This window comes from Phoca vitulina, unplaced genomic scaffold, assembly GCF_004348235.1.
Source record: "Phoca vitulina isolate PV1807 unplaced genomic scaffold, GSC_HSeal_1.0 scaffold14, whole genome shotgun sequence".
Classification (NCBI taxonomy): Eukaryota; Metazoa; Chordata; class Mammalia; order Carnivora; family Phocidae; genus Phoca; species Phoca vitulina.
The window spans coordinates 30176802-30320980 of NW_022589717.1; the positions used below are offsets into that span (position 1 = coordinate 30176802).

At 39.4% G+C, this 144179-nt stretch overlaps 1 protein-coding gene and 1 long non-coding RNA gene across 2 annotated transcripts; both read left to right on the plus strand.

Moving 5' to 3' along the window:
* The first annotated feature begins 5713 nt into the window (after positions 1-5713).
* LOC116637568 lies at positions 5714-69980 on the plus strand. Its single transcript, XR_004300498.1, has 8 exons — positions 5714-5886; positions 29693-29738; positions 30727-30804; positions 36809-36947; positions 39417-39523; positions 42824-42935; positions 52589-52822; positions 68920-69980. It is a non-coding gene; the product is annotated as an uncharacterized LOC116637568 (long non-coding RNA).
* Positions 69981-123719: 53739 nt separating this feature from the next.
* On the plus strand, positions 123720-130133 carry LRAT (lecithin retinol acyltransferase). The gene is made up of 3 exons (XM_032412736.1): positions 123720-123793; positions 124036-124576; positions 128390-130133. The coding sequence occupies exons 2-3, from the start codon at positions 124037-124039 to the stop codon at positions 128540-128542; spliced, it is 693 nt and encodes a 230-aa protein (XP_032268627.1). The 5' UTR covers positions 123720-123793; position 124036; the 3' UTR covers positions 128543-130133.
* Positions 130134-144179: the final 14046 nt, after the last annotated feature.

A 144179-nucleotide genomic window follows, 5' to 3' on the forward strand; every position in this document is an offset into this window, starting at 1 on the left:
GACAAATGCCAGTGCCAAACACTGGGAAGAATTTCCAAGAGCCACTGGTCACTGCTTCTCCTGGTCCAATCTATGAGGTACAAGGAGAGACGACTACACACAGGCCTCTGAGCTACTCCCACTGAGAACCTGCCGGGCGGGGAGGGGGCGCTGAGCAACAGTACGACCTTAACAAAGTTAAATCAAATACTAGGAGGTGGGAAAATAAGGGGATGTACGAAGCATTGTGTGGTGGAGCTCTGTCAGGCATTTGCACTAACTTAAGAAGAATGTCTACCGCACACAGGTGTAGGGTTCATGTGTGTGGTAAGGAAAGCCAAATGACCTTTATCTGCCCCTTCCTTTAGGCTTGTCTGTCCTGATCCCAGGCTTTAGCCCAACTTACCCAACTATGCCCCAAGCTAGCACCAATAAGAGGGGTCATAGCCAACATTTGAGAAACCCTTGCAGGGTCTTGGGTCCCCCAGCCCACGCCTCAACCACAATTTGCGATTGTGCCTCAGATCACCACGTCTCTGAGCACTGTGAGGAGTCATATCGGTGCCTCCCAGCCTGGCCCCAGCACCTTGCCCTCCTTGGGTGTGTTGTGGTACCTTCTTTCTCCTTTCAGGAATCCCTACCTATTTCCTGTTCTCCCCAGAGCAGGCTCTGATAAGCACATATGTGGTAAGGTGTGAATGACTGATCCAGACTGAAGTGTTATTTCTACCAAGATGGAAATTTACACCTGAGATCAAACTAGAAACTGAAGATATGAACTTCTAAAGATAGAATTTTAGCAAACAGTCAGCTATTGAGAGAGAATTATGGGATCAAATAACACGAATTAAGTGACTAATTTAAAAGTAGTTGTATAAAGCAATTTAATGATGTCAGGACAATGTTTAATTTCTGTATTAAGTACTTAGAGTTTCTTCTACATGACGATTTCTTTAAAATGCTCCTGAGATTTTTGTTGTATTTTATTTAAAAAACACAGATTCCTGGGGCGCCCGGGTGGCTCAGTCGTTAAGCGTCTGCCTTCGGCTCAGGTCATGATCCCAGGGTCCTGGGATCGAGCCCCGCATCGGGCTCCCTGCTCCGCGGGAAGCCTGCTTCTCCCTCTCCCACTCCCCCTGCTTGTGTTCCCTCTCTCGCTGTGTCTCTCTCTGTCAAATAAATAAATAAAATCTTTAAAAAAAAAAAAAATAAATAAAAAAATAAATAAATAAAAAACACAGATTCCTCAGCCCTTTTCCAGATCTACTGAACAGAGTATCCGGGTGTGGACCCCAGGGAATGTGCATTTTATTAACAAGCTTCCCTAGCTCATTGCTCTGCTCAGGAACATAGGAGAACCAGTGTCGCACACTGTCCTGAGGAGTGATCAGACCTGCTTTACATAAGGTGGTCTGATTTCTGCTCAGCAATCTCAAAGCTCATATAAATCCTTTGTTATGTTTTCTACCAAAGGCCCACTAGAATCATTTCTTGTTGCAAAAAGAATAAGAAAAAAAAGTATGAGTTTCTTCTATTTAAGTTCAAAATTAGACTTCGGTAATTTGATTTATTGATACGTATTGCTTTATGAGTATTGCCTCAATGCTGCCAGAAGAATGAACGGTAGGCTGGTTCAATGCCTTACACACTGAAGAAGTCCTTGCACATAGCTGATGTTCAAGAAGCAACTTGGAGAGATTCAAGCACTTTACAAAAGTACACTAGAACAGACTCAGGAAAGGATTAAGTTGGGAGGAAGAGATGGGGAGCAAAGGGCCAAAGATAACCGAGGAATAGGACAGGTGGTGACCACTAACATAAATGGAGGAAAATGAGAAGGAGAAACTGGTTTAGGGGAAAGAGATGAGTCCAATCTTCCACATTTTAAGTTTGAGCAGTAGTAAGACCTCTATTCAGTGATGGCGTCAGAATGCTGGAAACAGAGCTTTGGGAATGAGACCTGATGTTGAGTCAATGAGAGACAATGAAGAGTTTCCAAGAAGAAAGTATGTTGTGAAAATGAAAGGGCTTGAGGATAGAGGTTGGACCTGAATTTCGGGCTAACAGAACAGAGAATGGAAGAAAGTCTCTATCCCTGCCTCTCGCCCAATCCTACAGACATGCCAGACTTTCAGATCTCTAGAATGAAATCCCGTGCACTTACGTTCACCTATTTATCTGGGCCTCGAATGCTTTCGAGGTAAAGAATAATCACCAATATAAGAAAGAGAACCTTTGCTGTTGGAGAATATGTCCAATGCAAAAATGAGTAGTGGAGTAGTCATTTTACTTATGTCACGTTCTATGGAGCTAGAAGCAGGTAGACTGGCTAGTAAATTGCTTTTGTTCATTAGCATATTCTGTGAAATTAGTCTCCTAATTGTGCTGAACTTCCTGAAGACTTGGGCAAATCTGTTGGATTGAATAGTGAATAGGCTTAATACAGCATATGTCATTATAGATATCCCGGATTACATAGGGCTTACTAGAGCTAGCGGCCAGAATATAAATGCTTTATTTTAAGGTTCTATGTTGGAAGAGCGATCCCCTCTGATATGTAATGCAACAGAGCCACCTGCTGGTGAACCTATTTCCCCATTAGGCAGCAATAGGCACACTTGTATGGATACCTATTCACTCAAACTGCCTCATACATTCTTGTAGGTAAAATAGCCTCCTAACCCATTCCTTTTGTATGTGTGTAATTTGTTGTCTGAATGTTAGATTTTTCTGCTTTTCTGATTATGAAGGGATGGTAAGGTAGGAATCAGTCATCAGCCATTGTCCCCCACCAGCATTCAAAGTGGGCTTTCAGGTCAGAACACTGAACTCAGAATTTGGATGTGCAACGTGCCTGGGAGACCCTTTGGTATCAGCCTGGGCTCAGCAGAGCTGTGGATTCTAGATGTGTGTTTGGCTGTACTTCCTAAGATCCTTGTTTTAGCATGTTACATAAACAAGCCAAACATGGCCCCCATATCCCCATATACTCGCCCCTAGTTTGCTGATTTCTTTAGGACAGGATGTGGGACCCGTGAACTCAAAAGTCTATGGGCACCAAAGCCAAATTTTCATACTTAAAACATATTCAGCTGTGGGCGCCTGGGTGACTCAGTCGGTTAAGCGTCTGCGTCTGACTCGCTCAGGTCATGATCTCAGGGTCCTAAGTGTGAGCGCCGCATTTGACTCCGCGCTGGTGTGGAGGCTGCTTTAGATTCTTTCTCTTCCTCTTGCTCTGCCCCTCCCCCCACCCCCACTTGCATGTGTTCTCTCTCAAACAAAACAAAACAAAACAAAACAACATATTCAGTTATTTTAAATACAGCCCAAATAAGCATATTTTAAAACTTATTTAGAACTAGCCTGTTTTGCATATGCCAAGAAACTGCATCCAGTATCTGCTAGCCCTAGATAAGATAAACTTTGTAGCTATTAAAGACCTCTACTCTGCTGCTGCCCTTTGGAGTTCCCTCATCAGAAACTCCCAGAGGGGCTGCTGAGCAGCTCACCTAGACCTGTAAGTCCCCTCTCCCATCATCCTCTCCCCTGGGAGTTCCCTTACCTTCCTACTGTTCGGGGAGGAAGCCTCTGTGCTGTCATAGCATCCAAATGGTCCTATACTGTGTTGGACTCCCTTCCCCACTTCCCGCACGCAAACCTGTCAATGTGTTGCCCGAATAGAGCTTGCTGTGTGTTACTCCCACCTCATGGTCTTCTCTTCTTCCTCAACCAGCCCCAGATCCCTCCAACTCACTATATTAGGCAAGATAGGTCTTGCCTCCAAGGGGAGAAAGAAATGAACTTCAAAAACCGAGAGAAATCAAGTTGTTCATATGGTGATGGCATTATACATCCTCTGTGCCTCCTCTTTGATGGCTCTTCTTCCCCTGCAGAAGGCAACATTGTTTCCCAGGTAGGGCTTGGAGGTACTGATGCCCGTAGTTGTCCCTTCCCAAAGTGTCCTGGAGGCCTGGCCATAAAAGGGATGAAAGCTCACACTGTGTCGGTCCTTTAAATATGCTATCCCTCCTCAGGGAAGAGTTGTCCCAGCTGTAGGCAAAATGGCTAGTAGTCTCCCTCTGAGTCTGGTCAAGGACCCAAATGCTCTTGATCTCAGTAACAGAGTACAGCAAAGGTGGAGCGACTTGGAGAGATATTGCAGCCGAGTTAGTCCTGAAAAAGGACACAGAGGGACTGAGCCTAAAGCCCAGGGGCTCAGTATTGGAAGCTAATAAAAGTTTCACACACTTTCTTGGTAATTCCTTCTCCCTCTGTATGGTTGAACGTACGAAAAGAGCATCTCCCCTCCTGTGGTTAGTTAAGGATCAGACTGACTCTCGCCTGCGCCACTCACTAGCTCTGCTATCTTGGACAATTATTTAGCCTCTCTGAGCCTAAGTCTCCTTGTCTGTAAGACGGAGACAATAACAGAACCCACCTGGTGGGTTTGTTGTGAGGAAAAAAGGAGATCACAGTTAATTTTTTTCTAACAGAGGCAGTATAACATAACAGCTGAGAGTATGCACACTGGAGCCAGATTACCTGGGTTTAAATTCCAGCTTTACAGCTAACTTCTAGCTGTGTCACCTCTATATCTCAATTTCCTCAACCTTAAAATGGGGATAACTATGTTATCCATCACATAGGATTGTTTTATTTAATGTGTTAATAAATATACAATATTTACAGCATCTTATAAGACCCTATTTTTGTTATAAAATAAATAAAGCTCTTAGAACAGCTTCTGGTAAATAGTAAGAACTCCATAAATATTAACTATTTTACTATTAGTCACGTAACTTCTCAGATCCATAAACTTTATATTAATTATTCAATAACAAAGAAAGTCCTGGTTTCTGTTTTCTTCCTTTTATTATAAAATTTTACTCCTAACTTAAACTCTTGCTTTGTTAAATTCAATCTAGGAGGTGAGCCAGCACCATGGGACTTGAAAGAATGATAGAGCGGGCGCCTGGGTGGCTCAGTCGTTAAGCGTCTGCCTTCAGCTCAGCTCCCTGCTCATGGGGAGCCCGCTTCTCCCTCTCCCACTCCCCCTGCTTGTGTTCCCTCTCTCGCTGTGTCTCTCTCTCTCAAATAAATAAATAAAATCTTAAAAAAAAAAAAAAGAAACAAAAAAGAATGATAAGTGCATTAATGGAAACAAAATGGCTCAAATATTAAGTATAAAAAGGAGACTAGCTCCTCTTTCTGTCCACCAAAATTTAACTAGCCTGTAAACACCCTGTGCTACTTCTTTTGCATCCCTCTCATACTTACGGAAGAATGTGTGCACTGATCCTGTGTTCCCAGCAGGCCTTGCTCAGATGGTACTTGCAAGTATAGGAAAACCAGGTTCTTCACGGACCTGGCTGGAGAAACAAAGCTGGCCTGGATCAGTTCTCTAGCTCCTTGGAAGAGAAGTTGGGGGCTGCCATATTTTTGTCTCGTTGGATTTTGCCTTCTCAAACTCAGAATTTGGAAGGGGGTGGGGAGTGCGGGAACGATCTTTAACTCCTTGGCACAAACTCCAAAATCAGAGGAAAGGAGCCGAGCCAGCAACCCTAAACCGTGTTTCGTGGTCAGGCTTGTTGAAATCGCTGGAGCCCGGCGTGGCTGGCTGTGGGGCACTCAGACCCCGGGCTCGGCGCGCAGGTGCGGCCTGGCCAGCAGGGGGCGCGCGCGGCGCCGTTACCCAGCCAAGCCGCCCCGCGAGCGCGCGCGGGTTCTCGGACTCCCGGCTTCCTGGAGCAGCCTGCAGCAGTCCCGGGCGCGGCACCTGCGGCTGGCGACTCTCCCGCTAGGGCGCAGGGCCCTGGCTACGGGGCACCCCAGCCGAAGCCGGCGCGGGTGACGGGCCGGGATGGGAGGGCTGCGCCTCCGCCTTTGGGGGAGACTCCGCGTCATCAGGTAACCGAGCGGCAGCCTGTGCCCCGGGCTCACTCCCACTGATCCCCGGCACCCTGTCCACCCCGCGCTCCTTTCTGCCCTGCGTTCTCGGGGGGAAAAAAGGCGGGAAGGGAGGCGCGAGGCGTTGACTGCAGCCCTGGAGGGAGACCTCAGGTGTAGGGGCCACAATCGAGGGATGGCACTTGGACTCTGTAAAGTTTAGAGCTGCCTAACCGTGCTTTTCTCCACCACCCGTCCTGGCTTGGCACCGACCGTTCCCCTCTCCAGAGAGTGGGCAGGGCGCCGGCCTTTGCTCAACCCCTCCCTCGAAAAGTGCCTGCCTGCCTCCGTTTCCCTGCCTGTCCTGCCTGCCTGTGCTAGTCGGCCCCTCCTTCCCGGCCCCGCCCAGGCCGGCCCGGCCCGAGTAGGCTTGTGTCTTCTTTTCGTCCATCCCCCGCTTTTCCTCCCGTTGAAAATCTTCTACAAAATCGTTCGGCAGACGTTGCCAACACGGTGGACTCGGTTTGTTGGCGGCTGTGGATTTGAGGTTAGAAGTGGGGACTGTTAAAACTGTGGCTTTTGTACCTCAATGGTTTAGGGCTTCATTGTGCCTTTGCCCCCTGTCCCCCAAAGATTTGTTTCATTTATTAAAAGTAAAATTATGTTCTCCCTCTCCCCCTTTTTGGACCCCTTTATAAGGAGGAAATCAAGTGAAGAAAAGGGTGGGGAATCAGATCCCCATTATTCAAACCCGGTCTATACATACACATTAACGTAGGGTAATCAGGCCTGGGGTTATTTATCTATTTATTTACATGGAAATCATCTAGTGAAATACAATGAACAGAGAATTCATTTTGGGGAGATGTAAACCTTTTTTTTGCACCGAAAGGTGTTTTGACACTTGGGCATGCCCTGGTTGCAGAGTCTGTATCATTTGATTTGAGGGCCATTGTCTCTGGCATGAAATACCAAACCATTGTCTGTCATTATGCCCCCCAATTCTACTATTGATGTTTATTTCCTTTTGTTTACAGTCTTAATGTTCTTTAAGTGTCCCCCCTCATGAATCGCAGTTACCAAGGGAAGGATGAGATCATAATATGTTATTGAAGAAGAGCCTGCTCTGGGATTCAAGAAACATGGCTAACTTCTGAAGGCCTGTGTTCATTATTTGGTTCTGGGCCCAGTTCTGGTGCTAATTGACCATGTGACCTTGATTGTTCAATCTCTTGGAACCTTGTTTATCTCACTTTGGGAAAGCTGGCACTAATAACCTCCATCCACTAGCCAGTGAGTGCTAAAAGCAGTGGTCAGTCTAGGCCCTCATCTTCCTGGACCTATCAGAGTTATTGGAGCAAACTGATCACTTTCTCCTTAAATACTTTTTTCTTGAAGTCTCTTGAAGTTTTCCTCCTTCCTCCCTGCCCACTCCTTCTCAGTTTCCTTGACTGTCCCTCTTCATCTCTAAAAGCTAAGGTTTGCAGGGCTGCAGGCCTCCTCTTGGACTCACTCTTTAGACACTCTCATCTATGATATGTAACATCAGTACCTTGATATAGACTCCACGCTTACACCTCCAACATGGACTTGTCCTCCTCTGAAATCCATATTCCCATAGCCGGTTGCCTTCTTGACATCTTCTCAGAGATAGCATGTTTAAAGCTGAACTCTTGATCTTGATCTTGATCAACTCTTGATCTTCACCCCCAAATCTCAGCCAATGACAACCCCATCTTTCTACGCTCTCTACGCTCAGGCCAAAACCCTTGCAGTCAAACCTGTCTTCCACCTTCACTCTAGTCTAAACTACCGTCCCTCTAATTGGACTCTAGTATATAACCTCCTACCTCATCTCCCTGGTTTTTCCCTTGTCCTTCTTCACAGTAATCCTGCAAGTCAGTCATGTTCTGTGTTGGAAGAGAACTGTCCAATGGCTCATTGCATTCAGCGTAAAATCCAAAGTCCTTACAGTGACCTAAAAGTGTGACTTAGTCTCAGATTCTTTTCTGGCTTCATCTCTTCCTTGCCCCCCACCACTTCCCCACTGGCACTGCTGACACACTGATCTCTCAGCTCTTACTCCAATATGCCAAGCACATCCCTTCCAGCACATACTCCAATATGGGGGACTTTACACTTACTAGTCTCTCCATCAAAAACGTTCCTTCCCCCAGACAACCCATGGGCTGGCTCCTTCACTTCCTTCAGGCCTCTGCTCACTCAAATATCATCTTATCAAAGACACCTACCCCTGACCACTCGATAGCCAATAGCTGCATTCAACCCTATCCTTCCTGGTACTTCCTCACCCCTTACCTTGCATTATCTTTCTCCACAGCTCTTGCCAGTTGACAGATATTTGTGGGGCTTTTTTTTTTTCTTTTCTTCTTCCATCCCCTCTCCAGAATGGAAACTCCAAAGAGGACAGAGATTTTGATAGTTTTTTTTTTTTTAAAGATTTTATTTATTTATTTGACAGAGAGAGACACAGCGAGAGAGGGAACACAAGCAGGGGGAGTGGGAGAAGGAGAAGCAGGCTTCCCGCCGAGCAGGGAGCCTGATGCGGGGCTCGATCCCAGGACCCTGGGATCATGACCTGAGCCGAAGACAGACGCTTAACGACTGAGCCACCCAGGCGCCCCAAGATTTTGATAGTTTTGACTGCTGCTGTGTCTCCAGTGCCTAGGATGGTGGTCGGCACGTGTCTTAGTCCCTTTGGGCTGCTATAACAAAACACCACAGACTGGGTGGAGAAAGTTATTTCTCACAGTTCTGGAGGCTGGAAAATCTGAGAGGCTGGAAATCTGAGACCAGGGTGCCATTATACTTGAGTGAAGGCCATCTTCCGGGTCATAGACTTCTTGTTGTGTCTTCTCCTTTTGCCGGGGACTGGGGAACTCTGTGGGGTCTCTTTGATAAGGGCACTAATCTCATGCATGACCTAAACACTTCCCAGAGGCCCCACCTAACACCATCACATTGAGCATTAGGATTGAACATACAAATTTTGTTGGAGGAACAAACATCACAAGGAAGGTTATTGATATATGTTTATTGAATGAATGAGTCCAGAGGGTGATATTTATATTTGGATCATAGTATAAAAGTGAAGATGATGTTGTGAGGCCATTTTGTATGCTGGAAAGAACTTTGGCTTTGTAGTTAGAGAAACTTGGCTGCCAATCCTGGTTACGTTCTCACAAGTAGTATGAACTTAGAAGGTCCTCTTTCCACATTTGTGGGATGGACAAAATATAATACCTCAAAGGTTTATTGTGAGTATAAGGCAAAACATAAACATACATAAAGCATTTGGCTATGAGGAAGCTAAAAAACAAGCAGTTTTGATAACTTTTGTGTGAATGTGTTTTGTAAGCTATATAGCCACCCATATACATAAGGCATGAATATTACTGAAGATATTGTGTACAGTGTACCAAAATAAACTTTTCAGAGTCAGTGATTTCAGGGTTCATAACAATGCACTCAGAAAATGAGAAATTAGTGCCATTGATACCTCATATCTATAGATTCTAATGGAAGTGATTATCTGACAGCCTATTGTTCCTGAATAATTTCCCCGTGTCCTTTGGCCCTGCTATGCTTAAGAAGGCAATATATATTCTTACTATCTCAGTCTCTCACAAAGCCTTGTGCACAAATTCAACCGATTAACTCACTCACTGGTAATCCAAGTAATTATCTGGTGAGAAGCTATCACACTGTCATTTCTTCAGCATGGTCTTGCCCTCTGAGTACTATTTACTTTAGTTCAGCACACAGTGACAGAGCATAGAGATTCAAAGGGGAAGATGACATGCCCTTATCCTCAGGAAACTCAGTCTCCTGTGTTATAGTGTAGGCCAGTTTTAGGAGGTGTATACAATGCAAACTGAGGACAAGAAGTCAGCCCCTACTGCAGTTAGGAGACACTAGGAAGTCAGATGGCATACTGATTATTTTTTTCATCTTGAGTTAGTTTTTCTTGAAACTCCAAAGGTGTAGGCCATATTCTTGAAACTGAGTTAGTTTTGAGGCCTCTAGGGCACAGAAGGTTGTGAGGTGAGGGGACCCTGAGTCCCAGGCCCAGTTCTATATTCTTGTTGCTCAGATTTATAGACTTTTAACCTCCCTGGGAGTTCCGAAGCAGTCCTGCTTTGGTATGTACCCTTTCCCTGGTTTGCAACCCCCTCCTCAGTAATCATGCAGGCTCAGAAGGACTTCAAGAACCCAGGTAGTCTTTTGAGCTTTTCCTAGGTCCACACCCACACCAACATGGCAGCCCCGCCTCCTGGCAGCCCCGCCTCCTGGCAGCCCCGCCTCCTGGCAGCCCCGCCTCCCTAGAAGCCCCGCCCCTCCATGGTTGGGTTCCTGAGTGGATGAGCTCAGTGCACCACGCGGGGTGAGAAGATGATCCCAACATGTGAGGTCTCAACAAGGTTAGAGTTTTCCTAAACCTGGAGAAGACAACAATGTGCTTGACCATGGAACATTATATTTGAAGAAACGGCTTCTTCATTGAAGTTGGCCGTGGCCAGTAAATGTCTTTGTTTTCCAGTGAAGTATAATGGCCTTGTAAGCACCCACAGGACCAGGTTTTATTCATCTTTGTCCGGCACAGTGCCTCTCACACACAATATTTCTGTTATTTATCAATTGCACATAGGTTTACTCTTTGGGAATATGTATTAGTCTCATATGTAGTCATCAGGAATTCTGTAATATCAACATAATTTGCACTATTTTAGTTAAACATTTACTCGTCAATATTTCTTGAGCACAGTGCTGGGCCTTGGGAATACAAAACAGAATACTACCTATATCCTGAACCCAGAATAATTTTTGTTGATCTTTATTTATCTCCAGATTTATACCAAATTCAACATGTTGTTTACCTTTGTTTAAAACCCAAGACTCCCAGGACGCCTGGGTCCTTGCTCAGTGGGGAGTCTGCTTCTCCCTCTGCCTGCCACTCTCCCTGCTTGTGCTCTCTCCCCCTCTCTCTCTCTGACAAATAAATAAATAAAATCTTAAAAAAATAAAAATAAAACCCAAGACTCTCAACAAGAAATGAGAACTTTTTTTGTAAATATAAACTATAGAGAAATAATTTAAGATGATTATTTCTATCTTCTCATCTCTATTTACTTTTTTAAAAAAGTTCTGATGAACACAGTGTACAATTAAGTTCATTCATTTAATTCTTCAGTAGCCCTCAGGCTCACAGTTTGAGGGGACAAAATTGGTTCAAACTCTGTTCCCACAGAGGGTGACTTGAGTGAGGACACCTTGCAGCCTTTGGGAGAGGGTCATCCTTGCACCTTCTCTTTGGGCTTCGGGCTCCTTGCAGTTCTCATCACTGAAGGGAAGGCAGACTGACAGCCAGTTCTGCTCCTTCTGGAGATTTTCTACTGTGTCTTACACTTGTTCAGATGACTATTCTCAAGAAAGCAGATTTCATGAGCCTCTCCGTCTACTCTTGGGCTATTGAAACACTGGCAGATATGATTGAAGAATCTGAACAATGAAACATTTAAAAATACATGACACTAATTTGCAATGCAGTTTACATCTCTGTCTTGGATTTTACATTGTCCCTGAAGCCTACAGTGGTCATTTGAATTATCCATCAGCAACAAAGCAGGCTTTGTCTGATTTTTGTGGCATCCATTTGTTCTTGTCTTCCTTTTCTCCCTTACCACAATATTCCCACGATCACAAACACAACCACTGGTGCCCTGTTTGAATTTCACACTTCTACTAAACATCTTGACATGAAATCACAAAGTGAGATTTTTCTTCCTTCTCTGAAATCAGTGATGAAAAGATTCTGTTCTGTGTGTGGTCTATAGAATGGCTCAATTGGAGACTGACACCTAATGTTTCAGCCAATGGTACTGCTCCTCATCTCAAAGCAGTTGCTGGTGACTTTTCTGAGCTCAAGTGTCCTGGAGAAATCACACAGAATTAATTATTGGACCATTTCTCTTTCATCAATTTCTTCATTTATTTTAATGGGTTTTCCATACATATATTACATCATGTCTGAGTTTACTCTTTTATGGTTATAAAATCCATCCATCTCTCTTGCATTATAGGGGAAAAAAGTATAAATGAGTAACTCAGTAATTAAGAAATACTTCTTAATTAACTCTATTTATTTTATGTATTGACATAAGGCTTTGCTGTGCCAATGTCTCTGACCTAGTGGAAAAAGTTTCCACCTGTGAAAAGCCTTTACATAGAGTCTTTACAGTAGGTTGTAGGAGTTTCAACATGACAGAATAAAGGATTCTATGGCAGCTAATAAGAAATTAGAGGCTTACATAATCCGTGGGTATGAAAACTGAGAGATGTGATGTGAAGAAACTTTTAGAAGAAGAGTTGTTTTGAAAAGTGTTTCTTGTTCATTCAAACATTAATTCAACCAAATTTTGCTAAGTGCCCATTAGGTACAGTGCTGGAGACTAGGGACACCACATTAAGATAAAGCCCGTACCTTTAAACATACCACTGCTTAGGAGGAAAAAATATTTTATGGTAGTATTTTTCTTTAGAGTTTTATGTCTCTTGTTTTGTACCTTGGGCATTGCCTTTGAATGAGGTTTTTAATAAGGGAGTAACTTGAAGTCAATAAATTATTTTAGAATGAAGGAAGGAGGAAACCCAGAGGCTTAGTAAGAGCAGACTTTCTCTTTGGCTTCTCATATTTACATCATACCAAAAGCTGTGAAGGGCAGAGTCGGTTTTTGCTTAGAATAGAAAAGAGGATTTTACACCTGATGAATTGGCAATATATAATTTCTTTTAGAAAGAATCCTTTCCATTTGAAGGAAATAATGTCTGGAGAGCACTGGGAAATGGGAAAATCTACTACTGCTATAGATATTTTTTCATTTTCTTGTCTTTTCTCTAACTCTATAATAATTTACTTTTCCTTCAGTTAGCAAGACTAAGTACGTGGATTATCACCCCAATATGGCAGTGTTTGAATGTAAAGTACAATGGCAAAGAAAGCTCAGTAAGGTAGAAAGGGTTTCCAGGGGCATATCCCCAAAATGCATAAGCATGTATCTACAGATTCAGTATTTGGGTAATGTAAAGGAAATAAAATTTTACTTATGCATTTTTCAATTTTGATTAAATTATTATTAAATTTTTACAAAAGTAAATTATACTTTGTGCTTTACTTCTAGTTCCTCAGCTACTATATGGAGAGAAGCTAGATTGTTTGGTTTTTGCTTATCTCTCAGAGATAATTATGTGCCTGCTAACTGCTGCAAAAGTAAAACCGTCTATAGTCATTTTAATAACCATGTAACCATACTTTAAAGGATAATTACACAAGACAATGTTTACGTAAGTGACTTATTATAAAGCTTTACAGTGTTAGGCCTTCTCATTATTAGAAGAAAATGTAAGTCACTTGGTTAGTTACTAACTCTTAAGGCAGAAATATCTTAAGGAAATACAGCTAACTCTGTAAGAGCTTTGTTCACATAGATGGGTAATGTGGCCTCATTTACAATATACACAAAAATCTAAAGGCCTAAATGCCCAACAATAATGAAATGGTTCCATAAGTGATGAGACATCCAGCAACTAAATCTTATGTAGCACTAAAATTATACATATGAAAAGCTTTATTAACAGTAAGCTGTCGGGCACCTGGGTGGCTCAGTTGGTTAAGCGACTGCCTTCGGCTCAGGTCATGATCCTGGAGTCCCTGGATCGAGTCCCGCATCGGGCTCCCTGCTCAGCAGGGAGTCTGCTTTGCCCTCTGACCCTATCCCCTCTCATGTGTTCTCTCTCATTCTCTCTCTCTCAAATAAATAAATAAAATCTTAAAAAAAAAAAAAAAACTTATAAAAAAAAAATAGTAAGCTGTCATAGATAGTACATGATAAATATCTTAGTCCTAACTTTGAAATATTTGTTAGTTCCAGTGGATTCGATTTTTAAATTTTAATATTTAAGGCCTAGAAATTGGCCTGAAGCATGGACTATATCCCAACAGAAATTCCATTTAGACAAGAAAATCATTCAAATTATTTAGCTTGTTAGAGAATATGTAAAAGTCTTAATATAGCTATGTCATCAACTTTGTGATATTTAGCTTATGTAAATAGCTGTTTTTACTTGGTAGAATTAATTTAAAAAATAAACCTATAGGAACACAAGTAATTATCTAATTTGTGCTTTAAACTACAGTTTGACTGCAAATGAGGTACTTTGGAATAACTTCATCACCTATGATAACTTACTCCAATCTACCCTTTTGGTTTCTTGCATCTGTTTTTATAATCTCTCAAGCGAAGGAGACACCATTGGCTTCCCCTGAGAATTAGTGTAGGATTTTAGTGATGAATGCTCAGGGCATGGATCGTGTTGAGAATTTTAGGTTTTAATAAAACTTTGGATTTAAAACTGCTAGGAGATAACAAAGAGAAGTGATAAGTTTTGTTTGATCCTTATTTTATAACTTTGGGGATAATGAAAGTTCAGTTTCTATGGAACATAATGTTAGACCTTTACATCGATTGATTATATTTTCAAAATCACATGGCATTGGTTCTTTCCAAACAACATAAATATTGTTATTAATGTAACCTTGCTAGTAACTAAAGGATTGATTTGTCTGCACTGTTACCTTTGAGTTAACTAAATACATTTTAGAGTGGTTAACACATTTATTGTTATATTTTGAGGATCTTGGGTTATGTTCCTGATTTTATGCAGATGCCATGGCTCTGTATATAAAAGACATTCACTAAAAAGGTAATTTGAAAAATATCATTAAATCATCTCAATTTCCTATATTCAGCAGCATGTCATATTTTAAGAATGAGAGGATATAGATAAATATATATTTATATCTACAGCTATAACTATATATAACTATTTGATATAGTCACTAAAATAATTAAATAACTCAACATTTGAGAGGGCTTTATTAGTAACTTTGATGTAGTTCTGAGGAGAGAAGGCAGTTGTCATTAGATGAAAGAATATTTTAAAATATAGCCACTGTTAACCCACTGGCATATTTGGGTAGATTTCCAGTGAGAGTTAAGATTGTACTGGTTTTTGCTCTCCTCACCCTGGGTCTTCTGTGGTACAGGGCAAATCTTATTAGAATATCTTCCTTGAGTCAGGATGAAATTTATAGCTGTGGAACCATATAAGCTGCTGACCATAATTGAACCAAACCCAAGACTCTGGCCTCATTTTCATAGTGCTATGATTTATTGGGCTAACCAGGAAAGCCTTTTGCAGTTAGATACTGAGGTAACTTGAAGTGACATTACTGAATATCTCTCTTTTAATTATTAAAAATATATCTCTGATTAAAAAGACTAAGTCCCTTAGAAGTGTTGTTGTTTGAGATCTTTAAGCTGAAGAGCTTTGAATGATTAATAGTCTGCATGTAGTTATTATGTACACTTTAGTTTTATTGTTGATGCATTTCAGAATACATTAAGAGTTAGGAGATCTGTATTTTTCTTTTTAAGTAGGCTCCAAGCCCAGTGTGGAGCCCAACACGGGCTTGAACTCATGACCCTGAGATCAAGACCTGAGCTGAGATCAAGAGTCAGATACTTAACCCACTGAACCACCCAGGCGCCCCAGGAGGTCTGTATTTTAAAATATTATTATCCACTAGGAGGAGCTGTATCCCCTTTGAAAAAATTAGTTACCCAGAGAAAATAAAGCAAAAAAGAAAGCAAGGTGTCAGACTTATCAAAACTTCTTATGAACCCCAGGTATTAGTGGTAAATATGTTATTTGTACGTTATCTTTCACTTTGGAATCATGAAATGTCAATTACACACACAAAAGTTTGTACTGCTCTTGCTGAGTGGCAGACATAGAGCCAGATATCACAGGACAAACAAGGTCCAAGACACTAATGCTTCTTAGATGAGAGGGTGCAAAGAGAGAGGTTTGGGGGAGGGAGTTTCCTTCAATAGAAGTAACAGTTGAGGGGCGCCTGGGTGGCTCAGCCATTTAAGCCTCTGCCTTTGGCTCAGGTCATGATCTCAAGGTCTTGGAATCAAGCCCCATGTCATGGGCTCCCTGCTCAGTGGGGAGTCTGATTCTCCCTCTCCCTCGGCCGCTCCCTCCTGCTCTCTCTCTTGCTGTCTCTCAAATAAATAAATAAAATCTTTAAAAAAAAATTAAAAAAAATAGAAGTAACAGTTGAAGCTATGACTGGGAAGGATTTCTGTACAAGGGGTGGGAATGGATATGAGGGAGAATCGGGTTAAGTTAGGAAAAAGGAAAGAGAAGGGGTGGTGGAGGCAAAGGAGGAGGGGTGAGGGGAAGGGAAGGGGAAAGGGGGAGAACCTGGGTAGTGCAGTGTCACCAGAGCCCAGGGAGGGAGGACTTTTAAGAAAGTGTTGGTGGAGTTGGGGAGGAGGACGGGGCTGAGTTCAGATGTACTGGAATAGGTAGAGGAGAGTGAAAACAGAAAAAAATGTTGTGCTTGGTTAGAAAGAGGACTAGTGGGTATACATTCTAATTATGTACACTTAATAATCATTCTTTGGCCAGTTAATCGGAGTGGTTTAGCAGAGCTTTGCAGGTGCTGTCTGATGACCTGTGTCATTAACCACACACACAAATCCATGTAGAGTGTGATATTGCAGATGACGGCCGGCAGGCAAGGAGTGGAAAGAGCAGGGTCTTCATCCTGCCTCCGTCATTAATAAGCTGCATGACCCTGGACAAGTCACTGAGCCTCTCTGTACTCTTACTTCTTCTTCTGTAAATGAAGTGGTTGGATTAGGTCAAGATTTTCTAATCTGGTGACCAAAGATGCATTTTAGGGAATCTGAGATGCCCCTAAAATTATGAGCAAAAATCCTTTTTCCCCCTAAGAGAGGATCCATAGTTTTCTCAGATTCCCCAAAGAATATCTTAAAAAGGTAAGACTCGGGGCGCCTGGGTGGCTCAGTTGGCTGAGCGTCTGCCTCGGGCTCGGGTCGTGATCCCGGGGCCTCTGGATCAAGACCCGCGTCGGGCTCCCTGCTCAGCGGGGAACCTGCTTCTCCCTCTGCCGTTCCCCTACTTGTGCTCACTCTGTCTCTCCCTCTCTGTCAAAATAAATAATTAAAATCTTAAAAAAAAAAAAAAAAAAAGATGAGACTCACTGGATTAGGTGATCACTAGAGTCCTATCTACTCTAGAATTCTAGAATTTGGAATCTCTAGCTTTCTCCACTCTGTAGTATTCCACATGGACTGTCTCAGCAAGACACCATCAGAGATGGAATTAATTAGAGTTTCTGAAAGTTAATCGATTACATCAGTCCTCTCTAGAGGATTATTTAGAAAATCCAGCGAATTTTGAAGATTAAAACTAATCTTTTCTTTAATAGCCCACAGATAGTTTTATTAGGACCCAACTGTTAAATCTCTGTTGACATCGGTTATTAGCCATGCATCTGATGGGTGCCTTTTGTGTACCTCCCTCTAAAAGGAAAAAAAGAGGGATCGTTGGATGTAAACTGGTGATTGGACTCACGTCGGAGCGATGGCCGCGGGGCGTGTCTTCTGGCTCGGGCAGGCGTGCGCATGGTCAGCCCTGCTGGGGGCGCCGTCCTCTGGAGTGTGTCGCTGCCCTTGACAAGATAGCCAGGGAGACTGGCGTTGATTTGAAAAGAGCAGTTGTCACTGGAGATGACATAATGGGAGGTTATTGACATTTACGCGATCTGTTCCTAAGCAAGAAGCCCGCGTATCATGTGATAAACAGTTAAGGCGGTTTAATTTGGTCTAATTAGATTTTGGTATAACTCTTAGGTTGATCTGTGTTCGGTATAAATCTGCTCTGTCAGCTGCCTCAATTAGTTATCTATTTATGTTTATAAACTACTTTATGTGTGTGGTAGTAAAGATCTATTGACTAATGAATCAAGGCAGTGTTTAAAATTACTTTGGACCCTGCTTTGGACATGGAGGTTTACATTGAAATTGTGCTTCTTACAAACATGAAGTTCTTTAGTACAAGTCATTACCTACCTTTCTACTCTTACCCTCATTTGGGTTCCAGCTGATGGATTTCGCTGCAGGTGATACATTCTGTGTCACAACGGGAAGGGAAGTGAAATGAGTACATTCTTTTATGAGCCTTTCAGTTTGAAAAGCTCCACGTTTCAGGCAAACATCCTGCTTTTCATTGGCGCTGTTTCCTTTGCACTGTCTGAGTTTGGCTCCCTGTGAAATGTGAAAGACGTTCAATCCCACTTTTGAAATACAAACACTTTTGCAGGTCCCTGGATATTTGTAATATCAATACTGGCTGCCAGGAACACACAAAAAATCAATTGACTGTTTAAGTGTAAACAGAACAGATCTGCTAATGAACTTTATCTTCCTCGAGCCGTTGGCATCCCTCACGTGGGCCTACTAAATGTGCTGTCTGCACGGGCTCAGAGTTATGATTGGTAACGACTACTGTGGAGATAACTTTTCAGGGCTCTTATTTCTGTGCAGACAGTGTATTTTTATTCGTCTGTATCCTTCTTCTAAAGAAGAGGTTCTTATTTTTACACTACCGAAAAAAAGTAACTGCTATGAGTGATTTGCTGCCATAATTATCTGTTGATATATTTTAAATATGATGTAACCTTAGCACGGGGCAGACTTCAGCCTCAGCGGTCCCCGTGTGGTGACAAACATGCTAACTCTTTTTTTTTTTTTTTTTGAAGATTTTACTTATTTATTTGAGAGAGAGAGAATGCGAGCCCAAGTGGGTGGAGGGCCAGAGGGAGAGGGAGAAGCAGACTCCCCGCTGAGCAAGGAGCCCGATGCGGGGCTCGATCCCAGGACCCTGGGATCATGACCTGAGCCAAAGGCAGACATTTAACCAAACGAGCCACCCAGGCGCCCCCAAACATGCTAACTCTTATCCAAGAGAATTCCGCTGCAGACCTGTTTTTCTCTTACGGAAAGGAAAACAGCCCTAGGGAGATTTTAATTTGTTTAATTTGTTTATTAGAAAACAAATATGGAAACCATAATACCTTGAGGAGCACGTCCCAGCCTGGGAATATCAAAGTTGGGCCTTTATAGCCTAAACCCTGTCTGCTCCCTGTTGGAATAGTAACTGAACACAATATAAAACATACTTGTCATAACACATAACCTGTTCTTAGGTGTTATATATTACAAATATGTTTTAGATTACACATACCATAGTGTAACACCAAATTTCATATTGGCGAAGTTGCTTTTTGGCTTTGGTGCCGCTGCGTGCCATGGACAGCCTTCAGATTAATGAGAAGTGTCCTCGGCAGCTTTAGGGCCTCTGCAAGCTGATGACATGCTCTTTTTATGAGTAACCATATCTAAGCAGCTTCAGCTGGTGCTATGGGAGTTCACACAATTTCAGGTGCTTTGTCCTATTTTCCACAACTCGAGCCTGACCTCCTTTTTTGGGAGGGCATAGAGATCACCCTGTAACCATGTTCTCTCCAGTGCTTCGGTGCTTAGCTGGAGAGAACATGCCCACATCAGGAGTCCCTGAACACAAAACTTCATGATCATGCAGGGAGACAAACAAAACAAAACTCATGTCTTTCAGGGATATGTATTGGCAACTTTTATTTATTTTTTTAAAGATTTTTATTTATTTATTTGAGAGACAGAGAGTGAGCGAAGAGAGAGAGCACACGCTGGGGGGGGGGGGGGAGGGAGGCAGAGGGAGAAGTAGACTCCCTGCTGAGCAGGGAACCTGGTGTGGGACTCAATCCCAGGACCTCACTCTATCCCAGGACCCCGGGATTATGACCTGAGCTGAAGGCAGATGCTTAACCGACTGAGCCACCCAAGTGTCCCTATTGGTAACTTTTTTTTTTTTTTTAAAGATTTTTTATTTATTTATTTGACAGAGAGAGACACAGCGAGAGAGGGAACACAAGCAGGGGGAGTAGGAGAGGGAGAAGCAGGCTTCCCCGTGGAGCAGGGAGCCCGATGCGGGGCTCGATCCCAGGACTCTGGGATCATGACCTGAGCCGAAGGCAGACGCTTAACGACTGAGCCACCCAGGCGCCCCCCTATTGGTAACTTTTATTCTTAACTTTGATTTGATGGGAAGCATGACTCTTTACTGGAAATAAATTGCTCGAGGACCTTTCAAATTTGGTAAATCACTTTGCAAGAACAAGAAGAGATTATGTATTTGCAACAATCCTATGAGATAGATACTGTCAGTGTCCTGTTTTAAAGATGAAGAAACTCAGAGAAGCCAAGTGGTTTGTCTAGGTTCAAAAGCCCACACGTTTCACTTCTAGGCTTCACTCAGCCTTTCTTTGGTTCAGGTTCCTTGTCTATAAAATGGGTATTATAATACCTGCCTTACAGGGTTGTTTGGAAAACTAAATGAAACATTGTGTGAAAAGTGCCTGAAACAGAACACCTTTTTCAATGCATATTAATTTCTTTATTCCAATAGTGAAAGGTATAGGATTCTACTCATATATCACACATGTTTCTTGTTTTAGCATGTGTAATCAAAAGTAAACTCTTCATGAATAAAAGTTTAAAATATTTTCTTTCAAAATATTCATAGAAGGAGACTCTGCAAGGATCTGCTATCACAGATATGGAGGGTGGGAAGAATTGTCCAGACACCATTAAAAGCATGAATGTGTACCTTTGGTAAGGTCTTTTCTTTTATGTTCTTTATTCTTCCCTCCCTCCCTCTCTCCCTTCCATCCTGTCTTTCTTTGGCATGTAGTTGGACACATGTGGTTTCAAAGTGTTGATCATTTAAAAAGCCTTTCTTCCAAGTGCTCAGTAATAGCAGAAACTCTTAAGAGTAGCAAAAGGACTTTCTTAAGAACCACTGTGGTTGTTAATGTCCAGGGCCTAGAGTAAAGGAAGCAGAAATTCTCTGACAGCCATTAGCTGCTACAGTGGTGTCCCCTTGGTATATCTAAACCAATAGCAGGACAGAAAAAGGAATTCAACTTTAACCCTTGGGGGTTAAAGATTGTTGGTCATAAGAGGTTTGAAGGTTCCATGTACTTCATACTTCCGTTGTTTTACTGAGGACTACAAGGTACAGGTTTGTGCTGTGGGCTGGGGACACACAGGTGAGTAAACATCTGGGCCGGCCCTGGAGGAAATGATCATGTAGCTAAGGGAGATGTGCTGCGATCCTCTGTCTGCCTCTCCCTGCACCATGAGCTCTTTGTGAGCTGGGGATTCTACTTTTTACCTGCGAATGCCTCGTGTCTGTCTATCACAGGGCCTGTCCACAGAAGGCTTGCAATAAACGGATCCTGATCAAAACAACTGACTGTAGCGAGTTAGACAGAAAAGCCAAGAGTAGATTTTGGAGTAACAAACACTTGTTTTGTAGAAAGCCTGCGGCTGTTTTTCAGTGCCATTCATTTTAACCTAACACACATACCCTACCTATTTCTCTCTCTGCTTAACCACAGATGTTACAACGTCTAGTGGAAATTCTTCCTCTCGCACCTCCTCTGAATTCACAAGCACTTAGTTCATTCCTGGGGCACTTGGTTCCCAGCTAGGTGACATAACGAGATACGCTCCCTCCACCTACGTCCCTGGCTCCTGGTCACAGCGTATTTGTACTTCATCGGTGCACAGGACATGCTGAGTCTAATGAAAGATGGTGGGTGGATCATGGAGATATGACATCAAGAGCCGCTGTGGAAATGCAATCAGGCAGGATTAGGATTGAGCTGAGAGCAGACAAGCAGGTGTTTTTGAGAGCAACAGTTAACTTCATTTTACATATAGGAGCTCCTTCGAAACAGCAGTGGTGAGCTGACAAATAAAATGGTATCTGAAATAAGTGGACATGTTAGTTCTCAAAAACAGAGACTTTAATTTTTTTTTTTAAGGAAGGAAGGATCACAAGGAAACCTATCTGTCTCAGCCTGGGGTTCATTGTGGGGGAACAGCCTCTGCCCTGAGAATCTGTGATCATAGACCTGCTTTCACACAGGTCGGTGTTCAAATGTATACTACTTCTATGGTTTGGGAAAACTACAGTCCAAGTAATTTATTCGGCAATTTACTTATAGGCGTTCATGGTTGCTAGTATCACCAGGACCTCTTATAGAAGCAAATGCAAATCCAGGATGTTTCCTTAGAAGAGGCTGCTCCATGGATAAAGCCTCATCAAATCTAAAAGGAGTCCAAAATTTCAAAATATATGTAAATGTCTATGGAAATCATAAATTGGAATGATTTGATGCAGAAGAGAATAAACATGTTAAAGATGTTTAAAGAAATAAAGATGGAATAAAAACCTGAGTTAAGAACAAGAAACGTCCAGAGGTTTAGATGGATTTGAATAAAAACCAAATGAACTTCTATTAATTAAGCATATAGTCATTGAAGTAAAAACTCAGTGGATTGATTAAACAGCAGATTAGATACAATTAATGGAAGATTAAAGAACTGGAAAATGGATCTGAGAAAATGATCTAGAATGCAGCCCAGGGAAAAGAGATGGAAAGTTAGAGAGAAGTCAGAAATATGTGGATAGAATCATAAGGTCTAACATTCTATCCAGTTAAGAGCTCTAGAAGAAGAGGATATAAAGAATGGGGGGAGAAGTAATGTCCAAAGAGCATTTTTCAAGGTTGATGAAGCATATATAGCCACAGAATTGAGGAGAATCGATCACTCCCAAACAGATTAAACAAAAAGAAATCCATACGAGATATATCACAGTGCAACTGTCTAAAAAGCCAAAACTAAGGTCATAAGAGCATGTAAGGGAAAAGACAACACATCAAGGTTCACAATTAGACTGATAGCAAACCTCTCAGTAGTAAAACTGGATGCCAGAAGATTGTGAGATAGCATCCATCAGGTAAATGAGTGTCATTCTAGAATTGGGTGCCCAGATAAACCAGCATTATAGAATGAGGGTAATGCTGACCAAATACTTGATGAACAGACCTATAAGAAAAGATGATTAAGGAAAAAAAAAGAAAGAAAGGGCTTTATTTAGGAGAGTGTTTTTACCCACATTATTTTTTTAAGATTATTTATTTATTTAATTTGAGAGAGAGAGAGCACTCTGCCATGAGAGGCTGCTTCTAAAGCCAGATCCCTTCATACTGATCCTCAAATCCATGTCCCCTTTGGGGCTTAGCTCTTCTTCCCAGCGGACTCTGCCTTCCCTTCCTTTTCAGATCAGTTTATCTCTTATAGCCTAGCTCTTACTGAAATTGACCTATATTTTCTTCTTTTCTTCCTCCCAGTCATGAAGTGGTGTCCTTTGTAATCTTGGTTGGCTAGTATTTTGAGCAAATTGTATCCTATGGGTACTCAAGAAATTTCCAGTATTTATCATTATTCCTTACTGCTTATGTGACTTTGGGAGGTTACATGATCTCTGAACATCTGCTTTTTCTTCTTTGTATCCACATAGGTTATTATGAGGTTTAAATAAGAGAATACAAGGGAAACACTTGGTACAATGTCTGGAAGGCCCCAACAAACATGTTACTTGAGATATGATGAATATTAGGAAAGGGAATATTCAGGGAGCCTAGGATTATAGCTGGGGGCCCTCACCTGTGCTGAAGGGGACAATGAAGGTCCTCCAGAGGAAGTGACATTTAAAGTTGAGATGTTCAGGGTTAATATAATTTGTGTTCTGGAAAAAAGCAAAGGTTCCAAGTAGAAGAAACTACAGCGCACATTCCTGGGCCTGAAGGCATATTCCTGAAGGAATGCAGGAACTGAGAAGTCCCAAATGGGGCGGAGAGAAAGAGCTGCAGGATGGTGAAGGGTGAAACTTGGAGAAGTAGGCAGGAGCGAGAGGGCAGAGGACCCTGAAGGTCATGATTAGGATTTTATACTTTACCTGACCACAAATTTAAAAAAAACTAAAGAAAGGTAAAAGAAAGGAAATGACATGATCAATGTAAGTTGTAAAGAGACCAATCTCCGGGCACCTGGGTGGCTCAGTCCATTGGGCATGTGATTCTTGGTTTCCGCCCAGGTTATGATCTCATGGGTTGTGAGGTCGAGCCTCACGTCAGGCCCTGAGCTCAGTGGGGGGTCTGCAGGAGATTCTCTTCCTCTGCCCCTCCCCCACTCCCGCCCTCTCTTTCTCTCAAATAAATAAAGAAATCTTAAAAAAAGAGAGAGAGAGACCATTCCCCTTTGCATTTGGACAAGCTGATAAGAAAGACCTATTTCTCCCTCCTTTAGCCACAGCAAGAAGTTCAAAACACATAAGTTCCGGTCCACATATGGAAACCCTCACCCCAGCCCTGCCCCTTAATTATAATAAAATCCAAGCCAGTCTCCTTACTCCACTCTCTCAAGCCATTTTTGGACCTGATTGAGAACCTTCCCTGCTCTTCCAGAAAGCCTCATTATGTGAGCAATAAACCTTTTCATATGCTCTTGGTGTGTGTGTGGCATCAAAATCAATCTCTACATCTGAGCCAAAATCAGATGGTAGGGTCAGCGTTGTCCATCATGCCTTCTGTGGTAACCACAACAATATGGATTATAAACATAAAAACTTTAATATATATATATCACAAATGAGAATGAGATTATACTATGAATGTCTGATTTTTTGAATAATGTACTTTGAATAATGATGTCATTAAATGTTTGTCACCATATCATTTTCAGTGGCATACTAGTATATGGTACAAACCAACTTACAATTGATATATATGTTGGTTCCAATAGTTTTACTGTTTAATTAATTTTTTATTTATTTAGTATTTTAGTTTTTAAAGATTTATTTATTTGAGAGAGAGAGAGCAAGCGGGGGGGAGGGGCAGAGAGAGGGAGGGAGAGTCCCAAGCAGACTCCGCACTGAGCTCACAGCCTCACACAGGGCTTGATCCCAGGACCCTGAGATCATGACCTGAACCAAAACCAAGAGCTGGTTGCTTAACCAACTATGCCACCCAGGTGCCCCCCCTTTTTTTACTATGTTAAATAAGCTACAGTGGATATCCTTATAGCTAAACCTTTGTTCATTTTCTTGGTTACTTCTTTAAGATAAATTCTTCTAGTTTTAAGTATTAATGAATCATAAACACATTCAGCTCATTAGAGTAACATTATGGAGCACCTGCCATGTGCAGTTATTGGGGACCCTAAATACAAAAGACACTAAAATTGCTTTCAGAGAAGTACTATTATAATAAGGGATTCAGAAGAATATTTGTGGGTTAAAAACTGTGAATTGTTTTTTTATTTTATTTATTTATTTATTTATTTATTTATTTATTTATTTAATTCTGCTATGTTAGTCACCATATAGTACATCATTAGTTTTTGATGTAGTGCTCCATGAGTCCTTGTTTGCATATAACACCCAGTGCTCCTTGCAGCACGTGCCCTCCTTAATACCCATCACCAGACTAGCCCATCCCCCCACCCCCTTCCTTCTAGAACCCTCAGATTGTTTCCTGGAGTCCATAGTCTCTCATGGTTTGTCTCCCCCTCTGATTTCTCCTCCTTCATTTTTCCTTTCCTTCTCCTAATGTCCTCCATGCTATTCCTTATGTTCCACATATGAGTGAAACAATATGATAATTGTCTTTCTCTGCTTGACTTATTTCACTTAGCATAATCCCCTCCAGTTCCATCCATATTGATGCAAATATTGGGTATTCATCCTTTCTGATGGCTGAGTAATATTCCGTTGTATATATGGACCACATCTTCTTTATCCATTCATCTGTTGAAGGGCATCTTGGCTCTTTCCACAGTTTGGCTATTGTGGACATTGCTGCTATGAATTGGGGTGCATGTGCCCCTTCTTTTCACTACATCTCTCTCCTTGGGGTAAACACCCAATAGTGCAATTTCTGGGTCATAGGGTAGCTCTATTTTCAACTTTTTGAGGAACCTCCACACTGTTTTCCAAAGTGCTGTACCAACTTGCATTCCCACCAACAGTGTAAGAGGGTTCCCCTTTCTCCACAACCTCTCCAGGGCAGAAGACATGAACAGACACTTCTCCAAAGAAGACATACAAATGGCTAACAGACACATGAAAAAATGTTCAACATCATTAGCCATCAGGGAAAATCAAATCAAAACCACATTGAGATACCACCTTACACCAGTTAGAATGGCAAAAATTGGATTGTTTTTTTAAACGAAGACAGCTAAAGCCAATAAACGGAGGCTCTTCAGTTGTACAAAATTTTATAAAGTGTGAGGTTTGCCACAGGGTGGCACTAATACATTTCTACTGAATTGTGCTATGTTAATGAGAAGTTTTTTCTCTGTTGACCTATTTTGTTGGTGAATTATAACTGGAAAAATATTTAGGTTTAGTTTGACATTTGAAAAATTGGGTTACGTTAAAAAACACAAGATAGGATTTTTATTTAAGAACACAAATATTATATATTCTTTCATAACCGCAGAGCTTGACAGGTGATTTCCTTTTTAGAAGAACAAAAATCCATTATTGAATCCAGTGTATACACACACACAAACACATATACATATACATATATATGAATGCTTATAAATATTATAAACATATATAATATTTGGTTTCTGAAAAATCCTGTCTTGTGTTTTTTAATGTAAACTAATTTTCTAAATACGTGTGTGTGTCTTATTGTGTGTGCAATAAGAGAGTGAAATACACTTTGCAGAGTTGGGTTTGTTTTCTGATCTTGTGTCTAACAGAAATTTTAGCTTTTATATTTTAAATTAGGCATCCTCAGTAGTCCATTTCTCCTCTCCCCTGCATCAGAAAAATTTTAGGGGCAGGGAACTTTTATACAGTATACTCTACCATTTACTCCTGCTTCTTCCCATTCCAGCCATTCTGAATGCACCTAGGGGGTATTACCTCCCCTCCTTCATAATTAGTGCTCTAGTGAGCTTCTGTTAATGACAGTTACACTTACATAATTAATTATTATGCGTTTCTGATGAAATAACTTCTTTATCATTATGAAATGAGCTTTTTTATTCCTGGTGGTAGTCTTTGCTCTGAAATTGACCATCTGATGCTGAAGTAGCCATGCCAACTTTCTTTTGAGTCTTCCTTTTTTATATAATATGACAATCTCTGCCTTTTAATTGAGATATTTAGACCATTTACTTTAATATGATTATTGATATAGTTAGGTTTAAATCTGTCATCTTGCTATTTGTTTCCTATTTGTCTCATCTAAATCTTTGTTCCCCTTTTTCTCTTTTTCTGCCTTATTTGAAATTAAGGTTTTTCTTTTTTTAATGATTCCATTATATCTCAATTTTTGGTTTATTAGCTATAACTCTTTTTTTTGTTGTTTGTTTTTTTATCTTAGTGGTGGCTTTAGCACTTTTATACGTGTTTAACTTAGCAGTCTAGGGACGCCTGGGTGGGTCAGTCGGTTAAGCGGCTGCCTTTGGCTCAGATTATGATCCCAGGGTCCTGGGATTGAGCCCCACATTGGGTTCTTCTGCTCAGCAGGGAGCCTGCTTCTCCTCTCCCTCTGAAGCTCCCCCTGCTTGTGCTCTCTCTCTCTCTCAAATAAATAAATAATATCTTAAAAAAAAAACAAAACTTAGCAGTCTACTTTCAAGTGAGACTATACTACTTCACATATAGTATAAGAAATTTACAATCATTACTTCCATTTCTCCCCTACTGTCTTTTGTGCTTTTTTTTTTACATTTTACTTCTATATATTTTATAAACTCAACAATACATCATTATTATTTAGTTTTATGTTATTATTTATTACTTATATTTTATTGGTATTATAATAATAAATTACTTTTTAAAGTGCTTTGAATGTTAAGAAAAAAATCTTGTATGTTTACCCATGTAGTTGTATTTCTGGTGCTCTTTAGTCTTTTCTGTATATCAGTGTTTCCACTGGTATAATTTTCCTTTTGCCCAAGGGACTTCTTTAACATTTAGAGTGTTATAATACAGGTCTACTGGTGGTGAATTCTTTCACTTTTTTATGTCTGGAAAAATCTTTATTTCACCATTGTTTTTGAAAGGTATTTTCTCTGAGTATAGAATTCTAGGTTGACAGTTTATTTTTCTTTCAGTACTTTAAAGTTGTTGTTCTACTGCCTTCTCACTATTCCTTCTGATGAGAAATCTGCTGTCTTCCTTATCTTTGTCTCTTTACAGATGACATGTTTTCTTGTCTGCTTTTTTTTTTTTAATATTTTATTTCTTTTGAGAGAGAGAGAGAGCAAGCACAAGCAGGGGGTGGGGGGCAGAGGGAAGGGGGAAGCAGACTCCCCACTGAGCAGGGAGCCTAACGCAGGGCTCAATCCCAAGACCCTGAGATCATGACCCAAGCCAAAGGCAGATGTTTAACAACTGAGCCACCCACGCAGCCCTCCTTGTCTGCTTTTAAGACTTTCTTTTTACCATTGGTTTTGAGCAATTGTATTATGATGTGCCTTTTCTTCATGTTCCTAGTACTTGGTGTTTGTGATCTTCTTGCAGCTGTGAATATATAGTCTCGTCACATTTGAAAATATTTTAGCCTTTGTTTCTTCAAATACTTTCCATGACCCTCTCCAGTCACTGGGACTCCAATTATACATACATTATGTCACTTAGTTTTCCAGAAGCTCACTGATGCTTTCTTCATTTTTAAAATTCTTCTTTCTATTAAATTTTTGGAGAGTTTCTATTGCTAGCTCCTAACTTTAACTAATCCTTTCTTCTGCATTGTTTATGCTGCCAGTATCACAAGCAGTGTTTTATTCATCTCAGGCTTGTAGTTTTCTTTAGAAGTGCAAATTCAGATCATTTTTGTGTTTGGGTTTGAGATCTGTTTTTTGTGTTTTTCAACACATGGAATACAGTTATAGCAATGGTTTTAATGTCTTTGTTTGTTAATTTTAACATCTCTGTCTGATGTAGGTGTGTTTTAATTGACAGATTTTTCTCTCAATGTGGGTCATCTCCCGATTTTTTGCATGCCTGGTAATTTTGGATTGGATGTTAGACATTGTAAATTTACCTTGCTGGTTGCTGGATATTTTCGTATTCCTGTAAATATTTTTATTATCTTGTAATGTGATAAGTTACTTTGAAATTGTGTGATCCTTTTTGGTCTTGCTTTTAAGATTTGTTAAACAGGACCAGAGCAGCATCTAGTCTAGGACTAATTATTTCCCACTATTGAGGCAAGTCTTTTCTGAACACTTTACCCATTTCCTATGAATAATGAGATTTTTCCAGTCTGCTGGTGAGAATAGTCACTATTGCCAGACTAGGTAGCCTCTTCAGATCCTCATGGCTGGTTCTCAGCTGAGTGCTCAAGAGAGACCCTATGCAGAGATTTAGAGTTCTCTGTCTGTACAGCTTTTTCCCTTTGTGCTCACCTGCCCTGTGAACTCTAGTCAGCTCAGTTTCCCTAGACTCTCAGGTTCTCAACTCAGGGAATCTGCCAGGCCCCCTGGAATTCCCCGTCCTAGTGCGTAGCCTAGAAACTCAGTCATAGGCTCATCTCATTTGTTTTACATCTCATAGGGACACTATTCTTCATTGCCTGATGTCCAGTGTCTTGAACACTATTGTTTCATATATTCTGTCTGTTTTTTTGGTTGTTTCAGGCAGTAGTGTAAATTGGGTCCAGGTTATTCCATCTTGTCCAGAGCAGAATTTCTACTTCCAAGTTTTTATGAGAGGTTTTTGTTAATTTCTTTGTATAATTTTGTATTTGAATCTATGCAGTAGTCTTGATTGGTACTTTAGATTAAGTAGGGAATTAATTACTTTATCTCAAACAGATACTATGTGAAGATTCTACCTATAAATGGATGCATTATAAAATAAGTAATTAATTTTTGTGGGTTTTTTTTCTCAGAGTTTGGTTGGAAAAGCAATGGCTTTGATTTATTAGCACCTGGAAGGTAAGTCTAATAATAATGCTAGTAATAATTTTACTCTTTAACAACATGATAGTGAAATTTACTTAAGCTTTTCAGAAATTAAGATATATGTGTCTGGTAGGTCATCTTCAATACATTTTAAACTGAACATAATTGAATTTCTTTAATACTGCAGAATTTTAAAGCTAAAGAAATATGTCTTATACAAAGATTCAAGACATTTTATGAAACAAAGTAACCATCATTTATTGAATGCCTACTTATGTGATAGGCACTTCATAAAATTATTTTTTATTCTCACAATTCATTTATTAGGCAGAGGTTGTTGTCCCCATTTGAGAGATGAGGAAATTGATATACAACAGGGTTACATAACTGGCCCAAAGTTGCAGAGTGAGTTAAGTAGTCACACAAGCTGGATTCACACAAGCCAAACAACTAAAACTCAAAGTATTTTATTATCCCATGCTGATTACAGCTCTTAACTCTATGAAGAGCTTCAGATCTAGATTTTTGAAGCGTGAGTTTTAATAATAGATTTATTGATAACTTTTAGTCCATTAACTTATCAAATAGGATAGTCATATTTTATAAATTTTCTCTCCTATTCTATAAATAACATAATGACAAATTCATGTCATACTTCCAGTCAGATAATAACCTACATTTTGAAGCACTTTGCAATATTCATGGTACTTTCACATATTTTTATCTCAGTCAATTCTCACAACCACACTAGCTAATGCATTAGCTCCATTTTGCTTCAAGTTTATCATTTGGCCTATGTTCCCAAGATTCTTAGACCAGTATTTTTTCTGTTATTCCAAACTAGATTTTCTGCATCATTGGCTTACTTTATTAAAACGAAAACAAAATGACACCCACATAAAGTCACCAAGTTTTTTCCCCACTCTTATGACAATACTTCTAAGAAATAAGGTTTAATTTTATATTTGGGTGGGTATTGAAAATTTTGGTTACCATATTGTCATTTTTGTTTCTTTTGCAGCCTTGCAGGCCACCTCACTGAATGTGGTGCTCAGAGTATTGATGGAAAATTCATAGATTGGTATTTGATGCCAGACAGGTAGGAAAGTTTATATAGCATGGCATATAGTATCTATGTTTTAGAAATTTTATTATGTGTTTATTAAACTGTATTTCATTATTGTTCTTTTTTAATTTTGTATTGTTTCTTCATTTGCATTATGTACTGTTTTTGTATTGTGAAACACAAACTTTATATCTTAGTCATCATTATCTTATTAGGATCCAGAGTTAAGTTTCAGGAGAATTCTTTTTGGCACCTTAAAAATCATACTTCCCTAAGATAATATACAATATTTGATATTCCTATTTTCATGTTCTATAGATGTAGTTTATTATTAAGCTGACCTTTGTACCTGTTATGAGTTGAATTGTGTCCCCCAAAGATATGTTCAAATTCTAACCCTCAGGACCTTAGAATGTTACCTTATTTGGAAATAGGGTCTCTACAGAGATAATCAAGTCAAAATGACATCATTAGGGTGGGCCCTAATCCAATACGATTGGTGTGCCTATAAAAAATTAGAAATTTGGACATAGAGAAAGACACACACAGAAGGAAGACAATGTGGAGACACACAGAGAGAATAGCACATGAAGACAGGATTGGAGTGATGCATCTACAAACCAAGGACCACCAAATGGTGCTGGCAAAGCACCAGAAGCTAGGAAAGGAAAGGAAGGATTCTCCCCCAGAGCTCAAAGAGAACATGGCCCTGCTTGTCCACACCTTGATTTCAAACTTCTAGCCTCCAGAACTGAGATTATAAATTTCTATTGCTTTAAAACACCCATAGTTTGGTACGTTGTTATGACAGCCCTAGGAAAATGATATAGTACCTAAATAGAAATAGTCTTTCTCTTTAAGAACTAAATATACTAAATGTAATGGAACGTTGAAATACAAGGACCCCATTCCATCCAGGGCTCTGTTGGGAGAAGGTTCTTTGTCCTGACTCCAAGAAGCTCCTCCAGCATGAGCCAGCTCCACCAGTATGAAGCTTACAATACATAGGTTTTGCCTCCAGTGTAAATTAGGAATCTATAGATGGCATTCTAGACCCCTCTCAATCTAGACAGTGGTCTTTCCAGTCTTGTTTCCCATTCTTTTTCTGATCCTTGTCCAGAGCCAGGCAGGTGACACACACTCTTCTTTCTAACTCTTCCTTCTCCTCCTTGGCTGTCATATGGTACCAGACAAGTAGGAAGCCATAAGTACATGAGGGTTATAGCACCAACGGGAAATGTGTCCTCAGCCCTTTGCTCTTAGACCTATGTATTTTATCTCTCAGAATGATCATCTGCTTTTGCAGTGGTTACCCTTACTTGGGAGCAGATGACTTATCCAAATAGATTTGTTTTTATTTATAATTTTATTCTTACCTCAAATTCATCAGTCTCTATTTAAGACGTGTACATTTTTGATGGTGATATGGTCAGTCTCCCACAGACCTAGCTTCAGGTGATCTTGGTTCTCTTCCATATCTCACTTATCTCATCAATCACCAGTAAGGTCAGCTTTCACTCCATAATATCCTTCATTTGCTTCATTTTATATTCATCCAAATTTGCCAGTTTTCTTATCTAGATTCTGAGGGCTCTTATAGAATCTTATCAGGATTCTGAAGTCTTGTAGTTAGTTTCTTTGCCTCTTGTTTCCAGTGTAACAGCTTTGCAACTGTAAAACAGATAGTTGACAGGCCAGAAATCTGACCTCCTAGATTTTATCATCTTGCTCTTCTTATCTGTTCAACAAGACTGTAAACTCTTTGAGGGCATGGATCTTTGCATTTGTACAAATTTATCGGATGTATCACTTAGCCCAGAATAGCAATTAAAAAGCACGAACTCTCGAGATATTGCCTGGAATCCTGGTTCTACCACTTACCAGCTCCATGAGATGGGACGAGTTACTCAACCTTTACGTTCCTCAATTTCACCCATCTGTAGAGTAAGAAAAATGGTAATATCTACTCTCATTGGGTTACTACGGAAAGGGAGTGAATAAAGCACTTAGGACAGTACCAAAAATATATAGTAATTTTTCAACAAGATGTTCATTATCTTATTGTTTTACATTTCAATGTTCATCAAATATTTGGAGACTAGTGAAAGATAAATTGTGTTAACCAAGAGTAGAAGCATGCTTTGATTTTATCTGAACATGTGTTGCACCTCTCCATTACAGTGACGTAGTCCTGAGTCTTACTGAGTTCCTTGAGTATAAAATAAGGATAATGGTATCTACTCATAGGGTTGTTGCAAAGATTACTATAAATAGGTTGCTATTGGTCAGGGCTGAATCCAGTGCCTGACACAGTGAATGCATCAGTGAACGGTACTCAGGAGACACAGTAACGATGGTAGTATTAATAGTGGTGAGGCAGCAGTAGCAGTGATGCTAGTGGTAGTAATAATAGTAATAATGGTAGTAACAGAGGCAGAGGTAGCATTTCATTTAGGTTTCTGTATGCATGGAACATATCAGCAGTTGAAAACAGCTTGGGGGTATGTGAGGGAAAGACATAAAGTTTTTCTTGACAATCTGCGAGAGATGATAGTTGAAGTCTTGGTAAAGGATGAGGTGGCTTGGGGTGCCTGGGTGGCTCAGTCGTTAAGCGTCTGCCTTTGGCTGGGGTCATGATCCCAGGGTCCTGGGATCGAGCCCCGCATCCTGCTCGGTGGGAAGCCTGCTTCTCCCTCTCCCACTCCCCCTGCTTGTGTTCCCTCTCTCACTGTGTCTCTCTCTGTCATAAATAAATAAAATCTTAAAACAAAACAAAACAAAACAAAACAAAAAGGATGAGGTGGCTTGGAATGGGAGGAGAACCGCCACGGGAGAATCAGGGAATGTCAGGAAGGCAAGGGGAAAGTTGAGGGTAGCGGAGAGAGTGTAGTTCAAATTCTTACCCATCCAATCCAGAGTGGGAAGAAGAAAATAACTTCTGAGATGGAAAGCTGTGATTAGAAAGCAGCAAATAATAAGCGAAAGTGGTCAAGGAAGACAGTGATCTGCCCCACACCTCATTACAGTCATTACATCTTACTCAGAATTCCTTTCCTTCTTTTTTTAAAAAATTCTGTTTATTTATTTCAGAGAGAGAGAGAGAAAAAGAGAGAGCACGCGCGTGCAAACACACACACACACACACATACAGGAGCGTGGTGGGGAGGCAGAGGGAGAGGGAGAAGCAGATTCCCCACTGAGCAGGGAGCCGGATGCTGGGCTTCATCCCAGGACCCTGGGATCATGACCTGAGCCCAGGGCAGACGCTTAACCGACTGAGCCACCCAGGCACTCTACCTTTCCTTCTTTAACAGCTAAAAAAATTAATTTCATTAGATACATGTATATGTCTAACATGTATATGGTTTAATGCCATGAATAATGCTATGGTCCATTAAAACCAGTTGGCAATACATCATGAAGAGAATATGGACATGCTGGAGAAAAACAAATATGCTTTTCAATTTGAGGAGCCAAGTACAGACTGCAAGTTATATTGTGAAGCTGAGGACATGCATTTGACAGGAAAGAGTGGAATGCACCTTTACTCCATATATTTAGAATCCTTTGCTGAACTCTCGTATGTACCAGTATGTTAGAGAAAGAAAATTTTTTAAATTGGTGAACCCAGAAGCTATGTCCTATATTTTATATATATTTGAAGATATATATATGTTCACTGTTACTTTCCCTGAAAATTATATTCTTCTAAGCATTTTTTAAAATATGAAGATTTTATCAAAAAGCAAATCTTAATTTTTGCTCCAGCAATTCAGATAATATTGACTAATGTCTATTCGATTTAGATTTTTTTTTCAATGACTTAGTCATTTTTTTTTCCAAATGAAGCATATTTTTCTTGGCTTCCTACTTTTGCTGTAAGCAGCCCACAAACTATGTACTGCAAACAGCATTCTTAGCAATTTCAAATTAAAAATCATCCCTATTCAGCTACAGTAAGACTATATTTATTTACTATTTCGATGTTTCTTTTTTCTGTCTCTATGTACTGTTTTTTATTTTATTTATTTATGAGAGGGAGAGAGAGAGAGAGAGCACAAGTAGGGAGAGGGGCAGAAGGAGAGGGAGAAGCAGACTCTCCACTGAGCAGGGAGCCTGATGCGGGGCTTGATCCCTGGGATCATCACCTGAGCCGAAGGCAGATGCTTAACTGACTGAGCCACCCAGGCAACCCTGTGTACTACTTTTAAATATGCAGTTTAAACAAAGTATTCGGTACAATGTAAAATATAGCAACTGTTGTACTTTAAATAATACGTAGAACAACGAAAATTGATCTATAGTCTCTTCTCTAAGAAGAATCCCAAGGATACTATCTTAGGCACTTTCCTTATAATTGTTGTTATTGCCATTAAGCATTGCACATGGCCTTTTAAAATTTATAATTTCTATTTATGATGTTTAAAAATGCAGTGGTCATAATGCAATGTAAAATTGCTTCAATTAGTATATTTATTCTTTTTCCACTTCAATCTTTAAAAAAATAATAATAAACTCTCAGTGAACCTTTACCCTGCAAATGACCTGATATGACATATTTGAACTTACAGTGAACTTTCACATGAACTTTCAGTTATCCTCTGAGAAATATAACAGATGGAAAATAGGCAGATTTTTCAAATATTTTCAGATGCAGTACTTTGACATGTTTAACAGAGACAACAAGGCCAACTATCTCTTTCCAGTGTTTACTTTGCTGACTTTATTGTACTGCAGGCTGTTTTGCTACATTATATGCCTGAATTAAGGGGTTCAGCTACATTTTTGTTGACTAGCATCTTGATTTTAAACCAGCACTTGTATGTATGTTTAATTAGGTCATAAAATATAACAAATTTTAAGAGAACTTTATTGAACTTAATGAAATAATATTGCTTCAAATCATTTAGATAGGAGGGGCTTTTAAAGACCCATTTCAGATTTTAGAATATGAATCAGCTATAATGTCTTTCACTTTGAATGGTTTGCAGCTAGAAATTCAGTTCGAAATGCACATGGTTTTTGAATGGTCATTTGGGAAAAGAGGAGGGGAAATTAATGGAGCACCAAGTAGTGTTTACTACTGCTAACATATGAAGTAGGCTCCTCAGAGGTATTTAATCTTTGCAACTCTCTTCCCCAAGTAGTTATCTCACTCATTTTGCACAAGAGGGAAGGGAGACAGAGAGGTTGAGTAATTTGCCTGAGAAGACACAGATAAATTGGGGAATTAAATCTGGGTCTCCCAGACTTCCAATTCCTTTCTCTTGTAAGAAGTTCATGCTCCCAGAACAAGATGTTTTGTTTGGTCAAATAAATGCTAAAGATAAAAGCATGATAATGCTGTAATATTTCTAGAATCTTTGTTTTGAGAATTTAAAGAGTTTATTTCTTTGTATTTGTTGCATAATATTATTAAATAGGTTAGATATAAAACTTTCAGAATGCTCTCAGTGACATGAAGATAGTAACTGAGATTTTTGCTTCTCTTGAAAATTTCCTATTGTTTGCAAAAAACTGTACATCTATTACATTTACCAAATAATGCAGGCATGTATATTATTTATCCACTGATATGCATCTCCTTGCTTGTATCAATTCTTATTAACACCCACTTTATTCTCAGACCATAATTTCTTCACGCTGAGTAGTGTTTTAGATGTTGTTTAGTTCAGAGAGAGATTATACTTAATGGACATAAATATGTATAAAATAGCACACAACTGCATTTATAAGATCAGAATGTGAACGGTATTAAGCTGTAATTAGCCCATCTTTCCTGACACTCGGTGAGGCAAATAAAGATCTTTCCATTTCACAAGGATGTACTCAGAAGCCTAAAAGCCTATGGTGATCTTGTCAGTGAGGTAGTGTAAATGGACAGCAAGTTAAAATAAGTTGTCACTCATTTTAAGGGAATTTCTAATATTCTCCTTTCTTTAACTTTTTAGTTCATTTTTAAAAACAGGTTTTTTTTAAAGTAATGAACAGGCTTTGTATTAAAATAAGTGATTCTGTTTTTCTCTCCAATTTTTAGGTATTGAACATGGAGCAGTGTAGATTCAAGGAGCAAAAGGTCTCTTCTTCCTTTCACAGTTGACCTTTGAACAACACTGGTTTGAACTGCACTGGTTACTTATACATGGATTTTTTTTTGATGAATACAGTACAATACTGTAAGTAGATGTTCTATTTCTTATAATTTTCTTAATAATATTTTCTTTATCTTGCTTTATTGTAAGAATATATTATACATATAACATACAATAAATGTTAATTGACTGTATATGTTATTGGTAAGGCTTTTGGTCAACAGTGGACTATTAGTTTAGTTTTTGGGGAGTCAAAAGTTCCACATGGGTTTTTTTTTTCTACATGGATTTTTTTTTTTAAGATTTTATTTATTTATTTGACAGAGAGAGAGAGAGAGGGAGAGAACAAGTACAAGCGGGAGCGGAAGGCAGAGGGAGAAGCAGGGTCCCCGCTGAGCAGGGAGTGTGATCCAGGACTCCATCCCAGGACCGAGGGATCATGACCTGAGCCAAAGGCAGATGCTTAACCAACCGAGCCACCCATGCGCCCCTCTACATGGATTTTTGCATGGGGGATCAGTGCTCCTATCCCCTTGTTGTCCAGGAGTCCACTGTATAAGGTCTTTTCTCTTGTGTTATTTTGTTACCTGTTTAGAGGTCTGGGGGAAAGCACATAAAGTTCCCTCTGTATGATAGGGTATTTAGTTAGGAATAAAGTTATGATTTCCTGTAGAAAGGAGGTAGAAAACATGGTAGGGAGATAAGCCCACAGACTCTCTTTGATTTCTTGATATTGGTTAAAACTACTTGGTATATGTAAATTATAATTTCACAATTCCTTAGATTTAGGGTAGTCATTATTTGTCCAAAACTAGGTGTGTATGGCGGCACCACAATCATAAAGCATCATAGAGAAGGACTGTGGAATCGGTATTGAAGTATCAATACAGAGAAAATATATCTGTATATTAAACATAATGTTCCTTTTTTAGATATGATATGTCCATGACAGAAAACAGAATTTAGGCATAATGCATTTTTATCTTATTGCTTTATTTTTTTTTTTTTTTTTTTTTTTTTTTTTTTTTTTTTTTTTTTTTTTTATCTTATTGCTTTAAAACAGACTCTGAAAGCTATGAATGATACTGCCTCTCGAAATAAAGTGTCAGTTTTAAAAAGCATACTGTTAGCATAGTTATAAGTATACCAGTTAGGATTTTTTTTATCACAAGTGACAGAAATGTAATTCAAACTAGCATAAAAAAGGGTGGCAGTTACACGCAAATGTAAACACACATATTTAGATTATATTGTATACTATTTTTGCATCTTTTTAAAAATACAACCTTAGGAGCATTTCCTCATGATTAAATAATTTTACTTTTCACTTTTTTTTATTATTTACTTTTTTACATTATTTCAAAAGTGCTCCACAGCATTCCATTATCTGCATATATCATAGTTTATTTAACCATTCCATTCTTATCTAACATTTAGATTGTTTCCAGTAGAGTGTTTCCAAAGTCTCCGCCCACGTAGAAGCAAAAGCTTAACTGGAAGCTTAGACAGAAGTAAACTTTAAAGCCCCCAAAATATTTCTGTATATTCAGAAATATAATCTTATACCCACACACACAGTTTATTATTAATGCTTTCATTTTATCTCCATGAAGGTCATTATTTCATTTAAGAAAAGATAACTTTACTTACTTATACACTTAGAATAGATAAAATAGTTTCTGATCAATAGTTATGTGATCCAACTGGTCAGAATGGCTAAAATGAACAACTCAGGAAATGACAGATGTTGGTGAGGATGTGGAGAAAGGGGGACCCTCTTACACTGTTGGTGGGAGTGCAAGCTGGTGCAGCCACTCTGGAAAACTGTATGGAGGTTCCTCAAAAATTTAAAACTAGAACTAGCCTACAACCCAGCAATTGCACTACTAGATATTTTTCTAATGGATACAAAAGTAGTGATTCGAAGGGGCACATGCACCCCAGTGTTTATAGCAGCAATGTCCACAATAGCCAAACTATGGAAAGAGCCCAGATGTCCATCAACTGATAAATGGATAAAGAAGATGTGGTATATATATATACAATGGAATATTACTCAGCCATCAGAAAGAATGAAATCTTAACATTTGCAATGACATGGATGGAACTAGAGGGTATTATGTTAAGTGAAATAAGTCAGTCAGAGAGAGACAAATATCATATGATTTTATTCATATGTGGAATTTAAGAAACACTCAGATGAACATAGGGGAAAGGAAGGAAAAATGAAACAAGATGAAACCAGAGAGGGAGACAAACAATAAGAGACTCTTAACCATAGGAAACAAACTGAGGGTTGCTGAGGGGAGGGGCTGGGGGATGCGGTAACTGGGTGATGGGCATTAAGGAGGGCACTTGATGGAATGAGCGCTGGGTGTTCTATGCAACTGATGAATCACTAAACTCTACCTCTGAAACTAATAATACATTATATGTTAACTAAATTGAATTTAAATAAAAAATGAAAAAAAAAGTTATGTGATCCATTCTAGGGCATATTATTGTTGGCATGGATTAATATCATTGTTTATATTTGTAACCTCATGTTGGCAGGTAAGTGCTTGTTACCGTGATGATTTTGGAGCAACTGCTGTCTGCACAATGGGAGGTCCAAAAGCAACTGAAAAGGGAAGGAGAAAAACTGAACATATTCTGAAAAGGTTTGTACATGAAACAAAAAGATGGGTTTTCCCGTCTAAATTTAAAGCATGTTAATCATCAAATTATTTCACAAGGATCATTATTGTAATGACTTCACATTTTCCTCTAATGTATTTATATATCCACTCAGTACATTGTGTGGTAAATGGAGGGTGCTGTTGACAATACAAATGAGCCCCACCCCAACAGTTCTACAGTTTAGTATGCTCAGATAAACAAGTAAGTATTAGAAAAGTTCTATGGATACTAGCTTCTACTTGAAAATCTCTTAACCTAGAGATGATGTTTGGAAAGGTAACAGGTGATAGAATCAAAGCAATAGCCCCTTTGACAGATCATATGGTACAGCCAACTGTTTTTGCCTCTGGAGATCACTTAGTGTGTCCCAGAAAGTTCTCTTTTCTTTAAACATATCCAGATAAAGAAATGTCATATTTTTGTAGCCAAATTTAATTATTTAATAACTTTTATAGAATTTCTGATGCTAGAACCAAATCATTTACATCTTACAGTAGTGATGCTTCCTACCATGTCATGTGGTTAAAGATTCAAGCCCCTATTAGTAAAAATAAGTGTTGGTGACAGATATGAAAAGACAAACTAGTGCTAATATTTTCTTAATAGGGAGGGACCTGTGTAAAATGATTTCAGTCTTTATCAACAGTGGTGATCAAAACATTTAAAAGTACAAAATATATAAACAGGAAAATGAGTGAAAGTAGTCTGTGATCCCATCACTTAGTAGAGAGTCACAGTGTCTATATATTAAAGATTTAAGATAATTACAATCTGTTGGACACCTGGGTGGCTCAGATGGTTAAGTGTGTCTGACTTTGGCTCAGGTCATGCTCCCAGGGTCCTGGGATGGAGTCCTGCATCGGTTCCCTGCTCAGCGGGGAGCCTGCTTCTTCCTCTGCCTCCCTCCCCCCAACTTGTGCTCTCTCTCTTCGCTCACTCTCTCTCTCTCTCTCAAATAAATAAATAAAATCTTTAAAAATAATAATAATAGGGATGCCTGGGTGGCTCAGTCAGTTAAGCTCCCTGCTCAGCGGAGAGTCTGCTTCTCCCTCTGCTCCTCTCTGTTGCTCGTGCTCTCTCTCTCTCTCTCTCTTGCAAAAATGGATAAAATCTTTAAAAAAAAAGATAATTACAATCTGCACTTTTAAGACTACCTACATTATTAATTAATTAATTAACTCTCTCTTTCAACCTTTGAGTCCCTTACTACATGGCAGTGACTTCTGGGCCCTGGGTGTATAGTTATCAGTATGTCAGACAAGGCAGCTATCCTCATGGAGTTTGGTATATGGGTAGACATTAAGCTGATAACCCACAAATAAAGAATTGAAAAATACTGTGAAAAAATATTAAAGGGTGTTATGGAAAAGAATAATGCAGGAGCATAATGTAATTTTAACAACTAAGGAAGGCTTTACTTAGTGATGTTTGAACAAGGAAACCTGAAAAATGAGTGCCTTCTTAGGCACCTAAATAAAATAAAAGCCATGAAAACATAGTTCTAAGTCACAATATCTAGCACATATTATTCAGTAAATATTGTTGAATGAATGAATAACTATTCCAAAAATCATAAAATGAAGCAAACATTAAAACAGAAAGCATAAAACAAGATTTCACAAGTTAAGTCAAAATCATTAGTTGTGCAAATAAACGTAAATGCTATATACTGCTCAGTTGAAAGATAAAGTCTCTTAGAATAGGTTAAAATCAAAGTCCAACTATATGTTATGATAGACATTGAAACCAAACAACACAAGAAAGTCAGAAGAATCAGAGTGGGCAAGGAACAAGAAGGAGAAGGACAAGGGGATAGAAAAGGAGAAGGAAGGGGAGAACGAAAAGGGAAAAAATAGGGGACGGTGATATTGAAAGGAAGGTAGAATTCAAATGGCATAAAATGTATCATTCACAATAGATAATGTGGTCATGCACTTTCATGTGCTAGGTAACATAGCGTTAAGCGTTAAGACATTTAAGTCAGAGCTATTAGATACCTAAAGAGAAAGAGAGAAATATCATTGCTGTGGAAGATTTTCACAGATCTTCATATTTAATGAGTTAAGTAATAATGATTACTTATTATTATTATTTATTATTAAATAAACAATTTTTTAAAAGATTTTATTTATTCATTTGAGTGTGAGAGAGAGACAGAGAGCACAAGCAGGGGGCAGGGGCAGAGGGAGAAGCAGACTCCCCACTGAGCTGGGAGCCTAAACGTGGGGCTCAATCCCAGGACCCTGGGATCATGACCTGAATGGAAGGCAGGTGCTTAACCACCTGAACCACCCAGGCACCCCTTAAATAAACAATTAAAAAGGACATAGAATATTGGAATAATATAAAAGTTGAATTAATAACTACAGATAGAACATTCTTGCCCACAAGACAAGTATGCACCTTATTTCCAAGCATCCTCAAAGCTACCTTAATCTGTTTCAGAAACTAGACATTTTATAGACCACATTCTTTGATCTTATGTAATACACTGAATGAATAACAAAACTTTCAGAGACAACAAAATCCCAAAACTCTAGTATCTAAGATATGTAAAAAGTACTTGCACGTACATGTAATTATCGTATCAAAGAGGAAATCTTCAATTTTAGACTGTTTAGAAAATAAGGACATTGAGGCTATAACATACCAAATGTGGTTTGAAGCTAAAGCTCTATTCAGGACTTGATAGCCCTCAATGCCCCAGATCGTCCTAGCCCTTTAAATGTAGTTGTTGTTGACATCCAAAACAGGTGATCTCGATCAAGAACGACAATTCAGGGAATGTTGGAATTGATCCACTGTAAATTCATGAATATTTTTTTCTTTTCTTTCTCTTTTAATGATTCTGATTTTAGGAGAAAAAAAAAAATCTCATTTGGTCCTTGAACACTTGCCAACCTCCCTTTCTTATCATGGAGACAGCCAGCTAGCAACAGGCTCAGACCATTCCACAGGAAACAGTATTTGGTTGAGTCTGGTAATGATACTTGCTTACATTGTATTTATTTATTTATAGATTTTTAATTACTGAAGTATAGCTGACACACTCTGTTATATTAGCTTCGGGTGTACAGCATAGTGATTCAGCAATTCTAGACATTACTCAGTGCTCACCACCATAAATGTAGTTACCGTACATCATTACAATATTATCGACTACATTCCCTATGCTGTACTTTTCATCTCCATGACCTATTTATTTTATAACTGGAAGTTTGTACCTCTTTATCCCATTTGCTTTTTTTTTTTTTTTTTTTTTATCATATCCTTTGCTGCAGAACTCATCTTATATTTGAAGATGCTGGTGTGGAAGATTATAGTGAGGTTCACCTTCAAATTTTAAGATTTGAAGAAACATATGGAACACAAGCTAAAACAAATGTAAATGGAGTAAGTAAAATATCAGGTTTTTTATTCCAATGTTAAAGAATTGGTTGGATTATTCTTAATCATTTATGTATGAAAGTATTTATTATAAAGGCCAACCTAGCTGAGTTATAATGGGTTATAAATTTTGGGTTACTACTATTTGATAGTGTGTAGTTAAAAAAAATAGTCAATAGTTCTATAACAAGCTTGTTATTCAATTTGAATTTTCTGTATGCCTGTGGCAAAACTCATCCCGATTCCATTCCTTTCCTTTCTTGGCCACCTTTAGTATTTAAGTTATGTTTAGGCTCTTGGGTGTCACACGTATGGTCTTCTTAAAAAGTTTTTAGAGAGCTGTGGATATTTAAATTTTTAACTTCTAACTATGTCTTAATATATATTGTTCTTTAGCAGTAAAAACAGAAATAACATTTCTTCTATTCTTGCTGGAAAATTTCTGGCTATTTCCTAGAAAAGGAATCAGAGATTCAGAGTTGTTTTTGCTTACATTAAAAAAAAAAAAATCAACACAGGGGCACCTGGGTGGCTCAATCAGTTAAGCATCTGACTTTTTTTTTTTTAAGATTATATTTATTTATTTGAGAGAGAGAGAGAGAGAGAGAGAGCACAAGCGGGGGAGAGGGGAGGGAGAAGCAGACTCCCCTGATGAGCAGGGAGCCTGACATGGTGCTTGATCCCAGTACTCTGGGATCTGGACCTGAGCTGAAAGCAGATGCTTAACTGACTGAGCCACCCAGGCACCCCTAAGCATCTGATTCTTGATATCAGCTCAGGTTTTGATCTCAGGGTCATGAGTTCAAGCCCTACACTGGGCTCCACACTGGGCATGGAGCCTACGTAAAAAATAATAAATAAATAAATTAATTAATAAAATAAAATAAAAATAAATCAACATATAAAGTATGTCAAAATCTATTATGACCACCCATTAAAAATCAATTTCATTAATCTAATTTAATTCAAGCCATTTTGAGATTATTTTTTAAAATGTGAATGGCCACATTAAACAAAATGCAGTATGATCAATGTCTCATTAAATTCTGGATAATTAATTTGACCTTATCTCAGTACTTTCTTTCCCTATCCATATATTTATTCCCAGCAACATTTTATAGGTGTGTCTCACATAAACTTTCTATTTACAAATTTAGCTCTTTGAATAATTTCTTAGGACATTTTAATTCTGACAGCCACACTCACAAAGGTTTGACCGTATTATTGTTCTGGATTATTTGTAGATGTTTTGGTACACAGTGATTGCTTTCATTTAGTAAGCGTTAATAAAAGATGGAAACGTGTATGTGAAATAACGATGACAATATGTAACAAGGGCATTGAGAGGGTGGTGTGTGCCAGGCAATGTTCCGAGTGCTTTGCTTGGGTTTTCCTTTAGCCCTCACCACAACCCTTTTAGGTAGATCTGTTAGTATTTCTATTTTATAAGTGAGGAAACTCAGACACAGAGAGGTGGAATAATTTGTCTGTGGGCACACAGCCAATGAGGGGCAGGGCCAGATTCTGAACTCCCTACGGTCCAGTTCTAGCTTCTGAACTTTTAACCTCTAGGAGCAAGAGTTTCGTTTTAGTGTAGAATCACTGGGAAAGATCTGCAACCTTTGTAACTGAATTATTACAGCTTGAATAACATAAAAAAAGATAACTTATTAAATTTTTAAAAGAGAAAAACAATATTATTAGTTATAATCCCAGATATGTTAAAATAAAATGGCTCCGTTTTCTGTGTCATAATCTTTTTTTTTTTTTTAAAGATTTTATTTATTTATTTGACAGAGAGAGAGATAGCGAGAGCAGGAACACAAGCAGGGGGAGTGGGAGAGGGAGAAGCAGGCTTCCCGCTGAACAGGGAGCCCGATGTGGGACTCGATCCCAGGACCCTGGGATCATGACCTGAGCTGAAGGCAGACGCTTAACGACTGAGCCACCCAGGCGCCCTGTGTCATAATCTTTATTGACACTCTTTTCTATTTAGGAATTTTCTCTTCTATACAAAATAGAAAGCTCAAGGGATATTGGCCAAATATTTTATTTTGACAAACTTTTTAGAAAATTCTTGGTTTCACAATTTTTGCAGTCTGTTATTCATTTCATTTTATGAAGTGCCCCCCCCCCCCCCCCGCCAAATGCCAAGAACGCCTGTATTTTATTTTGTAGACTAGTGTGTGGTAAGGTGAGGATTTAAACTTAGGGGCTATTTAGAATTATATGAGAAATTTTAGATTTTATCAAAACCCAGAAACAGGAAGCAGGTGTCAAAGGGTAGATATTTCACTCTACAGAGAAATATGTGCTCTATTAGTGGCTAGGGTTTAATTGCCATATTTAATTCACTGAATGGAATTAGTGAATGTAGAACTTAAAATGAAAGGTTATTGCGAAAGCCAACTTTAACATTGTTTTTAATTAATTAATTTTTATTAATTTTTTTTTAAATTTGAGTATAGTTGACATACAATGTTACATTAGTTTCAGGAGTACAACAGAGTGATTCAACCCCTCTATACATGATGCTATGCTCGCCAGAAGTGTAGCTGCCACCTGAAAGCCAACTTTTATTTTATTTATTTATTTATTTACTTATTTTTAAAGATTTTATTTATTTATTTGACAGAGAGAGACACAGCGAGAGAGGGAACACAAGCAGGGGGAGTGGGAGAGGGAGAAGCAGGCTTCCCGCGGAGCAGGGAGCCTGATGTGGGGCTCGATCCCAGGACCCTGGGATCATGACCTGAGCCGAAGGCAGACGCTTAACTACTGAGCCACCCAGGCGCCCCTGAAAGCCAACTTTCAGTCTGTTGTTTGGAAGGCGCTTTGTATTATAGGATGCTTGAAAACAGTACCTGCGTCTATTTTTCATGGTGTTTCCATGAAGCTCAGTTTAGTCACATAATTAAATTGTCAAATAGATTTATTAAGTTGGCTTTAGGCTGAGAAATTTACAGTAAACATAATGGGAAAAGTAGAAGTTTACTTTAATTATTGGTCATTAAAATAATTATGTTTCATATTTGTCCTTGAAATGTTTCACATCTGATGCCATATTGTTTCATCATAGTAGCTCTGCAAAGCAGTTAAGAAGCTGATATGATCTGCATTTTACGAAAAAGGAAATTAAGTTATGGGGAAATGAACTGACTTAATGAAGGACAAGCAGGTCTTTAGAATAACAGGCAGAACGAGACCTTAAACTTCCACTTCTTTCTAGTGACCTTCCAAATGACCACACCTTTCAAAGAAGGTGATCGCTAAATCCTTAAAATTCTCAACTAAGACATTGTTATTTACATACTTATGTACTTAATTCTGTTTCAAACTAGGATAACTAACTCATTCTATAATAAGTTATCCAATGGCTATAGGTCATACATGATGTAGATGTTCTTTAAGAGAAATTGAGCTGTAGCCATGAAATACATATCATTTAAAATCATCTGTCATATGAAGAAAATAGTAGGCATCAATTAAATAAAAGAGGGAAAATGGAAAAAAATGAAGGGATTTTACAAATACAATTTTAGTGATCTTTTCAAGCTGTCATTACCATGTGTCAAGTTGTATTCCTCAGATAAAATTTATTATTAATTTATGAAGGACTAAGAGTGTTATCCCTTTATAAGGTGTTTATTTTTGTGACCATGCATGGCATAATTGGGAAAACCTATAATAATAAACTCTTTATAGTGATCATGCAAATCAGAGATAATTATATGGTCCAGAAAAATATCTTCTTTCATGGTATGCAAATACAGGCTTGTGTCATATTTTGAGGTATGCATTTGTTAATTTCTACTCTTTGTTAATAGGGTCCTTGAGAAGTAGTCCTTTGACTTTCAGTACATCATAAACAGAAGGCAGCAGTGGAAATTTTATCAGGAGAAATTGCACAAGCAGGGACTGGAATGGGTAAATAGGCATATTTTTACAGTTATAGCTATAAGAATCCCTTACTTTCTTATCACTATCATCAATTATAATATTCATTAGTTGGCCCTTCTGAACTTGGCAGTGTGTGCCAAGGGTCATGCCGTATTCACAGCCCTTTGCCTTTCAGGATTTGAATACCTTTAAACATTTGTTGTATATATACTCTCTCTCATAATATTTATTTCAAATTGACCAAAAATTTTAAAACATCTTGACATTAAATATGGCCATATATGTTTGCCCATTACGTATATGGCAAATGATGGGTTTAGGGAATAGTCCCAAACAAAACAACCTGGTAAAGTTTGTTTTGGGTTTGCTCTGCCCATGTCATCACCTGCATCCTGTGTTCCATTACCCCACATTAGGATCCCATTTCCCCAGAGCAGTCTCTTCTTTCTTAGTGTCCTCTGAGCAGGTCTCAGGGTGTGCTGTGCCTTGCCACCTCCAGGCACACAGGATTTCTTCCCTACATTGCTTTTGCTCTCCCCTCACAAATGAAATGGACCTGCCATGATCACAGGACAAGGCCTCTTGAGGCTTCTGTTCTGATAACCCAATGAGTTCATTCACTCATTGGGACATAACATTTGAAAGGCTTTAAATTCCTACATTTCATACAGGGAGAAATTGAGGCTGAGAGAGGTGAAGTGGGTAAAAGGAGAGAAAGTAAGAACCCTCCTTTGGTTCCCAAGAACAGTAGTAAAACTTTCTAGAAATGTTCGTGTCATGGGGAAAAGTTCTGTTCTATTTCCACTTCTTTGCTCTTTCTCTACCAATGTTTAAAAATGGAGGGAGAATTGAATTTTGACTATACAAGACTTACATCTTAAAATTAAAACAAAGCCAAAATCAGTAATTGGGACTACATTAAACTAAAAAGTTTCTGCACAGCAAAGAAATGATCAACAAAATAAGAAGGCAACCTATGGAATGGGGGAAGATATTTGCAAGCCATCTATCTGATAAGGGGATAATAGTACAAATACAGAAGGAACTTTCTTCAGCTCAATAGAAAAAAAAAAATCCAATTAAAAAATGGGCAGAGGACTTGAATAGACATTTTCCCAAAGATGACATATAAATGGCTGATAAATATATGAAAAGGTGCTCAACATCACTAACATCAGGGAAATGCAAATCAAAACCACAATGAGATATTACCTCACACCTATTAGAATGGGTATTATCAAAATGACAGGCGATAACAAATGATACAGAGAAAAGGGAACCCTTGTGCGCTGTTGGTGGGAAGGCAAACTGGTGCAGCCACTAAGGAAAACAGTGTGGAGGTTCCTCAAAAAATTAAAACTGGAACTACCCTATGATTCCGCAATCCCACTTATAGGGACATAGTCCAAAATAAAATCCCTATCTCAAAGAGATATCTGCACCCCCATGTTCATTGCAGCATTATTTACAATAGCCATGACATGGAAACAATCTCAAGTGTCCATCGACAGATGAATGGACAAAGAAAATGTGGTATATATACACAATGGAGTATTGTTTAGCCATATAAAAGAAGGAAATCCTGCCATTTGCAACACCATGAATGGACCTTGAGGGCATTATGCTAAGTGAAATAATTCAGATTGAGAAAGACAAATACTTACATGTGAAATCTAAAAACACTGAACTAGAAACAGAGAATAGAATGATGATTGTCAGGAGCTGAGGTGCAGGGGAAATGGGGAGATGTTGGTCAAAGGGTACAAAGTTTCAGTTATGGTATGAGTAAGTTCCAGGGATCTAATGTACAACATGGTGACAACAGCTAACAATACTGTATTGTATACTCCAAAATTGCTATGAAAGTAGAGCTTTAATTTTCTCACCATAACAACAACAAAATGGTAATTATGTGAGGCAAAAGATGTTCTAACCAACCTTACTGTGGTAAGCACTTCACAATATATACAAACATCAAATCATCATATTACCTTAAACTTACACAATGTTATATGTCAGTTCTATTTCAAAAAGCTGGATATAAATTAAAATGAGAAACACATTATGGAAATAGCAGAGGCGTATTTGCCATAAAACTAATGAAGTTTAACCTCCAGGGCCCTTCACTTATGTGGGCACCTTCCAAGGCACTACCGTTGTGCTCACATAGTCAGATATTTTTGTAAAGTTGGTAAGAGTAAGATATTTTATCTGGAAGACTATTATCTCTTTCCACCTTAGCTACCCTTTTGCCAGACTTTTCCAGATATACTTACGTGCCTCCCAGGCTGTTCTGTGCGTGTTATTATTAGCCTTCTTGGTGGAGGCTGTGCTACCATAGGAATATCTCTACCTCAGCCACACCAGCTCACCTAATTTCATGATATTGAAGGCGGGGCCAGAAGTTTGGTTGCTGTATGAATGATCTTTAGTCCCGAGCACCAGAAGTATATAGGCACTGGAAGAGAAACATGTTTGAAAGATATGAAGTCAGAAGCCAATCCATTTGTGGAAAATTCTTCCAATCTTTAGGTGTGTAAAAACTTATTAAACACAAAATTCATTAGCCATGTAAGCAGATGTTTCAGTTCTCCTTGTCACCCAGTGAAAACAAGAAGTGCCCTGTCATGAATATAGTCGACAATGAAGCATATTAAATTATAATAGCATCCCAAAGTAAAATTATTTTTCGTGTATTTCTACATGAGATCAATAGATATTTTTCTATCAAGAAGTAAATTGTAACAAATTTTCAGATCACATCAAAAGCAGTAATTCATCGAGAGAGATAAATTTCAAATAGAAAAGTTATGATAAATTGAGCCCAATTAATGAAGAGTAATAAATTATATGAACACATTGGAAAAAGATAGAACTTTTTGATGATTTGACAACAAATACTGACATCCACAAAATAGCATAAAAGTCACCCCACTACAATGAATCATCAATGACAAACTGATGGAAGGTTGTCATAAAGTATTTAAGATCAACTTGCACAAGAAAATTGAAATGCCCTGAAATCTTACAGCTCATGTATGGAAGAAACTTCTTCCCAAACTTACATGCGATGAACTTACAACTTAAAAACTTACATGTGATAAATGAGTGGTGAAGCTAAAAACATTTTTCAAAACTCTCCATGATAAAGAATACATTTCAACCTGCTGTGCTGAAGAAATGACTGAAAATCTTACTATCTCTATAGAAAAGTGTATTTTAAAAATTATTTGCACTTGAAGAGACAAGCAGAGTATGCAGCCTAGAGAGGTAAGAAAAGATATTAGAGAAGGATGTCAGGCCGTTTATTAATTAAAATGTATACTGTATTGCTAGATTCTGTGACATTCGTGGTATTTGTCAACTTTATAGAAATTATAATTGGTTGTGATTTTTTTTCTCATTCACTTTCCTGATTTTGTATTTTTAATTTTTATGATTTTTCTTAACAAAGTTTCTGCAAATTGTACTAACTTCAGGCCTCATGAAACCTAGATCTGCTTCACTTCCGATTAATACTGTCTTGCTACTTGATTTTTAATGTTGAAGACCTTACACAACTTTTCAAAGCCAATCTCTTCTCTTCTGCGAGAAGAATAATGAATACTGCCCCATCGGGTTATAGGGTTATAAAAGAATGACAGAGGGAGAAAAAGACAGGAAGGAAAGGGACGGGGAGAAAGAATATGTGGGAGGATGTTTTAAGCTTCAAAGCAATAGATGTGAGCAAAATAAAAGTGATTTCAATGAGATATTTCTATGATATGTGACCTCCTCTCTCTTAGCCTATTGCTCACCATTTTACTTTTTTATTGATGATTTGAGATTGTGATTTTCAATGTATAAACTGCATGGACTGACTCTCTCTTAAGTGTTTGTTAATCTTCAAGTGTGAGAAAAATAAAATCCCCCCTTTTTTTTTTTAAGATTTATTTATGTGACAGAGAGAGACACAGCGAGAGAGGGAACACAAGCAGGGGGAGTGGGAGAGGGAGAAGCAGGCTTCCTGCCGAGCAAGGAGCCCGATGTGGAGCCCGATGCGGGGCTCGATCCCAGGACCCTGGGATCATGACCCGAGGCAAAGGCAGACGCCTAACGACTGAGCCACCCAGGCGCCCCCAAAATCCCCCATGTTTAAGTCACTGTTTTTTTATAGTTTCTGAGGCAGCCGAAAACCATGTCGGAGTGATATTAAATTTGGGAAGGAGTTTAGGAATTCTGGGGACTGCTATTAAATGTCCCCCTTCTATGCCAATTTTTTTACTCTTCTAATGCAGAGTAGCACATATTGTAGTCTACTTTCCAAAGTACAGCATGGGACAGTTTGACAACATTTTATATCACGCATATGAAGAGTTCCCGGCTTTCTGCTTTGAGTATCTGTGCCTTCACGGCTCAAAGTCCATCTTCAGCAATCTGGTTCCACATGTGAGGTTGCAGCACTCCATGTCCAGGTACCAAATTCTGTTTAGGTCAAGGCTCTTTGTTTCAAACAGAACTCTAGCTCGTTTAAGCAGAAAGAAATTTACTGAAGGTTCTTAGTAGCTCCCAGAATCTTGAGAGAGCCATAGAACTAGTTTTGGATCTCACTCGGTCAAAAACAAAGAAAATAGAACAATCAAGCCAAAAAACAGTGGTTCCAAATGATTGATGAATGGTTAAAAAAGATGCAGTATATATACACAATAGAATATGACTCAGCCATAAAAAGGAATGGAACCTTGCTATCCGCAGTAACATGGTGGGCCTACAGGGAGGGTATTATGCTAAGTGAAATAGGCCAGACCAAGACAAATACCATATGATTTCACTTATATGTGGAATCTAAAAAACAAACAAATGAACAAACAAACAACAGCAACAAAAGAGAGAAACAAACTTATAAATATAGAGAAAAAACCGGTGGTTGCCAAAGGGGAAGGGGTGGGGATGAGTGAAATGGGCGAAGGAGATTAAGAGGTACAAATCTACAGTTCTAAAATAAGGAAGTTACAGGGATGAAAAGTACAGCATAGGGAAGGAATATAGTCAATAATATTCTAATACACTTATCGTGGTGAGCATTTCATAATGTGTGTAATTGTGGAATCGCTGTTGTACACTTGAAACTAATTTAATATGATATGTCAACTGTACTTCAATTAAAAAGAAGAACAGTGGTTCTAGGGAGCCAGGAGTATACCGGGCAGGCAGGACCCTATGCACCAGAGACTCTACCTTCCTTGTCTCAGAGGAGCTGCTTGGCTGTACCACCGTGCTCCCCAAAAGGGACAAACTCGGAGCATGCAGTGGCCCCCTCTCATTGCTCATTTCTCATCCAAATCCTGGCTGATGTCTCTGCTTGCCAGGAACTTAGGCCAGCTGCCTGCAGCCTAGCTGCAGTACTGGGGAATGTTAGTGTCAGAGTGAGTGAGAGTGAGCCAACCCCGAGGATCTGCCACAGTTTGCTGCATCCTTACAAATTCACTCTGAGACTTGAGGCAAGGTACTTAACCTCTCTAACTAATCCATCTTCTTAATACTTAACGTGAGGATTTTGGATGCCATAGTAAATTCCCAGAATCCTTATGGTAATACAAATCTGTGTCTGCTGTAGTTAGAACTCTGGCTTCTAGTGATGGAACCCTTACATGAGCTAGTGAAAGTAAGTCAAGGGTATTTATTCGCTCTTATAACCTAATCGCGGGAAGAGTAAAGGTGCCGCGAGGTGTAGGGGTGTGGGCTCCTCTGACCTCTCACGTTCTCCCCTCTGCTTTCAGTGTGCTGACCAGGAAGTCCGCTTTCTTTGGGAAGCTGGAGAAGCAATCCCTGACAGCTCCAAGGCTACTTGTAGCCAAACTATTCCAAGATCATAAAGGAAAAGAAGTCCTCTCTCCCAGAATCGGTTTCTTCTAAGGTCCAGAAGGCCCTTTTGATTGGCCAAGCTTGGCTTGTGTGCCGACTCCTGTGGCCAGAGAAGTGGAGTCTTTAACCAGAGAAGGGATATCACACAGGTATGGCCACCAGAGAATTGTTGGGAGGCAGTCAAGTGCCCAGTGTGACCGGTGCAGATTTGAAGAGCTAGGAGGCCACAGTATGTGATGTGGGATTTATTCATTGGTTTTCATTTCAGATATTTCAAATGAAATAAACTTCAGTTAGTTTTGTGAATCTCAGTGTTGCATGGGGCTTAGTAGGAGATACAATTCCACATATGACTCAGTGCCTGCATTCGGGGAGCTTAGAATGTAATGATAGAGATAAAGAGGCACCTGAAGTCCCAGCTGTAAACAATACAACGGTTTTAGGGTAAGAGCTGAAATCCTAAAGCTGATGAGTATGGAACTTGAAGGGTTACACTGATAACAGTTTTTGCCAGGCATTTTGCCCCAAATCATATTCCCAAGCCAAATACAATTGGTATTTGTATTTTAAGATCAAATTATCTTAATGATCAAAATGTCATAGATAAAAGAGAAAATTGATACTTTTTCTTGAACTTTTGGCCTTTATCTTTTTTTTCATGGGTGTTGTCTGTGTTGGTATATACATAGACAGCCTTTTCCTTTGGAAAGTTACATTATTGTGCTGAAATATATTTTACTTTTAGCAATAAATATGACAGTATGGTTCTTTGGTCTTATTTTCTAGACATAGCTTGTATAACAGAAAACAATTATTTTCTCCTTCGAATCAAGGAATCGGTAGCTCACTCTAAAATTTATCTGGACGGAATTTTGCATATTAAGTTATATTCTGTTGGCAGTTAGATTGTTGGAAAAGTGTGAAAAGTTTCAGTCAGTCTATGTTTTGCTTCGTCATACAAATTAGCTTCTTGGTTTTATAATCTGAAGCACATGCATATTAAGTAGAGGAAACTAATTGCAGTAAATCCTGGCAATAATCCGGATGTTTCAATAATATCACATTGTTAATTCTGAGTTTACTTGTAACACTGTTGCGTAAGGGTCTTATTTTTAAATTGTTTTAGTCTTGTTGGCCTCGGCTTCTCTGATGATTAAATGAATTGAATTGATTAGATTTTGTTTAATTAGATTTTATACTTCGATGTCACGTCATGGCTTTTGAAAGCATTTTGCACCCTCTTCATCGTGGGCAATACATATAGATTTAGCTAGTGGTTCATATATACTCTGTTTCTTTCTTTTGTGGAATTTTTATTGCAATAGGCAATAACCAATTTACATACCTCGGGGATGCTAGAGGATCACTCCTTGCTTTTAAAAGTAGGATATATCCACCTGAATAATATTTTTAGTGACTGCCAAAATGACTGTTTGCTCCAGCATTTATGCCCCCTTTTCATTGTAGGGTAAATGGCCCTTCAAACTAAATGGGGATGTTTAATATTCCAGGGATTTAACCCACAATCTTTGATGAATGCCAGTGCGGTTTTAAAAAGAATTGCTGTCTTGGTGTAAATAAAATCAAAATCCTGGCATTACAATCTAATTGAGAAATCTATTTGGAATGTCGGGTCACTAGAGATCATATGTGACCTCCTGGAGCAAAAGAAAATGCAAACGATGATGGCAAAGGGTATAGGATGTTGAGGAAACACAGATGATGTTGAGGAAACACAATGATGTCAGCGCTAAGAGGTTGACATCACTGCATCCATCTTGGCCTTTTCCCCTCGTGCCCTGATCAAGGCAGGAAAAGGGGAAAAAGGTGGTGTGGGCTGCACTTGGTCCTTTAATCAGGAAGCCTTGCCAGCAGTTGCCAGGAGACTTCTGCTTCTGTCTGATTGCCCGGCGCTGTGTGGGAGGCTGAGGAAGCTCTCTGATCCTCATGGTGGGAGAAGTCAAGGGACACGGGACTTGGGAATGGCAGTTAGACCAGCCAAATGGCAGCATCTACCACACACAGCAAGGGCAGATTTTGTAAGCTTGGCAGCATGCCGGTGAAGGATTTCCCATCTGAGATTTCTGTTTTCTTTGGAAGTTGGAAATAAGCTCATCTGCTAAGAGAGTAATGGAACATGTGAAGGTAGTGAAAATCAGAAATGGCCTTTTTGGAGACTTGGAGAAACTGGGAACTGATGAAAGACACTAACTGATTTCTTCTGAGCAACGCTGAGGTTCGACTGAAATTAGAGATCATGGATTCAGAGGGCACACGACTAGAGGAATGCGCGGCTACGCAAAGGCTGCTCAGGACGTGACCACGGGACAGTGGAAATGCTATGCGTCACTATAGGGTACACTTGATGCGATCAGGTTATATAATCACTTTTATCTTGAGTTGTTTATATGAAATTCATATTGTTTCCTTTTTTAAAATTTTTTTTATTCATTCTGTATAAATCATTACCTGCATGTTTTAGGTATGTCTCCTATAGAGTACACAGTAATGTTGTAGGAGATGGATCATTTTGAAAGTCTTCAGATCTGTAGGGAAATTGAAAGAGTAGTAAAATAAACAGCCTCATGGCATTCACGGACATTCAGTAACTAACATCTTCCCACATTTTCTGTCTCCTTTCTCAATCTCTCCCTCTCTCTCCACAAACACACACACGTTTTTTTATCCCGAACCCCTTGAAACTTTAAGTTGTAGACAATAAGACACTGCAGCGCTAAATACTTCAGCATGTGTCTCCTGGTAATTGGGACATCCTCCTATGCAAACACAACCGCATGGATTTTTGCTCCTTAGAGAATCAACATTAATCTCACCAATGAGGCTTCAGTCCATCTTTGTTTCCCACTTGTCCCCAAAGTGCCTTTCAACCCAAACAGTCTGAAGGAGAGAGTATTTGAAAACTATGTATGTTTTGAAATTAATTTAGCACATTTTGAAGTGCCCTGTAGCAGTTGGCTTACTGTTGAAATTTTGTTGCCTTTGTCAGGGCTTTTCCAATCTCTAGGTTTTCATTTTGGATGCACACAACAACATACAGTATCTTATATGTGTGTCTACATCTAAAACTTACATTTGTATTGGCTTTTGTTTTCCTGATACACTTAAGCAGTACCTTTTCCTCCTTCCCAGTTTAATGACCAGCCTTTCCATCCTTCATTTTTGACTCTAGATTGGTATCGTGTGGTAGATATAAAGTATCTGCATTATTTCTTCAACTACCAATGAAAGCCTGTATTTGAATATATATTATATACTATTCCTTTCATTGTTCAAATGGTTAATGTGACTTAGTATTTGTCCAGGTGGATAAAGTGGCTATTTTATGGGTGTATTACAACTGTTAATTAATAAAATCTAACTCAGTGACTGGGAGGAAGGTATTTCATATAGAAATTCAATTTACCTTTTGTAAAATTGGAAATACTAGTGATTAATGTCCTCTAGATGAAGAACACTCTAGGAAACACTGGGTGTGCCTAAATATAATACAAACATAACTCCTTATCAAGGAACTGGAATTCTAAAACAACATGGAAACAGACATGTAAATAAAAGAATTGATAATGAAAGGGAGCAAGTACATTGAGGCTGTTTGCCAAATGCAGGAATAGGATTAAGGATATTTAAACAGGAACAAGTTCCTTGATTTATACAGTGTCGTCTTTTTAATTTTCCTACTGATTTAATCTGTTAATAAAAATAGGGTGATTGCAACTTGAGTAATTTTCCGGGCATTTTCACCATCATGCAAATGTATACGGTATGATGTTTGTTCCTGCTAGAATGCGTTGTCTTGTGTGGGGTGCTGGACGGGCCCCAGGCATTTAGGCCCATGCAGCTCCCCATTAGAACTGAAACTTCTCTGGTCCCACCCACTCTCGGCAGCATCAGCCACAGGAGCCCTAGATGCACAATTTCCCCTGACCTGGGCCCCAGTCCCTAGCACTGACCTTTAGGGCTCCCGTTGTACCAGTGAGTTTCCAGTGTTTGAATTATTTATAATTAGAAAACCTACAGACATAAAACTACACTGAAGCAGGTATGGCTCAGCATCTTTTGTTCAGGGCCTTTTTGTGATGAATGTACTGGTATTAACTCTGGTTGAACCTAAATTGTCTGCCAACTGTGCCTACACCTGAGCGGCCAAACCCTAACCGGCTTTATTTTAATTCATGACCACCAGCCCGGGCGCCCAACAGGTCTGACTGTTTCTCTAGTCTGTTCACTCACCTGCAGGACTGGATCACTATTTCTCCCCTTCTCTCCATGCCCCTCTTCACTCACTCGCAGCTGGTGGTTCTGCTTGGTATTTCACTGAGGAAATGGAAGCGACGAGAGAGTTTCCACATTCTTCCACCATCATTTCTTCAAACTTAATTCAATCAAGACCCAGAAAACTAATTGTTTTCCCTCCTTTTTAAGTTAAGCATAAATGATTCAGGCTCCCTCTGAAGATAGCCCTTGCACCTGGGCACTAGGGTCCATCCCTCTCACCTGTTCAAGGACAGTAAGCTGGGAATTGTCCCTTTTTCTCTTGTGTTTTCAATTCTCCCCTATCTCCTGGATCTCTTCCACAGCCCGTAAACACATGTAATATCTCCCATCATAAACACACAACAACAAAATCCCCCCTTGACCCCTTCCTTTGCTTACTAGTTCATAGTTTAAAAATTCATGTTACGGCAAAAATTCATGTTACGGCAAAAATCCATGCTGTTGAACTTCACCTTTTCTCACTCACGTCCGAGTTCCCAGTAGACAGGCTTTTGTCCCCACCCCTGAACAGAAACAGCTCTTCTCAAGGTCATGAGTCCTCATCTCTCATCTTATTCAACCATCAGCAGCATTTCTTGTAGTTGGTCACTCGGTCCTTCTTCCACTCTTCTTTTCCCCATTTTCTTTGCTGGTTCTCCTTTTCTTCCTGCCCCTTCATGTTGGAGAGTCCCGGGTTAGCCTCCTCGGCCCCCCTCTTCTCTGGCTGTATTCATCCCCACATCAGAGATTCTTAACCTGGAGTCCACAGACTGGTGTCAGTGACCTTGAAAGAGAAACATTTCTTCTTTATTTTCACTAACCTCTAAATGAAACTTTGCATTTTCTGCAAATATGAACAATAATATTTGCTATATCTGTGACTTTATCTCTAGTAAAAAATTACAGACATTTTCATCTCATTACAGTGGTTACAGATATCTTGAAATATTGATGCACATAACTTCTTTAAAGTTACTGTAGTTATTATGCTTCCTGTTAGTTCTTATTGTGTAGTGTATTAATAAAAAATATTATGTTGCCATAGTATAACTTTTAAAATATTTTGATTCTATGTTTCATTATAATTGGTTTTCTTTATACTCATTTTATATAGCAAAAATATTTCAAAGATATTTTATTTTATGCATTTAAAATATCATTCAGGGAAGGAGCCTGAAGGTTTTAATAGACTTTCAAAGGAGTTTATGCCACAAAAACTTTTAGGAGCCCATACTCAAAATGATCTTTAATCTCACAGGTTTAAATACTGTTGAAAGTTGTATTTCCAGCCACAACCTCCCTTTTCAGCTACTAAACTCATACATTCAACTGCCTACTCAACATTTCCTCTTGGATATCTCATTAGCACCTCTGACCTACCGTATTAAAAACCAGGGACCTGGGGCACCTGTGTGGCTCAGTCTGTAAGAGCCCAACTCTTGATTTTGGTTCACGTCATGATCACAGGGTTATGAGATCGAGCCCAGAAAGGGGCTCCACGCTGGGCATGGAGCCTCCTTAAGATTCTCTCTCCCCGTCTCCCTCTGCCCCTCCCTCCCACAACCCCACCAGCTCGCGCATGCGCACTTGCCCATGTACGCTCTAAAACAAACAAAACAGGCTCCTGAATCTCATCCACTGCCCAAACTTGCACCTCTTACAGTCTTCTCCCGTCAGTTGGGCAACTCCATTTTTCTAGTTGCTCAGGCCAGAAACCATGGAGTCAGCCTTGACTCCTCTTTTTCATAAGCCACATCTGATCTAGAAGCAATTGCATTGGCTCTATCTTTTGAGTGTATGTAGGATCTAACCCTTCTCACCGGTTCCACGCCATCCCTCCCGATCCAAGTGATCAGCTTCTCTTGCCTGGATGTTTGCAATGGTGTGCCAACAGCACTTCCTCCACAGCCTCCCACAGCCCCCAGCACAGATGTGTGCACACGCAGACACACACGTACACTCACCCGCTCACAATGAGCAAAGCAGCAGCCAGAATAATGTTGTTAAACCTACTTTAATCAGATCAGGCTGCCCCTCTCATGGAGCTCTCCAAAGGCTCCCCTACTCAAAGTAAAAGCCGAAGTCTTTACAGTGGCCCACGAGGCACCCATGAGTAAAAAGTCTGGAAAAAGGCCAGAAAGAGATATTGGCCAAAGATATATATTATTTTGGGGTTAAACAATAAACGGAGAGAATAAGCGTTAGAAATAAATAATCTATTTTTAAAGGCCAACAATTTAGCAAAATTCGGAATGATCTTTACAGTGTAGTTTCTGAAATGAGTGATGAAAAAGCGATTAGGCCATCTTATTTTAGGTACAGAGAAAGAATTGAAAAAAAAATTGAATTTGCATTATGTGTGTGTTGGATATCAGTCCTAGATATAAGTGTTTCTTAATAATCAGTGCCAAACTTTTAGAGACCATACTGATTGTCTATATTTTGAGTTGTTGATAATACTTTAAATGCTAATTTGACACTTTCACTTTTCTTCATTTCTATATATTTTGTTTGTGAATAATCATAAAGTCCCATGTGACCTAGATAACAGGAATATGCAATAGGGACTTGCTGTTGGGGGTTTAAGCACAGTTCAATAACTATAAAATATTTCACTAATAGGAAAAGAATAAGACAAACCCTCTGTTGACCTTTGTTTTACATTAAAATGACCGGAGTTTGACACCAAAGTGACAGCTGGTTAAAACAGCTTGAGATTTCAAAGTGCTTGAGTATATATAAATATTATGACTGATCTCATAAGTGTGTTGGAAAACACTTTAAGAAAGGTCCTTGGCTTAATTGTTTGCTACATTCTCCCCTGTTGCTCGGAGGGAACTATCACCACCCCCTCCCAAAGAAAGTTTTATCTTCTGGATTTAAAAGAAATAGAAAAATTAAAAACATGTAGTTGAACTCAACAGAACCAAGATTGGAGGTTAATACTGCGAATGTAAATTACTATTTCGTGCACAAACCTAAGGCTCATGTTCCTCTAGTTTGATAACAGGACAGATACTGCTCCCAGTGAACCCTATGTGATGAGATACCAGTGGTAGAAAATTCATCAATAAGATTTATTTTTTCCACTTCCTTTTCTACGACAGAACATGATAGGGCAAGGAGAACTCGCAGGGCTGAAAAGATGTCACAGATAGACCATTCCTACACACAGGTCTCACAGAATTCCGAAAAGGCACATCTACTGTCAACCCTCCACTCCTTAAAATTGTCTCAACCTTATTTTGTAAAATCTCATCCAAGTTATTGTTTATCCTAAACCTTATATCATAGCAACATGGATCCTTCTGTGCAGTTTTCTGTGAGCAAGGAACACTCGGGATGACAGAGAGGAAAGGCTAGGAAGAAGAGCGATAAACAAAAGTCAGAATGATATAGTTTGTTAGTGGACAGAATAGATTAAGATTATCAGCAGTGCAGAGTTCAGGCAGAAGCTTTCCCGTGAGGCTTGTAATATTTCTGAAAGGCACTAGTGTCAATTAGTGAAGAATTAATTCAGAAAAGTGGAGGCTGACCGGGGCCAGGCAGTCGGGTCGGGAGTGCAGGTCCGAGGCACAGGGAGGGCTGTACAGACCTCTGGCGGGCAGGTGAGGGAAAGAAGAGGCAGAGGCGTGGTTGCCGTAGGGTGAGATGAATAATTCCATTTCTGTGTTTATTTTTTAATTTTTAAAAAGATAATGGAGGCCTACCAAATTCAAACAGTACAACAGAAAGTCGAATGAAAATTAAGTCAGCTTCCTATCTCAGCTCCCAGACCCCAGTTCCCCTCCAGAAGGCCAATGGTTTCTTGGAAATTCTTCTATGCTCTATGCACAGACAAGCATTTATATATAACTCCTTTATTTTATTTTATTTTATTTTTTAAAGATTTTATTTATTTATTTGACAGAGAGAGACACAGCGAGAGAGGGAACACAAGCGGGGGGAGTGGGAGAGGGAGAAGCAGGCTCCCCACGGAGCAGGGAGCCCGATGCGGGGCTCGATCCCAGGACTCTGGGATCATGACCTGAGCCGAAGGCAGTCGCTTAACGACTGAGCCACCCAGGCACCCCTATAACTCCTTTTTTTTAAATGCCAGCACTACTATTACTCACAGTACCCCCATTCTTCACACAAGTCATATTATTCTAAACCTTGCTTTTTTAACCCGATAGATTATAGCTTCATTCCTCCTAATTTCCTCAATTCCTTTAAACGGCCACATTATATTCTGTCCTATGGATGTGACAGTCTCGTGTGATGGACATTTAAGTTGTTTCCAGTCCTTTGGTCCCATAAACAGTGTTTCAGTTATAGCCTCATACATATGAGGTCATCTCCTTTTATATTTCTGCTCAAAGATATTCGAATGGGGCTGAAAAGATCAGAAAATAAAGCTGTCCTAATTAGATTAGATATTGAGGACAGGCTGATTTATTCTGACAGAGAGAAATAGCCACGAGGTGGTATTGATAAGAGAATAAAAGTTAACTTAGATTAATAGGGCTTCGGGGCGCCTGGGTGGCTCAGTTGGTTAAGCGACTGCCTTCGGCTCAGGTCATGATCCTGGAGTCCCGGGATCGAGTCCCGCATCGGGCTCCCTGCTCGGCAGGGAGTCTGCTTCTCCCTCTGACCCTCCCCCCTCTCATGTGCTCTCTCTCATTCTCTCTCTCTCAAATAAATAAATAAAATCTTAAAAAAAAAAAAAAAAAAAAAAAGATTAATAGGGCTTCATTGCCCCATAGTTTGATTTGAGGCAAATAGCAATAGGCTTTTTGGTATTTTGGTGCTACTCTTCACAGCACTTAAAGTTCAAAGTCAGAGTAAGTAGTTAATGAAAGTGAGTAAACAGCAAATGTAATAATGACCCATACAAGATCTGCTGTTCTTCTAAGGGAAAACAAGCTATTATTGAGCAGATATTTTCCCCCAGGTTTCATGACTGATTTCAAAAATTTTAATAAAATGAAAAAAATAACATTAATACATATACCCAATAAGCATGTTGAAATGGGAAACCTCACTACAGAACAAAGAAATGAAAATGAAAAGGACATCTTTTCTGTGCAGTCCAGAAAAAACTTTTTAATTATTGTACAGAGTGATAGTGGTTAAGTAATGAAAGGCCCTCTGTATGGGGGACTAGTATGTTATAGTTTAAAATACATTTTTAATTTAAAAATATATACATAATATTATAAGAATAATTTTGAATTAAAATATTTTAAAGGACACCGGTACATAAATATTCACATTATGATGTTTAAAGTCTATGCCTAGAACTATATGTATAACTAAATCTATGATATAGACTCACGTATGTCAGAGAGGGAAGACCAAAAGGTTAACAGTAATTATCTCTGAGTAATGGGATTGCGGTTTTTGTTTACGCTTTTTTGCATTTTCCAAAAGTGTTAGGAAAAAATGATTTATTTTTTAAAAGGATTGAAAAACATGGAAATGGAGATATGGTTTATTTTTAATAAGCGCTTTTCAAAAACTGCATATTCCTTCTCCCAGAAGATGCATCCTTCGAATTCTTAGCCCCATCTACATTTATGGAAGTACTTGAATCCGGTCTTAAGGAAGTCGCATTATTACAGATTTTATGTTTCAGTCAAGCAGTGTCCCATTGAGATTCGATGTGAATGACCTCATAAAGCCTTGCCCCACTTTCTGGAGTGAAGCCTCATACATGTAAGGACTGTCCGCCTCCAGCCTAGACCTGCCTTCTGAGCTTCACACTTGTACATCCAAAAGCCTCCCGGCCTTCTGCGCGCGGGTCTCACAGGCTGCTCAACCCTGGCACCTGTTCCTTCTTAAAATGAGCTCCTGGGCTTCCCCCAGTCTCTCCTGTCACGTCCCAAATCCCTCCTTCCACGTCATTGAAAAGCCACTTCTCTCTCTCTGTCTCTCTCTCCTTCTCCACATCCTGTGCATGGCGCAATCCTGTCAGTTCTACCTGCCCCACCTCGCCTACCTGCCTCTGCCGCACCTCGCCCTCTCCGCCGCCTCACCCCTGCCGCCTCTCTCGTGGCTTCCGGCCGCAGCTCGCGCTGCCTCTCGGACTCGGCTCCTGCCTCCTTCAAGTCATCTCCACGGGCGAAGTAGAGGATCTGTTCCCATCACAAGACAAATGCCAACTACAATGAGGTGCCATTTTCCACGTTGGCAAGCCTCAAAAATTGTGATAATACATGTGTTAGCAAGGAGTCTAGGGTAATAGGCACTTGTACATTGCTGGCGGGAGTATAAATTAATTCAGTCGCTTTGGGGAGCAATTTGGCAATATTTATCAAAATTAATATTATATAGAGGCTTTATGACCTCCCTGTTTATTTCTGCGAATTTATCCTTATCTGATATTTTGACTCTTTAAAGATCACTCATTGGAAGAAATGTTTTTCCCTCTTGAATAAGTAAACTCTATCTATTACCAAGTTCAGTAAGAGGGTATACAATTAAAAATCATCTCCTCTCACTCCTGTCCTACAACCACCCAGTTCTCTGTCCCAGACCAAACACTATTACTTTTCTTTTTATTTACAAAAATAGTAATATACACATTCACGTTCTTCTGCCTTTTGCTTTATTTCCTTAACCACCTTGAGCACTTCTCACATCAGCTCATTTAGAGCTGACCAGAAGCTACATAGTATTCTACTGTATAGACCTACCATTCTTTATTTTAGATCAGTTCTCCACTGATGGACATTTAGGGTCCACACACATGCGCACACACACACACATACATACACACATACAAACGTATGTACATATATATGCCACAGTGAATATGCATAGACATGTATCATTTTGCCCTTCTGTAAGACATGTAAACATTGAATGCTGGTGTACTCTTTTTTTTTAAGGTTTTACTTATTTATTTGACAGAGAGAGAGAGAGAGCACAGGCAGGCGGAGCAGCAGAGGGAGAGGGAGAAGCAGACTCCCCGCTGAGCAGGGAGCCTGACGCGGGGCTCGATTCCTGGACCCTGGGATCACGACCCAAGCCGAAGGCAGACGCTTAATGCGCTGAGCCACCCCTGGTGTACCGTTTATATAATGTGAAATACACCTGAATATTGCATGTTTGGATAAAAGAATTTTGTTAAAAATGAAAGTTTAGTTAACTGCTTTCTTCAGAGTAACTTAACCTTTTGGTTACTTCTCACAGTATTGTTTCTTGATTTCTTCTTTAACTTTCACAGTCGTGTCAAAAGCTGGAGATCCAGATAACATTCAAAGGTGTACTTAATGTACAGACAGGATGTGCTTATATGCCAAACCCTAATTGTTTTCTTATAACACTTCCCTTGCCATGTTTTTATAAGGCATGATTTTTATGCACGGTCTATAATTTGAGTTATTAGATCATATAACTCTTTTCTCATTCCTGTTTTTGATTAAATAATAAAATAAATCCACTAGATGGTGTATATGAACAGAGAGAAAGAAAAGTTAGTTCCTTTTTTGTACTTTATAGCTCAAGTTCAAAGAAGACTAAAAATTTCTGCTTACATTTTGGTTTTGGGAGCGAGGGAAGGATATCCCCATCAAAAAAACTAAAACAAAACAAAAACACAACCAGAAAAGGATTTTCTGCAATGTTAAGGTTTCTATTAGCTATTAAAATAGTTAATTCTAGGGTGCCTGGGTGGCTCAGTCGTTAAGCATCTGCCTTCGGCTCAGGTCATGATCCCAGGGTCCTGGGATTGAGCCCCGCATCGGGCTCCCTGCTCGGCAGGAAGCCTGCTTCTCCCTCTCCCACTCCCCCTGCTTGTGTTCCCTCTCTTCGCTGTCTCTCTCTGTCAAATACATAAATAAAATCTTTAAAAAAAAATCTTTAAAATAGTTAATTCTACAAATTGAATATATAAATTAGAAGAATATATTAAATAAATACAATCTGATTCAATAAATGTGATGAAAATTATTTGCCTTCTTATCTCTCTTGGCTTCCTCAGTTATAATAATAACTTGACTCTATTCCATAGAAATTTTTAATTGTCAAATCATTCCTCCATTTACTGATTACTACTTATGAATTCTGGATATTGTTTTAACCTGGATTTTCTGAAAAGCTAATAGCACCCTATATTAGAAAGTTAACTCTTTGTTATAATGGACCACACTGGGGTTATATTGTGGTGAGTTAGAAAACCCTTGTATTGTAAGAAGGAAATTGTTTTAATAATTCTTTTTTCTCTTTAGCACCTGATCTGACGGCAGTGGTTGAAGGTCATCCAAAAGTGTCCGTTCACTGATGATATGCTAGAGCCAGTCGTTTATATATCGTTCCCCTCAGCACAGTTTTCTGGATAGGAATGAGAGCATAGCAGGTCTAGGGATCAGAGGCCTGTCACGCTGGCACATCTTGTTCATTAACTTTCCTGAGATCTGTGAGATCTCTCCGTGACTCTTGAACAGTAGGCTGGCCTTGTCTGAGAATCACCTATGCTGATCCTGGATGAATCAGACAGGTTGAATTGGTCTATGGGGTTAAAGTTCTCAGGAGATAAATGGCTTTTAAGGCTGAGCTAGTTGTTTCCAACCACTAATTTACACTGGGAGAAATTTGACTTGTTGATAAGTAAAGGGGACTAATTTGGCTTCAAATAACAAAGTTAGAGGAAGGCGGCCACCTCATTTAGGATAGTCCTTCCCCTACCAGAATCCCTAGTTCAGTTTCTCTTGGTAGTTCTTTTTGTTTGTGGAAAATGAAGCAAATTCTCATACATGAGTGGCATTTTCTAGCTGCTTTGTGTTCTATTCTTTTGAGATAAGATATATGTTTAGATTACTGGATTCCAGTATGCATTTGTGTCAGTTTAATCAGGAATGCATGGATTCCCTTTCTGTTTAAAAGCCAGATAAGGCAGAAAAAGAGCCTTGAAAGAGATGGCTTTCCTGTTTATTCCTTTCTCTTCACTCTCCTGAGCCCTTGACAAGAAGGGTTTCAGCCCCCACCGCTCCTCCAGAACTGGCCTTGCCAAGGTCTCCCATAACCTTTACTTTGTTTAATACAAAGCTCTGTTATTGTCGTCATCTTATGTGGATCCTGAGCATAATTGGACGCTTGGACGCTGTTAGTCACCCTTCTCCTCCTTTAAATACTTCCTTAACCAAGCTTCCAAGGTGTTACCTTTCCGGGGATGTCTCCTACCTCCTTGTCTGATACTCCTCCATCCCCTTGTACTGGACCTTCCTCTTCCTCCCTGACTTCTAAACACCGCAGTGCCTCTAGACATGGTCCTTGGACCTCCCTTCTTTCTGAGTTACCTTACTCCCCTGATGATCTCATCCTATCTTTAACCTTTATATACCACCTATATGCTAATGGCTCTCAAATTTATTTCTCCAGCTTGTATGTCTCTCTTGACCCTCAGAGAGCTCATATACCAACTGTTTACCTAACAACTCCATCTGGATGCCTAGTAAACATCTCAAGCTTGACATGTCCCATGCTGAACACCCCCACCCCCTAGCCAGCCAGCTCCCTCTCTTCTCAGTCAGTGGCAACTTCAAGCCAAAACCCTTTGTGTCATCCCTGACTGTTCCTTTTCTCATGCCTCATATACAGTCCATCAGCAATAGCTCTGTGCCTGTGTCTTCAAAATATGTCAAAAGCCTGACTACTTATCATTTCCACTGTTACCATACCCTGGTTCCAGCCACCATCACCTTGGGCCTCAATTAATGCAATAATGTCCTAACTGGTCTCCCGGTTTCTACTTCACAGTAGTATCTATTCCCCAAATAGAGTGATCCTTTAAACATGTAGGCCAGATGATGCTTGTCCTTTGTTCCAAGTCCTTAATCTCACCTAGTGACTCTAAGCCAAAGTCCTGAAAATGGTCCAGCAGGCTCTGCCCAATCTCTGATCTCCTTCTTCCCCCGACGCCCTCCCAGACACTCATTTGGCTATAGCTGCCCAGGCCTCCTTTCCAGGCTGCCTCAAGATCTTTGTACTTTCTCCTCCCTCTGACTCAACTGCTCCCAGTCTTCTCCCTCACTTCAAGTCCTAGCTCAAAGGTCACTTTCTCAAAGAGAACCTGATACCCTGTTTAATGTTGCCTAAAATCTTTGAACACTTCCGTACTCAGCCTCATGTATCTCAAGCTGCTTTCTATTTTACTTAATTATTTTCTTTATTATTAATACTCCTCTGGGTCCTCCCCCTGCCAGCCTCCCAACACACACACACACACACACACACACACACACTCAAAATAAGTCCCTTGAAGGAAGGAATTTGTTTGTTTATGTTTACTGTTGTACTTTTAACTCTGGAAACGTGCCTGCCGTATCGTGGGCCCTTAACAGATATTTGTAAAATGAACCCGTGATTAAAGAAAGGTTTGTGTTACTGGATACCCTGATCGAGTGGGACTAAAGCATTCTATTTATGTCTAAGAATTAAAACTGTAATATCACATGAACTTTTGTAGGTTTCATCCAACATTTGTCCAATGATGACACTTGTTTTAGCAAAGACTGCCAGTTGCCTACCCAACAGCCATTTCCCTCTTCATACTTAATTAGAACTCTAATTTTGTTTTAGTGCCATGTTCCTTCAGGTGACTCAGTCATTCAGTAGTGACCCTGTCAAAACTAACTCCACCACAGTTCTAATTTTTTTATTTTTAATTTTTTTTAAGATTTTATTTATTTATTTGAGAGAGAGTGAGTGAGAAAGAGAGAGAGAGAGAAGGAGCAGGGGGAGAAGGCAGAGGGAGATGGAGAAGCAGACTCCTTGCCGAGCAGGGAGCTTGATGTGGGGCTTCATCCCAGGACTCCGGGATCATGACCTGAGCTGAAGGCAGACGCTTGACCAACTGAACCACCCAAGGGCCCCACCACCACAGTTTTTAAAACCTCTATTCCAAATGGACATATAAAATGAAATACTATTGTAGTTTTTATCATTATCTTATGGAAATGGGATGCCTTCACTTATTCATAAAATTCACTAACCATTTACTGGTGCCAGAAGCATGGTAAGTACTTGAGTAGAGATAACACACATAGAAGAACAAAGAGAGACACCCAACCAGCCTGCTCAGGAAGAGGAAAGGTCCTAACCAGAAGTCTCTACACCAGAGCTGACAAGAAGTGACACTTGGACTGAACCCTAACAGACCAAAAAGAGTCACCCAACCAGAAAAAGAAGAAAAAGGGGCATTCCTTGCAAAGGAGGTAGCCTATGAAATGCATGGGGATCTGAGAGAATATGGCACATTCAAGGAAGTATGAGTAATTGAGTATGTAAGGTGCAGATTGGAAGAATCGGGAAAGAAGGTTAGAGAGATGAGGGGCGCCTGGGTGGCTCAGTCGTTAGGCGTCTGCCTTCAGCTCGGGTCATGATCCCGGGGTCCTGGGATCGAGCCCTGCATCGGGGTCCCTGCTCCACGGGAAGCCTGCTTCTCCCTCTCCCTCTCCCACTCCCCCTGCTTGTGTTCCCTCTCTCGCTGTCTGTCTCTGTCAAATAAATAAATAAAATCTTTAAAAAAAAAAAAAGAAGAAGTTTAGAGAGGTAAACAGGAGCTGTTCACAAAGGACATTGGGGTCAAGCTATGGTGTAAGGCTTATATCAGGAATAGGGAGTTACTGAAGGGTATTAAGTATGTATGGAACATGATGGTACTTGAATTTTTAGGAAGATTACTTTGGTAGCTCAAAGAATATTTGGGAGGCAAGATAAGAGATGGGTAGAGATGATGAGAAGGACAGAAGAAATCAAGCAGGGTTTTTAGATGCAAGAGATATTTAGGAAATGGTTTAGGTAGAATGTGGTGACTCATTATGAGAGCTGAGAGCAGGGGAGCAGGAAGTTTGCAAAGAAATGCAGGGCTAGTGAGGGGGGTGGAGGTGGCTGCCCAACTGTGTGCTGAGAGCTGAGCTGAGGATGGACACCATGAGCTAATGACTCCTGTACACATGGTTGAATGATATATTTCGTGTGGTTTTAGATGCAAAGAAGGCTGGACTGATCCACATTTGGGTAAGTACTGCAGAAGGAAAAAGGAGCAAGAGGAGTGAGAAGCTGAAGCTGTTACTGAAGCGACAGGTTGAAGTGCTGAACCAAAGCAAGATGGCAATGGAAGCAGAACAGGAAAAAATCTGACACATGGAGTGAATGGGATAGAACCTCAGTCACAATCCTGATGAATAAGCAGGTATAATTGGAGCAATGAGGATAACAGGAGTTCGTGGTAGGAAAGTGGAATGGTGTGGCTGAGATTTTACAGGTGGGGTAGCTGCAGGCAATAATACAGAAGGGGTGAGTTGTTGATATCCGTGTGGAGATGAAGGGCATTGGAGTTGAAGAAGCCAAGGCACTGGGTGTTGGAAGGGTCATCCACATGAACATTGAAGATAGCAGGATTATGGCAGATTTGGGGTAGAGAGAAAAATCATAAGCCATGCTCCACCATCCCTGATACACATCAGGGAGCGATGAGAACATCAAGAAGGGATGGAGGGTAGAAAATCCAAGAGGCACAAGTTTCCACGGAAGGATTCTGACAGGAGATTGGCAGAGTATTGCGCAGGCAAGTGCTAATTATTACTGAACACTTACTGTGTGCCAGGTTCTGTTCTAAGTACTTTACAAGACTCTTAACTCATTTAATTCTCAATGAGGTTAAGTACTATTATTATCCCTGATGAGGACACTGAGACTTTGTGATGTTTAATAACTCACTCAAGGTGCAAAGCCACGATTCCAATCCAGGTAGTTTGGATCCAAAGTCCACACTCTTACCCATGTCATTGTCCTGCTGGTTCTGTTGAACAAACCCAGCCAGCCCTGAGGTTAAGGAGAAAGTTCAAGAACAAGGAGTATCCACTTAAGAGTGTAGAATAGTGTTTGTGTTTGGGGAGTCATTCAAAAGAGGCAGAACATGACTGGTCCTGGATAGCATCAACTCCTTTACGTTTTCCGGAGTCTGTTGTATTTTGCATTTAAACATAATAGTATGCCTTCGAACTATGTGTTAATGTGTAAGCTCCCTCAGACGTTTTTTAGAAGCGGGTGCAGTCGACTTTTAAAATAAATAGTTACATTAATATTAACTATAAGTACTCAGTTACATAAAGGAATTTTGCATCTTTCAGAGAACTGAGATACATTTTGAGAATGGCAATAAGGAAAATAAAACATGCAGTCTTGAAAAATACATGGTTCTGGTTTTTTCTCTGGCTTTTACTAGGCTTTACAGCAAGCTGGTTTATTTGAGGTTCATGCTACTTGTTGGAAGAAATTCTCCTATTTTTCTTTTTTTAATTTTTGTTACCTGATAGGCACTAACTGTCATAAACACCAAGAGTCCAAGAATGTTATAAAGCATTATAATCCAAAGGAGAACCTACTTTGCTTGGCTCATATTAAGTTCTATTTATTTTCTTAAAATTAAGGCCCAAAGAATCTTTGAATAAAGTGTTAATCCTATAAAGCACTGAGAAACCAGCTTCCTTGTCTTACAGAGTTACCACTCTTCATGAAAAGTGTGGCTCTAAGAAGTGTAGACATGAGGAAAATACAGATTTACACAAAGGGAAATTTATGGTGTAATTATAAACCATACCGTGGACTTATATTGGAAGTCTGCATCTCACAATGACATTTAAGAACTCTGGCACATATAAAATGGGTTCTTTCAAGATGTGTTTCAGGTTTTATTTAGAAATGTATATATTGAAGCATACCACAAGAAGTTTATGCTAATCGTGAATGACCATGGATGGTTTAATCCAAATTAAGAGTGGATTTGTCAGATGTAGGATCTCAATCAGGTAACTGGACAAACCAAATGATTTCTTTTTATCTGGAAGGTTCAGATAGGCAGCTTTTAAGAAAACGCTATTGACGCTTCAAGGTAGCTGTTCTTGGTTCCGCTTTGGTTTCTGAAATAACTAGAAAGTTTTAGGCTAAATAGTTCTACACAAGGGGAGACAAGAAAAATGGGAAAATTGTTAGTAAAGATGATCCTTTACTTCTACCACCACTCCACTCTTTGGAAAAAATTATTTTGTGGCCTGGGAGTAAAGCAGAAGGAAAGGCAGTGAAATTCAACACAAACCCGTTTAAGTGATGCTTTTACGATTTGCAAAGCTCGGAGTTCCTTGTTAACCTATATCTATATGATGGAGGTGGTGGGAGCGGCAGATAGAAATAAGTATAAGTTGCCTTCTTTCTTCTCAGATTGTTAGTTATATACTTGAATTTTATGTTTATTGTTCTCTTGCCTGTCTGTACAGTATTGCCAATGTATTGTTTAGTTTTACATAGTTTTGAACTTTGTTTGTATATATGCATTCAAGCTGTTTGTTTTCTTCTGTAACTTGTCTCTTTTTCCACTCAAAATTATCTTCTGAAATAGTGTTGAGACATGCAGAAATAATTCATTTAGTTTCTGTCAACTATAGAATCCTCTATTTTATGGGTATGCCGTAATTTATAAACTTATTTTTATTTTAGAAGAACACTGAGATTTTTGTCGGTTTCTATAAGTGTTTTTTTGCGGGGGTGGGGGTAGGTGTAGTTTTTGTTTGTCTGCTTTGCTCTTACAAACATGGCTGCCTTTGAACATTCTTGTATATCTCCTTGGTACTTATGTGCAAAGGTTTTTCTAGGTATTTACCTAGAGGTAGAATGTTGAGGCATTGGGTATGTGCATCTAAATTTACTGGATAATGCCAACTTGTTTTCTGTAGTACTAATTTACACTCATCCCTGCAGTATATGAGTATTTGAGAGTCTCTCCAACACTTGGTGCTATCCAACTTTTTCGTTATTGCCAGTGTGATTGGTTACAAAGTAGTATTGCATGTAGTTCTAATTTGCATTTCCCATGTTTATTACCAGTCTTGTTGCCTTTCTGGGAAATGTCCATTTGTGTCTTTTGCTCACTTTTTTCTGTTGGGTTGTCTGTCTTTCTCTGAATGATTTTGAGTTCTTTAAGTTCTCTTTTACGTTCCATATACTATGTAAACTAATCCTTTGCCAGGTATATACATCACATATAATTTCTGCCCTAGTTATAGCTTTATGGGATTTATTAATGAACAGAATTACTCATTTTAATGTAGTTCATGTCACCAAATTTTTTGAGTATCTTCATAAAAATTTTTTAAACTACAATGAGATATGGATTTCTGCTAATCAAATCTCCAAAGATCCAAAAGTTTGATAGCATGCTGTGTTGATGAAGATATCCTGAGAACAGGCACTTTTATACCTTGCAAGTAGGCGTATGAACTGGTGCAGCCATTATAGAGGGCATCCTCAAATTTTTTTCTTTAGGATTTGCTCTAAAATGTCTTAATGGTCTAGAATTTTTAAAGAAATTCTTATCTGTTTTGAGATAATTTACTCTCCAATATTACCTTCTAAGAGTTTTAAAGTTTTGCCTCTCATATTTAAGTCCTTACTTCAATCTGAATTCCTTTAATGCATTTCCAATAACGTTTTGTAATTTTCTCCATAATTGTCTTAACATATTGACATAATTGTGTTTTCTTTCTTCATGGTCTGTTAAGGTGATAACATTAACTCGACCTTGTGTTCTTGAAATAAATCCGACTTGATCATGGTGTCCGTTGCTCAATTTAGTTTGTGAATATTTTCTTTTTGATTTTCATAAGGGAGATTGATCTAGAATTTTCCTTGGTTTTGGTATCAAATTACTATTTTTTGGTATCAAATTATTTTAGCTTACTAAAATTAATTGTGATGTGTTCTCTTTTTTCTATCTTCTGAAAGATGATTAAAATTACTTTTTCTTCTTACAGAACTTACCTTATAAAATTTGTACCCGGTGCTTTCTATGTGAGAAAAAACTTTACTGATTTAATTTCTATAATGGTTACAGAACCATTATAATGATTCAGTTTTTAAATTTTTTTCTTAGATTAGTTTTTCTAGTTATATTTTTTCTAACAACTTGTTGTTTTATTTTTTTCAAGTTTACTACCAAAAATGAATAATTACATAATCATTCTATATTTTAATCTCTTTTGCATCTGAAGTAGTGCCCCCTTTTCGTTGTGATTTCGTTTGTCCTTTCTGCATTTTTGTCATGATCTAACCTTGCTAAAGTTTTCTCATTATTATTTTTCATTCAAAAACCAATACCTGGGTTTCTTATTTACTCTATTGTACATTTACTTTATTTCATTAATTTCTGCTCTTGCCTTTATTACTTCTACTTTGTGTCTGTTTTGCTGATCTTTTCCTAACTTCTTATGCTGAGTGCTTAGCTCATTAATTTTCAATCTTTTTTCTTTCCTTATATAAGGAATTAGGGCTATAAATATCTCTCTAAGTGCCACAATACCAACGTTCTACATGATTTGAAATTTTGTTTTATTATTTTTTAAAATTCTTTTATGCTCCTTTTTTACTCATGAGTTATTTAGATATTTATTATACTTTAAAATTTCCAAATATATGTGGTTTTCTACTTATCATTTTGTTATTACTTTCTAACCTAATTATATTATGATAAAGGGATAATAAACAATACTGTTTTTTTTTTAATTTGTTGAGATTGACTTTATAGCTTAGTATGTGGTTAGTCTCCTAGATGTTTCTTATATGCTTGAAAACAATATGTATTCTCTAACGGCAAGTACAGAAATATATGTCTGTGTTCTCTAATTGGCAAGTGTGTATACATACACACACACACACACACACACACACACACACACACATACATACATTCCAAATTCAAGCTTGCTGATATATGTATTCCAAATGACTTTTTTTTTTTTTTTTGCTTTTGGCTGTTTGAGCTGTTTGCTAAAAGACTGTATCACAGTATCATAATGGTAGATTTTTCAATTTCTTGTTATAGTTATTTTAGTTTTTCTCTCTACATTTTGAAGTTATGTTATTAAATGCACATGTTCCAAACTTGTGCTTTTAACCTTTTGTCACTATGCAGAAATTTTATTTTTGTATCTGGTGATGCTTTTTTCTATTAGGTATATTTTGTTAGTACTAATATATCTACATTACCTAACTTTTTATTACTATTGATTTGGTAGATATATTTTTTAATACTTTTGCTTTGCCTCAATATGTTTTAGATGTGGTTATTGTAAACAACTGAATCTGTATGCTCGTTTGTTTGATTCCAGGTGACAACATTTGTCTTTTAATTGCAGTAGTCAATTTACATATGTTTATCAATATATTCTCATTTATTTTTATCTATTTTGGCTTTCTGTTTGTCCTACCTTTTCTGTTTCTCTTTTTCTCCCTGCTTGTCCTCTTTTGAGTTAACTGGATGTTTTTATTGATTTTTTTTTTGTAAACATATTCATTTCATTTATTCTCATCACCATTTTGAAACTTACACACCTTTCTATGTTTTTTATGATTACTTCTAGAAACTTAATGTACATCTTAGCAAGTGAGAATTATTCTAGATCTTCACCTTTCCTTACAATATAAGGACCCTACAATGCCTTATTTCCAGTTGCCCTTCCTGAAATATTTAGGTGACCAACATCCCTGTTTTGCCCAGGATTGAAGGTATTCCTGTTTATAAGACTTTCAGTTTTAAAATCAAAAAACTCCAAGGCAAACAAGGATGAGTTAGTTGGTCACCCCACATGTGCTATTGTGGTTCTAACTTTTTTTTAACCCCACAGATTCGAAATAAGTATTATTATTTCACACAGGTTTTTTTCAGATTTACACATGTTTACATTTGCTTGGTTCATTAATTTTTCCACCTTAGACCACCCTTCTGGGATCATTTTTCTTCCTCATGTAGCTCTCAATAATATAATAAGAAGACAGGTACAAACAAGGATATACTATATTATGCTGTTTATGTAAAATTCAGGAATAGGCAAAACCAACTTATGGTGAGAGAAATCAAAAATAGTGATTAACCACAAAGGAGAGGTATGGGAGTTGCTATTGACTGGAAAGTCACAAGGGAACTCTTTGAGGTAGTGGAAATATCTTGATATAGGAAGTGGTCACATGGATATAAGTATACACACACACATATGTGTATGTATAGTCATTAAACTGTACACTTAATATTTGCACATTTTACTATATGTAAATTATTCAGTAAAGTACTATTTAAAAAAAAAAAAGCACATGAGCACCTGGGTGGCTTAGTTGGTTAAGCGTCTGTCTTTGGTTCAGGTCATGATCACGGAGTCCCGGGATCGAGTCCCACATAGGGCTCCCTGTTCAGTGGGGAGTCTGCTTCTCCCTCTGCCCTCTGCTTGTGCTCTCTCTCACTCTCTCTCTCTCAAATAATAAAAATAAATAATATCTTTAAAAAATTAAAATAAAATAAAAATAAAAAATAAGAAAACATAAGCATCCAAGAATGAATGAACTATTTCAGCTACCACCATCAAGTTTCAGTAAGGGAGCAAGATAAGTAAAACAAAGATGCATAAACCAAAACAAAATTAACCAATCCTTTCATTTAGGGCATAAAATAACTTGCATTAAAAAGCTCATTAAAACTTTTATTAAAAAAATTTTGGTGCAGACTGTTGGTGGCAATCTGAGTTTTTATCCCTAAAAAAAGTGTAATTATAAGAAACTAGAAGCTTTTTCACTAAGATCAAGAACAAGGCAAGGATGTCACGATTCAGCACTTCTTTTTAATATCATAATGAAAGTCCTGGCTAATGGAAGAAAAGGAAATAAAAGGTATACAGTTTGGGGAAATTGAAATAAAATTGTTTTTGTTCACAGATGAGATGATTGGCTATATAGAAAATCTAAAAGAATCAACAAAAAAACTCCTGAAACTAATAAGCATTTATAGCAAGATTGCAGGATACAAGGTTAATATAAAAAGCCAATTACTTTCCTCTCTGCCAGTAATGAACAACTGGAATTTGAAAAAATAAACAAACAAACAAACAAAACATTATCATTTACATTAGCATGCAAAAAAAAAGTTAAGTACTCAAGTATAAGTCTAACAAACTAAAATACGAAATTTTGTAAAAAAATCTATACAAGGAAAATTATAAAAGTCTGAAGAAAGAAATCAAAGCTAAATAAATGGAGAGCTGTTCTAGTTGATGGATAAGAAGACTCAATATTGTCAAGCTCTCAGATCTTCCCAACTTGTTCTATAGATTTAACACAGTTCCAATCAAAATCCCAGCAAGTTATATTGTGGATAGAGACAAAATGATTCTAAAGTGGAGAGGCCAAAGACTCAGAATAGCCAAGGCAACATTGAAGGAGAAGAACAAAGTTGGGGACTTCAAGACTTACTATAAAGCTACAGTATTCAAAACAGTGTGGTATTGATGAAAGAATAGACAGATCAGTGAAACAGAATAGAAAGCCCAGAAATAGACCCACACAAATATACCCAACTAATCCTTGTCAAAGGGGCAAAGAATTCAATGGAGAAAAGATTGTCTTTCCAATAAATGGTGCTGGAACAACTGGATATCCACATGCAAAAACCAAACAAACAAAATGAACTAGACACAGAAAAACATTATATCCTTCACAAAAAATAATACAAAATAGATTATTGACCTAAATGTAAAATACAAAACTATAAAACTCCTAGAAGATAACAGGAGAAAACTTAGATACCTTAGGAATGGTGTTGACTTTTTAGATACAACACCAAAGGCACAGTCCATGAAAGACATAATCGATAAGCTGCACTTAAAAATTTCTGTTAAAGACACGGTCAAGATAATCGGAAGATAAACCACAGACTGAGAGAAAATATTTGCAAAAAACTTGTCTGATTAGATTGTTATCCAAAATATAAAATGAACAATTAAAACTCAACAATAATAAAACAACCCAGTTAAAATATGACCAAAAGACCTTAAAAGACACCTCACCCAAGAAGATAAATAAATGGCAAATGAGCTTTTGAAAAGATGCTCAATATCGTGTCATTAGGGAAATGCAAATTAAAACAATGAGATACCACTACACACCTCTTAGAATGGCCAAAATCCAGAACACTGACAACACTAAATGCTGATGAGTATGTCTGCAACAGGAACTCTCGTTCATTGCAGGTGGAAATGCAAAATGGACCAGCCACTTTAGAAGATAGTTTGGCAGTTTCTTACAAACTAAATATACTCTTACCATATGAATCAACAATTGTGTTTCTTGATTATTTGCCCAAATGATCTGAAAACCTATGTACATATAATATCCTGCACACAGATATTTATGGTAGCTTTTATTCATAGTTGCTGAAACTTGAAAGCAACCAAGATATCCTTTAATAGGTGAATAGATAAATAAACTATGGTACGTCAAACAATGAAATAATATTCAGTGCTAAGAAGAAATGAGCTAATAAGCCATGAAAAGACATGGAGGAAACTTAAATGCATATTGCTATGTGAAAGAAACCATACATACTGTATGATTCCAAGTATATGACATTTGGCAAAGGCAAAACTATGGGACAGAAAAAAGCTCTGTGGTTGCCAGGGCTTCATAGGGGTGTGGGGAAGGGATGAATAAGCAAAGTACAGAGGATTTTGGGGGCAGTAAGACTATTCTATATAATACTATATATATAATAATATATAATACTATAACGATGGATACATGTCATTATATGTTTGTCCAAACCCATAAAATGCACAACACCAAGAGTGAACCCTAATGTGAACTATGAATTTTGGTGATAATGATGTGTCAATGTAGGTTTGAATATTTTAACAAATATACCACTCTAGTACAGGATATTGATAGTGGGGAAGGCTGTGTATGTGTGGGGGTAAAGCATATATAGAAACTCTCTGGGTTTGGGGTGTCTGGGTGGCTCAGTCTTTAAGCATCTGCCTTTGGCTCAGGTCATGATCCCAGGGTCCTGAGATCGAGCTCCACATCGGGCTTCCTGCTCTACAGGAGGCCTGTCCCTCTCCCACTCCCCCTTCTTGTGGTTCCTGCTCTTGCTATCTCTCTCTGTCAAATAAATAAATAAAATCTTTAAAAAAAAAAAGAAAAAAAGAAACCCTCTGGGATTTTTGCTCAATTTTACTGTGAACCTAAAACTTCCCTGAAAAATAGTCTTAAAAAAAGGAGTGTGTTTCTCCCCTATGCCTGAAAGGTAATTTTACGAGGACTATTTATAGGCTGAAAGTTGTAGCACTTCTTTACTCCACTATTTCTGCTGAAAAATCAGCTGTCAGTTTGGCAGTCCTTTGATGGTAACGACTCTTCTCTTTTCTGGCTTCTTTTTGTCTTTGGTATTGTACAGTTTCACCATGTTATGTCTAGGTACGTATCCATCCATTCCTTCTTACCTTGCTTGGGATTCATTGGTTCTCTTGTATCATAGAATTTGTTCTTCCCTTCTTTCCAGAAATAATGAATAATTATTTTCCTGTCTGAATAATTTCTTTTCCCTTTCTACTTTCTTCTTGAACTCCAAGTGGAAGTTTTGAGACTCTTACTCTTCCCAAAAATAAGCTTCTTACAGTCACTTCATCTTTATCAAAAGCCATAGTATAAATATATTCTGTGGAGGAGTTTCTGGACTTGCCCTTATAATCCACCTGGACCATGATCTTCCTGAATTGTCCTCTGTTGTGAAAAGACAATTGCTTAGAGTTTAAAAAAAATACAATAGCACAATATAAGGTTTTACATTGATGAATTCATTGGTGGTACTCATGGCAACCTGATTCTTAGCAATATGGCCAAGTTCTCAATTATCCGTAATATAATTGAAACTTAAAATGATCCAGCCTTGTTGGTCATAGAAAATGAAAGAATGTTCCATGATGGAAAAGGAGGGAGTAGTGTCACCAGTCAATGCTGTCTGCAGATTTTTTATGTAATTACTGGGAATTTGGGCCATCACACATTGATAAGGAGTTTCTAGGACTGCCAATGTATGGTATGAGTATAAAGTTAATTTTTGAAAGGGATTTACAATTCACATTTATCATTTGATTTTAAAAAGGCTCCTTTTCACTCCTTAATAAAGAGACACGATGACTAATCTGCTAGTCATAGGCCTGTGAAGTCATAAAAAATAAGGAAATGGATAAGCTGATTCATAGCTATTGAAAGTCCCCATCTGGAAATATTTGAAAGATTGTTTATCAGAGTAAATATTCAAATGCCTCTGCTTTGGTGTATTTCTTAACATTTGGAAGGAACATATCCTGAATGAGAACCTGTAGATAAGTACGTGGGAATAGCATTCAGTATGGCTGCATCCATTTTTGCCAGATCACCTTGTAAAATGAGTGAAACCTGCTATTGCCAGAGATCTTGGTTTTGCCAAGAACTTGCAATAGCAGGAAGCATGGGCAAGCTGTGAACTCTCAGTATATTAAAAAACAGTGGCATACTGCAATCAGTTACTTTTGCCTTAGTAACCTTGAGCGAGAAAAACTAATCAGCAGTTTTAAGCAGGCTGGACAGGATGGGAGGAGAGTGAGGGTGCCATTTGTTTACATGGAACAGCTTGAAGATAAAATAATCCTGGAATATATACAGAATACCATTCCAGCTGATATTTATTGCCTGCCTACTCTGTGCAACTCAGTTCCAGTTCTCATAGCACTTGCATTGGTCACAAAAAGGATCAAGAGTACTCGCAAGGGCAGCCTGGGAAAACAACAAATAAGTAAAACTCTTAAGTTTAATACAACATTTACTGAGAGCTTGTATGTTGCAGGCACTGACTGTGCTCTGCATTAGGAATAAAGAAGAAAAAGGCATGGCTACACCCTCATGTAATCATATGAACTAATGCAGTCATATAAATCAATTTAAGACATGCTATTCCAGATTTCCTGTCACATTGCGAGTTGACTGTACCTTGGCATGTGAGCCAGATTTGCCACACCCTGATTAAAAAAAAAATGAGGCTGACATTGCTTTTGACAGAGAAAGCTCCTTTGTGAGGTCCTGGCTCTTGGGAAAAGGTGTGCCTCACACGTGATTCAGTTCTCAGAGACAGGGAGAGGAAGCTGGAAATGCTTTTCCAGGGAGACTGTACTGATGAAGCAGCAATCAGTCTTCAATCCCCAAGAAACAAAGAGTCTTTGATTTCAGCGTCAGCTGCAAGGCCATACTTGTTCGTGCTTCAACTTACACTGCCCAGACTACCAGATAAAGTTCATTGCCACTCTCTTCCTCGCCAACAGTAAGCAAAAGCAGGAACTCCTGAGAGAGAAATGCTTGCCCAGAAACAGAGGAGAAGTTGGAATGACAAAGCAGTATGCTCCATGCTCCATAAAAACTTCAAAAACAGAGCTTCTAAGGAGGGAATAAAGAACCGACCAATTAGTATTCCAATTAAATGAAAGTATAAGTACAGACTTTCTTATTCATAAAATCTTTTTTTTTTCTCATTTCCTGGCTTAAAAATGTTTTTCGGATTGCTGTCCGTATTAATGAAGAACATGTTGAAACTTTCACAAAGATCTCACTTTTACACTGGACACATTGGCTTCACCAAGTTTACCCAAGATAGATGATGACCTAAAAGGTATGTTCATTTTCTCTACCTGCTATTTTCTGCCAAAGCTGTTGTTCTTTCTATTTTTCATTGCTTATTCTTTCTTTTTGGTATCTATAAAGATGACGTGACAAGTATGTAGGACATTATGGCAGGAAGTACTAATATGGTTTATTTGAGGTCAGTGCATGGCAAGAACTGGATGTGACATACAGGGCAGCGCTGGGGGTGTAGTTCATTAAAAATACTGAATATAATAGTCTCCCCCTTATCCATGGGGTTTAAGTCCCCAGATCCCCACTGGATGGCTGAAATTGTGAATAGTACTGAACACTTTCATATACTATGTTTTTTCCTGTACCTACATACCTATGAAAGTTTAACTTATAAATTAGGCACAGTAAGAGATTAACAATAATAATAATAAAATAGAATAATTATAACACTATACTGTAATAAAAGTTATGTGAATGTGGTCTCTCAAAAATCTTACTGTACTGTACTCACCCTTGTGATAGTGTGAGATGATAAAATGCTATGTGATGAGATGAACTGAGGTGAATGACATAGGCGTTGTGATGTAGCATGAGATACTATTGACCTTCTGAAGGTACATCAGAAGGAGAATCACCTGCTGGTGGATGGTGGGGTTGACTGTGGGTAATGGAAACCAAGGAAAGGGAAACCAGGGGTAAAGGGGGGGACTACTGTGAACTGAGATTCATAGAGAAAATGGTGAGCCTACAATTCCACTTGGTCTCTCTTCTCTTTCTTGATGAGAGGATCCAAGCGAATGTAAAGTCTATTATTGCATAAATCAAGGATATGCCCATACAAGTGGAAGGCTGGAGAGATAACATTTCAGAAAAATGATCTTATCCTCGGTAGGGGAGGAGATCTAACACTCTAGGGAAGGTAGGAAGAGCACACAAAAGATAGTTATTGTCATGGAAAACAGTCATGAATAGAATATTTGAATCAGAAAGAGAGGGACAGCTTTGGAAAGTTCTCAGCCTTTTAGAGATTTAGCTTCAGGAAACTAAAGTAAATCCACAAGTCTACTCTGACTCATTATGCTCCTCTCTAAGTTTGGAGCAACTTCCAACATTTTATCCTTTGCACTTTCAAATGTTGTGAAATATCTCCGAGAAAGCCTTTTGGGTGAAGGTTTTCTTTTAGCTGGCATCATTTCCTCTGGGACTTCTCCATCTTTCAGGCACAATCACTTTCTCCATTTATGATGATATGTTTGCCTTCACTCATCCCCTCTGGCTACATATACATCCACAGTGTCAACTTTCTTTTTTTTTTAAAGATTTTTTATTTATTTATTTGAGAGAGAGAGAATGAGAGAGAGCAAGCACATGAGAGGGGGGAGGGTCAGAGGGAGAAGCAGACTCCCTGCCGAGCAGGGAGCCCGATGCGGGACTCGATCCAGGGACTCCAGGATCATGACCTGAGCCGAAGGCAGTTGCTTAACCAACTGAGCCACCCAGGCGCCCCACAGTGTCAACTTTCTCACCATCAGCTCTCTGTTCTGAAATTCCATTTACAGTTGATTCAATTTTACTTCCCCTGCTGTCAGTTATGGTTTCTTTACTACACTTTAATCTTTCTTGGCCAATTCTCTCAAGGATCCATTTTTGCGTAACGTCCTGGGAGATAAGGAGGCAACACAACTACACACTTTGCCATGTGTGAGTGAAATTAATACTTATTTAATTATACCCAGTTGACATATCATGGTAACTGAAATTGGAACTGTGTTGTTGGGGAACTGGTGTTAATCACCTAAATCTTGGTAACCAAATTTCATGCATATTGGAAATGTGCAAAGTGAGGACTTCCTACATATTCAAAGGGTTTACCTTATAACTGCCCATGTGCTACTTGGCCCAGTTTTAATTTTTGTATGTTTACGAAATTTGCTTTAAGGATAATTCAAAATTGAGGATATTTTTCCCCACTTGTTGGAATGGTTTTCTTACTAATTCATTTTAAGGAGGTCTTACTGGTTTTGTTGTTCTTTACCTTTATCTTGGTGAACTGTATTGCATGATTCCCTGCATTAAATTAAATGCTGTTTGACCTTAGTGAGTATCTATAAAATTTTGGTTTCCCATGAAAATGAGGTGTAGATTTAGAGTCTAAACAAAGAGTTATTATTCCCACAACATCGTAAAAAGAAAAACTGAAATATTCTGCTTCCCATTAGCTAACTGAGGCTGTAGATATTTAACTTTTTAGCAATTATATAAGTACACTCATTTAGAATGGCACAAATATCTTATTGGAAAGAAAACAATAGGCCCATTCCAAACCCTTGGGAAGCAGCAAAAGTGGTCATAAGAGGGAAATATATAGTAATACAGCCCTACCTCAAGAAGCAAGACTTCTTTGAAACTTCACATACACAACCTAACCTTACACCTAAAGGAACTAGAAAAGGAACAGCAAGTAAAGCCTAAAGCTAGCAGAAAAAGGGAAATAATAAAGATTCGAGCAGAAATAAATGATACAGAAATAAACAAACAAAAAAACACAGTAGAATAGATCAATGAAACCAGGAGCTGGTTCTTTGAAAGAATTAATAAAACTGATAAACCCCTTATAATACTGATAAGCCAGTCTTATCAAAAAGAAAAGGAGAAAGGACCTAAATAAATAAAATCACGAATGAAAGAGGAGAGATCACAACCAACACCACAGAAATACAAACAATTATGAGAATATTATGAAAAATTATGTGTCAACAAATTGGGCAATTGGAAGAAATGGACAAATTCCTAGAAACATAAACTACCAAAACTGAAACAGAAAGAAATAGGAAATTTGAAAAGACCCATACCCAGCAAAGAAACTAAAGCAGTAATCAAAAATCTCCCAACAAACAAAAATCTAGGACTAAATGGCTTCCCAGGGGAATTCTACCAAACATTTAAAGAAGAGCTAATACCTATTCTTCTCAAACTGTTCCAAAAAATAGAAATGGAAGGAAAACTTCCAAACTCATTCTACAAGGCTAGGATTACCCTGATTCCAAAACTAGATGAAGACCCCACTAAAAAGGAGAATTATAGGCCAATATCCCTGATGAACATGGATGCAAAAATTCTCAACAAGATACTGGCAAATCGAATCCAACAGTACATTAAAAGAATTATTCACCACAATCAAGTGGAATTTATTCCTGGGCTGCAAGGGTGGTTTAATATTTGCAAATCAATCAACGTGATACACCATATTAATAAAAGAAAGGATAAGAACCATATATGATCCTCTCAGTAGATTGCAGAAAAAGCGTATGACAAAGTGCAGCATCCATTCTTGATAAAAACCCTCAACAAAGTAGGGATAGAGGGAGCATACCTCAACATCATAAAGGCCATATACAAAAGACCCACAGCTAATATCATCCTCAATAGGGAGAAACTAAGAGCTTTTCCTTTACAGTCAAGAGCAAGACAGGGATGTCGTCTCTCATCATTGTTATTTAGCATACTACTACAAGTCCTAGCATCACCAATCAGACAACAAAAAGAAATAAAAGCCATCCAAATTGGTAAGGAAGAAGTCAAAATTTCACTATTCGTAGATGACATGATACTCTATGTAGAAAACTGAAAGACTTCACAAAAAAATTGCTAGAACTGATACGTAAGTTCAACAGTCACAGGATACAAAATCAACGTAATGAAATCCGTTCCATTTCTATACACCAATAATGAAGCAGCAGAAAGAGAAATCAAAGAGTCGATCCCATTTACAATTGCACCAAAAACCATAAGATACCTAGGAATAACCTAACCAAAGAGGTAAAAGGACTGTACTCTAAAAACTATAGAACACTCATGAAAGAAATTGAAGATGACACGAAGAAATAGAAAAACTTTCCATGCTTGTGGATTAGAAGACCAAATATTATTAGAATGTCTATACTACCCAAAGCAATCTACACATTTAATGCAACCCCTATCAAAATACCACCAGCATTTTTCACAGAGCTAAAACAAATAATCCTTAAATTTGTATGAAACCACAAAGACCGTAAATAGCCAAAGCAACCATGAAAAAGAAAAGCAAAGCTGGAAACATCAGAATTCTGGACTTCAAGCTATATTACAAAGCTGTAGTGATCAAGACAGTATGGTACTGGCACAAAAACAGACGTATAGATCAGTGGAACAGAATAGAAAACCTGGAAATAGAACCACAACTCAATGGTCAACTAATCTTTGACAAAGCAGGAAAGAATTATCAATGGAAAAAACACAGTCTCTTCAGCAAATGGTGTTAGAAAAACTGAACAGCCACATGCAAAGAAATGAAACTGGGCCACTTTTTTACACCATACACAAAAACAAATTCAAAATGGATTAAAGACCTAAATGTGATATAGGAAACCATCAAAATCTTAGAGGAGAACACAGGCAGCAACCTCTTTGACCTCACCTGTAGCAACTTCTTACTAGACACATCACAGGAAGCAAGGGAAACAAAAGCAAAAATAAACTATTGGGACTCCATCAAGAAAGAAAACTTCTGCACAGGAAAGAAAATAATCAACAAAACAAAAAGGCAACCTATGGAATGGGAGAAGATATTTGCAAATGACATATCTGATAAAGGGTTAGTATCCAAAGTCTATAAAGAACTTATCAAACTCAACACCCCCAAAAAACAAATAATCTAGTTAAGAAATGGGCAGAAGCCATGAATAGACATTTTTCCAAAGAAGACATCCAGATGGCTAACATACACATGAAAAGACACTCAACATCACTCATCATCAGGGAAATACAAATCAAAACTATGATGAGATATCACCTCACGCCTGTCAGAATGGCTAAAATTAACACACAGGAAGCAACAGATGTTGGTGAGGATATGAAGAAAGGGGAACCCTCTTACACTGTTGGTGGGAATGCAAACTGGTGCAGCCACTCTGGAAAACAGTATGGAGTTTCCTCAAAATGTTAAAAATAGTACTGTCCTATGACCCAGCTGTTGCACTACTAGGTATTTTTCCAAAGGATACAAAAATACTGATTCAAAGGGGCACATACACCCCAATGTTTACAGCAGCATTATCAACAATAGCCAAATTATGGAAAGAGCCCCAATGTCCATTGACGGATGAATGGATAAAGAAGATGTGGTACACACGCATGCACACACACACACACACACGACTATTAATCAGCCATCAAAAAAAAAACCAAAATCTTGCCCTTCACAATGATGTGGCTAGAGCTAGAATGCATTATATGAAGCAAAATAAGTCAGAGAAAGACAAATACCATAAGATTTCACTTATAAGTGGAATTTAAGAAACAAAATAGATGAACATGTGGAAGGAAGAAAAAAATAAGAGGGAGGCAAACCATAAGAGACTCTTAACTATAAAGAACAAACAGAGTTGCTGGAGGGGAGGTGAGTGGGGGGATGGGCTAAATTGGTGATGGGTATTAAGGAGGGCACTTGTGATGAGCACTGGGTGTTATATGTAAGTGATGAATCACTAAATTCTATTCCTGAAAGCAATATTATATTATATGTTAACTAGAATTTAAGTAAAAACTTGAAACAAAACAAAAAACAAAAAAAATAAAAACAAAAACCTCACAATCACAAAAACTACATAACAAGCAGCACAGACACTGATGACCACAGGGAAGAGGAAACACGGAGACTCTGGGGTGTCTAGCTCAGCTTCAGTCCCTGGCAGGACTCTGAAAAGTGGGGGATACAAAGCCTCCCTTGAAGTTAGCACTTAAGGACTAAAATCCATTTTGAGTCAGTGTGCATTCTGTATTTGTGGGGACCTGATGCAAAAACACATCGTTCCAAGGCAACTGAATTAGGACCAAAGCCGCAGGGACACCCATAGAAGTCAACCAGCAGAGCTTGGAGAGTGGAAGGACAATAGAAACCCAGAGTGAGCCTCACAGAGACTCCTCTCTGCCCAGGGCTAAGAGTCTTACCTTTTCTGTAAAAATGCTGGTGTTTAAAATAAACTAATTAATTAATTAATTAAAATTAATTAAAAAAGGAAACAATAGGCTCAAAATGCAGTCACTTTTGCTAAGCCCCACCAAGACTTAACACCTAATCTAATTGCAGTTTTAGCCTTTCCCGGGAGTGGAATTTTAAATCAGTCAGTCTGGAAGTTCCTGATCATCAGCATTAGTGGGGTAACCTCCTTGATAAGACCTCTGCCTTCCCCTAAAGGAAAGTAACCTTGCCTGAAATAATCCATTCTTTTAACACCCTTGTCCTGCCTTCTTTGTTCCTATAAAATCCTCTATTTTGTACAGTCCCTCAGAGCTCCTTTCTTGCTAGATGGGCTGCTGCTCGATTCATGAATCACTGAATAAAGCCAATTAGATCTTCAAATTTACTCAGTTGAAATTTTTTAACAATTCAACTAACATTGTCACCTACTCTCATTTTTATTATCGGTTTTACATAAAAATTGGAAAATTTTTAAGCAAAACATATATTTATGCCTCATAAAGGTTAAGTGTTCTTAGAGGTCTAAAGAAACACACAGAATATCCAACTGAGAGTGCTAAGATTCCTCCACAAAGGGATTATCTAATTTTGACCAACTAAGCTGTTCTATGTAACTTCCATGTCAGAACCACCACATTCCATATGACATGTTTTAATTTTTTTTTATATATATCTTTTCAATTTTCTTCCATTGGTAGATCTACCAAGTAGCTTGCTGACATATCACTTAGAGCGTCTGGCCTATTACAGCAAATGGGGACAATCTCTTCAAAAATGGGTATTTTTGCTTATAAAGACCATTTTTCATGTCTCTAAACTTGATTCAGTCATTTAGTCAGTTTTCACTTGGATTTAAACAATTAAATAAGGTTTCATTTACTGTATTGGTTAAGTTATATTAGGTCTTTCAGTGCTTTATAGCTTTTACTTAATGACAATACAAATCAAACTGTATGTTTCAAAAAAGCTGTGGCTCTCAATATAATAATTAATCTTTGCAAAAAATACATATTTTAAAAATTGTTGAGGCCAGAAAAATCCACTCCTATTTTATAGTATTATAATGCACATATTCTATGAATTGGCCTTTTGCCAAGAGCTCCCTTTCAATCTTCTTTTCCCTAATGTTCTCTCAATAGTATAGTACTTCATTATTATCACCATATTTCTGCTTTTCCTTACTCATATATATTTCCTTTGTTTATTTATTTTTAAAGAATATCTCTTCACTTGCAAAACTCCTTTCTACATTTTTCCTCTCTAGAAATTGCTGGATACTCTCCTCCGTAGAAGGATTTTCCTAGTTCTTTTCCTTTTAACCACATTAAATGCCATTGACTCGTCTCTTTACTGAAATCCCACAAATAATTAGAATATTTTTAAATAAATGCCTTTAAGTAGACTATAAAATCATTGTCCCTTAGTAAAACTAATATATAAAAATCAGAGTGGACCTAAATCTCTATTGTTGAGTGAGTTTGTAATGTAAATGTGCACATTACTGTTAAAGATGCCTGTATCTGAAATCTTACAAACAATGACTCCATTGACACTCTGTTTATACTTGGCAGGCTATCTGGATTATAGCCACAGCCGGTTTCTATACTTCACTTTCACTGTTACCTGTTGTATTTATTTGAGCTCTTTGAGATGAGGTTACTAAAAGAAATGGATTAATCAGCTTTTTATTCCTGATGATAAGAGAAGAGTTTACATTCTCAAAATAAATGGAGACATTTATTTATATCTGCCATTTTTTATTCAAAAAATATTTAGCACCTTCTATTCCCTAGAACATCAGTTGTGCACAGGAATAGAACAGTGAGCATGCTAGCCAAGTTCCTTGACTTCTGAAATGTATAATCTTTTAAAGTTAGTAGTATCCTAATATCCTTCCTTTGATTTTACATTGATCTTCTGTCCACCCTTCGCAAGTTGAAGTTATAAGGTATATACCTAGTTTCGAAAATTAAACGAAATAAATTTTCTTAGAATTTCATAATACCCCTTGAGATAATCAGGGTAGAGTCGCCAGATAAAATATGGAATGCCTTGTTAAACTTGAATTTCAGATAAGCAGTGAATAATTTTTTTTAAGATTTTATTCATTTGTGAGAGAGAAAGAGAGACACAGAGAAAGCACAAGTAGGGTGAGAGGCAGAGTGAGATGCAGACTCCCCGCTGAGCTGGGAGCCAGACGTGGGGCTCAATCCCAGGACCTAGAGATCATAACCTGAGCAGAAGGCAGACGCTTAACCATCTGAGCCACCCAGGCGCCCCTAAACAGTGAATAATTTTTAGTAGAAATGTGTCCCATGCAATATTAGTCATGGCCTAAATTAGACATACTTAAATATGGCAAACTAAAATAGAGAAACTCTGGACATGGCCAAAGCAGTGAGAATGACATTCACCACCAGGTGATTCACCTCAATGCCAACAATTTGCCCAGTGAATCCCTCACAAACTCTACCACTCCCATCCCCACCTACTATACAATATCCCTACAGAATCAGATTAAGATACTTCAAATCAACTAGTCATCTTGATCAATCTTTAGCATATGTGCTTATTTAGGTGATATTTTGTATAAAAATAGACATCATAACACAGCACCTCTCTACTACCCATACTTAAAAATATATCTAACTGCTCAAGCGGTCAAGATTACTTCCAACATATTCTGCATAAAGAACAACCGGAAGGAAATTCAGTAATAAAGTATGATTCAATTTAAGTGATTGGATTACCATGTATATATCTGGTGCTTACAAGTAGTTAAGGATATTAATTTTGAAATAGCAGATCAATAGCTTTTATTTTGATTCTGGGACATTTATCTTTTGCCCATATTATAGGAGATAACAACAACAAAAAAGCAGAATACATGATTGTCATCATTCAAAGTGAACTAATAGTCTTACTAAATTGACACTCCTTGTCCACTTGTTAAACTGACAGGATTTGGAGTATCTAGAGGTCAATATGAGACCCTTTGACATAGGCTAAATTGGGTGATCCAAACACTAAATCTAGAGATGGGGGAGAGGTCTGTGACATGGCTAGGGAAGAACTTGATAGAAATAGTAGCCTTTTAGATATTTCCTGGGTGTCAAAATCTATTTTCTTTTTAAGATTTTATTTATTTATTTATTTAGAGAGAGAGAGGGCAGGGGGAGGGGCAGAGGGAGAGGAACAGGGACAGGCAGACTTTGCACTGAGCCGAGTAGTGTATAGAAATGCAACTGATTACTGTGCATTGATTTTATATCCTGCCTCTTTACTGAATTCCTGTATGAGTTCTAGCAGTTTTGGAGTAGAGTCTTTTAGGTTTTCCACATAAAGTATCATATCATCTGCAAACAGTGAGAGTTTCACGTCTTCTTTGCCAATTTGGATGCCTTTTATTTCTTTTTGTTGTCTTATTTCTGTGGCTAGGACTTCTAATACTCTGTTGAATAGCAGTGGTGTTAGTGGACATCCCTGCCGTGTTCCTGACCTTAGGGGGAAAGCTCTCAGTTTTTCCCCATTGAGAATGATACTCGCTGTGGGTTTTTCATAGATGGCTTTTATGATATTGAGGTATGGACCCTCTATCCGTACACTCTGAAGAGTTTTAATCAAGAAAGGATGCTTCATTTTGTCAAATGCTTTTTCTGCATCTATTGAGAGGATCGTATGGTTCTTGTTCTTTCATTAATGTATTGTATCACATTGATTGATTTGCAGATTTTGAACCAAACTTGCAGCCCAGGAATAAATCCCACTTGGTCGTGGTGAATAATCCTTTTACTGTACTGTTGGATCCTATTGGCTAGTATTTTGGTGAGAATTTTTGCATCCATGTTCATCAAGGATATTGGTCTGTAATTCTCCTTTTTGATGGGGTCTTTGTTTGTTTTGGGGATCAAGGTAATGGTGGCCTCATAAAATGAGTTTGGAAGTTTTCCTTCCATTTCTATTTTTTGGAACAGTTTCAGAAGAATAGGTATTAATTCCTCTTGAAATGTTTGGTAGAATTCCCCTGGGAAGCCATCTGGCCCTGGGCTTTTGTTTTTTGGGAGATTTTTGATGACTGCTTCCATTTCCTTAGTGGTTATAGGTCTGTTCAGGTTTTCTATTTCTTCCTGGTTCAGTTTTGGTAGTTGATACATCTCTAGGAATGCATCCATTTCTTCCAGATTATCTAATTTGCTGGCATAGAGTTGCTCATAATATGTTCTTATAATTGTTTGTATTTCTTTGGTGTTGGTTGTGATCTCTCTGCTTTCATTCATGATTTTATTTTTTTGGGTCCTTTCTCTTTTCTTTTTGATAAGTCTGGCCAGGGGTTTATCAATCTTATTAATTCTTTCAAAGAACTAGCTCCTAGTTTTGTTGATCTGTTCTACTGTCCTTTTGGTTTCTATTTCATTGATTTCTGCTCTGATCTTTATTATTTCTCTTCTCCTGTTGGGCTTAGGCTTTATTTGCTGTTCTTTCTCCAGCTCCTTTAGGTGTAGGGTTAGGTTGTGTATTTGAGACCTTTCTTGTTTCTTGAGAAAGGCTTGTATTGCTATATACTTTCCTCTTAGGATTGCCTTTGCTGCATCCCAAAGATTTTGAACAGTTGTGTTTTCATTTTCATTTGTTTCCACGAATTTTTTTAAATTCTTCTTTAATTTCCTGGTTGGCCCATTCATTCTTTAGTAGAATGCTCTTTAATCTCCATGTATTTGAGTTCTTTCCAGCTTTCCTCTTGTGATTGAGTTCTACTTTCAAAGCATTGTGGTCCAAAAATATGCAGGGAATGATCCCAATCTTTTGGTACCAGTTGAGACCTGACTTGTGACCCAGGATGTGGTCTATTCTGGAGAATGTTCCATGGGCACTTGAGAAGAATGTGTATTCTGTTGCTTTGGGATGGAATGTTCTGAATATATCTGTGAAGTCCATCTGGTCCAGTGTGTCATTTAAAGTCTTTATTTCTTTGTTGATCTTTTGCTTAGATGATCTGTCCATTTCAGTGAGGGGGCTGTTAAAGTCCCCACTATTATTGTATTATTGTTGATGTGTTTCTTTGATTTTGTTATTAATTGGCTTATATAGTTGGCTGCTCCCATGTTAGGGGCATATTTACAATTGTTAGATCTTCTTGTTGGATAGACCCTTTAAGTAGGATATAGTGTCCTTCCTCATCTCTTATTACAGTCTTTGGTTTAAAATCTAATTTGTCTGATATAAGGATTGCCACCCCAGCTTTCTTTTGGTGTCCATTAGTATGGTAAATAGTTTTCCACCCCCTCACTTTCAATCTGGGGGTGTCTTTGGGTCTAAAATGAGTCTCTTGCAGACAGCGTATCGATGGGTCTTGTTTTTTTATCCAGTCTGATAGCCTGTGTCTTTTGATTGGGGCATTTAGCCCATTTACATTCAGGGTAACTATTGAAAGATATGAATTTAGTGCCATTGTATTGCCTGTAAGGTGACTGTTACTGTATATTGTCTCTGTTCCTTTCTGGTCTGTGTTACTTTTAGGTTTTCTCTTTGCTTAAAGTACGCCTTTCAATATTTCTTGTAGGTCTGGTTTGGTGTTCGCAAATTCCTTTAGTTTTTGTTTGTCCTGGAAGCTTTTTATCTCTCCTTCTATATTCAATGACAGCCTAGCTGGATATAGTATTCTTGGCTGCATATTTTTCTCATTTAGTGCTCTGAATTATGCCAGTCCTTTCTGGCCTGCCAGGTCTCTGTGGATAGGTCTGCTGCCAATCTAATGTTCCTACTGTTGTAGGTTACAGACCTCTTGCCCAAGCTCCTTTCAGGATTTTCTCTTTGTCTCTGAGACTTGTGAGTTTTACTATTAGATGCCGGGGTGTTGACCCATTTTTATTGATTTTGAGGGGGATTCTCTGTGCCTCCTGGATTTTGATTCCTGTTTCCTTCCCCAAATTAGGGAAGTGCTCTGCTATAATTTGGTCCAATAAACCTTCTGCCTCCCTCTCTCTTTCTTCTTCTTTTGGGATCCCAATTATTCTAATGTTGTTTCGCTTTGTGGTTTCACTTATCTCTCAAATTCTCCCCTCGTGATCCAGTAGTTGTTTATCTCTCTTTTTCTCAGCTTCTTTATTCTCCATCATTTGGTCTTCTATATCACTGATTCTGTCTTCTGCCTCATTCATCCTAGCAGTTAGAGCCTCCATTTTTTATTGCACCTCATTAATAGCCTTTTTGATTTCGACTTGGTTAGATTTTAGTTCTTTTATTTCTCCAGAAAAGGATTCTCTAGTACCTTATATGCTTTTTTCAAGCCCAGCTAGTATCTTTATAATCGTCATTCTGAACTCTAGTTCCGACATCTTACTAATGTCTGTATTGATTAGGTCCCTGGCAGTCGGTACTGCCTCTTGTTCTTTTCTTTTGAGGTGAGTTTTTCTGTCTTGTCATTTTGTCCAGAGGAGAATAGATGAATGAGAGAACAAAACACTAAAAAAATGCTAAAGGGTAACACAACCCCAGAAAATATACACTAAACAAATCAGAAGAGACTCGAAACCGGGGGGAGGGGGGAGTGGAAGGAAGGGGAAAAAAAAGAACATGATCAGGCTGGTGAATAGAGCAGAGCCACACACTAGATTGTGGGTGTATTTTTGTCTCTTAGAAGAAATTGCCTCCCTTGGGGTGCCTGGGTGGCTCAGTCATTAAGCGTCTGCCTTCGGCTCAGGTCATGATCCCAGGGTCCTGGGATCGAGCCCCACATCAGACTTCCTGCTCAGTGGGAAGTTTGCTTCTCTCTCTCCCACTCCCCCTGCTTGTGTTCCCTCTCTCACTGTGTCTCTCTCTGTCAAATAAACAAATAAAATCTTTAAAAAAAAAAAAGAAGAAGAAATTGCCTCCCAAAATTTTAAAAGAAAGAAAAACTTATATATACACAAAAGTAAGGTTAAATACTATGAAGGGATAGAATATGCCTGTAAAGATGAGAATTAAAAAAGATTTTTAAAAAGGAATTGATAAGAAGTTGGTTGAAAAAAGAATGAAAAAATTTAAAAAAAGAGAGAATGTGATCAGGCAGGTGACTAGAACAACAGCATACACTAGATTTAGGGTATATTTTGGTCTGTTAGAAGAAACTGTATCCCAAAATTTTAAAGAAAGAAAAAATTATATATATACAAATAATAAGGTTAAATACAATGAAGAGATAGAATATGACTGTAAAAATGAAAAATTAAAAAAAAATTTTTTTTTAAAGATTTTTATTCAATTATTTGACAGAGAGAGAGAGACAGCGAGAGAGGGAACACAAGCAGGATGAGTGAGAGAGGGAGAAGCAGGCTTCCCGCGGAGCAGGGAGCCCGACGCGGGGCTTGATCCCAGGACGCTGGGATCATGACCCGAGCCGAAGGCAGACACTTAACGACTGAGCCACCCAGGTGCCCCTAAAAAAATTTTTTAAAAAGGAATTGATAAGATGCTGGTTGAAAAAGGAAAGAAGAAAAATTCAACTAAAAAAATAGAAAAAAAAATAAAGAAAATTTAAAAAATTAACTTTGAAAGACTAAGGAATCATGGGAAAAAAGCCATGAATTCTATGTGCTGTATTCCCCTAGTGCTGGCATTCTGCCGTTCTCATTGATTGGTAAACTTGGTCTTGGAAGACTGTTCTTGCTGATCTTCTGGGGGAGGGGCCTGTTGCCGTGATTCTCAAATGTCTTTGCTGGAGGCGGAATTGCCCTGCCCTTGCGGGTCCGGGCTAAGTAATCTGCTCGGGTTTGGTCTTGGGAGCTTTTGTTCCCTGAAAGCTTTCTGTACAGCTTTGGAGGCCAAGAGTGAAAATGGCAGCCTCCCAATCTCCGCTCCGGAGCTGGGAACTCGGGGCCCCACTCCTCAGTGACCCCCCCCCAGAGAAAAGCAGTCAATCACTCCCATCTCCCTGGTCTCCACCGCACTGCCTGTGCCGCGGATCACAGTTTATGGCAACCCCGAGCTGAGAGCCCATTCCTCGGCTCCGTCTCTGCAGCCGGCTTCCCTGCTCAGACACCTGGGAGCTCTGCCGCACTCAGGCACTCCCGGTCTTTCTGTGACCCTGAGGGTCCTGAGACCACACTGGCCCAGCGAGGGTTCCACCTCCTGCTTAGCCACTGGAGCGATGTCCCTCAGCAGAGCCGACTTCTAAAAGTTCCGATTTTGTGCTCCGCGGCTCTATCACTTGCTGGTAGTGGGTGATGGAGGCCCCCTCCCCCGCCATCTATCTTCCTGAATATCGCCTCGGATTCACTTCTCCGCACGTCCTACCTTCCAGAAAGTGGTCACTTTTCTGTTCAGAGAGTAGCTGCTATTCTTTTTTTCTATCTCCTGTTAAGTCTGTAGGTATTCTGAATGGTTTGATCCCTATCTAGCTGTATTCCTGGGACCAGACGAAATTTAGGTCTCCTACTTCTCCGCCATCTTGCACCTCCCCCCAACTTCTATTCATTTTCTGATAGCGGACTTTTAGAAATTCATATACCTTAACAGTCTAAGACCAGAGGATTGCAATACATAATTAGATGTATTTATTTACCACCCCAAATCAACAATCAGGACAATCAAAGCTAAAGGTGGTATAATAGAAGCTCCTACTACTATATAAATAATCTTTTCTGTCGTCTTTGATTTTGGAATATGTTCCTACTTAAACACATTCTTTATTTTGATTCATTGGTGTTTTATGCCTGACTAAAAGCAACAGTGAGGCTCTACATTATTTTTGGCACTCCTTCACCCCCAAATAAAGCCATTTGTCACTCCTTCCTACTCTGCGTGGGTCTTATGAAAAGGTTTGACCCTTTTTATTTTATTATTATTTTTTTTAAGTAGGCTCCACGCTTGGCATGGAGCCCAATGTGGGGCTTGAATTGAAAACCCTGAGATCAAAACCTGAGCTGAGATCAAGAGTCTGGCATTTAACCAACTGAGCCTCCCAGGTGCCTCCACCTTTGACCTATTTTAGATGTTTGGATATGTGAGATCAATAGCTCTTGGAGATTATCAGTGCCACTATACTTTGATAAACAAGTTTAGAAGGCAGGGCATTGCAGTTAGGTTTATGCAAGAGTTTTGGGAAAACAGGCAGGGACCAAAACCAGACAGATCACCATCAGTGTTTTGAGTGGGAGTGTTTGAAATGGGCTGGGATTGCCACCTGAGGAATCATTCAGGCAAGGTTTAATTGAAGGCCATGACTCAGTAGAATGGGGTCACAGTAGGGCCAAAGTATTAACTGGTTGCAACCCAATAGCTTAGCCTTCCCCAGGGAAGCTTGTGGTCATGATCAGAGAAGTTAGCAAGATATACTGAGAATTTCTTAAGGAACAGAAGACAGCCAGATAAGCTGAGTTCTAGGTCTGAAATAGTACTATGTATCAGTTCCTGTCAATTATTTTGATTAGCTATATTTAACTTGCCTTTTCTCTGTCTGGACAGGTACAAGTCTTCCATAGACAGCTTTGCTACTGTGTTGGTATTTCTAAGACTACTGAGGCAAATCAGCAGCTGTATCTTCAAACTCCCAGGACCTGAGCCATGTTTATGTGGGACAGTATTGCTCTGCCCAGAGATCTCAGCAGAAGCTCGCTCAGAAGCTAAGTCCTCTGATTTCCTTTTAGCCTAGCCTCCTTCATGGGACTTTTACTCCAGTTCCTCCTCACCCCTACATTCTGGGCCAAGGGCCAGGCTTATAAAACCCCAGACTTTGGATCAGGGTTTAGACATACATTGCCTATAAAAATGTCTCTGAATCGGCAATAATCTCCTGTGCAACTGTACTTGGCTTTAAAATGCTATATGTCTTTAGCAATTGCTCTTACTGGAACCAAATCTACCAAGGTTGGATTAGGGATGATATAAACATTCTCAACCAATGGAGGAAAATAATCTAGTAACATTTCTTTCACTGTCTCCTTGTCAAAGCTTTTAAAACTACTGACTTCTGATCTCAGGTTCCTAAGTGTTACTTGGGAAAGCTATATACTAGTGTGATTTGATTCTGCTGCAGTGTCGGGCTAAGTGATTCTCAACCCAGGGCATTTAGAAAAGAATTGGGTTATTTCCTTGGTTATCACAATGACAGGGGAGCAATCCTGGCATTGAATGGATGGAAGCCAGTGATGCTAAGCTTCCTACAATGTACACGACAGTCCTGCACAAAATTCCCACAACACACACAGGACTGACAATACTTGTAGTGAGTGATCTCTAGTTGACTCCCAGTTGCATTTCCACTAGTGACTGTCCCAAATTATTTCTGTTCTTCTCAAAACCACTCAGTTACCGCCCTCAGTTCATCTTCTTGTTTCCTCAGACTCTTCACTCAACAAAAACTTACTCAAATTCCCTCCTTCTTCCCTTTACTCCTCTCTCTGTGCCCACCCTGTTCTCCTTCCTGCCCCCTCAGAAAAAGGAATTTTTCACCTCCTTTCCAAGGATCACAACAGCTCCACCCAAGCCTTCGGTCCCTTCCCATCCCCCCACACCCCACACCATCCCCAACTCTGTCTCTGTCTCTTGCATCTTTAATGCCTTGCCAGTCCTTTCCTCGCCTTAGAAAAGTACTTGAGTTTTTCTGTCCCAAAGATCAAATAAAAGCGAAGACAGAACTCTTAAACCTACTACTTACCCCTTAAATTAACATTCCACTTCATTTCTTCCACATAGGGCCCAGTGTCTATAAAGCATTTTAAGCACTCACTGGTTCTATTTCTTTACCATCTACTGGCTCCTAAAACCCTCATAAGGTAATTTCCACTCTCCTAATTCTGCTCTCCTAAAGGTTACTTCAATGGCCAGTTGCCAGACCACTCACTCTTCAAATTCCTTGGATTTCTTTACAGAATTAGATCCTTGATAAATCACTTATTAAAGATCATTACTCCCCACTTTTCTTCAGCTTGCCACTTGATTGGTCCCAATAAGAGTAGGGCCAGCCACACAAGATGAGGGTCTTCATTTTCCTGCACTCCCTTTTAGTATTTCCGTATTTCCCCTACTTGTATATGTCCAGGACTCTGGCTATCCCGTCTTTGGGGCTCCTTTTCCTCCTCCCTTTGCCATACACTGAATGCAGGTGTCAGCCACCCTCTACTCAGTGTCGTTGGCCTTCTTCGCAACCAAGTGAATGATCCTCAAATCTACCAACATTCCTAGTCATAACGCCACTCTTCAACTTCAGGCCAGACTATTAGTTACCTGACAGATAATTCCACCTGGCTGGTCCACTACCACTCTCTAAATTTAAAATAATAAAATCTAAAACATTCTGGTGTGTTTCTTTTACAGCACTTTAAATTTGGTGATCATTTTTATAGGTGACTGTCTTCCCTACCAACCTAGGAACTCCTTGAAGACAAGGATGGTTTCTTATTTAATTTTGCCCTAATATGTGCTTCAGAAATGTTAATTGGATAGTAAGGAAACTGATGAGTGAGTGAAGACTTGAGGTTCCTTAGAAAATAGATGGTGTCTTTCATATCTGTGGTCCGGGGCCTGGGCCGGTGCTTAGCACAGAGTAGGTACTACACAAATACCTTTTGAGTGAATCTGCCTTCTCTTCTTCCAAGCCAGTACCTTCTAGTTTCTTTCCTATCAATGTCAATGATACTAGCATTTTCCTACTTACCCAAGTTACAAACCTCAGTATTCACTGACCCTTCCACAGTCACTAAATCCAATGAGTCTGGTAAGTCTCCCTCAAAGATTTTAAATATTCCCTTTTACAGGCATACCTTGTTTTACTGTGCTGTACTTTATTGCACTTTGCAGATATTGCGTTTTTTACAAATTGAACGTTTGTAGCAACCCTGTGTCCAGCAAGTCTGTGGGTGCCATTTTTCCAAGACCATTTGCTCACTTTGTGTTTCTGTGTCACATTTTGGTAATTCTTGCAATATTTCAAACTTTTTCATTAATGTTATATTTGTTAGGGAGATCTGTGATCAGTGATCTTTGACGTTACCATTGTAATCGTGTTGGGGTATCACAGACCGTGCCCATATAAGACAACAAACTTAATAAATGTTGTGTGTGTTCTGACTGCCATTGCCCTGTCTTTCTTCCTCTCCTTGGGCCTCTTTCTTCCCTGAGACACAGCAGTGTTGAAATTAGGCCAATTAACAACCCTACAATGACCTCTAAGTGTTCACGTGAAAAGAAGAGTTGCCTGCCTCTCACTTTAAATCAAAAGCTAGAAATGATTCAGCTTAGTGAGGAAGGCATGTCAAAAGCCAAGATAGGCTGAAAGTTAGGCCTCCTGTGCCAAACAGTTGGCCGAGTTGTGAAGGCAAAGAAGAAGTTCTTGAAGGAAATTAAAAGTGATACCCCAGTGAATACATGAATGATAAGAAAGGGAAACAGTCTTATTGCTGATATGGAGAAAGTTTGAGTGGTTTGGATAGAAGATCAAACCAGCTACAACATTCCATTAAGCCAAAGCCTAATCCAGGGCAAGGCCCTAACTTTTTTCAATTCTATGAAGGCTAAGAAAGATGAGGAAGCTGCAGAGGAAATGTTGGAAGCCAGCATAGGTTGGCTCATGAGGGTTAAGGAAAGAAGCCAGTTCTATGACATGAAGTCCAAGATGAAGCAGCAGGTGCTGATGGAGAAGCTGTAGCAAGTTCTCCAGAAGATCCAGCTAAGATAATTCATGAAGGTGGCCTCACTAAACGATAGATTTTCTTTTTTTTTTTTAAAGATTTTGTTTATTTATTTTACAGAGAGAGACACAGCGAGAGAGGGAACACAAGCAGGGGGAGTGGGAGAGGGAGAAGCGGGCTCCCCGCAGAGCAGGGAGCCCGATGTGAGGCTCGATCCCAGGACCCTAGGATCATGACCTGAGCCGAAGGCAGACGCCTAACGACTGAGCCACTCAGGTGCCCCTAAACGATAGATTTTCAGTGTAAATGGAACAGATTTCTATTAGAAGAAGACTCCATCTAAGACTTTTAGAGCTAGAAAGAAGAAGTCAGTGCCTGGCTTCAAAGCTTCAAAGGACAGGCTGACTCTCTTGTTAGGGGCTAATGCAGCTGGTGATGTTAAGTTGAAGCCAATGCTCATTTGCCATTCTGAAATGCCTGGAACCCTTAAGAATTATACTAAATTTACTCTGCCTGTGCTCTACAATGGAACAACAAAATCTGTATGACAGCACATCTGTTTACAACATGGTTGACTGAATATTTTAAGCCCACTGTTGAGACCCATTGTTCAGAAAAAAGTGCTTTAATTGTTCATTGACAATGCACCTGGTCACCTAGGAGATCTGATGAACAATGAGATTAATGTTTTCATGCCTGCTAACACAACTTCCATTATGTAGCCCATGGAGCAAGGAGTATTAGACTTTCAAGTCTTAACATTTAAGAAATACATTTCATAAAGCTGTAGCTGTCATAGATAGTGACTCCTCTGATGGATCTGGGCAAAGTAAACTAACACCTTCTGGAAAAGACTCACCATTCTAGATGCCATTAAACACATTTGTGATTCATGGGAAGAGGTCAAAAATATCAACATTATGAGGACTTTGGAAGAAGTTGATTACAGTTCTCATGGATGACTTAGAGGAGTTCAAGACTTTAGTGGAGGAAGTCACTGCAGATGTGGTGGGAATAGTGAGAGAACTAGAATTAGATGTGGAGCCTGAAGATGTGACTGAATTGCTGCAAGCTCATGATCAAACTTTCACAGGTGAGTTACTTCTTACAGATGAACAAAGAAAATGGTTTTTTGAGATGGAATCTACTCCTGGTGAAGAGGCTGTGAAGATTATTGAACTGACAATAAAGGATTTAGAATATTATGTAAATTTAGTTGATAAAGCAGGGGTAGGGTTTGAGAGAGCTGACTCCAATATTGAAAGAAGTTCTACTGTGGGTAAAATGCTATCAAACATCATCGCAAGCTACAGAGAAATGGTTCATGAAAGGAAGAGTCAATACATGTGGTAGACTTCATTGTTGTCTTATTTTAAGAAAGTGCCACAGCCACCCTGACCTTCAGCAGCCACCACCTTGATCAGTCGACAGCCATCAACATCAAGGCAAGGCCCTCCACCAGCAAAAAGATTAGGACTCATTGAAAGCTCAGATGATGGTTAGCAACTAACCATCCTAAAATACCCTCTCATCCTAAAATAAAAAATAATTTATTTTTTAGCAATAAATTATTTTTTAATTAAGGTATGTACATTGTTTTTTTAGACAGAATGCTATTGCATACTTAATAGACTACCTACAGTGTAGTAGAGAGAATGGGAGAAAGGGCATTCCAAGCTCAGGGAACAGAGAGAATTTGCAAGTAGGGAATAGGAACAGATGAGTCTGAGGATGAGAGCTTTAGTCAGGAAATGGAGGGCCTCTTTGACACACTAAAGAGCTTAGACTTTACCATTCCCAATATACAATCTCTGCTTTCCCAACTCCATGTCTTGGATCTCAGTACTCCATCAACTTGCTCTTCTTCCTGTCCATCTTTTCACAACCAAATATTCCTATTACCCTTATAAACCCTAGCTCAAGTGATTCTAACCCTATGAACTGTCTTTAATTCTCCCAAGCAGAAAAAATCTCCACTTTTACTCTTTAATCCCCTTCCTGCTTTGCTTTGGCATGTGTCTGTTTATCTTGTATTAATGTTGTTGGAGACCCTTTCTGGCACCATCAGCTCCTTGAAGGAGAGGGAGTATGTTTTGTTCTCCCTCTATTATGTCCTTATATTCTTTCGTTCTGGGCACTAAGTGCATAGCAGATGCTCAATAAATATTTGTGACCCTTGGATCACTTTTTCAGATTTTCCATATCAATTTATAAGCTAGTATTTAGTAGTAAACAGAATACCTTTTTTTTTCAGAACATCTTTTTCAATAAGAAAATATCTTTAGTAAAGGAAATCATTAAAACTACTTTTTTTTTGAGAGTTGTTTTGGGGCATTTAAAAATACCTTGAATTATTAAATTGTATAATTTGGGGTCTGTTTTTTATTGGTATTAGAATGAATTTTTGAGAATGGAAAGTAAAAGCTACTGGAGGAACAGTTAAAAATTTTTATTTAATTTATGAGAATTATAAGGATTATGTTAAGATGTCTTAGTTTCTAAAAGTTTACTTTTTAGGTTAGTTTTATGTAGGTGGAAAGATTCAGTCAGCTGTTTGTTCATTGTGAGTGTCATTTATGAATAGTTACATAATTAAATAAAAGTATTTTAGGAAAATTTACATTTTTCAGGTTTCTAAATTTTTTTAGTTTTGTCTTAAAAACAAAACAAAACAAAACTTTTGCCCCCAAGAAATTAATCTGCATCATAATGGAAGCATTTAGAAAAAGCAAGCCTTATATATTCTATTGCTCTTCAGTTTATTTCAGTGAATATTCAATATTTGAATAAAGTAATAAAGAATATTTCCCAAGAATGTAATAGCTCCTTAAATATTCAGCATTAAATCAAGTTTAATCTTGTGTGTGTGAGTCAGGCACAGTCCTAGATCTATGGCCACATATGTCTTTCCATAGGAGATGGTTATTTTGAAGCATGCACCACCTAAACCCACCCACATTTTAAATATTTAAGCAGATGTGATATATTCATTGATCTCTAAGGATGTTGCTAGATCTTCCAGTTCATCCTCACCCTCTCATCCTACCCCCTGTGTTATTTGTAGCATGTCCTAAAAAGAGCCATTTGCACTAGGGACTAAAATATTAATGTGTAATTCCAATTTAGTACTCATTAAAAAATTTCCCTAATCAGTTGGACTAACTAGCACCAATAGCATGGGTTGTTGAATTTAAACATCACTCCAGAATACGATGATTTTTAAAATAGTATGGCCATTATCAGTATTTGGATAATGGAATCTGTACTTGAAGAACCAAATCCTAGGAAATGTGTAGACCTAAGAAATGTTTTCCGATTCTGTTAGCCAGAGAAGCATGTGGCCACCACATGGTCAGTAATACAGCCACTCACCAGCTCCCTCACACCACACACACACACACACACACACACACACACACACTGCTGCAATTTTCTTGAGAACAAAGAGCCTGTTTTGTCATTCTTCCTAATAAACTCATGTTTCCTATCAGTACCAGAGAACACCACACAAAGCACCTCTTTGAATGTCTTTGAGTGACTTCATGCTTAGACTGGTTCGTAAAGGGTTAAGGTTTTCTTTATATAACATCATTTTGTGGGTGTGCTCAATCACAAGGAAATCATGAAAGCTAGAATACATTCAATTTAAGATCTTTATTTTCTGGATAAGTAAAATTGGAGAAAAATCATATCCTTTCTTTGGGGCCATCTGGTAACCTAAGAAGGAAGGAGTAAATATGTTTCTAGTTGCTTTGAACAAACCCATATGCTGCTGGTCGTTACTAATACCGGCCAATGAGAGTTGAATTTCACTAGTGTTTTCTGAGATGTGCTCTGATCATCTGTTGTTTCTACAGCTAGGTTCTGTGCAGATACATTTTCTTTCTTGTATTTTCATTTCATACTTTCCAAAGAATAATCAATTGATATGTTCTATTTTTTCTCTAAAATTCACCAATAATAATTTAGCCAAAACAAACAGGAAATTCTTCTGGAAGTCTGATCTCTAATGAATTCTGAAACTAAGCTCAGCATATTAAAGGAAGTAATTAAGAAGGCACCCCATTGTGTTTAGATATGCTAGGTCAGCTAAAACAGGGGATTTTTCTATTTTTATGAGCTTTTGTCAAATTTAAAGTATGTTACATTTTAAAACAAAAATTTAAAAGAATTTGTTAGTAGCAATACTACTCTATAAATATATATTTTTAATTATTCTTCATGTCACTTAAAGATGACTTTTTGAAACAAATGGCCTAGATATGCCAGTGAAATACCTATTCAATTTGCAAAAAAATAATAAGAATAAATACCACAAGTATTTTCCAGTTAAGTGTGTGTGTGTGTGTGTGTGTGCGCGTGTGTGCGTGCACGCACAGGCCATATAACATACCAGCCACGTAATAACCATTAATTGTGAAACACTGTAGAGGTCATCTGGTTCATCACCTCACTTCAGAAAGGGCTGCTCCTATTATTACCCCTGGAACATGGTTAGCTAATGTTTTTCTTATCTCTTGCTCTTACACTTTGTTTTTGTTTATTGCAGTCTTAGTCATAACTAGCCTTTTTGTAGTGCTATTTGCCAAGCACTGCTGCACTTTTCACATATTGATTCCTGTAACCCTTAGAGCAACTCTCTTGAATATTCCTTTAAACTCCTTTGTTCTCTTGCTTCTCACTGAACTCAACTCTGACTTTAGATAGAATCTCCTCTCTTTCTTCTTATATTTTTATGTCCATACTTTCTTCTTACTCTTTTTCTTTTTCTGCCCTAGTCCCCTGTTTGGGTCACTACTCTGTCTTCTGCCATTTCCCCCCTCTTCTCTCCCCTTTTTCCAGCATGTTTACCTTTCCTAAAATCCTTAGCTGGCAGTCTTTTCAGGGCCCTGAGCTCTCAAGGTATGAGAGTGAGTGCTCAGCACTCCCAAGCCTGAGCCAAGCACTTGTTCCCATCTCTTTGAGAGCAGAAATCTAATGGGCTTGCAAGTAACACTTGCAATAAATGGTGCCCCGTGCCAGTTTAGGTCCAGAGATAATCACTCAGTCAGTTAGATTGCTATTCAGATTTGCCATTTTGTGAGAAATAAAAGCCCACCCTCTCTGATGAGTATTTCAAGTACGTTCTTCCCAGCAAAGATCTTTTAGAGCAGTGCTTAAGAAATTTTGAGCTTGCATCAGTCACCTGGAGGGCTTGTTAAAACAGATTGCTAAGTGCACCCCCTTCTGCGGTCGAAATTGGACATTTGCAATTCTGACCCACTATGCAGATGCTGCGTGCCCACAGGTCACTGTTGGAGGAGCACTGCTTTGCAGTTCTTTTCATTTTTCTAATCTCTAACTTAAACGATTCTGGCTTCACTCCAAGGCCAAGTACCTGTATCCTTCTTCCTTTGGAAATGAGCTTTAGACAATCCCTATGGAGTGACATTCAGTCATTAGGTTATTTTCTTGTGGCTAGATACAAATCTCTTCAGCTTTTTATAAAACTGATACTGTAAATCTTTCATCACTGTTAATTGCTCTCTTTCATTTCTCCTACTAGTTGTTTGCATCATCCTCCAGGTGTAGATATGCAAAGTGAACTTAATAATCTATATAGTGTGGGTGGCTCAGTCATTAAGTGTCTGCCTTCAGCTCAGGTCATGATCCCAGGGTCCTGGGATCGAGCCCCGCATCGGGCTTCCTGCTCAGCGGGAAGCCTGCTTCTCCCTCTCCCACTCCCCCAGCATGTGTTCCTGCTCTCGCTATCTCTCTCTCTCTGTCAAATAAATAAATAAAATCTTTAAAAAAATAAAAAATAAAAAAATAATCTATATAGTGTTTCAATCGAAAAGAGACTTGTCTAATTTAGACTTTGGTATGTGGGTTAACTTTTGGTTTCTATGTATTATATTTACTAATATATATACAAGAGATGTGTGTGCGGCACCAACATGTAATGTACTGTGCAAAGTGAGCTAGTGATACAAAACATTTAACATATGGATCTAGTGCTTGAGTTGCTTTGAAGCTCTTTCGGAATATTAAACAAAACAATAATATGACAACAAAACAAAATCACAGAGAAATAGAATGTTTAGAACCAGAGCGGACCAAATAAACATCAAGCCTGGAGTAGCAATACAGAATTGAAACAGCAATTCAAGGGAAAATGGTTGAGTCAATGATGCTTAACTGAGAAAAGAATGACCCTGATAATAACTGTTCACTTGAGTATTGTACCCATACATACATAGTTTCTGTCTATGCCATCACTTGGTAAGTGCCACCTTTTTGTAATCCTTGGTTGCATATGTCCTATCTTCAACTACCACTGAAGGCCCTCCAAGGCAGAGATGATGTCTCACATCTCTTCATATTTCCAGCACTTACTATAACATATATTCCCAACTTACTCTTGATTAAATAAGTGAAAGTGAACATAGGACATACATTGGCTGGCATATACAAGGGTTATTGAATCAGTTTTGTAAAGCTTGCCAGGTAATTTCACATCAGCCCTATTAAAGATCCTTGTAGGAGGTAGCATCTAAGCCCAAGCACCGTGTCCTGCATGTAGAAGGACCTCATTAGCATATTTTGAGTTATATCAGTTCATTCAATGAGCATTATTTTTTAGAAGTCTAACTGACCTACCAAGGGTCTTTCAGCACTTATTAATTCACTTATTCCTCCTCACAACCTAATGATACTGGGCAGGAGGTACAGCACACAGTGAAGAAATAATTTACCCAAAGTCATGGTAGTCCAGCCAGGATTCGGCCAGGCAGTGTAGCTCCCAGATCTGTGCTTTTGATGATGACACTACATTACCTTACCTCTCAGAGCAGTGCCCATCACAGTCTTCATCTCTGCTGCGAGGTGACAGTCTCCCTTGCATTATTTCTTTTGGCAGAGTCAGACATTTTTGCTTCCAAGGTGTAGCAGGATGTGTGGTACATGTGGGTTTGAGGGTTTGCCTTGATCTAGCATTGATATGTTTACAGTGATCCAAATTTTAATACTGTGAATATCATGAGCCTAGTTTGATGCTGGTTTGAACAGGATATTGAAACACTTTTCAAGTCTCCGGTAAAATATTTTTATAGTTTTTAAATATTAAGATTAATATCTTGATTCTTTATTATCTGAAGTCTGGTTATTTTTGTAAATAAATTGTTGATCCTATTCACAATCTCCCTGTCTTCAACAAGGTATCCCTCTCTTGCATATTTCTTTTTTCAGAGTTGGACAATATTGCTTCCAAGATATAATGGGATGTGTGGTGCATGTGGGCTTGAGGCTTCACCTTCTTCTAGCTCTAATACACTTAAAGCGATTGATATTTAAAAAATGTGAGTCAATCTTGGCCAACATTTCATCCTTTGAGCTACTAAAGGACCTCACATTATTCTCTTGTCACACGTGGCCCTGGATTGTTATAGAAGACTGGTCTACATCCTGTAGGGCAGAAATATCTGTTCAGGAAATCAGGAAATAGATAAAAGAAGTCTGGGGAGAATTCTGTATCCCTGAAATTCATGAGAGGACTTTTCTTTTTGAATATAATTGCATTAATTATAAAAGTATGATTAATAACAGTTCTTACATAATGTTCAATCTCTTCATTAAGCCCATATCCCACCTGGTTATATGTAGAAGGAAAAAATGGGTCAAATTTATATATGTATATATTTTTTAAAGATTTTATTTATTTATTTAACAGAGAGAGAGAGAGAGAGAGCACAAGTAGACAGAGTGGCAGGCAGAGGGAGAGGGAGAAGCAGGCTCTCCGATGAGCAGTGAGCCTGATGCGGGGCCCAATCCTAGGACCCTGGGATCATGACCTGAGCTGAAGGCAGCCGCTTAACCGACTGAGCCACCCAGACACCCCAGGTCAAATTTATATTGACAGTCATTAACTTACAAAGGAAATAGTAACCTAGGCAGGTTCTCTTATTTAAAATTAATCGTTGCTTAAAATAACACATTTAGAAATTGCTCTTAAACATGGATTTTATTCATTTGAGTAATAACAAATGTATTTTTTTAAAGATTTTATGTATTTGTTTGAGAGAGAGAGAGAGTGCACAAGCCTGCAGGAGCAGGGGGGCAGGGGCAGAGGCAGAGGGAGAGGGACAAGCAGACTCCCAGCTGAGTATGGAGCCCTACTTGGCTGGATCCCAGGACCCTGAGAGCATGACCTAAGCTGAAATCAGATACTTAACCAAGAAGCCACCCAGGCACCCCATGAATGTGTTCAGTACTATGTAAAATTGGTAGCTGAAATTGCACAGTGGAAAAACAAAATCAAAGGCTAGTTGTTTCAATTCCTCAAGGTAAAAAGTCTAAGAGGAAATAATAATCCTCCCTGATACCAGTCTGGTGATTAACATAATATATGCTACAAAATGAACATATGAAGAAAATGAAAAATTATTTTAAAACATTGACCATCAAGCTATCTTCTGTCAGTCTTAATGCTAGGACAAATATTGAATGTGTAAATTCTTATATCAGTGCCTATATAATCAATCATGATATTTATTCTATATCCTTAATAATTTTGTTGCTTTCATACATCCTTGCATAATTGCAATTATATTCATTTTTTCCACATTATTATTCAAGAAATTAACAAAAACAATATTTAAAATATCATAAGGAAAATATTTCGTTACTAGATGACAGTATCTATACCATATCCAAGCAGTTCATCTAACTTTCCCTTTTCATTTAATTTCCTCTTTTCTATTACACTCTCATGAACTATCTATTGAGATATTCTGACTTCAGCATATACTTTGTGGTATATGGTTTGGTCCATGCTCAAAGGCTGAAGCTTGAAGGCAAAAAATCTTAGGGGAAAAAAAATAACATCTTGATACCAGCCTCATGATGAACATAATATGGGCTGTGTGTAGACTTCTTGCTTTCTACCACTGATTTTGCACCCTGGCAAACAGTTTTGAATTTTAAGGCTGATAGCAGTCTGCCAGTGCTAGTGCTGATGCTATAGCAAAGAAACTGGAAGGATGTTTCTGTACGTTAAAATGCAAGTTTCACCATGGCGTAAGTCTTCTTCAGCTAATTGTCAATGAAACAGTGGGGAAAATCAACCTAGGATTGGTGGAAGCCCATTGCTGACATCATTACTACTGCTGATACATGGGAGGATAGACCAATAACTGTTGGATGGTGGCTGGAAGAACCTATGGCTAGACTCTAATCAGAGCTTTAGAAAGAGGGATTGCTAATATATGGCACCGGACACACGTGTCCATAAGAACCATACTATACCCATTCTGTAAAACGCTCTTCAGCTAAAGCTGCTGTTGTCAAGGACATGCTTTTTACCTTTCATCCATGATGCATGCGTGTATTTAAAATGCCTTCCAATTCTACAAGGACCCCTATGGGGTTAGATTAGAGGTATCAGGATAAACTCATGGTTTTTAATATGTAAAGACAGACATGGAAATAAATAAAGATTACAATGTATGTGGGCATGTATATACATATATATATGCATACCACAATTTTTTTGTCAGCTGAGAGGGCCTAGAAGCAGTAGTAATGAATATACCAAGTATCCAGATTTTTATTTCTAAATATCATTCTACACTAGGAGGAACAAGGGCTGTGTGGATAAATGGTTGATTAAGGATTTGGGTAGAAAAGAAAAAGATAAGCTTGGAACATCTTATGGTAGGAGAAAGTGGAGAAATGCTCAAAGAATGAGAGACAAATCCAAAGAATACACAGGCCAATCTGAAGAAGCTCCCACAAGACAAACTTGTAATAATTTGACCATCAAAATAAATAATATATTAATGGATTATAACCCACTGAATAAAATAAGAATACAATGAGGTATAAAATAATATTAATAAGTAGGGGAGAATGGAAACGTTTTCCTTATGACAGAAATCTAATTTCTTACTGTAGAAAGGGAAATGAAAATAGGAAAATTACCATTGACAATATATTGGATTCCTAGATCCAATTTCAATGCGGCAAGATCAGAGTACAGTTTTCCCTAAACACCAACAATTCTCTGGACACCAACTCCAAATGGGTGTCCTACAATTCAACTCAATTCTGACACTATCTACCTGGAGATGGCAAACCAGGACACAACAACCTGGAGATAGATGCAGGTTATAGGCTCAGCTCTACAGGACTCTTCCCCTCCACCCCCAAGTCAGATGCTAGTCTAAAGCCTAGGTCATTACCTGTACTTCTGACTGACTGGCTATAAATCAGAGGTTCCCTTAATTCCCTCCTTGGGTTTGACTGATTTGCTAGAGCGGCTCACAGAACTCAGGAAACCCATTTATTCACGAGATTACCTACTTACTGTAAAAGGATACAACTCAACAATAGCCAGATGGAAGAGATACATTGAGCAAAGTGTGTGGGAAGACAACAGAGCTTCTGGGCTCCTTCCAGGCATGGCAGTCTCCCTGCATCTCCAGGTGTTCACCAACTTGGAAGCTCTAGGAACCCTTATTCCTTGGAGTTTTTATGGGGGCTTCATTACATAAGCATGGTTGATTAAATCATTGACCATTGGTGACTGATTTAACCTCCAGCCATTCCCTCCTCAGTGGCGGTCAGGGGGATGGGACTGAAACTTCCAACCTTCTAATTACATGGTTTGTTCCTCAGGTGACAGCCCCCATCCTTATGTGATCTAGGGGCATTGCAAAAGTCACCTCATTAACATAACAAAAGACACCTTTATTGCTCTCATCACTTAAGAAATTCCAAATGTTTTAGGAGCTTTGTGTCAGAAATGGGAGGAAGACCAAATATATTTCTTATTATAAATCACAACATTATAGGCAACCATCTTGGTAAGAACTGATTCAGGCAAGAATCAGCAGTGGATGCTAAAACTGTGGTAGAAAGTTAGATACCACCAGGACATAGAAATAGTCTCAACTGAGTAAAGTTAGCATCACTAGCATCAGTGCCTTGCAGGCTGAGACCAACTGGGAGCACGCCTAGAGTTGAACAAGCTGGGATTATGAACGGTGGCAGTAAGGAAGAATGCACCCCCTGGGAAACCATGGGGTGGTTCGGTGAGAGGGTGTTAGGTAACTGGAGGGGGTAAAGAAAGTGGTTCTTGATTGGAAGCTGTCAGGAAGTGTGGGTAATCCTATCGTTGGGTATCTCTGGAAATCTTAGGCAGAAGGAAGGAAGAGTAGGGCTGAAGCAGAGCTGTAATTGACAAAGCAGCCCCAGGGTTACATATTTTAGCCAGGAGAGAGGGAGGAGCCTTGGCCTTTTGTGCAATGCAATGATGACAGCGTTCATTGTTTTGTCTGTGTTCAGACATGATAATGGAGGGGTCTTGTCACAAGGTCGCAGAGTGGCCTTGACGAATACTGATGTTCTGTGAAACAGTTTATGTTCAACACAAGAACACCAAGCTCTGGCTGTCAGGGCATCTCCTAGCAATCCCAAGGCCTGGCTGGTGGCATTCTCAGATGCCAGGTGTCAGGGACTGCTTTTCTCTTTCTCGATAGTAACCCCTTAACCAGAATCAACCGGATCAACATCACAGGCCTACTGATATGAAAAGGAAAACAACAGTACTCTTGTGGCATTTCTGCCAAAAATGCATACCCTGAACCTAATCAAGAAGAATATCAAACACAAATTGGTGAATATGCTACAAAAGAGCGGGCCTGCATTCCTCAAAAATGTCAATGTTGTCAAAGGAAAGAGGTTGAGGAGTTGTCCTAGACTAAAGGAGATGAGCCAACTATAACAACTGACTCTAATCAATGAATTGGAATTTTCTTTCGTGATAGCAGACCTTACTAGGATAATTGGCAAATCCTAAATAAATCTGTAGTTTAGATCATTGTAGTGATGTTAATTTTCTGATTTTGATAATGATACTGTGATATTTAAGAGAATGTCTACTTTTAGGAAGGACATTGAAGAATTTAGGGGTAATGGGGCATCATATCTACAACTTACTCTCAAATAGTTCAGAAAAAAATGCATATATATATGTATGTGTATATATGTGTGTGTGTGTATACAGAGAGAGAAAGGATAAAGCAAAATTTGGAAAATCTGGGTGAAGAATACATGAGAATTCTTTACATAATTTTTGCAACTATTTGTAATTATATCAAAAGTTAAAAGAAAAAATGCCTTTCTCTTTCCATTTACAAGTGCTTTTCTTTTTTGAGTAAAGGTTATCTTGGGTAAGGTTCAGCCTTGGTGTTTCACTTACTGCATTTTTTTGTTTTTAAGAGAGAGAGAGAGAGAGCATGAGCAGGGAGGGACAGAGAGCATATTAAGCAGGCTCCACGCAGAGCCTGACGCAGGGCTTGATCTCACAACCCTGAGATCATGACCTGAGCCTTAATCAGGAGTCGGCAGCTTAACGGACTGAACCACTGAGGCACCCCTCACTCAGGGCATTCTTGAGTAAAAGATCTATTTATATGCATATTTACATCTAAATCTCCTTTCTTAATTTTTTTTTTTAATATTTTATTTATTTATTTGACAGAGAGAGAGAGCACAAGCCAGGAGACAGAGGGAGAGGGAAAAGCAGGCTTTCAGATGAGCAGAGAGCCCGAGGCGGGGTTCGATCCCAGCACACTGGTATCATGACCTGAGCCGAAGGCAGCCGCTTAACCGACTGAGCCACTCAGGCGCCCCTCCTTTCTTAATTTTTTATGGCTATAATAAGGCTGGCATGGGGTTTCCTTGGGAGGTAGCCACTTCCTTTAGCAGCACTTATATTTGGTAAAATTTATTATAGTTCATCTTTTCTTAATTGTATAGATATGGATTGCTAGGAACATATGTATTGAACTTTGTTTTGAAAAATTCTCTTGGTGGTAGAAGCACCACCTCACTGAGGAGTGATCCATAAGTGAGCACCTAAACACTGAATGTTTTCCCTTTTGTGTCTTCTCCATGTGTTGTTGACATTAGCTTGTATTGACAACATTCTATAAAATATAACTATGCACTAATACTACAGAATTTTCCCTTCAGAATGGGGAAGAAAATAGAAGGGAAGTCTCTTTGGAGAACTTAGTGCAAAGAGTTATCTTCATTATGAATGTTGCTTTGAAAACTTAGATCTCAAGATTTAAGAAAACAGTTCGTATATGATTTAATCTCGAAGCTAAAGAGTATTTGGTATTCTATAGATTAAGGAAAGCCACTATTTGAGGTAAAGAAAGTTATTATGTATTATTGTTGTCCAGAACCAGTTGAAGCCACCCATGTACTATGGAACTGGGTTGAAATATGACTGGGTCATCCTGAGAAGGAACTCAAATCAGTAACTAACTCAGTTCAGTGTATCACTTAGTCTTGAAATTTGCCTATTAGACTAAGTGAAATTTGCCTATTACTTTGAAACATTGCTACATTTAGATCTTCTTAATGATCATTGACAACTAGTGTAGCTATGTAATTTTTAATAAAAGTGTTACAAAATCTTGCGTAGTGGGAGTTTCTCGTAAGTTCTCACATATATATGTATGAGTCGCCTTTCCATGAGGACTCCACTATCAACCTCACTGAGCCCCATTACCTTTTGTCAATGACCTGGGGTTGGGCAGAATTGCAAAGAAGAACAGCTTCAGTCAAGGTGGTTCTCAACGTGTGAGGGCCACTTGCCTGAAAATCACCTGGGGTGCTTGTTAGAATGAAGATTCCTGCCTACACCTCAGACCTATTCAGTCAGAGGCTGTTGATGGGAGGCTCCAGGAAGTGATCCTTAGGTATCTTACATGGGAAAAACATTCTCAGTAAAACTTGCCTGAAAGGAAACTTGTAACAGTGAATGTACTTTATACTCTTTTACATCTCTTTCATATTTTTTACCACATCACATATTAATATCTCAAACATGAAAAACCATGGAAATGATTTTATTTGATCTAAATCTTAGGAGGCTAGAAGTACATAAATTATCCTAAATGCAGCTTCTCTGTAGCTCTGCTGTTTTTCAATCCATCGTTGGAATTACTGGAAGCTCATGAAGTTAAAGATTCCGTCATTGGTTAAAGGAATGAATTGTAAAGTTGCTCAAAACGACACACCTCTTCAGCTGTGCTTCTTGTCTAAGCCCATAACCTACCCGATGATGAAATTCAGATACTTGTCATCGTATGGTATATCCTTAGCAAAAGGAAAATATAAAAAATTAAACTCATTTTCTTCCTCGCATAAACCTGTTTCTAGTCCTCCCTTCCTCCTCCTCTTACTGTTGGTCCAATTGCTCCAGTAAGGACTTGAGAGTCATGCTGGACCCACCTTATTCCTCTCACCACTCCTGCCACCACCACTACGTCCAGGTTACCAGCCTTGGCAGTTTGTCTCCAGAAATATCTTTCATCTTTTTTCCATGCCCCTCCATCTCCTTTCCCCCTCGCCTTATTCTAGCTCTCTTCCCTGGACCACTACGTGTCTGTCCAAGTGGTCTTTGCCTCCAGTTTCTCTCTCTTTGCCCTTCAATCCATTCTCCATCCTGCCCTCAGAGTTATCTTGGAGCAAATCATTCCCCTTCTTCTAAGCCTGCACTGGCTCTCTGCTCCCTACGGAGTAAAGCCTGAATTCCAAGCGCGGCATGGGAGGCCTTCGCCAGCTGGCCACCACAAATTCCCAGTGGGAGCTCTAACCGCTATTCAGAGAAGCATACACCTTATATTCTAGTTGAACTTGCAAAATACACCAAAGGCTTTTTAAAAATCTTGCTTTATTCATGCTGTGCCTTTGCCTGAGCTCTTGGCACCAACCAGGTGCACCCGTGTACCTGGCAAACTCTGACTCCTTGTGGTACAGCTTAGGTGCTACCCCTTCTCTCCCTTTTCTTGCCCAAGTAAAAATGGTTGTTCCCTCAGAAGTGTCCCAGGACTGTTAGTGCCTGCTTCTGTTCAGCACATCACACTGAATTATGGAAGCTTTATTTAGGTCCGTCTGCTCCCTACCGAATGGCTCTGTGTTTCATTAGGAAGGGGACTGAATCTCACTTACTGTTGTATTTCTGGGTGCGCACACAGAACCTGAGACTCACCTGGAGATCGACAATATTTGTTGAAGTGGATTAGAGATTAGAATTCTTCCATCTCCATTTCTAGAATTTCCTACTACCCTACGGATCTTTGCTGCCTCTTACAAATTTCCATGAGCGCTATGGGCAATCAGTAGACTGTTAAATGTGTTCCAGAAAGAAAATTATCATTTCTTGAGTTCTTCCTAGGTATATGTTCTCAAAGAACATATACATATTATTTTTTTAATCGTTACAACAACCTTATGAGGTGTCCATCATTTTTATTAGTATTCTCATTTGAAAGTGGAGATAACTCAGACCAGAGAAGTTAAACCACTTGCCCAAGGTCACAATGCTATGAAAATAAAAGAGCCAGGATTTGAACCCAGGCAATCTGGCTACAGAGTAGACATGCTTGAACATTGTATCCTCCCATTTTCATTCCCATTACATGAGAACTATGGACACTCAATAGATTTGCCTAGCCCTTTCTATTGCCTGACTCTGACCCCTTGGTCTGATCCAGCTTCCCCCTGGGTTCTTAATTATTTGGGAGAAACAAATATAGGCTTCTTCAGAATTAGGCAAATATTATAAGTAGGTACACTTCATCTAATCTATTAGGCTATAAAAACATGGAAACATTTTATTGATATGTACAATTTTTGGACATATAATCTGTAATTTAAAATTAGTTAAATACAACATAAATTATGCTAATATTTTATTATTTTATGACATTTGACAATTTTATAAATTTGACATTTGGCTAATGAGAAAATACTAATACTACTTTCATCTTTCTCAAAAAGGTATGTATGGAATTTCAGAGTCAAAAGGACTTTGCAGTTCACTCAGAAAGATGACTCTAGATCCAAAGTAATACAATCTTAAAAACAGGAATAATTTTGAAATATTAACCAACAAGATTTAAGGTTCTCAACTAATTGAAATAAGTGTAACTTCATAACCAAAACTGTAAATGTTAGATAAAATTTAAATGGGAGTTCTATTGAATGCCCACTGTGAACTCAGAACACTTAGGAATACTTAGTTTTGATGCATTTCTAGATAATATTGCTAAAATGAGGTTGTTTTAAGTCACATTTTTGGTCAATAATCTTGGAAATAAACTTTTTTTTTTTTTACAATATCAATAATTACTCTTTCTTATTTATTCTTCCTGAATTTGGCATTCTGAAAAAAGAACAAATTGATACCTATTCTACATTGAAAGATTAAATAAGCAGAGAAAAATCTTGAAGATTTCTTCCATTTAATCTATAAAGTAAAATACTGGGCTAAATTATTATTATTATTATTTTTGAAGTAGGCTGCATGCCGGGTGTGGAGCCCAACATGGGGCTTAAACTCACAACCCTGAGATCAAGACCTGAGCTGAGATCAAGAGTCAGAGCCAGGGCGCCTGGGTGGCTCAGTTGGTTAAGCAACTGCCTTTGGCTCAGGTCATGATCCTGGAGTCCCAGGATCGAGAACCACATTGGGCTCCCTGCTCAGCAGGGAGTCTGCTTCTCCCTCTGACCCTCCCCCGTCTCATGTGCTCTCTCTCTCTCTCTCTCATTCTCTCTCTCAAATAAATAAATAAAATCTTAAAAAAAAAAAAAAAAAGAGTCAGAGCCAACCAGGTGCCCCAAATATTTGGTTAAATTATAATTGTCATTTTTTTGAAAGACAAAAACCAGAAAGTGTTATTTGAAAACCAAATGGTACAGCCATAAAGACATGCAGGAGTCCCCCTTATCTTTGGGAGATAGTTCCAAGTCCCCCAGTGGATGCCTGAAACCACAGATACTACCAAACCCTATATATACTATGTTGTTTTCCTATACATACATACCTATGGTAAAGTTTAATTTATACAATTAAGTGCAGTAGTAGATTAACAATAATAACTAATGATAGAACGATTATAACAATAAACTGTAATAAAGGTTATGTGAATGTGGTCTCTCTCAAAATATCTTATTGTGCTGTACTCACCCTTCTTCTTCCTCTTCTTGTGATGAGGTGAGATGATAAAAAGCCTCCATGATGAGATGCAGTGAGGTGGAAGACGCAGGCACTGTGATGTAGTGTTAGGCTACTAATAACCTTCTGAGGATGTCAGAAGGAGGATCATCTGCTTCTAGACTGTGGTTGAATAATTGAATTGTGGGTGAATAATTGAAACCAAATGAAGCAAAACTCAGATGGGGGGCACTGTATAAGAAAATCTGGTCCCTCTAATCAAAAGTAAAAACAAGGGCTGGAAGAGCCATCGTTTGAGGAAACAGAGTTGAGATTGTCATCTTATATCTGACTTGGCAGTGAGGCATGGAGAATGACTGTCTCTAGCTATTGCTAGATTGAATTCCAGAAAGTTCAGGAGGTGAAGAGACAATGAGAGTCATCAGCAGGGAGGGTAAATGGATACTGTCACCACTTTTGTACATGAGGTGACAGGACAGGAATTGAACCAATTTACTTAGAATCACAAAGTGAGTTGTGACAATATTTTGGGTGAAACTGGACTGAATGTAGGAAATCTAATGAAGTCAAGGATGTCTAAGTTTGGCTAAACCTTTGGGTCTGGCACCAACATCACTCTCTAATGGCTCCCCCATTGGTATGGCCTGCTGACTGTGGCCTGACACCCTGAGGTTCACAGCATGGCTGGTTTGGTTATTTACCCTTCTGTGGAGGAAGGTCATCAGTGGAAAAGACAAGTCATCTCACAGGCCACTCTCATGCTGACTGTAAGCCTGCATTCTCAGGTTCCAGAATGCATTTAGGATTCTGATTTTCTGGATGCCATCTGATCCGCAAAGATTAGAGCCAGTGGGGATGGTGCCCTTAAAGGATACCATAGAAAAATATCAGAACCCTCCCTTCAAGATTAGCACCTTCCAGAATTAAATAAGAGAGATAAAAGAATAACAGGAAAAGAGAAAGTGTAATAGATATGTGTTAGAACACGAAATAGATATGACCAAAGGGCAAATATCTTGGTTTATTCTTTTTGAAAGTTAAACTAATTGAACATTAAAATTACAGTGATTTCTGATTTAAACTTCTATTGGATGAAAACAATTACACAGATTTTAATTCATCTTTAAAGAAAAATTTATTGAATTTATTTTCTGTGTTAATTCTGTGTGATCCAAGTTCGGCTCCACTCATATGCTTTTTTTGTTTGTTTTTTTTTAAGTAATCTCTGCACCCAACATGGGACTTGAACTCACAACCCGGAGATCAAGAGTCTCATGCTCTACTGACAGGGCCAGGCAGGCACCCCCCACGCCTGTGCTTTCCATGTAAAGAATGGTGTAAATAAAATGCAAGTAATCTAACTTAATGGGAAGTCACTGTAGAGGGCAACCCGGAAAAAAATAAGTGAACTTAGTTCAAACATGAAGGTTTGTACCTACAGAGAACACAGGCAGCCTGGTTCTTAAAGAGAGATCTATCCACTTGGACGTCTTTCAGTTAAGAAGTTTGCAACAATTTAAAATCAAATCCCCCCCCCTTTTTTTTATAGTTGCTTGAGCTATTTAGGTATGAGTCAGCTTTAGCTGAACCACACTGAATTTTTTTTAGTGTGGGGTGGGTTAAGAGTCAATGTAATTACAAAAATACCAGAATGATATGCTTACTTCCCTTCAAATTCAGTTTAGAAATCAAAGAGATATTATTCTTTTCAAGAACATATCAGTAATATATATTGCTACAAAATATTGATGAAGCAGTGTGTTTATATCATTTAAAGTTTCTGTACGATCAAACATACGTAATCAAAGGAGCCACTGATTATCAGCACCAACTGCGACCAAACTTTTGCCCTGTCTCCTGCCCTTCTTATGGAATGACTGCTTCACTGGAGTATGAGTGATTTCTCTCACTTTTTTTTTTTTTAATTCAATGAGGCATTGCATTGTTTAAAGCAGTTATTTGTGAATTCTATTTAGATTTTCTAAGTACCGGACAGTGATTTACCTTCTTTTTCTGGTAATTACTTCCTGTGAAAATTCACCAAGAACAATAGTTAAAACTCTCTGAAGGGCCTGAGTAATCTGATTTTTATAAGCCCCAGGACCATTCACACTTGGAGGGTTTAGAGAGCATCTCATTCTATTCTAGTTCAGGACACTTTATATTTGAGGCCCTCTAGGCCCCAGGAGCCTCTGAGATCTCACACACCATCAGATAGGAGCATCTAAAGCTAAGGCTGATATTAAGAAAGTTCAGCATTCAGTTACCTGTCTTTATATCCTTAGAATGTCTATGCATTTACAAAGGATTTTTGAAATATAATTAATAACATGGCATTTATCACTGTTCCTAGTACTTAGCATTACTGGTGATCGCCAATACTGTCCTGTTTGGGTGATAGCAATCCCTCATTTCTCTGTATATTTTATATATGAATACAGTGGTGGTGTATTTGCCTTTCAAATATGCAGCCAAAGTCTATTGTTAACAAATGTGGGTCACCAAATGTTGATATTTACTATTGCCTCACAATGACAAGTTAAAATTGAAAGGAAGCAAGAAGAAGTTATGAAGAAGTCCCATGACTTGCCATTTATCATTTGTATTTTGAAATGAAATGTGCTTTACATGCCGTGCGGCATCTCGAAATTTTTAGTCATTCCTTGGTATTGTGTCATTTGATCGTTTCAAACATGGACATTTGGGGGGTTTGTATGTTTTGAGAGGCATCTTCAAACAAAAGACTGGCCTTTGTCTCTGTTTTTATGAATTATAAACGACTTCGTTGGTGGTGAGCAGCTGGAGGAGCCGAGCTCTGTGGAAGCTTCCGGATCTCCCCAGTGTGATTCTCCCCAGGCCCACTGTCATACTGACTGTCTCTCTGTGGTTGCGCTCAACGCCAGAGCTCTTATGTGCCTACTTTCTGCTCACACTGTGGCTCTGGGTTGAGTCATCAGGAGGGCCTCTGAGTGGAAGCATATTCTTTGTCTGCACTGCATTCTTGGATAACTGTGCTGTCAAAGCAGAAAGGAAAAGCACCCCTGCCTTACTTTGTTTTTCTGAAGAATAATACAAATGATATGCTAGATGATGCATTATGTTATGGATCTTCATATATTGATACAGTATATTTGATAGTGTTTAATCCTCCAAGCATCCCTTTGAAATAGGATTCCCATTTTAGAAAATGACATTGAGGCTCAGAGGTGACAAGTGACTTGTCTGAGTTCATTTAGCTGTAAATGGCACTATAAGGCCTTCAACTTGGGATTTTTGCCTTCTTCCTCTATGTCACAGCTGCCTCAACCTGTTATTCATTTATATGAAGCTGTATTTACTTTGGTCATGATTCTTGATAGTAAATGTACATTCTTCGTTTTTTGCTCAATGTTCTTATTTTATGGTTAGCAAAACAAAGAAACAAAAAACCCCTAAATCCTGTCTGGCTGGAACTGCAGCCTTTAATCTTTCTAAAGACAATAGGCAGGACTGAGGCCCTCATAATAAGGTGCTAGCCAACCAGGAAGGAAGCTGGGGAAGGAAGTCCTCCTCCCAGGAGGTAATTCCTAACACTCTAGGTAGCACTGAGTCTGGAGGCTCCATGAAAAGGTGTCTGCTCTTTCCCCCTGTTTCCAGAGGGAAGTGCACAAAGCCTTTATTCTCCCCACTCCCTTAGAATTAGCCAGTCAGGGCCTATGTGTCCATGGGGCCAGACCTGAGCATTTTGTAAATGAACTGAAGGCAGAAGGATAGCTCAGAAGAAAAACAAATGGTAAGATTATTGTTATTTATGTGCCCCTAAATTTAATAATCTTTAAAATCTAAGAACAACAACAAAATAATCCTAAAGGAGGGCAATAATTTTGAAACATGAAGTTTAGAAAACCGCATTTATCAGTCTTAGGGGCCAGGGGAAAGAAGGTGTAAGAGGTAAGAAGTCTGGGATAACCGAGATGCTGCTTCTGAGCTCATGCCCTTGGGCAAGACCTGAACACCTAGGTCTAGTGAGGGTGTGGAACTACATGGCCACTCAAGTGCTGGGGTCTTACTGGCGAGAGAATGCTATTAACCAGAATCTTCATCAGACCTTCCTCACCATTGCAGTAAAATAACTGACGCTAAAAATTAGACCCCCACTAGAGAAGCAGGGAAATGAAGTCCAAATTAAAAAGAAAAGGCGTGGGATCTCAGTTTAGGGTTAGGTATTTCATTGAACTTCCAAGGCAAGCACAGCACCTGACATACAGAAGGTATTGAATAAATGAATGGATGACAGGTGGATGGACCAATGGAAGGTCAGTCCTTCCCCAGTGGTGATGGACCTGGGGGCAAAGAAACATGTGGTTGAGTCCTGATCCACACCAACACAGTGATGGAGGCAAAATTATAAGCATCAATTTCTTCCTGTGTAAAATGGAGATGATACTTCACAGGGTAATGATGAAGTGAGAAAATGCTTTCAGGGCCCAGCACATAAGAAGCACAGAATTTTGTGATCATATCCTCTACTCTAAAGACTCCTCTGAGGAACAAGGAGTCTCCAGAGGCAAGAAGTGTGCAGGTAGGAAATCCGTTAGCCTTCCAGATTTCTGCTGGACTCTGCACCTTGTCTCTGAGAGTGGGACCTCTTTCTCCTGGGACCCATGATGAGATCAAGGGCTCCTAGATGAAGCCCAGAAGTCAGGTGGGCTCTACGAGCCCAATTTCAGCCTCCTTTGCACAGAAACCTAGCAGAGTCTTGGCCTGTACAGCTGGGAGAAATGGACCCAGGTTTGAGAACTGCAGGTGGGGATGCTATCACTGTCTAGTGGGAGGATAGGGAAGCGGTGGCTGAGGTGAGAGTCGGTGGACCTTTCAGTGAAGTCTGTGTGTTGACCTGGAAAGCCTCAGCTCTTTTAGAATCCCCAGGCCAGACCTGGCGACCCATTTGCGCGCATTTAAGGCATTTGCACATGGAGACTTGTTGAATGTAGCTGACTTTCATACAGTCTGGAAAACAGGAGGTCTTTCTAGCAACCCATGGGGTTGCTCCTTCTTCTAAAGGAACGGTTTCTGTTTAGGAAGGAGAAATTTCTTTTTTCTTTTCTTTTCTTTTTTTAGATTTATTTATTTATTTTAGAGAGACAGAGAGTTTAGAAAGTGAGGGGGGAGGGGCAGAGAGAGAGCCTTAAGCAGACCCCACACCGAGCGCGAGCCCCACACCGGGCTGCATCTCAGGACCATGAGATTCCAACCCCAGCAGAAACCAGGAGTCCCACGCTTAAACCGATTCCGCCACCCAGGCACCCCCAAGGAGAAATTTCTAATGTTAGATTTTTCTTGGGCCTTTCCTTCTAACGGCATTGTCCCTTCCCAGTTTAGCTAAAACTGATGCAGACTATTAGTGAGAGTGTGACTATTAGCATATAAGCATATTTATGAAGTGTACCTCTAGGGAGCAATCAAAAACTGACCGCTCAGCCACAAAAATATATACAAGTCTGAGAACGTCGAGAGTTGCCTTTTGTAAGGTAGGGTTACCATGGGGAGGGCAAATCAGTTGAGCCTACAAGAGCTCATTCGAGGACGCTGCATTTTTTCAGTTGAGAAGCAGCCTAATCTTCCCTAAACCACTCCCCGCTTAAGAGGTCTCAGACGACTTCAAAAACACGACAAACGGAAATGTTCTACAGCCTCCTTTGGGTTATCCAAGGCCGAGTTTCCTCAGGCGGGGCAGGGGAAATGCAAATCAGCTTGGCACTGCCTATTTTTCACAAAACCCTGTGTGGGGATGAGGCTATTGAAGGTCTAGAGGTGATTTCTTACTTAATATTTTTTGCTCTAAAAGAGTTCTCTTTTGGAGCCGGCAGGCAGTCCTCCATACTTTTGTCTCCGCAAATTCCCCAGGTGGAGACAGTCGTAGGCGTTAATAAGCCGCATTAGTGACCACCAGAGACGGAAATCACTAATTACTAAGTCTCCTTTGATCTCCCCCCAGCCGTTTGGCTCCTGACACTGGAGGTTCCGGCATCTATGCTTTCTTAGAACTGTACCAGCCTAGTGTGTCCAGAGCCTTAGAGTCAGACGTGGGATCTGCAGTTTAACGTGTGCGCGGAGATCTGGATCAGATTTTTGAAAATTTCCACAGACTCCCCAGATTTTAAATCCAGCGGCTGAGCTGGTGTGTGGCTGGAAGCTAACAGACGCCCACGTGCGGAGGTGTTTGATTAATTTCAGCAACTCCGTAGCTCTGCGCTTTAAATTTTGGGGGCAGACTGGGGAAATAACGATTTAAAATTTCCAGTGCACTGCCTCTCTCCCCTTCGCCATCGTCCTCTTTCGATTCGGTTGTGGGAAATGGAGTTTACTTCTCTTTGCTGGGACTCTAATGTGATTCGGGATCATCTGTGAGATGAACAAAAGTCACGGGCAAACGGGACGACTGGGGCAGAACGCTGATGGCAGACCCGGGGTAGGAGCAAAGGCCGGGCCTCCGAGGATAATTGGGAGCCAGCCTCCTCCCCGCCTGGTCTCCATGGTCCCCTTCTTCTTCCAGGTAAGATGAATGGCCCTTCATTCATCATCCACAGGCAGCCTCCTCCCCCAGGCGAGCGGAGAATCTGCTTCCCGAAGAAACCTATTAGCCCCGAATTGGACAGCTTTGTGGAGCCAACCGAGGCCCTCTATTGTGGCCTTTGTCTGCGGAATTTAAGCATTTACATAATGCATTAGCATCGAACTCCGCGCAGGGTCGGGACACCGCGTGCCGAGCCTGGCGCGGACCGCGCGTCTGCAGCTCCCTCACCCGGCTGCTCCCGGGGACCACCCTCGCCGTTGCGCCTGGGTCACGCTGCAGGCGCTCTGCTCTGGCAAGGAACGCAGTGCCACATCCGTTCTTGGCCAAGCCCGGGCGGCTGCGCTTTGAAGGCGGCAACGTTTTGGGGGGTGAACCGCGCAGGGTCCATCTGACCCTGAAGCCTAAGGAATAAACTTGACATTAATCTGGCTTTCCAGGCGGTCGTTGGGGGCTTCGCAGTTTTTCAGCTGACCGTTGAGAGCCGCGCGCTCAACGGTCACTGGTACGTCCGAGCGCAGAGGCGCCTTGGGTTCCAATCGCCAGAGCGCGGGACCTGGACGCGCGGGTCTCTAGCCGACCCGCGCGCCAGCTGAGAGCAGAGAGGATTCGGGGCCTGTAAAAGGGAGGACGATCCGCGGCGCGTGGGACTACGTCTCTAGGGAATTTAGGAAGGACTCCGCAGGCTTTGGAGGTGGGCACGCTTCGCAGAGTAAATGAAAACACTTTAGTAAACCGAGGTCTCTGGGTATCCAACCCTTTAGAGGGAGGTGGTCTGGCTCAGAAATCTCGCCGGAGGGGACTTTTCCACTGAAAACTTTGTCCAGAATGCGCCCCAGTCCAGACAGGTGCAGGAACTTTTGCGCGGCCGCGCCTCGGCCACTGCTCTAAACGGCCGCTTAGAGGCCGCAAGAGCTTAGGTCGCGAGTGCCAAGGGCAACCTGCATCTGGAAGCGGGTCTCAAGGAAGAACACCGTACCGGGGGGCCCGTCAGCCCCCTTCCAAAGAACCCGCGGACCCGCGCGCCCCTCGCGGCGAGCGGCGCTGGTCACCGGCGCCCAATCAGCGCTCTCGCCGGGTCTGTGACGGCGTTCGGCCCCGCCCCCTTGACTGGGCTAAAAGGCCTCGGAGAAGGCTTCAGCCCGGAGCTCCGCGCGCGGCCCTGCGCCCCGACACGGACCCCAGGTGGGTTTCGTAGCTTGTTGCTCTCAGCGCCGGTGCCACTGTCCCCGCGGTCTGCCTCGGTCAGGTCCTCATTCTCCTCAGTCCCCAGGGCGGGCGGCCAAGCTAATATCCAGGCTTCTCTCCTTTCCGGGGCTACCGGCCTGCAGGTGAGGAGCAGCGCAGCGCCCCAGTCCGGCGACCTCACCTAGCCCGGCCAGTGCCCGAGCAGCGGCGGTCCCCCCAACGCTCCCTTTCCCCTGCAGGATGAAGAACCCAATGCTGGAGGCGCTGTCCCAATTGCTGGAGAAGCTGCTGCTCATCTCCAACTTCAAGCTCTTCAGTTCGGGCACCCCGGGCGAAGACAAGACGAGGAATAGTTACAATGAGATCAGCTCCTTCCTTCGCGGCGACGTGCTGGAAGTGTCCCGGACCCACCTGACCCACTACGGCATCTACCTGGGCGACAACCGTGTCGCCCACATGATGCCCGACATCCTGTTGGCCCTGACCAAAGACAAGGGGCGCACGCAGAAGGTGGTCTCCAATAAGCGTCTCATCCTGGGCGTCATTGGCAGGGTAGCCAGCATCCGTGTGGACACAGTGGAGGACTTCGCCTACGGAGCCGACATCCTGGTCAATCACCTGGACAAGTCCCTCAAGAAGAAGGCGCTGCTCAACGAAGAGGTGGCGCAGAGGGCGGAGAAGCTGCTGGGCATAACTCCCTACAGCCTACTGTGGAACAACTGTGAGCACTTTGTGACCTACTGCAGATTCGGCACCTCGATCAGCCCCCAGGCCGACAAGGTACACGTGTGACTCGCCGGTGGGTTCGGTGGGGACGCCCTTTCCCATCCCTAACCTTTTTCTATACTCTGGGATCAGGGATTGAGTTCTAGAATGAGTAACGATCTCTCTGGTGTTCCTAAAGGAGGCCAAGTAAATAAATAGCGTTGTCCCTTGCAAGGTAACCTCAAAATGCGGGATTAAAGAGTATGACAATGCAGTACCGCTGCCAGCGATTCCAAATCTACCCAGTTATTGCTGCAGAGGTCGTCAGGGTGTCCACCCAGCGTCATCGAAATGACAAAAGGACAGGTGGGGGTTGGGGGGGTCAAGAGAAAATCTGTCGCTGTGTGCTTGCAAATTTTCCCAAGAATTGCAATTGGAAGAAAGGCGTTCAGAGTTTGTATTTTATCTATAACCCTGTGTACAAATTGTTGTGCCTTTAAAATTAAGGAAGCATGCAGGTTTCTCCGTCTGTAAGCTGCAGAGTGAATTCCCTTTGCTTAATATAAACTATCAAAATTCCCAGTAGGAAGACCTCCCTGGTAGATCCCTTACTCCGGTGTCTGGCTTCAGAGAAGTCATTTCCTTGGTATTCTGAATTCTTTCTTTGAAGGCTTTAATCCCCATCTAGACTTCCTCATCGTTAGGCATCCTTTAACCCTTAGCTCCAAAGGTGGGATTGTTTATGGGTCCCTCAGAGATAAAAACAATTGGTTTTCAAGAAGGTCCGTTCAATGTTGTAATTTTTATGAGCACTTAAAAAAAAACGAACAAACAGTATTAGCATTGAAGATGATTAAATTAGCCACAAATCCAAAGGGGTGGGGGGGGGGAGGGTGGATTTTTTATTTCCTTTTGAAACCTCTTAACTTAAAGATAATTAACTTTTTAAGCCTGCAACTGCATTTGCAATTAGTAGCTTTCTCAGGCTTCACTGTAGTTGTTAAAGAGGTTATTGTTAATGTTCACTCTTAACTGAAACCTGGGCCATCACCTAATGAGCTTCACATTTTAGCCTTCATGTTCAGATACTTTTTGGACCAAAAGAATGAGTCCATGCAACCGATTTTGTATTGCTCCACATCTTGATTAATTTTTTGACCCATCTGGGAAAATCTTTTTCTCCTCTGTGGCAGAACATACAAGTACTATGCTTTTTATACATCAGTATATGAAACTTTTTATAGATTATTTATAGAGCCACAACAGACTCAATCTAGTAAGATAAAACTATAGTTTGAGCAGTGTGCAATGATTTAAGAATCACAGCCCCAGTCCAGGCCTGATTAGAAATGAACTTCACTACATTTACAAACACTGGCTCCAAAAGCGTACAAAAGGAAGCAGGTCAGATTTACTTAGGAACCAAGCAAATTATTTCTCTAAGGAAAAACTGTACTTCTATCCAGTAATTAGCAGTTACCCTTTCATGGAACACATATAGCGCTGTATTCTGTATTTTGACCAAAAACAAACAAACAAACAAACAAAAAACACGTCACAAGTGCTTTTTTGAGGTAATAAAATATTTAATCTGCATAAATAGCTAGCTGGAGTAGTTTTTCATCTTTGGAAACTTTGTAAGGTTTTACAGAAGTAGAGAAATATTTTAATTGCTGTTGCTGCATAGCACCTCTTGTGAAACTGAGTTTTTGTCTTCACTTTGAATGGTGTAACAAACAATTTGGCCAGAGTAGATTTCCCGTGGAAAAAAAAAAATCCCCATCCCCAAATTTCCAATTCTAAGAACTGTTTTTTTGAACATGCCTTGAGAGAAGTAGGTCATTAATACTGAAGGAGGACTGATTTCTACTTTTCAGAGATGTAAGGAATTACTTGATTCAGGGTCCGATTGTTGAGTTCTCCATCTATGTATACTATTGTAAGCCTAACACTGAGAGTTGCAAGTTGTCTCTTACTTAAATTTAAATTTAAGTTTATAAACACTTTGAAGAGCACTTTCCCTCATGAAAGCACAGCAACTAATTTGAAAATAAATTGGAAGAAAACATTTTGCTTTTTTGTGATGTGAAGCTCTTTTTAACAAGTTTAGAAATCTTAAAATTAAGGGAGTTTTATATTACTATTAACAATTTCAGTGTTCTGTAAACTGTAAAGCCCTTAATTACTCTTATTATGCCTTATGCTTTTTCAACTCTTTTTTTTAATGTTGCTGGTACTGCTTTTTATTGCCAAAAAATGAATGCAAATACCCCTTTTAATTTCTGGGGTTTCCGTACTCAAAAAGTGCCCCAACAGGCTACCTTCTAGCAATGCAGGACATTCCCTCCCGTTGAGCACCACCAGAGATGCCTCCTTGGGCTAATGGCCAAGTGAACAAGAACAGGGCATTAGAAATAAGATGCTCCTTGAGAAAATCTGCTTTTGGGGAAAGGAGTCCACCATGCTTCTCCGTTTTCCTTAATTAACAATTATTGGGAAAAAGACAAATAGAGCGTAACTGTACGAAGACAGCTTACTCATTTACCTAAACGCATATCTTCCCATTATTTGCCAAGCACCTTTTCTCAGTGTCCTGAAAACTTCATTTAGTTTGATCTTCACCACTTTAAGATTGTGTATTTGGGACTCAATGTTTTTGTTTCGCAGAAAGAGACAAATCATCTGTTTGACATGTAAGAAAACAACATCTGGATAACTAACAGGAACAGGAATTTGTCTAGAAATTGTATAAAAGTATGGATAGAGACAACCTTACAGTCAAGATAGTGCATTAAAATATACTGGGCTTGTATACTCTGCCCATTAAGAGTTTAGAAACCTAGCTGTCCAGGACCGTATAGGCCACTGGAGGAGACCCTCAAAGCATATACAATGTCATGTCTAGAAAAGGAGCTTAAAACTAGTATGAGTAGCACAAGTCACATACAAAAACGGAGCAGTTCATTGCTAAATTTTGCCCAGACAGTGATGAGGTAGAGCTAATTGTCAACAGATGTAGCAGTAATAGTAATCATCGTAATGCCTTACATGTATGCAGCATGTAGAAGAATACTTTTGCATTAAAGATCTCACTTGATCCTCACAACAACCTTCTTATTCCCATGGAAGAGAAGAGGGTAGTCTGGACAAGTTAAATGATTTACATGAGATTTACTGGAGCTAGTAAGAGGTGAACCAGGACTCAAATATAAGCCATCACTTCTGAGTAAATTTGGTTTTTAAAGAAGAACAATTCCACATATTAGAAGAATGTCTTCCTCAGGAGTAGGGATCATATTTAATTTACCTTTATCTCCAGCAGCCAATTTTATGTCACATAATTGATTGAATTTAATTTACTCAGAGAATGGGATATGACCAAAAAATTAGACTTTCTATGCCTTTAGATTTTGAGACCTATGAGGACAGTTTTCATTGGTATCATCAAATTTTCAAATGATGAGTTGTAGGAACTGAATTCACCAATAATAATAGGCTAAATTTTATCACTCAAGATTAGAGATTCCTTTGCTTATGAAATTGTAGAATATGTTATTGTTATTGACAGGCAGTTTAAAGTTTTAACCTTTAATCCTGAATAACTTTTATGTGGTTACATTCTCTGTAGTTTTCTATAAAAAGTCTGTATTTACAAAGGCAGCTGCCTTTGTGAACCTAGTTGCCTGAAGCATCATTTCAGTTACTATGGGATGTGGAATCAAGAAACTGAACTATTCATACCTTAAATTCTTTCTGAAGTCATAAGAGAAATTCTGGTTTTTCTGTTAGACAGAAAATAGGTGAGAAAATTATGCTTTACTATTTGGTACATGTCATTCTTTTTAGACTCAGCCCCCTTTTCTAATATTCTTAAATTTTATTTTCCAGTTCTGTGAGAATGTGAAGATAATTATTCGTGATCAGAGAAGTGTTCTCGCTTCAGCGGTCTTGGGATTGGCATCTATAGTCTGTCTGGGCTTGGCATCCTATACTACCCTTCCTGCAATTTTTATCCCATTCTTCTTATGGATGGCTGGCTAACTTCATATCCCCGTGTCATGTTGTATTCTGTGTATAAATATGTTTATATTTATAGAGCACAAGTCAGTATAAGCATCGTCAAGAAAAATGTGACCTGTAACACTGTGTTCTGGATAAAAATGTGACTAAGAATCACGCAAAGTGCTTACTGTGTAAGCCCAAGAACAAAGGCTTTCTGAATCTTCTCAGGCAGTTCCATTTTAAAGCCCTGTGCAGATCTTGGAAACGTGACAACTTGTGATAGAATTCATCATTACAAGAGAACCGGCCCCTAAGATGATGGCCGCAGGAGAGTATTTATTTATTTTTTTTCTCCTGTAATCATTGTTCTTCTCTCTTAGGCCTGAATTTGAAGATTAGAAGACTTATTGAATGAGACCACTAACTTCGTTGTAAATTTTTGTTTCATTGAAAAACTTATATTAAACTAAGAGAATTTCCCTCGTTCAGATGAGAACATGTTTGATGATTGGCAAAAAAAAAATTCATGATCTGTTTTTTTTCCCCATGTATTACATATAATTCCCAATAAGTCAAAAATACTTTCATTACTTGAAACCACGTTGGCGAAGTTAGAGTTTAATGATAAAGTAACTGACCAGAACTATAGAAATCTGTGTTTTCCTGCAGAAATAAGCTACTATAGCATCAGTTGAACAATCTGATTTGGCTTTACTTACTCGGAAGCCTGGCATTCATGTTTTCTTTTTTTCCTTTTATGTGTCACTGTGGTGACATTAAACCACTGTGAGAGGTAAATGGATATAGGATTGAAGTAATTTGTATACCTGGAGTGTGTATGTGCCAATTAAATATGCAAATGTCTGCATATACACGGACTGATGAGAGACAAACGTTGTTCTTGATTGCTTTATAATACCAGTGTGGTTACTAGAGAGCATTTGTAGAAGCGAATGTAAAAACAAGTTTAATCTGTTTTCTTATGACCTTGCATCCATGGTATAACTTTCATATATGTTATTGGATGGTTTACCTTTTAAAGCACTTACTAATGTACTGTATAATTTTTAAAAGTCCTCAGATTTGTCTTCTAACAGATTTCTTCATTTCATTGCAAAGTATAGTTTCCATCCTTAAAAGAAGGATGCCACAAGGAAATAACTGTCTGAAGTAGTTCCTGAGTGTCTTAGTGCCACCAGGCGTGTAAATTGATTACACTGAGGCTGTTTTAATATCAGGGTTGAGATGTAGCACTGTTAAAGCAAGCTTCAAATACTTTTGTAGAATTACCAAATTATAAAAACTAGGTCATAAGCTAGACTTGCATTTCAAGTACTAAAATTGCTTTATAAACTATCAGGAATCACAAGATAATGAGTCACATAATGAGTGATATGGGGAGACTAGAGTCGGTTACTCAGTGATTTAACCAGAACAAATTTAAGAGCAGATTTTAGTGTAGCTGATGTTTTACTGCCACTAATTTACAACAAATTCAGTTGGAGTTTAATAATAATTGAACTTTGTGTTTAGTCATTTAAAATGTTTTTAAATAGTCAAAACACAAAATGGCAACACCACAGAATAAAGGTTCTCTGGGCCTATTCCAACCACTTAAAATTATCTTAAGTATGTATACATGAAAACAATTCTATTGTATTAGTGGTTTTTTACTTACTGTATATTACCTTTGTAGCATCTGTTTAAATAAATCGATTTTTTTAAACATATGGTGTCCTCCTAAATAAATACCTTTTTTGCAGATTTCAGTATTTCAGGTAGGAAAAAGCACTGCCTGATGTTAAATCTGTGTTCACAATAATAATCCCTTATTAAACGCTGAGGGAAGTATTAAGGTTAGAATTAACATAATTAGTCTTACTTCATATCCTTAAAGTAAGATCCGATTCCTCATTCATTTGAATGTTCATTATATGCCAGGCACTGACCTGTTGTAATTTCATGGTCTGGAATTAATATTCTTATTTCTAAACTACCTATAATAGAATGTATACAGTGCTGCAGGAATACGGAGGGAGAAGCAATTAAATCTTCCCGAAGGTCAGAGCAATCTGAAGTAGGCAATCTGGCATTAGGTTGAGAAGCAGTAGGAGGTGATTTCATCACACCGATGTTCTACTATTTACAGGAAGAGGAAACTGGAAGGAAGGTTTTATTTATCCAATATTCCACAACACTAGAATTTGTTGAACTTAGGACAAAGGAAAGTTTTGTTTTGTTGTGCCCAGTTTGATTAGTTGCTTAACAAGGTAGAAGAAGCACAGATCCCTGATTGTGGTTGTGGAAGAAACTGAGCCATTCCTGTGTCTCTGATGAATGCTTCTGGGCTTCATTAGTTAAGATTCATCCTTAGGATTCTGCAAGTTCCTTACAGTTCCAAATTTCCCTTCTAACTTGTGAAATGGTTACTGTCTAAGGCAGCTTTTTGTTGCTTCTTTTGTTGTCATATGTAGATGAAGGCCAAAGAACTAGCTGGGGCTGAGATGAAATAATGTGTCAAGTACCATACAGGTAATAGGAATGAAAAGAAGAAGGAGACGTGGACCTCACAGTTTATGGCCACACTGATGTAGAGGCATTAAGACCATGCAACAGAGCTGGTGTAAAGCACAGAAGATGACCTGGTTAGTTTTAACCGATAAGGCCAAAATTATAGCGACTGCGTACTGAGACTTGGAAACCTGGGATGTTTTCCAGGGGTACAGATTTTGGGTAGGACGTTCTACACATTGGGAACAGTATGAGCGAATGCAGGAAAACTACCCACACCATGCCTGCGCACAAGTGGGAGGCACTCGACTGATGACTGAAGCATGGAACTGCATGGGGCATTCAGGCAGAGGCAAGTGGTTCAGAGGCTAGAGTGGAGCAAGGTTGATAAGGAGAGGTTGGAAAAAGAGAAAATGATCAGGTGGGTACAAGTTTTGTGCAGACCAAGAAGTTTAGACTTTATGAACAGGCAGTGGAGGTTTGAGTTCAGCAAGGTAACTCCCAAAAGTATAGAGGAAGGATAGGGCATGGGGCAAGACAAAACAAGGGGCTCTCTTAGGAGACTAGTTATGGTCCTTAATCTCTCAAATCAGGGCCTGTAATTGTGAGGGTGGGGAGCAAACATGTCAAGGAAATCTCAGCAGACTAGCCAAATCCTTCTATTTGACTCATGAGTAACTGTTGGTAGGGTGTCAGGGAGGAGTCGTGCATCCCTTCCTGCCAAAAAGTTAGTTCCTGAAATATAACTTCATGTGGTGACTGCATGTATATTGGATATTCCAGATTGTTGTTCTGCTAGTTCTGTTGTCTTTGCAAGGACAAGCAAAGAATTACAGATTTGTTGTTTAAAAATTTTTTTTCAGAATAGAGATGTATTTCTTATTTTTCCATTTCTGTTTTATACTATTACTGTCAAATATTTAAAAAAAAAAAAGTTTTCCAGTGATATCACAGTTATGTCAATGGCAAAGTCTTGTTGTGATAGATGAGAAGCATATAAGAAATGCTGATTGCCAATATTGTGTTTTATATAATCTGTTTAGAGATTTTTATCTAACCGAGATCTGTTAGCTCAACTAGTTTTATATTTGGTATATATGTGCATGAAATAAAATCAATTTTATATACTATCCTCTCTTGTCTTTGAATTTGATATACATAAATATTTTTCTAAACATGGTAGCCTGAAGAATTTTGTCTTTCAAGGCTTCCTTTACTGAACATAGCTAGCTTTACATATTTGAAATTAAAACTATGTGGATCTGCCTTCACATTGATATGATCTATGTTATCTACATCTGGAAGCTGACCTTGATTATGTAGAAAAAGGTTCTGCATGATAGGAAATAACAATTCTCCTCTCCATTCCACAAAGCCAAGCAGCAACAACGCATAGAGCCCTGCGCATGAACTCAATCACCAGATATTTAACACTACCAGTGTGGCCTGCCATTTTACTCTGGCTATGGGTCGAGCAGGGATGCAATGTGAGTAGCAGCAAATCCCAGGGTCAGTCTTGAGATACATTTACAACATTGCAAAGAACCACAGAGGTTACTGAGCCAAACCCTTAAACATCTAACCACGTGTCAGACATGGAAAATCAGGCACAGAGGTTGAGATACTTCGCTATTACACAAATAACCAGAGGCAGAGCCACAATTTGACTCCAGTTTTCTTTCCTCTATATGACCTTGGCTTCCTGCGGCCTCCCGTAAATAAGGCAAGCTTTCATCCAGTGAATGTATTAGTTTCTTGCAGACCTTTTGTGTGCTCCAAGCAGGGCCACAAAAGAATGAACTAGTTGGAATCTTAGTCCTATAGTTACTCAGTCTCATGAGAAAGAATGGCAAGCAAATAGGTTTCAAAACAATGATAAGCTTGTACAAGTGTCAGAAGGGAAGAGACAAAACCTATACCTGTCCGTTGCGGGCCAGTGGAGGAGAGAGATGTGAAACAAGTTTTCAATGATACCTTAATTGAGTTGTAAAGAGTACAAACATTTGAAGTGAAAGAGACCTTTCTCCAGGCCAGTACAGGCACCTGGAGAAGCACATACAAAGGACAGAGCCAGGAGAATCCAAAGCATGGTTGGATTACTACCAGTCCCTGAGAACAAGTACCTGTGTTTATATTGTTGCTTTGAGAGAAAAGTACCCCTACTGTTCCACCATTCCTTTGAGGAAGACAACACTAGCCTCAGGTGATGTTAGAGACAAGAGGCAAGATCATGGAGAACTTGACACTGAGAGTCTGAAGTGGAAAGAAAGCATTTCCTAAACTTTCCAAGTACCTCAGGTGAGCCTTATGAGCATGCAGTTTTGTCAAACACATGATGAATAGGGGTGGGATTAGGTTGTTAGAAAGAGAAATGTAAGGTTTATGGACGGGGGTTTATTTAAGGGTACATGGAGAAGTGGGAATATAGGAATCAAAGGATGAAAGGTCACATGTCCCCAATCAGCTCACAACTGCTCCCACGTTCCAACAACAACCCTGGTGCCACCCTCCTCTTGATTCTAGATTTTGTCCCAGATACATCATTCTGCTGAGCTTATGGCTGCTACTCCTATTGCTGCCCACCTACTGCTCCTAACCTTCGGTGTATTGACGCTTCTGCTGCCTCATGGTTTTCCTTACACCTTGATTTTGTGTTTCTTCTACTTCTCCACTCTGCTGGGCCTCTGTCTCTCTCATTTAAAATTTCCAAAGGATCTAATTAAGCTGACCAGTCATTATGCAATATTGGTGGTCATGAACAAAGTTCTCTGCCGGGCTACCTCATGGCCATTGAGGCCCATATCCTTTAGGTCTGTTCCTTTCAGATCAGATGACATCCTTGGGCCAATCAGTTGTTGCCAAGTTGCACAATGACATGCTCCAAGGGATGGTGATCTATTCTAACGGGGCTACTTGTGACTGATTTTCCTTTGAAGATAGCTATCAGTTTTAGTTTAAAGAAGAGAGTAACATCTCATTATCATCACAGCTCGTTCTGCAAGTATGTAGAGAGTGGATTAGATGAGGAGATGTAATTTAAAGGACATAAATTCTATCACCAAAATGTAGGAGAGAAATGATGAAGACCAGCAGTAATTCAATGGCAATGAGGATGCAGAAGAGAGAATGGATTGATTTGAGGGGTGAGAAGGAGGGGGTTTCAGACAAGTCCAATGAAGAAAACAGAAACCATTCTAAGTCTTGTCGGGCGGGATGTATATGTATATGCGTGTAATACCCTGGTTTCCCCTTTCTTCTCACCGTCCAATCTCCCGCAAAGGCCTCACATTGGCCAACCAAGCCAGAAGCCAGCTGGCAGAAGAGCCTGCCAAGAAAGGCAAGAAATGCGTCTGAGGCGTAACAGCCTGCGATTGGGCACTGGGATAAGTGTAACTGGTTGTATGTGACATACTGGCTAATTTGGGGGAGTCGGCCTTGGGAGAAGTAGGACAAGCCTGGTCTGGATATATAAGTTTGAGAAGTCTCTGGTCTCATAGGTGGAAATACAGAGTAGACAACTGGAGACTGGAGTCTCATGCTCAAGACAGAGCTCAGGGATGGGGATATATTTAGGAGTCATAACGGTGCTGGTTGAAGCCAAGGATATGAATTAGACCATCTGGAGGAGTCTATGCAGAATTTTTCAAAAGTGGAAGGAGGTGAGATTAAGGTCACAAAAATATAAGAGGGAAGAAGAAAGACCAAGAACAGTTCTAGAAGAAGACTGAGGAATAGTGGAACAAATGTTAAGAGTAGAACAAGGAGAGACTGTGAGGAGGCCAGGAAGGAGTGAGTTTTAGAAGCTAAAAATCTGAATAGCATCGCGATATAGAAGAGAGATAGGGACTCTCATCACACAGTGGATTTGACCAATAAGGGGATTGAGTGGCCTTGATGAATAAGTATCCCACTATTGTTAGGTACGGGGGTGTTCAGGAGGTTAAGGGAGAAGGCAAATTATGGGTTGAAATGTAAATGGAAAATGAGTGTGGGCTTCCTTTTGTCATAGCTTGGTGGGAAAAGGAAGTAAACAAATAAAGCCCAACGATTCAAAAAACAGCATAATATCTGACATCTCTGTTTCCCCTTCAGCATTCTTTAGAAGGGAACATACTGTGAACTGCTTTATGCCTCATTTAAGAAGCATAAATCAAGTTAATTTTCATAATTATTTTCTGAGGAACAAACACTCTTTTTGGGATATTAGAACTGCACTTTTCTTTCAGAGCAGTGATTAGTATCAGAGATCAAATCAATGAACATTCCCATTTCTATTGTCTTCTTTGAAAAGAACACATGTTCAGATGGAAAGTCTGATAAGGTCGGGGAGGGGGGTGGATGGGAAGGAGTAAAAACAAAAACCATATGGCATAGGACTCTAGAGTCTTGGGCTCTCATTCAAACAACCTGTCGAGGGGAGTCCATTACCATTTCTTCTCTCTCACAGAATGATGGAGAGATTAAGACACAGTGTAAGACTCAGATTCAAATGCTATTGGAATTTTGGGGGGCATCATAACCTCATAGGTACTTCAGATTCTCTACAGATTAAAATAGTCAGGGGCGCCTGGGTGGCTCAGTCGTTAAGCGTCTGCCTTCGGCTCAGGTCATGATCCCAAGGTCCTGGGATTGAGCCCCACATCAGGCTCCCTGCTCAGCGGGAAGCCTGCTTGCTTCTCCCTCTCCCACTTCCCCAGTTTGTGTTCCCTCTCCCGCAGTCTCTCTCTGTCAAATAAGTAAATAAAATCTTAAAAAAAAATAAAAAATAAAAGTCATAAAAACCATAATGGAAGATTAAACCAATCCAAGCTGCTAACATGTTCAATGAATATTATACAAAATAATGGTTTCTTATCCATTAGATCTATATTGATCTCAATGAATGTAGAGTTTTGAGATCATTTTGTCTGCTACTTGGCTGAATCATCTATTCTTTGAAGAAGAATGTGTTAGTATTCCTAAGTAAATCTTCTTGTTTGTACTGAGTAAATCAATGAGCTGAAACTCCAAAATTTATCAGATAAACCGCTCTTGTCTGCTAAGCCTGGCTCAGCCTGCAGCCGCCCCCTAAGGATCTGCTCAAGCAGAAGAACCAGAGCTGTAAGCTCCCTGTTGGTCCAGACACCTGATCTGACCAGGTGCCTCACTGCTGGGTGGAAAATCAAAATGTAGCAATTGCTACATGCTGAAGCATCATCAAGATTTATTTCCTCTTTGAGACTCCCCAACTCAGCTCCACACTCCACAAGTGCACACACATCTCTCTCCACTTCACCTCTGGCAAGTCACAAAGGACTGTCGGAGAAATTAACAGTGGTCAATTCTCTTTGTTTCGTCCTTACATCTAATTTTTCCAGGGAAAGGACTTCAAATGTCAATAACATTATTTGCCACAGTTACCGTAAAAGCTATAAAGGAATTTAAGACATAAGACAGGAAAAACTGAAAATAAGGAGAATGAAGGAAATGGCTTTAGAGCACCACAGCCGTCTGAGGGACTAGCTCCTCAGGAGGTAAGCAGGGCCACTCCATCCGTGTTTCTCTTTGTGGCTGCTGTGGGGGACTAGCACCCCTCCTTCCATAGCTTGGATTTCTCCACATTGCTGGCGCTCCTTCCCCTGACCACTCTGAAACCAAGAGCTATGGATATCTTGAGGTTTTGAGAAAATGCACTTTCTGCATTTATTCTTTAGACACCTCAGCAATAGGTGGACGAACCAACAAGAAGACTTTCTTTCAGAGCAGTGATTCTCTGAATATGGCCTTTTCCTTGGTTTTCCTGCCAGGCCTCAAACTGATCCCCCCCAAAGTAGGTCCATCCATTGGTTCGTACTAGAAAGTGGGAATGGGTGGGATTGATGAACTGCAGTCTTTGTCTTCTTATAACGAGGCAGAAATAAAAGTTTAAGTCACTGTGCGAGAGGGCTATGTGGCTTGAATGGGCATGAACTGAAGGAGTCATAATCTTGGCTTCGCGTGAGCGTTTCAGAGTTTACCCCCTTGCTGTGTCATTAAGTATGATTAAATATAATTTGTAAATTTGCTGGTTTCCTTTTTATCTTTTATTATTATTTTATTTATTTATTATTATCATCATTATTATTATTATTTTACTTAGGGACATGAGTCCGTTTTCATTCTTGGCGCTTCATCTTTATTTTTCCCTATGTAGGAGTTGTTCATCTTTCCATCGTGTCTGGACTCAGGCACTGCAGATCTCAGTGGCTTCACCTGCTCATCCAGACTTTTCAACGCAAGGTGACCTGATGCAACATGCAGAACGGACACTTAGCAAGAGACCAGAACATGAAAGTTTTAAGGTTTATTTAAGTAGTATGCTGAAACGATGGTACGTCGTGGCGTCTGTGCAAGCTGATCTGCAGTCAGACAGCCTCCATGTGGCAACTGACCTGCGGTGACAGTGACCAACACGGCACCTCATTCACAACATGTGCTCTGAAGTCAGCACGTTAGGATGTGCTCCTAAGGACACATTTTTTTTCTTCCTGGTATGAGGGCGACAGGGTGCGGTCAGGGAGGTCTCTCTTAGGTACCCAGCATCTGGGGGCTCACTTACCAACCACTCCACATTTCTACTTATGGGCTTAGTATACTAACTACTTTTTGGCAGGGCAAGGCAGTCAACTCATTCCCGTGGCAGAGAATTCGGATTCCGCTGCATTCCTCTCATTCAGCTCACCTGTACTGAGTGTCCATCATATAGTAATCACTGAGCTTGGAAAGGGGCTACAGAGCTGAAAGATAAAAGTTTTCACTCTCAAATGAGAAGGCATGTTGTGACCATAGTCTTAGAACTATCTGAGTCGAAGGTGGCTTGAGAAAATACCTAACATTTTTCTCATTTATTATTTTATAAAGTGCTGTGACACACATTTGCTTATTTAATAACTATTACCCCATAAAGAAGAAACAGGGCCTATAAATATTAAATGACTTCGTTTTTAACCACAAAGGTGTTATTCTCGTTTTATAGTCCGGGAAATTGAGGCTAAGCGGGTTCAATGTTCATGATCCTGTAGTCAGCAATGTAGTATCAGGACTCGAGCCTTGGTGTTTTTACTCTAAATTCTGTAGAATCATATCCCATTGCCCTAATTGTGGGCAACCAAGTAAACGAGGTCATCAGTTTTTTTCCGAGATCATACTGAGGCATCTAGCCGGCAGTCTTGTCACGAGAAGGGGGCGCATTTACTTGCCTAGCCTTCACCTCTGCTTTTTGGTTGTAGAGCTTAAAGTTCAATATGATGTAACTGTTCTGAAGATCTTAAATCATCACAAGAAAGTGATATGGAAAGGCAAGCTGGTCCCTGTCCCTGGAATGGGAGAGTTTCACTAACACAGCTGATGTCTGGTGTTAGTTCTGTTATGGTATGCTGAGTGTACCCAGTTACAGCCGGGGTACTGTTCGTGCTCAGCAGCCTTCTGATGTGGGCAATACAGAGCTTCTAAACTGACACCGTGGTGAACACTCTAAATTCCATAGCGAGCTATTTATAAGGCAGCTTCCTTTTGTAAAGCAATGCCAAGGCAGATACAAAGATAAAACAAAAGCCTGCAATAATAACAACAGGTATGTCCCTCTACCATCTGTTTGTTGGTAAACACACAGATGCACACACAGTTCCCTAAACTGCACATCTTATTTGGGACTTATTATTTGGGCTATGTGATTCATATTCCAAATTATAGACCAGCTCAACTGGTGAATATTGAAAAGCTGAGAAAGAGGGGTGGCAAATGAACCATCCTGGCTCTCCACCAGTGGGGAATGGTGAAAAGCCTTTTCAAACAAGAGGTTTATCGTGAGTGGTAGAATCACAAATAATGACAGGCCTAGTTTACAGATTGAAGGACATTATTTACATGTGTGATATATCTAATATTGTTGATTCAGCAGAAATCTGTCTTGGCCATTTTCTGAGAACAGACAGGACTGAAGATCCTCTTATAGTTCTAAACATTTTTCCTCCAGTCTCTATTCTTACTAACTATGCCTTAGAATCCTTGCTGACGGCACCGCTGGATAAGCAGGACAGAGGTGATGGGTCTGAAGGGTGAGGCCCTATAGAGGATGAGCTTAGGAGAGGGACAGGTGTCAGAAGGCAAAGTGAGAGACAGGTGGGGGGGAGAGACAGGTTTTTGTTTTTGCTTTTTCTTTAAAAGACCATCTTTTAGATTGGTAACCAGGGTGAACCAACTCCTTAGGCTGTGGAGAGGGAAGGTAAGGTGAGGTGGGAAGCAAGAATGTCCCAGGGCCAGAGCTCCTAGGTGTTTGTTTTTTGTTTTTTGTTTTTCCTATTTATTTATTTTTTGGATGTAGGGTTCCATGATTCATTGTTTGCCTATAATACCCAGCGCTCCATGCAGAACGTGCCCTCTTTAATACCCATCACCAGGCTAACCCATGCCCCCACCCCCTCCCCCGTAGAACCCTCAGTTTGTTTCTCAGAGTCCATAGTCTCTCATGGTTTGTCTCTCCTTCCGATTTCCCCCCCTTCATTTTTCCCTTCCTACTATCTTCTTCTTCTTTTTTTTTTTTTTAACATATAATGTATTATTTGTTTCAGAGGTACAGGTCTGTGATTCAACAGTCTTACACAATTCACAGCACTCACCATAGCACATACCCTCCCCAATGTCTATCACCCAGCCACCCCATCCCTCCCCCCCCCCCCCACTCCAGCAACCCTCAGTTTGTCTCCTGAGATTAAGAATTCCTCATATCAGTGAGATCATATGATACATGTCTTTCTCTGATTGACTTATTTGGGTTTTTTTTAAGATTTTATTTATTTATTTGTGAGAGAGAGAGAGGGAGAGCACAAGCAGGGGGAGCGGCAGGCAGAGGGAGAGGGAGAAGCGGACTCCCCGCTGAGCAAGGAGCCCGATGTGGGATGGCACCCCTCGGAAAGCCACAGGATTGGCCTGGTCTCATAAGTATAGGCCTCCCAGCTTCATGTGGCCCCACTGCGCACCTGTTAGGACCCAGACGGAATGTTTGTAGCAGTGTGAGGGGAAAAAACAGAAAGACTACACCTGGAGTGCACGAGGTGAACTGGTGGATGCAGGCCCAGCAGCTGCCTTTTTTGTGATTCTCAAATGGGGCCTAGGGCCAAGTTCAAGAGGCTAAAATGACCCAAAACATCACATGCTGCAGGTTTAAAATCAATGCATGTGCCTTGTTGACAGCTGGTTTGCCAGGCTCCTGCATTAAATTATAAGTTCTTTTAAAGTGTTTCTGAGTGTCTGGTATAGTGCTTAATAAATTCTAAAAAATGAGTATGATTTCACTGTCTCCCATGTTTTTATTTTCCCCCTACAGACATTTAGCCAAAGGAAGAGCATTCTTTCACTTTTAGATCCGCAGCAGACTTACATTCAAACATCTAACCGGCCACACTTTGGTTCTTTTTCTTTTTACTTTCTTTCTTTCAACAAGTATACATTGAGTATTTGAGTGCAAGGTGCTTTATGTGCTCTGGATGTGGACGATGAGGCCCTAGGTCTTCCTTACCACCAGAAGGCCAAGGGTGGCCGTGTGTTGTCTCTCATAGTCTGGTGCCTGGCAGTGTTAATGGTGATATTAATCAGGCTGGGTTTTATAGGCATGAACATGGCACTTATCCCTCAGTGTTGTCAATTTCTTTTTCTTTTTCTTTTCTTTTCTTTTTTAACTTAAATTCAATTAGCCAACATATAGTACATCACGACTGTTGTAAATTTCTTGTTTAATCCTTTGTTCCTCTCATTCCATGGTTTAACATCTTGCTTCTTAGCACTTGGTTCTGGGTTTAAGGTACAAATGGCCTTTCTTTTCTCCACCTTGCTAAATTTCTTCTGTTGCCCAGATAACTAATGTACAAGAAAGAGTCTGGGCCACGCACTGATTTCAAGTGTCTCTGGCTGGCTCTGCTTCCCAGGGCGTGGGCCGGTTGCCCAGCTCGCTGCCCCAAGCAGACACACCGCACCTGTCAGCGAGGTGCATAGGCTTGCAGACTGGCTCCGTGACGCATTCCCTTAATGACTCTGAGAAGCTGCCAAACGCCTGTTCTGTCTTGCAAGTGTTCCTGTTTGTCCACCATCTAATCTATGGGAGACTGTCAGTATAATTGTATTTCTAGATTTCATGGGAAGAGCATGTATTCATCCTGGAAATGTTGGTGTCCTTTAATCCTTTAATTTTTCTGTTGTTTCATAAACATTATCACATTTATCTGTGATTCCCCACCGTAATTTCACTTGCCCCCCACAATTGTGTTCAGTCTTCATCAAGGATCCTCTGGGGTAAAATGGAAAGGTCGGGCTGTGGGTCTGGCTCCTGACCAGCTGAGAGTCTTTGGCAAACTAGCTCATTCTTAATGTTTTCCAGTACAAATGGGGGACGATATTTCGTACTTCTCAAGCTTATTGTGAAGGTTACAGCATGTCGAGCCTTTCAGTGGGCTTAGTCCAAAGATGTGCTTAAAACATGGTAACCAAGAGGCTAGAGTTCCATGCTCTAAGCTGTAAGCTCTAATTTCTAGGCTTACAGTTCCTTCTGGGACCCACACACCAATTCTTTCTGTTAATGTTTACCACAGGGATTCTTCTGTTCTCAGTTTCTGCTCTGCGCCTTAGCTCTAGGGAGCAAAGCAGCTGTTTGTCTCCCCTGCTGAGGTGCTTTTGTGGAGCAGGGCCTGGCCAGTGAGGTTCTGGGGCGCTGCATGAGGTTTCTAGGCCAGCAGGGCGCTCAGGCCCCGAGGTCCCCGAATGGTTGTTTAGTTGGTCTGCCCGTTCCAATGACGTGACCCAGCTGCTGACCTCTTGGAAATCCCAGCAGTGGCCAGGCTGGCCTAGCTCTTTCATGAAGATTCTGTAAGCCAGGCTGGCGTGGCTCTTTCATGAAGAGAAAGGGCTACTGCCAGTGAAAAGCTTTTTTTTAAGTCGAATCTGGGTAATAGAGAAAGTCTGGAAGCAGCCAGGGAGAGGAGGAGGGAGGGAAAATGAAAGGGTGGCCTGAACATAGAAGCCATGAATGTGAACCACAGCTTGGGTCATCACTGGGCACCTCTTTTCTAAAATCGGAACCTAGGAAAGCTAAAATAACTGTTCAGATTCATTAGCAATCATATTGATAACTGGGATTTTACAGAACTCAAGATTCCACCTGAAAGAAAGATTTGATTACGATCAGTCTCTGGATGTGGGGTGGGGAGGGGGTGTGTGTGTGTGTGTTCTCGTTTATTCCAAATACTTGGGAATAATAGTCCATATATAATAATATGACAATACTTAGCCAACTAATTTTTTTTTATTAACACTCACACCCCATTTCCAGCATTCTTAATAAATGTCAGTTTTCTTTTCAAGGTATACATCTCATTAGGCCTGAGTGCCTCTGTTAAATGGACTGCTTTTTTTTTTTTTTATCCTTAGTATCATCCAAAAAAAAATAAACCTTAATATCATCCAATTCTACTTTTTCCCTTATTATGATTGTCTACAGTACTGTTCTCTAATGTGTACTCCATGGGCCACTTGCATCAGAATCACCCAGGAAATGTGTTGAAATTGCAGATTCCTGGACAACATTCCACATACAGTGGAGCTGGGATTCCTAGTCGGCTATCACAACAGCATTGTTCCTCTCCTCTTCGGTAACATGATCCTTATTTAGTTGGGGCTAGCAAAACACCTATTAAAATACATTTCCTGTCTGCCATTTCCACGGGACAATGTTCTGACCAATCTAATGAAGACAGATGTGCTGTGTAGGATTTCCAGGAAGGTACCTTGAAAGGGAAGGAGTGCTCTTTTTCTTTTCCATTTCTCTCACTGCCAGCCTGGAAGTGGACGTAATGGGTTGAGGGCCAGCAGGTATTCTGGGTCATGAGGTGACTCTATGGATGGGAGCCAGGCACCTAAAATGGTGAAGCAGGAAGAAAGAACCATGAGTCCCTGTGATGACCAAAGGACTGTGTTCCTTCAGAGCAAATAAGCTGTTAATGTATTCAGGCAGTTGGAATTATTTTAGAATGTTCTGTTCGGTGCAGTTGACCTAATTCCTATTGCTAAATTTGCTGATTCAAAATCTTGGCAGGGATCTTGAATATCTGCATTTTTAATGACCCTCCCCCAAGACAATTCTTAAACACAGTTGAATTTAAGAATCACTGCCATGATATATAAGGTCCATCAATAGTTTTACAATTACCTCTTGGACCAACCAGACAGGAATGGTGTACATGACACCTTCGCTCTTATCGTTCAGGGTTTAGTACTCTGACAAATACTGGAGATGGTCCATCAAAGCCTACAGAATGAATATTGTCTTCTGTTTCACCCCTAATTTTCTTCCTTTAGCTACTGGAGAAAATACTTCTTTACTGTGGAAATACTTAAGAAATACTTGGAGGTCAAATCTTTTTCTACTGCTTTGAAAGTCCGAAGTATACTACCTCACTGCCACACAGTGAGGAACAGCTTTGCAGTGACAAGTTTCTCGGCGTGGTGCCTCTTCTGCCCCTGGAGTCCTTTCCAGAACTTGTTCCCAGGATAGCACGAGCCCGGTGATCCTACTTAGTCCTTCAGTGAGGCTAGCCCCATGAGGAGTAAATCCAGTTCTAAACACAAAGCAGTTAAATGTTTACCGTATTGCTTTAGTGATCTATATCTTTATATAGACACACACATCATTTTATGAACAAAATAAACTTACAAGTTCCTGGGCATTCTATGGTCTCCTATATTATGGTAACTATTAACTGTGATAATCACCCTAGTGAAAAATGCCAGTTATTTGAATGAGAAGTTATGTCTTTCGTTTAGAACTGTGGTGCTAGGGAGTCAAGGATGATGCATGTTAATGACCTACGGGATTCTCACCAAGATTTTTGGAAATAATCCACCTCATGCTTCAAGACATTGATTATCCAACGTTTCTAAAAGGGTGTAAAAAATCCAGCTTTTAGTTTGTATTTCCATATTCCCTCGGACACTGAATCTGTCAACTTACCCAAGTTATTATCTTTTCTTTTTGCTCTGTGAGTATTGGAATATGCTACTGAGATCTAGTGCCAGAGATTTCATAATTATTATCACAAGGCAATGCTTGACGATAAAGTGGTTGTTAAATTCTTTTTTTTTTTTTTAAAGATTTTATTTA

Excerpts from the sequence above, each read along its gene's own strand:
- LRAT (XM_032412736.1), top strand. The coding sequence starts at position 124,037 with ATGAAGAACCCAATGCTGGAGGCGCTGTCCCAATTGCTGGAGAAGCTG. Across the intron at positions 124,577-128,389 it reads TCAGCCCCCAGGCCGACAAG|TTCTGTGAGAATGTGAAGAT; the intron begins GTACACGTGTGA and ends TTTATTTTCCAG.